Source organism: Rhamphochromis longiceps, linkage group LG17 (genome assembly GCF_057381845.1).
Source record: "Rhamphochromis longiceps isolate RC_006_pf linkage group LG17, R_longiceps_female_GT1.1, whole genome shotgun sequence".
Taxonomy (NCBI): domain Eukaryota; kingdom Metazoa; phylum Chordata; class Actinopteri; order Cichliformes; family Cichlidae; genus Rhamphochromis; species Rhamphochromis longiceps.
In genome coordinates this window covers 33277541-33385552 of record NC_140573.1, presented here as the reverse complement: position 1 = coordinate 33385552, position 108012 = coordinate 33277541, and the positions used below count along the sequence as shown (strand labels likewise).

Below are 108012 nucleotides of genomic sequence, written 5' to 3'. Positions count from 1 at the left end.
CTCCTTTATACTTTTCTTCTTCTTATTCTCCAACTTTCTCTCATTCTCCACTTTTATTCTCCCTATCCTCTTCACCGCCCCCTATCTTTTCCCCTCCTCTTCCTTCCCTTTTCCTTTTTTTCCCCATTTCATCCTACATCTTCCCTCCTCTGTTTCCCAATTCCCCACGCCTCCTCTCTATCCCACTGCAAATGAAGTATAGGGAGACTGCAGTCAGAGTCATCTAACCTGAACCATCCTGAAGTTATATAACTGTTCTTGTTACCCTCCATGCGTGAAAAACAAACGTCAGCTACCCAAAAGGGAATCCCTCCTTTTGGCCACTGCAGGTACCCAAAAACCAACCAGGAGCTTTAGGTAAAGGAGATGTTATACAAGACAGCTGCAGTGGAATATTAATGAACGCAGTGATTAGAGGAGCTTGTTGTGAATACAAATTAGGACTTGGCACTTTTTTTAAAACCACTTTTGAATAATTGGGTTTTATAAATCCTTAACCTTTTGAACCTGAAGTAGCTTCGTGGGTTCTTTTCATTTTTACATCAACCCACGTTTCAGCTGGGCATGTTAGCAGGTTTTCATTTTCAGGACAGGGTGGGCTGTTCTGAATAATGTAGCATAAGTGGGTCCAAAGTAATGACATGACACAATGCTACTTTATATCACACATGAACAAGATATTCAGATTAGACATTTACAAACACGAGACCACCTAGTTATAAATGCATATGTTCTTTAAAAGTCAGTATTATCTCTCCCACAGTTAGTAGACTTGTATATCTACACTGTTTTGGTTACAACTTTTGCTTTCAGAATTGGCAGAATTCTTAATGGCATCGATTCAAAAAGGTGGTGGACTTTGATCCATATTGACGTGATTGCATATTTGTCAGCTGCACAGCCATAATTAGGATACCCTGATCCACCACTTCCCAAATCCCAGATCTGACTGTGGAGGCCATTTGAGTATAGTGAACTCATCGTCATGTTTAATAAACCAGTTTGAGATCATTTGAGCTTTGTGAGATGGTGTGTTATCCTGCTGGAAGCAGCCATCACACGATGGATTCCCTGTGGTCCTAAAGGCATGGATATGGTCAGCTACAATACTCGGGTACATTGTGGCATTTAAACAACACTCAGTTGTTACTAAGAGACCAAAGGTGTGCCCAGATTTCCCCATGCCATTACACTGCCACCACCAGGATGAAGCATTCAAACAAGGCAATGTTGTTTACACAAAATCTTGGCTCTACCACTGAAATATTGCAACAGAAATCACGACTCATTAGACCAGGATGTCTTTTCCAATCTTTTGCCATCAAAATGTTGGTGATTCATTGGAAATTGCTGCTAAGTTTCCTATTCTTAGCTGATGGTAGTGGTACTCACTATGGTCATGTGCTGTAGCCCATTTGCTTCAATGTGTTGAGAGTTGTTTATTTGAGTTACAGTTGCCTTCCTTCCTCAGGCCGAAGCAGTCTGGCCATTCTCCTCTGTTGACTGGCATCAACAAGGCATCTTCAGCCAAAGAAGTGCTGCTCACTAGATATTATCTTATTTTCAGGCTATTCTCTGTAAACATTAGAGATGGTTATGGGGCGAAATCTCAGAAGATCAGCAGTTTCTGAAATATTCGATCCAACTAGTCTAGAACCAACAGCCTCTATACCTTCAAAGTCACTTAAATCACCTTTCATTTTCACGATGATGCTCACTTTGAATTTCCGCACATCATATGACCCATGTCTGCATGCCTAAAAACATTGAGTTGCTCTCATTTGATTGGCTGATTAGACATTTGTGGTAATCAGCTGTTGCACGGCTGTACCTAACAAAGTACATGAACAGCTACTGTAATTTATTTTATGGATAAATTGTGGCAAAGTCCTGGCAGCTGGGAAGTCTACTCGCTGTAATCTAAACAGTTACAGTAAAATATACTACAGTATCCACTGTATGCAATGAATAGAAATTTTACAGTACATTCCAGTCCCAATAGTTTATTAAAATAAAATGTATTAAGGAACTATAGACTTATACCTAAGCATCAGTCCTCATGCTGCATCTTCATGTCTGAGCTCATGTACTCTGAATCTAGTTCGACCTCCTTAAATTATGACAACACATCGAGACACACTATATTCACAAAAGAATGCATTACTGCACAAATTTTACCTTTAAACCACTATTTGTCACAGTGTGCATCACATTTTTTGTCACATCATTCAAGAAATTGTTAACCCAAATGCATTCGTATCATCATTTAGCTGTACTGGTGCAAAGAGCGCACCATAAAACAGATCATCTCAATGGCTGACTTAAGTAAAAAAGAGCTAGTGCGTGTTCTTATGTCTGCAGCCATGAGTGTTTGCGTGATTGTGAGGTAGTGGCACGGATTGCTTTTCTAGTCCTGTGGGTTTTTCATCCATAACTCACAAGGCTGTTGCAGGCCATCCTTCCACATATCTATTTGTAACAGCTACTGCAGAGAAAGAGTGAAGTGTGTGTGTGTGTGTGTGTGTGTGTGTGTGTGTGTGTGTGTGTGTGTGTGTGTGTGTGTGTGTGTGTCTTGAAATTATTGCTGAAGCTCCAAAATGTAAGACAGCCTTGCGCTGAATTTAACCAAGATACCAGTGCATTGATGCCACTTTGACTTAGCAGTAGTGGCTGTGAAATATTGTGTGACCTGTAACACCATTATACTTTAACTAATAGTAAAAGCATTTATGCCAGCCTTTATGATAGCGTGGACACTGGCACAGGAGAGCATGGCTCAGAAATGAGCCTGAACTTGTTTAACTTCTCATCATTTCCAGCACACACAGATCCCTGCGGCTGGAGCTGAGGTTAATGGAACAAAACAGTTCAACCCTGAAATTGTGCCAGTTCATTTAATTTTGTCTCATCAGATAATAAACAGGCACACCCACTCATAGACTATAGATAGAATCAGATGGGGCTTGGTAGTCCAACTCAGCAGTGCTAAATGTAAATAATTAATAGCTTCCATTCACTGAATTTCTTCATGGGGCCTGGGCAAGGTAACCTCCACCCAGACTGGTAAACAAACCTACAACTGTGTGCTAAAAGATAATGTGTTACTGTATCAGAGGGAGTCATCCTTGTGGTGACAGTGCTGATCGATAACCTGCCAGACAGTGCTGACAGTGAGGTTTTAGCAGTCACAACGTTTGTTTTGACAAATTGAGCTGTAGTGGTTTTCCATGTTTCACCCTTTCAGGATCAATAAGACTGATCCTCCTCCGTGTCCCCATTGTACTGCTCAAATCTCAGGCAGTGGATGAAACGTTCAACCTGCCTGCATTTTATCAGTTATCTGTATGCTCCTGCATACTTGAGATTCTGACCTATGACCTTTGACCATCTTGTAGGAAGAGATAAGGAGTGATATTCTAAATTTTTAACCTAAAAATCTATTTTTACTGTACAGATTAATCCAGATTTTTCTTCCAGATTGAGCTGTAAAATGTTAACCAAAGAACTAAAAAGGGATACTGCGGCATAGACTGTATATAAAAGATGGATGTAAAAGTAACCATAAAGCTGAAGTATCTTCAATATGCAACATCTGAGACGAAGAAGTCCTACTGCAAATAATATATGTGAATATCAGGAGCTGAACCACATGTCAAACATTCTTCTTCCAGTTATACGTCTATCGGTGCACACACCCATTTGCTATTGTTTCGATGCCTCACGCTCCCGGTCCCTTTTCTTTGTTAGTCATCGACTGGGAGCTGCTGCTGACCCTCAGTGAGGCCTTCCCCTGTGTTCTGGCTTGTTGCTTCAATATCAATTAACAGTTGTCACTCGTCTGGTTTATTCGTCTGAGTTATTCTTCCAAGTCCGAGAGTGATTAACTCTTGGCCAAAAAAATGAAATAAGTGCCTGGATACAGAATTGTAGCTTGATCTAAATGCGTTAGATATTTTCTTGAGAAGAGCACGTCTCCCAGTTTTACACATTTTAATTTAGTATGTATTTGTGAAGTTATGTTTCAAAAATTCCTGAGCATGGATCCCTTCTTAAAATGAGCCGGTCCCAAGATCTGGGAACATGCTCGCTGCATAACATTTTATGTAATCTGGTTAACAGGCAGACTAACAGAATCGGTCACATAACCTCTTTGGTGAAGGTAATGAGTTCATGATCTTCAATTTCTAATATTCTTTAACCTTACATGATTTTAATTTTCTAATTTATGACCCCATGTAGATTAAAATCAACAAAAAGGCAGTATGATTCATGTCTGGCTAATTATTATCATATGACCATGCAGTTGTACTGCTCTAGTGTTTCAGTAAATGGCCTAATGGCTACTGCAAAAATGCCAACTCGATGTTTCTGATAAGTAGTCCACAAACCACTGGGTGATGTCTTGGTGGCCGTATCTATGTTTTGTTATCAGTCTATGGTCTACAGCAGTGCTAGTGTCTGTGAGGCACAGACACATGCAAATAATTTAGCAGCTTTATTGTTTGCAATGTTTATAACTTAGGAAAATTTTAGCATAACATTGGTAACCACAGGTACTTGGTCTTCTATTTCAGTCCATCCAATAAATGGTTCAACAGCAATAAATATCTAAAAACAAAAATCAAAACCAAATAGAAGAAAAAATCCAGATATTCACAGTGAAATGTGAGAATCTGCGGTGTTTTCACTAATAAAAAAATTGCAGAACTATTTGATAATCAAACATGTTTTCTGTCATTTTCTCAACTAATCACTTTTTAAGTTAATATTTCAGCTCTGATATTAAAATGTGTTTGTCACTTTTAGAAAAGGTTAAGTGCACAACAATCAAATGTCTGCACAGAGAACTGACTCAACCCAGAACTCTCGCAATCATCAGAGATAAGTTGTGCCATAAGGTGGAAGATAACACAGCGAGTGCAAACGCACTGAAGTTAGAAAAAGCAGGTGTCCATTTACTACGATTCAAGAGCCAGTTGTGTCATCCTCACTTTTAGTGCATATTTCAATAAATAAATAAGTCAGTAACACGACATGGCAAGAAAGAGACCAATGATACAGAGATATAAATCAAATCAAGTGTTTTTTAAAAGTATAAATACAGCTATTGAAAAAGAGGAATGCAACTAAGCTCTTCAGGATGTAGAAAAGTATCTAGTAGTGTATTTGAGCTGGGATCACATTGTACACATAAGCATGTCAAATAGTAAAAGTTGGACACACTTCAGTGATAGCAAAACATAAGCGTGTCAGATAGAGGAGACTCAGAGTTCAATCATGCTGCAGAATTTGGAGGTTTTTTTTCTCCGGCCTGGTTGTGCATGTGAGGATTGACCTGGAGCTCAAACAGATGGTGTCCAGGGTGTGGAATGTCTTTTATGATGTCCTCTGTCCTCATCATGCAGAGAGTGCTTTGAGGACGCACTTGTGATGGCATTTCTGTGCCAATAATACCCTGTGCTGTTTCTAAGACACACTTTTTTTTGTCAGCTTTGGTGAAGCTGCTGCCATGCAGGATGTTTTTTGATATGTGTCTATGCACCTGAAGCTGGAAGCTTTATTGTCATCTTGGTAATCCTAAGATCCACAGGGATCTAAGTTGTTGCAAACAAATATTCATTTTGGAAGATTTTGGAACAAAGCGTTTCATCTTAGTTCTGCGATAGACTGATAACATGGCCTGGGTGCGCTTCACCTTTTGCCTTCTGAAAACTCAATGGGCCCCTGCAACTTCATGACCCTGAACTGGATAAGCGGTTCAGAAAAAGGATGCTTCGACTTCTCATCTATTTCCACATTTTCACAGACAAATCTTTATCTTCTCAAGATAAAAAAAAAAAAAAATCATGTTCTCACTCATTTGGATTTACAATGAAAAACTGTATTTTAAGAGCAACTGCTGCCCTCTTACTAATAGATGCATGGGCCCAAGCCCGGTGTCACTGCATCCTGGCAGAAATCCAGTGATAACCACAGAAATCTGTGCTGGTCTTTATCAGGTCACTGTGATGATTATACCTTATACATTATGACAATCATCTGCAAATCTCCAGTTTTAGCAGGATTATGCCAGCCGGTGAAACACGTACTTATAACAATGCCCGAATAGTACTAACAATTACAGCCGTAATGAATCATATGATTTGGTATTTTCTCTTTGTAACAGAGTGATGTCACCTGAAATGCAGCCACTCAGCACTTTTAGTCCTCCTTCCCTTCCCTTCCTCTCCCCCTCCCTCCTCTTTGTCTGTCTGTATTCAGGTCACTTTTTCTTGCATAACAGCTCATTCATAAAACAGCACCGCGCCTCGGGGAAGGGATAAGGGGAAGACGCTGGATGGGTGCTGAGACATAAAAAGAATACGTCTACAGAGGGAGGATTTTGCTGCAGTGTGAATATTTGTCAGGTCATGGTGCAATGTACTGTACTGTAACTGCTGGATCAGAAATCTCTTGTATCTCAAGTCAAGATAGAAGAAGCTGGCCATTGGCCAGGGGCTTGTCATGTGGAGTGTGGAGCAACTTTGATTCCTTGTATCTATACTGCTGTATTTATTTTAAGATTAGTGTTGGGGATATGCTTCTTTTCACTCTAAATTTGCTTTATGATATGATTTGGATTATGTTTGATTTGATTTGAGCAAAGACCTCATGGTTACATGAATTCTGCAGAGGTTAAAATACATTGATGATCATTTTTGCATATCTGAGACATTTAATTGCTTCTAACTCTCACTGTAGTGAGTCTGTGATGATATTTACTAATTTTATCACCAGACAAAATGCATTAGGTTCTGGGTTGCTCACAATTGTGCCTAAACATTTTGGAGTGGGGGAAAGCATAAAATGAAATTTATAAACTGACTAACTGAATTTTAAGGATGTGAGGTTAATCAAATAATACACATGCTTTGGATGCCCAGGATCTCTGGGAACATGTGGTCATGATAAAAAGAAAAGACCTGAATGGTGCGGAGATTTCACAGAAAAAAGACTCCAAAATGAGGCAAAATACTACAAAAGCTTAAGTGAATATTAAATATTCATTTATGACAAAAAGGACCGATGAGATAATGTGCAAATAATAGACAAAGAATTTTCATGGCATACCGTCAGTCTGGATGTTCTGTTTTGCATATGGATGAACAATATCATGGCTTTTGATGACACTGGCATGTTCAGAACACATGTTCTGACAGGCCTGGCTGTTTTCTCAGCCCAGCCTGTCAGGAGATGAATAAAACAAAAGAAGATGATACCACATTCACCAACTTAACTTCCGCAACTTACAAAGCAAGGCCTGACAGATCACATTCCTAGCTCATCATGACTTATCATAGGGTTTTAATAGAGCACTTTAAATGCAAAACATTGGATCATACAATGACAATACAGACCACCTACTTTTCCTGTTGATGTTCTCTGCGGAAAACCTCCTGTCTGCTTATGTTTTTCCTCTTTAAAACCACTTATTACATCTTATTATACACGTGAGAACACAGGCTTTGTTTTTTTACTTGTTCAGTTACTTTAATGAAAATTCAACATACATTATCCATTAAAAATTCCACAAATCCTTTTAAACTTCCTACTGTGTGTCAGTGTTTTGTTTTCCCCAGCAGCCTGTAACCTATTTAATCCAGAATTTTTCCCAAACATAAGAATATCCAGATTATGTGCCATCAGTAAACCTTTGAAGGAATCATGGTTTCGTGACAGTTTTTATCCGTTCCAGTTATCCCGTCTCTGTAGTGCCAGTCATAAAACAGACTAATTCTTGGTGGGTGTTGGCCTCTACTAGGGCTGCTCTTTGTCACTGATTTTATTCATAGTTTTTATGGACAGAATTTCTAGGTGTAACCAAGGCGTGGAAGGTGTTGGGTTCAGAGGTTTTAGGATCTCACCTGGTTTGCAGTCACGTGTGAAGTGCCTGAGGTGACTATTAGCTCCTCCTGGTCTGAGTGAAATGCCCACTCAGGGGTCGCTTCCCAAAGTGGTGGAGTTAGATATATTTTAGGGACCACCTGCAGCTGTGCTTCTGGCTGGTAGGTAGAGGCTTACATCTTTTCATTATTAGCCATGGGGAGGGGAGGGATGTATGGGGGAGAAGGGGGGCATCATCACCACTGACAATGTTGTTCCTATCACGATCTGTTTGCAGCAGTTCAACAACCTGGATGTCAACATGCATACGTCCCCTTCATGCTCCATATCTGAACCACAGCCATCGCAGTCACTGAGGACAGTGATTATGATGGCAAGCACAAGAACCATACCTCTGTATGAGTATGTATGTACACAGATACACTGCATCATGAGTGCGGTCGCTATTATTGCTGATGAGATGTACAAAGGTGAAGAACTGAACATCTATAGACGTTAATACTGGACGCCTGATGTGTACCAAAACAAATGGCCACATGTTTATATTGACATACTTTAATAACCTTTCATCTGGGCGCTTTGCTGTACCTTATTCTCATGGTTTAACCAGAGAAAAACCAGCTCCAGTCATGTGAGAAGTTCTGCTGAACATGTGACGCTGCATAAATTTAACTGAAACACTTTTGTATTTCAGTACCTGTTTAAAATGTATTGATGCATAATTCAGAAACATTCTTTGAAACTTCTAATGGCTTAATGGTTTTTTACAGGTCCTTTTTGTGACCAGTGGGATTAAGTGGGTTAAAGCAATAAACTGGTGTTTGCTCACGTTGTAAAAAACAAACAAACACAAGGTCGACGCGTTCTCAAATATCCAACTTTTTGAAACATGATGCACTTAGTTTGCTCAAGTTACTGACTCACATGACTCCTAAGGGTCATGAGTAACTTTGGCTTTCTCTTCCCTGCTGTCAGTTACCGCCATATGCCCTCCTCCCAGACGCATTTTGAGCTGTTTGGGTGGATTGCTTCTTTTTGTCAGGCTTTGTGTCATCGTGGCTGTGGGGTTTTGTTTCAGTCGACTTTCCCACATTTGGGCAAGCTGTCACTGTCTGGGTTTGTTTATGCCCCTTTAAAGCCTAATCTTCACATGATTATAGAGTGTCTGTGTTTTTGCTCTACCTCGAGGAGACAGAGGCATTATTGTTAGAGAAACACTTGGTCACAGGTAGCCTCAACAGTTTAACGTAGTGAGATAACATCATTGTGAAGTATTTATTCTTCATGAATCTTCAATGTGATGCTCTAGAGCATGAAAAACTATTTACACATTGTGTAAATTACTATGCCTAATATATAATTCCTTTTCAGATTAATCTTCTGGCAAGATCTCTCTGTGTCTTTCTGAGCAATTCATCATAAGTGATGTTTACTCTCACTGAGTCTGCTTTATCCCCTGCTAGCATAATGACAGGTTCGAATATGCAGCCACAAGTCCCCATTGTGCCCTTCAGCCTTCACAAGCAAGTCATTCTTCCATCCTTGGCTTTGAGACCTGTATTTATCCTGTTGTATAGACTGGAGGAAAGATGTTGATGTGATTTTTGGGTGAAGATTGCAAAGAGACCACATTCCAAAAAGACTTTAAAGCTATAAAGTTGCACACTTACACAATGCTAACTCTCCTTTGTTAAATTTCCAATTGCGTAAGTCTTTGGCCAGAAAACACTGCCAACCCACCACCATCCGATAAGGATAAGATGGATCAAGTTAGTTGAATAGCTAAATAACCCAGTGGAAGTCAGGCAAATTCTTAAGAAGCTAGTAGAGACGAAAGAGGGAGATAAAAATGTACATTTGGGGAATGTTTTTTATACACTGGCTCAAATTATAACTCCTAATAAATGCTAGTGTTGTACTGTGTCTTCTTTGCTGTGTTTTATTATACATATGCCATATCAGCTTCATACTTTTAATGACAGGTGTTGCTTTTAAAGCTTCATTGTGCCCTGGAAGATATCTCTACTTTTTCTGAATCCTGGTAATGTGGATTTGGCTTTTACTGCAAACAGTTTATCAGTGTACTGTCAACAAAGCCTTAAACCTTTAAAATTCTGCTGCATTACCAACAATGCACCTTTATGTTTCCACTCAGTTTAATCTAAAAGATGGGTTCTCAAACTGTGTCCCACGGGCCAGTGGTGGCCCTCAAATAACAATAAAAGAATGCACAAGGGCACTTTTCATTCATCCAGACTTCCTGTCATACAATAACATGGAACCACAGAACAAGACAGAGAGTGTACTCGTCTTTAACTCTTGGCTTCTTGACATGATGCTGAATCAGACTAAAGCTAAAACTCATACAGCTGGGTTTCAATCGCCATACACATCCATCAGCTTCTTCTTATCTAAAGTTGGTTCATGGCGACAGCGGGTTTAACGGGTTATTCCAGGCATTTCCAGGTGAAATGAAATATATAATCTCTCCAGTGTACCCTGGAGAGATTATATATTACATATTATACATCTCCTTTGTTTATGTAGACATAAACAAAAGTGACATTCCCAACAAAAACCACTATTCTCTGAAAGGACAGATTACAAATCATAAAAAAGGGCTCGTGTGTGCTCCTCTTTTCCACTTAGTCATCAAAAGTTTTTGAAATTCTCTGATCTGGAATTGAGATTTCTTTCTTTCACCCAAGGCACATATACATACACTTACATCTAGAGAAACTTATGTTACCCCTTTATAAGCACAGTACATAGACAGACTTCTCTCAGAGAATAGCAAACCTCCAGCTGCCTGTGTGACTCTGTTCACATAATAGCTACTTGTCAGGTAATGCTAGAGGTACTAAACTACTCTGGAGACAAAGATGTTTATTTATGGGTGCGAGTGTGTGTGTGTGTGTGTGTGTGTGTGCTGAAGGTGGGGTGGGAGTAGAGGGACTTTTACCTTGGCTGACCTGTGAATTTCTTTTGCATAATTGTTGTAAACACCCATTACTGCTTCTACAGCAAACTCTCTGTCCCACAACAATGGAGTAGATGTTTGTGCTCGTTACATACCAAAGAGCTAGCTGTATGACTGAACTGTGAAACGGGTTGGCCACAATGTGTGAAGTACTGTTTCTTCACACATTTACTGTTCTTAAACGACTTTTTAAGAACAGGCTCATTGACAACATAGTGAGCAATCACAAGCAGAGAATAATCCTGAGGCTCTGTAAGACGAAGACACTTTGAAGAGTTACCACCTCATTAGCATACACTTCACCATATCAGACATTTTCACACAGTTCAGCCAATCATGTCAATATCTGTGGTTGTTGACATTTACAGGCCTGTGAAAAAGTATTCGACCCTTTTCTGATTTCTCTTTTTTTACATATTTGTCAACCTTAGATGGTTAGATCATGAAACAGATATTAATATTAGCCAAGGGAGGTTTAAGTATTATTGACTTGTTTAAGGTTGTGCCAAAGCATCTCAGTTGGATTTAAATCAATGCTTTTGGTGCGTTCCTAAATAAGTCGGAAGTCAGAAATTTCAAGTTTTAAGGAGTCACTCCTGGGAGTGGCAGCCCTCCAACTTGAGTCAGATTCAAGTTCTCGGTTTCTGCCTTGGTGAAGATACAGCATAGATCTACCTTTGCACAGGCTTATATTCAACAGCTGACAGCAGCACACATCCATCTTGTCAGCCTTGGCCAGCCAGCAGGAGTTTATCAGATGAGTTTCATCTCATTAAACGTTCACTTCACGCTCAGTACCTGAAAACTATTGTTGCATATTTGCTTGTAATAATGACTGTATTTCAGGGAAGGATGTGTTGCAAAAAACTCATTTAAGTGTTCGATAATGGAGACCTTATGGGAAAACAGATGGCTGGACCTAAAATTATCCTGATAGCTGCAGCATGACGATTATCCATGAGCTAAACTTAGGAAAGGGATAAATGATGTCTCATTGTCTTTATCTGGATGAGGACATCTCCATCTTTTATATCAGAGATCCTTTCAGGATTGTGCTATCTGGCCAGTAGCCAGTCCCTCAGATGGCTCATGACTGAAGGCTCAGCGCTGAGGTCAAAGAAGAGACTTATGGGTGAGCTAATCAGCTCAGGATTTTATAGGCATAATCACAGTTGGCTGCTAACACTTAGCGGATCACAGGCAAATGAAGAGGCAGATTGGACTCCGTGTGTGAGAGCGTGGGTGTATGTGTGTGCATCTATAGATGTAGCAACATGTATACACTATTTCTTTGTATTAAAAAAAGTGACACGTGTATCCATGTGTGCATGTTGTGGCAGACTCTCCTGATAAAGTGAAGACAGTCAGTTCTGTGTCCATCCATCTGTCTCAGCATGAGCCAGAAGAAACCGGATCCGTATATTCCCCTCACACCTCGGCTAAATGGGGACCTCTTAATTACCCTCCTTTGCTATGCAAGACGGCGATGATAAACCACTTTAAGTATATGATGACAGAAAGATTTATTTTCCACCGATGCCATCAGGATGATAACATCTGTTGTTATATTAAGGAGCAAGATTTGGTTCAGCTGGTCTGTTTCTAATTTTAGCCCATTATAAATCACTTATAATATATCATGCAAATGACATCAAGAGTCTATAAATACATAAATTTTCTAGCACATCTCCTTTACCCTGATGGTATGGATACAAATGACAACCTGCAGAAACTCTGTAGTCATTTGTAAACTTAAGATGACCACTTAAGCCATTGGATATGCAGTTATCTGGACTATTTGAAGAAATATACACACTCCCTACAATGCTTTTCCCCTTTGTAGCCATTACTTTAAATAGCATATTGCAAATAAATGATTATCTTTTAAATTATTTATAGGTTATGTTGGAATTGCTCTGCAATTATGGTCTAGGAGATCAGATCAGTGCAAAGCCAGGAAACCATTGCTAAAACAAGATGATGATGCTGTCTGACTTGCAGTAACACGATGACCTGCATTTGATGCTGTATTTACATCTGAAGCAACTGATGACAACAGTGATTTGAATGATAATATGACTGGGGTTTACCTGTTTTTTTTTCCACACAGAAGTTTCTAGGTTAAATGGAAGGGGGAGTCAAGAGTTCTCTGTCCCCACACCCCTCCCAATTTCATGGGGGAAAACGTGTGAAAAGGGGTCACTGGGATCATCACGATTAGCCTGTTTCACTGAGTATCAGTCTCATGACACTAGTGAGCTCATCAGTTAGTTCTGCACAATCTCAAAACTACACCCAATGATTTTCTGTAAATCAGCAAACTGAAAGAAACTGAATAGTGGTTATGCTGCACCGTTTCCCAACTATCACCTCAAGTTGCTTTACTCCCTCCAAAAAGTCAAAAATATAAATATAATGCAATGATTCACAATAGAACACAGAAAACATATTAACTATTCAACCTGAAACATTTGACTATGTCATGAAAAATATTAGCTCATTTTGAATTTGATGGCAGCAACATGTTTCAAGAAAGTTAAGCTGGGGCAACAAAAGGCTATAAAAGCAAGTGGTACTAAAACAAAACAGCTGAAGGAACATTTTGCAGCTAATTAGGTTAATTTGAAACAGCTCAGAAACATGACTGGGTATCAAAAAAGAGCATCTTAGAGAGGCGGAGATTCTTGACAAAGGTCACTGAAGACTGTGAACAAAATTGTAACGACTTTGAATATCTCATTATCTAAAGTACATAATACAATGCCGTGCCATCCACATGTGCAGATTGGAACTCCGTCATGCAAAGAAGAAGCCACATGTGAGCATGATTCAGAAACTTCTGTGGGCCAAAGCTAGTTTAGAATCGACTGAGTTAAAGAGGAAAATTGTTCTGTGGTCAGATAATTTGAAATTGGACATTATTTGGAAAACATGGATGCCACATCCTCCAGAGGACCATTTGGCTCGTTTTAAGCATTCAATTCAAAGACCTTCATCTCCAATGAAAAGGGGGTGCATTATTGTCTATGGAGGATGCAGCTTACACATCTGGAAAGGCACCATCAATGCTGAAAGGTGTGCGCAAGTATTAGAGCAACATATATTCCCTTCCAGCGACATCTTGTTGAGGGAAGACCTTGTATATTTCAGAAAGACAATATTAAACAGCACACTGTGTCTATCCCTGTATTTCAACAGCATTGCTTAGTAGAAGAGTCTGTGTGCTGAACTAACCTGCCTGCCAGGAAAGTTGAGCATTACATTACATTTTCTCAGTGTAAAGATTTGTTATCTTTTGTTGTGAATAGAATATGAGTTTAAGAGATTTTATTGACACTTTCATATAGCATTTTAACTTTAAAAAAAATTGGGATTGTATATTGTAAGGTTAAGGCCATACCATATTTGAGAGAAAACCCCAAAAATCGCACCGTCCCCTATGAGGAGAGCGCTGGACAATAGTGAGAAGAAAGAACTCACTTTTAACAGGAAGAACCCTCTGACACACATTATAAGAGAGAGGAGGTACATCTTAATGTGATGCAGTAGTAGTTTATAAACACATGGGAAGTGAAAATATGTGAGTGCAGAAGTAGAGAGAGTGTATGTCTCCTGAATCCAGTCTGGAGGTCTGATATCTCAGAGCTCTGCCTCACGTTCTACTACATCATTCTACATCAGGACGTCCATGGACAAACCTAAAAAGCTAAATATAAAAGTGTTCATCAGAAGTAGTATTTAGCCTGTTTGCAATCTTAGTGGATGCAGAACTTAAGCCTTCTCCAACTGTTTCTAACAAATAAAATGCTTCTCAAAGTGCAACCTGAGGGATACAAGAATGTATGAGGCCAATGTTTTGGCATTGCATCCATAAGTTACATCTTGAGGGAAAGTACAGGAGTGAAGGAAATCTTGAATGGCAAGCCACGTGAAAGCTAAAGTAGCATTTCCTTTAATGCCAAAGTATTTGACCTAATGACTACACAAAGGCCTAACTGCCAGAAAACTGAGAGTCAAAGGGATCTATGATACACAATTTCATTTTGCCAGCATTTATCTCCTGAAACTTTAAAGACAGAATAAAGATTCACTTGACTATCTCCACAAATCTTCACAAACAAGTCGGATATCACAGTGCCGGTTCCCCTTTGATCAATTTCATTAATTTATGGATTTTTATCTTCCGGAGCTGACTTTGCTTTTGATGTTGTTATTTGCAGGCGTACAGCATGCTGGCCTGCAGGTCAAAGGTAAACCGAGGCCAGGCTCCCACTCAGTTAATGTGTGCCATCAGCACACGTGCTCTACTCTGTCACCATTAGACTGCAATTTGATTATCTGGAGTGAGTTTAAAAGACATCATTTAAACAATGACTACATTTACTTAGCTGATAACTTAGCACTTCCCACAGGTACACGAGAGCAACTGCTATTTGATAGTCTTCCCAGGAAGAACAGGTCAGGAGTTTGTTGTCACAACCTCTGACAAAAAAACAGTTGCAACATCAAGATGCCTAATTCTAGTTTTCAGAAGTAACTCAGAAAAATACTTCTGATACCTACATGTTTGTTTTCCTGCTGAGTGGGAATAACACACTCAGAATATGACCTCTGTAATGACATAAAGTCAGTGAAAGCAGGGAGTATCTCAGTGATTTCCCAACACTGGACAGAATGTGTTGTACGTGATCGTGTGCACACTTTTGTCAAAAAGCAGAAATCTAAGAGGTTTTTAAGCAGCTGGTTCATTTGAACTAGAAAAACAACTTACTACAGCAAGAAGACTGTGTAAGGCACATAGAAGTAGACAGAATGTCTACTTCTTACATGTGGATGTACAAAAGGTGGAACCTGTAAAAGAAAACCCATAAAATCCAATTCAATAAAACTGACACAGCTGACTATATCATGGAAAATGCTTTGTAAATCCATTCTCTTTGTGGGATCTGAGAGGTGGTATTGCTCAGCCGAGCCATGATAATTCAAGGAGAGCTCCAGGTCTGGTGGGTCTGGTACTAATATGATTAGCACATATCTGGGGGATTTAAAACTGGGATTTCACAATTTGAGTGTTTCCTTAAAAGATGGTCTTTTAAACTTTCAGTCTGTCTTTTATATCCCAGATCAGAAATCAGCGAGTCAGTGAACAATACCAGGAAAATGTAAAGGCCAGAAATCAGTAATGTCCTCTATCAAAATATCATACTTCAAAAGATCAAAAATGTCATTTCACTTTATTAGAATTAGATTCTGTCAAGGACAAGTCATCCATTAATTCAGTTAGATTTTAAACAGTAGTTTTACTTCCTCCTCGGTTCTCATTCGCACACGAGTCTGAGTATATAATACTGTTTACCTTATGTCTGCGATGGACTGTAAAACTGCCACCAGAGCATAAATATTGTTATCTTGTCTTCTGACAGATTTGTCTCTCTCCCCCCCGTTCCTTTTGAAGTTCCGCCACACCAACATCAAGGCTGTAGCTACTGCGGACACTGAGGTCATGTCATCTGCATTTGTGTCTGTGTTGGGCTTTAAGAAAGAAAAAAACGAAACGTCTGTGGAAGGTGCCAGAAAATATGTAGATATACCTGTGCCTGGTCAAGATTTGTTTTTGTTGGATTAGGATATGGGGCAGTCCTAATCAGCATGATTTTTTTCTTTTTCACTGCAACAAAATGATCCCCAGGACCTGCTAAAATTCTTATCAGGAACCACACACTGGATGTTTGATAAAAAGCTCCCTCTTGTACTACTGGAAACAAAATAATAAACTTACGTATCAATCTATGTTTTAGTAGACGCCTAGCCCCGCCCACTTTACACAAACCCATCCAATTAGCTCATCCCCTCCTCAGAGGAGTGATCTGTATTTCCGAAACTCCGGGCTGCTTGTTCATTGTACTGAGTCAGCGGCCATACGCAAATGGATCCAGAGGAGGGCTGTGCTGTGTAGGCTGCACTCTACATAAGCTCTCAACCTGCGGGACTGCGCGCACATACTGCCGACTGGAGATCGCAGGTAGCATCTGGGGGCTTGACTTACACATCAGAGGCTCTGATTTGTGCTTATTTTCACAAGGACAAGCTTAAATCCAGGATTGTCTGACGAGATCTTTCATACATCCTCCGTTCCTGATCTGCCCATCGGGTGCATAGAGCAGTACAATGCGGCGGCTGTGCTGTTGACTAATTGGACACCCCCTCCACCTTTTTTTCTTCTTTTATTTTGCTTTTTTTTTTGCCGGTTCTTACTCAAGGAGGCACATTTCCAAATCAATGATGAAGCTCAAACCAAACCAGACCAGGACATACGATGGCGACGGTTTCAAGAAGAGAGCGGCTTGTCTGTGTTTCAAGAATGAACGCGAAGAAGAGGTAAGAAAGGTTATCCCAGTGTGACGCTGTTTTCCTGCATCTTATCAACAATATGCAGCGTTTGTGTGCTGTGACTTTGTGGCCTAATCAATCTGCATCTAGCAGCCATTCAAAGTGCACAGGGATGCTCTTTTTCAAAACGCACAACGATCCGTAATAAGACACACGGGCTTTGATTTATGGTGTTGCCTACTAGGTGTAGTTACTTGTTTGCTGGCAAAGCCACTGTCTTTTTGGTTTGTGTTTGCGTGCTGCTGATGTGCCTTGGGCCATCCAGTTTAGGCTAGTTTGAGGAGCACGTAGAGAAAAGGGGGGAAAAGCGGTGCTGTCGAGCCACCTTCACCTAGCACCATAAGACTAATAGTACGTTTGTTTCAAAATAAAACACACGGGCAGCAGCGCAATGTGAAACTGCCCTCTCAAGTAAGGCGGGGCTCTTATTTTGAAAGTAACTTCCCGTTAGCTTTTCGCTAGCTTGAAGCAACGAGCAGAAGGGGGGCGAGGCGCTCACTTGTACGTTTCCTTTAGTAGAGGGTTTAACAGTGGCGTGGGCTGAGCGGGGGGGGTAACAATATATGCCACAGGTATACTGCTAAATATATTTATCAGATGTAAGGTCATTTTAATATGACAATAATGTAAACGTCCATGACCGAGCAGCTTCATTCACGGTTATGCTGCATCCCGCCGGCCTTGGGCGGGCTGCTGCGTAGCAATACTGTTGATTAGGATTTAAAGGGACCATCACATGTAAATAATGAATGGATGTGACAGGCTCTGATGGGCAGTGCTTTAGACCCACCTCAAAGGAGATTTAAGGTAACCTAAGGCAGGGCTTTAGTGAGACGTCCGCCAGATTTTAAACTACCATAGTTTTCTATTTTATTTTTTTATTTTGTGGGGTGACTGTTTCCTCCCCCTTTTTTGCAATATTTTTTTGTAACTTCAACCCCCCCCTAATTATCAAAAGCTGTAAAAATGGACCTTATATAATGTCTCTGTCTGCTAACTGGTCTGGTTAACTGGTTTACGTGCATGAATGTTTCACCAGTAAGTGACAAAAGTCAAGGCTGTCCCCTGCATATTCTGGCTTGACTATATTTAGCCGTTTTTTGGCCTGGCATAAACAAAGTGTTACACAATGTGCAGTAAAGACATCACTGTCTGCTGTCACTAGACAGCCACTAAGAGCTCTGCCTAGGCTCTCCAGTGTTTGGCTGTTAAACACACCATATCAGGAATTTTACAAGCATGCAAACAGTATATCTGCTTGTTTGCACATGTGGACGTGGTATGCTGTTGTTATGTAAGATTTTTTTTGTTTTTAAATGCGTAGCCATAAAAGAAATAGAGATACTGTGCAGAGATGCAGTTTTGCTTTCTTTAGAATTGTTTTGGTTTGGCCATTTTTACTTGCATTAGTGTACTGTAATATTGTGACAACAGAAGGATGTAGGTGACTACTACCCTCAGGACTTTAACAAGCATGTCTGGGTTTGCAACCACAAACATGACTCAGCTTTAAGTAAGAGAACTGATGTGATGCTCTTACTGTAACTGGGTTGGCACTAATGGTGATTTTTGAAGACGATTCACATGAAGTGTAAGCTTTGTAGTAACACATATACACTACATATTAGAGCTGGGCGATATATCGAGTTTTTAAAAAATATCGATATATTTTTATACGAGATATAAGATCTGACAATATCCTTTATATCGATATAGTCTATGTTACGTTATAATTATACTTGTGGAGCCGCAAGTTTGCCTCTCTTTCGTCCACTTCCGTCTCTACGCAACGTTACTCGGCCTCGCCTCTCTTTCACTGAACACAACTCCCCCTCCTCCCCCATCGCTTCACCTGCAGGAAGCGACAAGATGGACACGGCAAATCTCCGTTAACGAGTTACTGCGCATCGCCCCGTGCGTGGGGCTGGACGGCGTCAATGTGTTAGCTAGCTAACCACGCTAACGAGCTAACCACGCTAACGCCATGCAGCCCAGAGGTGCTGCACGGACTAAAATCCTTTCATTTTCTCAAAAGTTGACAGCGCGCCTTATGTATGAATTCTGGTTGTGCTTGATGGCCGCGAACCGATTTTATGTGGAACACGGCGCTCAGCAATCTGTCAAAAAATGTTTTAGTACGACTTTAGTAAGCTACGGAGCTGCACCGCTTGATGGATTGTCGGAGCATTACGGCTGAGCCTCGCGGAGTGATACGTACTGTGCTTCAACGTAATATTACCCTACTGTGTATAAGGACCATAAATGGCACCTGTTAAGAGACGTGGTTGCGAAGCGGATTTCAAACTCCAGGCTGTCAGTCACGCAGTACAAGTTGGGAACAGAGCAGCTGTGAAATCTGTCTTTGTTACTATGCTCAGCGTCTTTTAGTTTACATTTTGACTGCACAATTGTGAGCTTTTTGTTATGCACAAAAACAACATTGTTTTCTTTTATTTATGGAGCATTATTATTTAATAAATGCTCATAATTTATTTTTGAGTAAATTTTATGTACATCTGCTCTATGTTAATAAAAGTGCCTGTGTGACATCTGGGACACAGCTTTGACTAAGAACTCTCTTCTTGTTCTTACTTTATGGCTTTAAAAAAATATATCGAGATATATCTTATATCGCCATCCAGCTAAAAAATATCGAGATATGAATTTTGGGTCATATCGCCCAGCCCTACTACATATAGACATGTACACATTGGATACCTAACTCTGGTGGAACAGGAGCTCTAGATCTGCTCAGCTGTTTTTGTTTTGGAAGGGAAAGGAGAAAGCAGGGCCCATAAGGCCAGAGACTCTGTGATAGCAATAGTTTAACTTCGAACAGTGAAAAATGGGAAGCTGACAATTCAAAGAGACAGACAAGTTGGTTGAGCTGGTGGAATTACATTTCATCACCACAGTGCTAAGTTGTCACAACGAATAATCAAGCAAAAAGAGCCAGTGTTTTTATGTGTGTCTACTTTAAGTCTAAACATGTCAGTAATAGGAAAGCCACATATGTTAGTGTGCTAACATATGTGGTTAATGTGATGCATCATAGTAAAAGAATTTCAGCACTATTTTCCCCAGTGGTCGTCGCTTGGTATAATTCAATCAAATTGTGTGCTCACTGAATTATGTAATGTCCGTGCTGCCTCAAAGCTGCAATATGGCTATTTTACAGTCACCTTCAGTTCATTTTGGCTTTCCAGCCTGAAATTTTCATTGTTTTGCTTTGGTCCTCCCTCCTTCTTCAGCCTTTTGTCTGCCGCTGTTGGTCTAACAGAAAGGCCTGTACAATACTTTCTAGCTGGGCCATAAAATCTTCAACTACTAGAGCTACAGTTGCTCAGATTTGCTAATTTAGTTGTCTACCTTCTTAATGTGCTTCCAGTGGTTTAGTGTTTAACACATTCACTCGGTGAGCGAAGGGTCACTTGTTTGTTTCCAGACACAGACAAAAATCTCTTCAGGGGTTGTGTCGGGAAGTAAAACTGGTGGCGAATCAAACAAGGGGAGCTACCTGCTCTGTCAACCCTTTTGTCTAAGCCAGAATTCAGTTCTTGGGTTCCAGTGACCTACCATTATCTCATGGTTAGCACCAGGGTCTCTTCGGTCAGTTTTGGGGGTTCTCCATGACCGCGCTGACTTGTTTGCAGATAATTTACATTACAGTGCGTCCCAGGTGGTGAAGTTTAAGCTAACATCTCAGAAATATAACAGGAATAACTACTTGGCTGTTTGGCCCTGAGCTACAGCTACTCAAAGGTGTGCGCAATGGAGTAGTATCAACGCTTTAGACTGAAGAATATATTCTTGCATTCACCTGAGTGTCACAAACTATGATTCCATATAAATGCAAAGCAGTTTTATAAGGTGATGATGTCACATGGTATTCTTGCTTGAAAGCCACCACCCCCATGTCAAATCTAGCAGTTGCCGTCAGAGGCTTTTAACACAGTGAATTTTAATGCCATAAGTGTTATCAGGATAACAGTTTTAGCAGTAACCTCTGTGTTTCTCAGATTTTACCCCATGGTTTGATATTGAAAGTATCCCAGCAAGTAACAAATGCTGTCATCATGGAAATGGTGGTGGCCGGTTACCAGTTTGAGAAGACGCTACATCTTAACATCAAGAATGAAGTCGCATGTGTTCTCTGCATTTGCATTTTGTGCTGTTTTCCTCCGAAGTTGCTTGTTTATGACTCTAATTAGTTGTCGTATAATGCAGCCACTATATTAATTTCTCAGCACCATCAATCATGTCTCCTGCGCTCCTCTTCTTTGGTGTCTGTGACTTTACATCATTCTGTCCTCCGGTTGCCTGCCTGGCATGTTGAGCCTTCTTTATTTGACAGCTACAGGCAGTTCCCCATGGGGAGGAGGTGTTTATGTCCTCCAGAATATTCCTCCCTGCTGTCTCCGTTTTGAGGCCATGCCAGAAGACCGACTCTGTTTTTAACTAATAGTGGTTCTGAAAATCTTTTGCCTATTCATGAAGTTAACTAGTGTTCAGAGAGGTTGTGTAATCAGTGACTTCTGGGCTCTACAGCATACACGTCTTTACATTGAAGTCTTTAAAGATGACTCATGTGTATTTCATTGTGTATTTCGCTATCCAGAGGAGGCTTATAGACACACACCCTGTCTAAGTGGTATGCCACTGGTAAACATGCAGTGTTATATGTACATGGTAAAACCTCTGAGCAAGTTGCTGCTAAATTTGCATCCACCATGCAAAAAGTTACAAAGTGCCCAAACAGTTCATGTCTTATGGCTGATTTGGATTTCTGTGGTGAATCTTTGTAGGGGTTATGTCGTAAGCTATATAACCATTCATGCTTGTGCATGGCGTTAATTACCTTGTGGTCATATCCCACTGTTTTATATGTGATGCCAGCCACGATAGAAACAAATAAAATCCTAGGACTTTTCTGTTTCTTTCTCTCTCTCTTTTTTTTTTTTTTTTTTTTTTTCCCCTTCCCTAACGTATTTGTCCCTCATGTTTTGCCTCTTTGTAAATTCTCTCACATCCATTTCAGTGATTTTGGTTTGGCGATGTCCCTCATATGTGAGTCCTTATATCGAAGCTTGATTATTATTCCTCATGCTAGGGCGGAAAATCGTATCTCATTGATCAAAGACTGTGGCGAAAAAGCAAATGGAAATGTATAGGCTTGAACAGGCCAGTCACAATAGTTCCATTTGTTCCATTTTCATTTATTTACATTTCCAGGTAGATGCACGCCAGATTACACTGTAAGGTTTCACAAGGGTTTTGTAGTTGTTGTTTGTAGTGTCACCATTGGCATATATTTACCAAACAATACTTTCTTTTTGATACTAACATGCATGTGGTACATCAATTATCAATAATGTTGCCCTGCCACCTTTAGGGAGGTTTGTCAATCTTCCTTCTCCTATAAAAGAATTAAAACTTGGAATATGCTTTTATGATTTCTTACGTTGTCAAAGGAGGAAAAAAAGCAGTAAACAGTCCCTCCCCCAAGGCAATTTTTCTCTTCTTTTTTTATGGCTAGAGAGTAAACATATATGTAAACCAAATAATGTAAACAGTGTAAGGAAAGGTTAGTAAAAATACATATTGGTGGAAAAAACTATAATAAAATACAAACATGAAGGAAATGTTTTCAGTCTTAGTCTTCCAGTTTTTTATGTTATGCAAAATAACAGCTTCTGTTAACTAAGGTAAGAAAGACTCCCTGCTTGAACTGTATGTTGACCAATCTTGGTTACGTGCTTATTCTGCCCCTAAAGACCCATTTTAAGTAAGTAAAGTTTATTTATATAGTCATTTGATGGCTTAAAATACCCTGCCTGTTTTTGACTTCTTAACCCTGGAAAAATCGGTCTAGTTTTGCTTGTTATTTTTTATAATTACAAAAAAATCAAATTGGAGGAACTGTAATAACTCTGCCCAGAGGCCTCTCCTCTAGCCCGACCTTCTTTCTGAACATAAGTGGGTTTTCAGTGCTCAGAGTTCACCATCAGCTGACTGTTGACCTGCCATCCAGGTGTGAGTTATTTTGTTTTTGGGTTTTTTTGGCCTCTTTAAATTGTAGCTTGTGTGCTGTTTTTGTACTAACTGGTCTTTTTGTTCGGTGGGTTGCTATACAGCTCAGAAGGCGGAGCTTAGTTATTATTTTTTTTTTAGTTGATAACGGGAATACCAGTTCACGTGACTGTTCAAGTTACTGAAAATAAATGAACAAACGGTTCAAATAAAAGTGTAATAATGATAATTATATAAAGGAAATGGACATATTTTGGCAGTTCTTTTACAACATGTAACATGGTTTCTTTTTATTGTGATCAAAAGGACTTGTGTTTGGGAAATTCTCTAAATTCTTGAATGTAGGTGAATGGCCTAAAGAGGTTGCAGGTCCATATTTGGCATTGGACAGGTGAAATTGTGCCCTACTGCTGCACTTCTGTATGAAATATGGAGCAGTGTGAAGAAGCAAACCTCTTTAATTAAAGATGGTTTGTAAAATGTAGATTCCAGTCTCTACATTCCAAAATTGACCCAACCCCTCTTTTCTTAGGGTGGATGAATAATATTTCCTCTTCAACAACTACAACTAAACGCTAAAATGAGCTTCGTTGTTGCTGCCCCGGAAACACCGTGTTTTGTATACATCGCGCACTCACTGCTTAGCGATCTCCCCTTAATCCTCGCCGGCTGCAGTTCAGCACACACGCACTGTTAAGACGTGAGGACCATTTGGCACACCCGTGAAGTCGCCAAGTCGGTGAGCCTGCGTGGAACCTCATGGCACAGTAATGACTTCTGGCAGGTGACATTCACATTTGTAAAGGAGGAAAAATAAAATCACTGCTGCACACTGACAAACAAAATAAAAGATCTCACTGGCAAAAGCCCTCCTGTTGTTGAGGGAGCTTACCGAGGCAGGTTACCAGGTTCAGCTTTGCACATTTCTTATAGTTTGCACCCTCCTGAGAGAACGGCATGCCCTGCACCAGTGCTGCTTGTACTATTTGTGTAAATGCCTCTTCTTTTAACGCGTCATTTACAGTCCATTATGTAAGCTGTACACCTGTCACATAACATAAACATCTGTTGTGTGATGCTTCTTCTTAACATCATCACTAGGGAAATCTTTGCACGCATGCACTTAACATCGGTTCCCCATCACCCCCACCCTAACCTGCAATCCGGGAATAAGCAGGTGGTTGAGTCAGGCATGTGAGCAAGACACCAGCCGGCAACTGATATATAGGGCTCCAGTCATGTGCCGTATCAGTCAGACAGTCTGGTCTTCAGCCCAGGCAATTTAGAAGAGCCTCAGAAAGCCTCGTGTAGCCGCGGCCACAATCCCATTAGAGAACGTAAGGGAAGCCATACGAAAGCTGAGGTGGGATTAAGCGACAGGCTGACTTCTCTCACAGATTACTGCATATGAAGTCAGTTAGGTTGCGTTGTTCACCATCTGTTGCACATGCACATGCTCACAGATTTCTCACACTAATTCATGGACGTTCACTGTGTGGCCCCTTTGCCCTGACCGGCGCCCCCGCTTGTTTGTCGATGCTGGATTATGACAGAAAAAGGAAAAATGCTAAAATGTGCTAGAATCACGCTTAAATGAACCATCAGACTGTGACAGAATCCTGCTTTGTTTATTTTTTTTAAACACACTTGTTGGCTGTATGTGTTAATGATGATGACACAGCTTCATGCTAAATGCGATAATGCTCATAGCAGCTGTTTTCGTGTTTCTTTCGATTGCTATGTGGATACTGCCGCAAACCGCACACACAGGCACATCTGATCTGTACGTATCAGTGGACACTGCAACTGTCGTGTAATTCAAACCCCAGCGGGGCGCTCGGGAGCACTGGCAGAATTTTAGGGGCCCCCAGCTGAGTTTACAAGCATTGTCCGCTGAGTTCATGTTGTGTCGGGACCACATGGACACTGGTATTAATTAGGGTTGAGTATTTTCAAGAATGGGCATCCACATGAAGTGGTGGGGGGGAAAAAAAAAAAAAGAGTAAATAAAGGAGTAAAAACTGGATTATTTGCTCAAAGAAATATATATTTATCTAAATGTGTGTAGCATCTTTATGCAACTCAATTTGTCTGTGTGACAAAAAAAACCCCCTTTTGTATAAAGTCAAGGGGATATGGACTACACTGAAAGTACTTTCACCTGGTCCCTTATTTAAATGGCGGCCACAATGGATCAGTCCACACTGGATTGATTAATTTGGTACAAAGCAATCATCCCATCTATGAACTAGCTTGTAGCTCCCGAGCCTTGGTTTGTGTTGTCTCGTGGTCTTAAATCTGGTGTTTCGCATTCGTAAGAAAAAAGCATGCACCATGGAGCATGGAGTCACTCCACTAAGAGCATTAAATGTGCATGGATCCTCTTAAAGAGATCAGAAAGTAGTGAAATAAGACCACCTGTGTCTCTCTACAGTCCACAGCTGTCTGCGTTCAGTTCTGCGAGTGAGTGTAATCCTGTCTTTGGCATCTTGTGAGCGACGCTAAGCCAACTCCAACCATCAGTCTTTTTTTTTTTTTTTTATGTTTTGAGTCCCAAGGGTCATGGTTCATGTCCTCAAGTTGCAATATAGGCCACTGAAACTCTGTATGCTCCTGCGTGCTTTAACTCCTTTGGTTTATTGGGGTTTAAAGTAAAAATAATAACTCGGTCTGCATTTCCTAAAGTTTTTCTTTTTCTTTGACAGGTTCTGCTGGTCAGCAGCAGTCGGCATCCAGACCAGTGGATCGTCCCCGGAGGAGGGATGGAGCCAGAGGAGGAGCCATGTGGCGCAGCAGTGCGAGAAGTGTTTGAGGAGGTAAATAAATCTGTGCCCTGACTTTGTTTTAATGTTACTGTATATAAGTCAAGTTTGAAGTCTATAAAGTGAAATAGGTTTGAAGTCTATAGGTAAGGGTGAGAGGTTTTTGAAGGGGTACGGTGTCGGCAGCTGGGTGAATGAGGAGCCTGATGGTATTTCAGAGTTCCCCCTGGTTGAGAACCTTGTGTTCTCAGCAATGTCAGTGGTCTAAACTTGGCCCTTCACTAGATTCCTGTGCATTCACAAACCCTGTAGCCTTTCCCTCAGGACACATCAGTGGGGCAGACTGACACTTGAGCAGATGACATATGTCTTAACAGTAATTTGAGGCCTGTGAACAGAACACAGTACATCTGAATTAATAAAATGACTGTTATGAAAGGGACTCTCTCATATTACTGTAATAACAATCTGCAGAATTCAAGCAAGTTTCTTTCTATTATTGTATTCTTACCCAGGTGATGACCCAGTACAGTATAAATGACAGTAAAATCTTTTATATTGATGTTATATGTCGACCTTTAACTCTGTAGCTCGTAGCTTTGCTACTAGTTTCTGCAAAAACTGTCATAGGGGTTTAATTTGTTCAGTCCTGATATATGTATTCTTTATTTGTGGGCAGTTATCTGTTGGACTGTCCTGAATGTTGAAACGCGACACAGTTCCCACTGTGTTGATGCAGAACGCTGCTTTTCTGTTGTTTTCACTTTCTATTCATCTCTGTGACTGATCTTCTACAGAGGCCATAGCTACTTGAGCCTTCCAACAAAGAAGTATACTCTGTGCTTCCCAAACACTACAGCCAGTAGAAATGAATGATTTTCTTTTCTCCTTTATCTTTTCCTCAGGCCGGTGTGAAGGGCAAACTAGGACGCTTGCTTGGTGTATTTGAGGTAAGCTTTTCACAGGACAGGACAAAATGTGCAAATTGTATAAAATCTGCAATTTTTTTTTACTTTAAAATTGGCAAATAAATGTAGGTGTGAATTGCATGATTTATTGCATCGCTGCATTGTAATTAAATATACATCTGTCTCTGATCCTTAAAGCAAAACCAAGATCGTAAGCACCGAACGTACGTGTACGTGTTGACTGTGACGGAAACCCTCGAGGACTGGGAAGACTCTGTCAACATAGGTAAAGTTTTGCTTCATGTCCTCCCCTTAAGCATCAATACTTGCGGTTTTGAGTGCTGCTGCTTACACCATACTCTGTATTTTTTATTTATGTGAAGACTAGAGTACTGCACAGAAACCACACTGGCAGTTACAACAGGTGCCTATAAATCTAGGCCACTGATCATTACTGCAGTGGTACTTAGCTGCAGTATATTACAGCTGTCAGTGCGGCGGACGTCAGTATCCAGTCTGTGTAATCCAAAGCCTAATGTATCCCCTCTGTTCTTGCTTTGAACTCTGAAAACCTTTATAGCATATGTCAGTTTGGTCTGTACATGCATATTTGAAGGTTTTCATATATATATATATATATATATATATATATATATATATATATATATATATATATATATTTATATTTGAGTTTCAAGATACTATAGATGGATACTGTATCTTCACCCTACTTTAATGCATCTTATTAAGAATGCAAGTTGTTTGCCTCATTGTGACATTCTGTGAAATGTTTCAATCCAGTGTCACTGTTTTTTTTTTTTTTTGTTTTTTTTTCTTCTAACAAGTGAAAATGGGGTAACCTGCAGAAGCTATTAAAGCTCACAGTCCACTTTGTCTTTTGATATGAAGTCAAATCAGCTTGTGGAAAAGGGAAAGAAGGGGTTACGTGGCTTGTTCTGCACAAAAGTTACAGTTTGTGTGACAGTGCACTTTGCTGGTGATTAAGAAAACCTGATCTTCAGTTCTCTGTCTCCCTCTGCAGGTCGTAAGCGGGAGTGGTTCACCGTGGAAGAAGCCATCAAAGTGCTGCAGAGCCACAAACCCGTTCACGCCGAGTACCTGCGGAGGCTCCAGCTCAGCTGCTCTCCCACCAATGGAAACTCCATCCTCCCGAGCCCCTCATCAAACGACAACTACCCCCATTACAGCGCTACACCCACCACACCCTCGACGGGCAGCGTGCTGGGCTCCTCCTGCAGATAGGACTGCAACTCAACCTCCTGTCCTGTCTAGCTGAGACAGTTCACCTAAAGTCTGTACAGTCTCGTGCATGAATCTAAAGACTTTTTCAGAGTTGTGGCTCTTCTTGTATGTATAGTTTCTAATCTTAGCTGCAGGACAGACCAAAGCCATTGCCAGAGCCGTGTTAAAGACTGAGCAGGAGAAGCTGGGAACACTCTGGCAGAGAAACTGTGATTGTGGCTAAATCGAACACTTTTCTTTTGCTGGCAAACGTCAGAATGAGGAGCTGAAGTTTGGGACGAAGAAGCTGCAGACTCTGCTGGTACGAGTGACCTCGTGAAGGAATGCCTTACAGAAACTTTGTATGAATGTGGTATTGGGGTTGTTTTGTTTCACTGATGGTCCTTTTTATGTCGTTTTATTTGAACGAATATGCTGCGTGAATTCTAATAAAGCGTAGTCGACAGTGTTAATTGGTAAGAGACGGACACGTTGCATTTTAATGTAAAAGCGTGATTTCCTTTCCACCATGTTAACCATTAACTAATGACAAAATACAGTTAATTGATCTAAATTAGTATTTTCACTTAAACTTGGATGTTGGTGTTAACAAATGCAGCTGGAGTGAAGGTACTGGAGTATTTCAGTTAACCATTAACCTGTAAAACAAAACAAAACAAAACAAAAAAAGTTTCTACCTCAGTGAGCCTAAACTGGATATGATGATCGCCATGGTCATGTCACAGAATGATAGCACTGCTGTGTTTATAGTTAAACATGAGCCAGTGTCTGCGAAGTTGAGTGTCAGCCAACCTTGACTGATCAAACACTGCTCTGATGTCAGTTTATGACCACATACCCTTTTATCAGTGCTCAGTGTTTCCCCACTGAAAAGTATTCAGAAGTGCAAATTACGACCTTGCTGGGGTCGTGTGGCCGGGCTCAACTTGAGATGCTTGGAGGGAGGGAAGTGCATTGCTGTGATTTATGCTGAATGAAAACAATTGAATGATTGTCTGCTTTTCCTTTAACCAGCAGCAGTTTTCTCTCTCTTGTCTCGTGGTGCTGTTTGAAGAATCTGTCCACTAATTACATTTCCACATAAACTATGATTGCTTTGTCCTGTGTTTGCATAGGGCTGCAATTAATGCATCAAATGACTTGACAATGACTTTTTTTTTTTTCTGTTTTTTTTCCCCTGTTGATCTGTTAATGTCTTGGTTTATTCAATGCTGCCGGGGGAGGGGGGAATATCTACTGGATCAGTGAGTTAAGCGATGCAAAGCAAAGGTAAAATGATCCAGTGACAGTTTGATTCAAAGAAAGAAACAGTGCATTTTTAATCTTTGATAATTTTTACCATTTCCAACACAACCTTTGGCCTAAAAAAATTATTTATACACACACACACACACACACACACACACACACACACACACACACAAAAAGAAATCCATCTTCCTTTTCAAAAGCCAAAGAAAAGTGGCTCACCCCAGCTTTTAAATGTCACGTTTCCTCCCTGAAAACAGACTCCCACTCTCTCCTGCTTTGACGGCTGAATGACGACTAGTTACCACACGCCGATTTGTAAATAGCTTTGAGGAGAACCGCTGACAATGTGTTTTTAACCGAAATGAAGCTGTAATTTCTCTCTTTAATGTTTTATATATTTTTTTTAACAATGTACAAATGGCAGAAAAAGACCTGTAGGAACTCTCCCTGACCCCCCCCACTGAGTACGCACACTACAGGGTATTTGTATCACAACATAGTGACGTGCCACAGGTTTAGGATGTGAAGGTCGGCTGGTGTTTGTGTTGAGGTGATGGAGGGGGGTGCATCATGTAATAGTTGTATTAAAATGACTGACAGCAGAGAATGAGATTATATGGATGATAATCTGAAACTTTAAGATGAAAACCTTTTTAACAGACACAGACGTCACACGAGTATTGACCCAGAGTAAACAAGGATTTATTTTTATTATTATTATTTTTTAATGCAGATGTATGGGACATGCAGAGGGCTGGTGCGAACATCAAAGATCAGATGAATGCATTTGGAAATGAAAACGGTGGTACAATCCAGGCATTTCTCATTCTTTTGTAGGAGTTCAGTCATATCTTCAGATTTCATGCCACGTCTCACTTTATCTTCCCAGTAGATGCTGCTCTTTCACAAAACCTTATCTGCAGTATCGTAAAATAATACAGCGGTTCAGCTCGCGTACAGTCTCGGCCTGTTTCTATGTGTGTCTGGACAGAAATATGTGCCAAATTAAAGGAAAACAGTTTGTATCCTTATGGGAGGTAAAAGAACTTGATGTTAGTGTTTTAATCGTCTATATCGTAGAGCGAGAGGGTGGAAAAAAACATCTCAAACACTGTTTGATTAAAATCTTTGTTTTATTTCAGAATATGATTGTTTTATAATGTGAAAAATCTCTTTCTAAATCCAAACTGCACCCTACATTGTTCAGATTCTCATGAGGCGGTGATTCTTTACCTCGCGCCGTTTTGAAGTTGAACACATGCGACTGTGTCAGACCACAATCTGAACGTGAGCCCAACTTGAATCCATTAATCCTGATGTTCTACAGCTCCCAGTCACATCTCCCTCCGCTTGTTGAGATGCTGTTGGATGCTCGGATCTTTGCTGATCTGTGATTGGTCTTACTTGTAAACAAGGCAAACTAAAGATTTGTTATTGTTTATCTTAATATGCACAGCAATGTTTCATGTGAAAGTGGGTTAAAGAATTGGAGAGGAAAGACCTTTGGAGAAGAGTGCATTAAAGAGGAAAAATCTTATTTCAACAGTTGTTGAGGATTTATTTAACTGATTGCAGCATATACTGTTTTTTAAATGTTTTTATATGTAAGAATTATTTGTCAAATTAAGCCATAGTGTTTGTGTTTATATATGTATGTATGTGTGTTTGCTAGCTGATATACTAGAGTAGGACAGTTTTCACAGTGACAGGAGCTGAAAAATTACCTTTAGCAAAAGTTTCACGATGGAGTGACTATTACAGAGCCCCTCAGTCTGGAGAGTACAGCAAATCCACATTTTATCAAAGTACCTGAGCCTTGAGTGCAGCTTTACCATAAGGTTTAACACAGCTGAATACAGGCTAATGTCTCTGAGAATCGAGTCAGCCTCACACAGAATAAAATCTCAGGCTTTTTATGATTGTGACGGAGCTCTCACTGATCAAAGTCAAGGCTGTAAAAGTTTTTTTAGTAGTCGTAATTTACAACTTGCGAAAATCAAACGCCGGCTCCTTTGTCTGGAAGGGCATACCTGCTGGACCCAGTTCCTCGTATCCATCAGCAGTTTCCTTTGAACACAACAGCGCAGTGCAGATCACACAGATCTGCTGACAAAGTCCCCACTATACTAACAGTTTTGTTGTGTTTTTTGACTCTCTACACTATCACAGAGGAGTAAAAAATACGTCAAAATTAATTCAAGAGTTTTAACAAAAGTACAAAACCGAATTTGTGTTCTAAAGCTTTTTAAATAAGTTACCCAAAGAGATGTCTGTGCATGAGAAGATGGCCTTCATTAGGATTATTATGCGCTTTCAGCTAATAAAAGTGGATGGTGACAGGATTTTTTCCATCTTGGAGAAAAAAAGAATAAGAGAAAAGTATAGCATAACACCTTATCTGTCAAACATGGTGAAAGCAGTGTGATGGCACTGACATGGATGAAAGTAGAAGTGGGCCACTAGTGTTTGCTGATGGAAGAAGCAGGAGGAATTTTGTGCCAAGGCAAAGAAGTAGGATGCTCTTCTATGGCCTGGTCACCTGATCTGATCGATTCTAGACTTCAGGCAGTTATTGATGACAAAGGATTTTCATCCAACTATTTAAAAAAGCTCCATATTTAAAATTATCCTTGTGAAGTCTGAACCATGAAATAATGGCCAGAAAATCCAATTTTTTGTTTAAAAAAAGTGTTTGTAGCTTATTCAGCTATTTCAAGTGTTTATTGAACCTTGCAATTTAGAGTGCAATTTATCACACTGATGATGTAGAGATATAAAACTCACCCAAAAGGGTGTCAAATATGACGCACTTGACCTGAGTCTCTCGAATTACTCCCGAACGTCTGAAGAAAATGACTGCACTTCCTGCACAGTTAATGCAGACATTTATTCTTGAGTTCAAGCTGAAAGTCATTTAATCACATCTTGATCGACTGATTTAAAATCCATCATGGTGGTGTACATAGGCAAAACTTTTGCTGGACAAATATATCAGTTTTCCCAAGTAGTGTTAGCTGAATCTTTAAAAATGTTGATTGGTGTTGAGTAATTTAGTTCACAATTTCAAAACGGCCGTTAAACTTTAAAAAAAAAAAAAAGTCTGCAGGGAAATAAATAGTAAATAATTAAAGCACACAGCTACATTCACACATTGTTACCTGACGTGTCCTCGTGGTGACACCTGACACCTCAGGTGCGCCTTTAGCCCCGCCCTCCTGGCTGTACCTAGCTGAGGGAAAGTGGGAGAAACAAAGCAGCGTCGACTATTATTCCAGGATCCCTATCTATATGGTTAAAAGGAAAAACTGACCTCTCGACTCTTGGCGAGTTTTTTTTTTCTTTTGCTCTCATTTGTTGTTCACAATGGACGATCCGTTTTTTAAGTCGGCGTTACCTGCGCACGACTCCTCTGTGCTGGATGACACCAGCCTGGCTTTGCCGGCCGATCTGCGATCCTCAACGCAGCCCGATGAGGACCGGAATCAGCGGGTTCACCGGCAGGTTCAGCTCACAATGTCCAGGAAGTCTAAAAAGACTCAGTCAAATGGTAATGTTCATTTTGAAAACGAATCAGCATCATACTTTGACGCATTTGGGAGAAACCGGGTGCACTGTAAGCCAAGCTAATGAAGTAGTACTAATGAATGAAGTGAATGAGAGTGGTAGCAAAAATAACTTCCTCCCACTTTCCAAATCTAATATTTAAACTTTAGGATGTCAGGGACATGTACAGGTAGATTAGTGAACTATCAACTGTTTTACTGAATAATAATAACCACAAACAATATTAATATGAATAATAATAATAGAAGTACAGAGTTTTTCCTCCTTTCCCACCCTGGTGGCTATGTTACCCTTTCAAAAGGGTCCAAGCTGGAAACCCCTAAAGTAAACTATGAAACCCCTTTCCTTTGCCAGACCCTGCTTTGTCTGTCCTGAGGCTGTGCTCTGCATTAAGGAAATTAAAGGAAAACAGTTTGTATCCTTATGGGAGGTAAAAGAACTTGATGTTAGTGTTTTAATCGTCTATATCGTAGAGCGAGAGGGTGGAAAAAAACATCTCAAACACTGTTTGATTAAAATCTTTGTTTTATTTCAGAATATGATTGTTTTATAATGTGAAAAATCTCTTTCTAAATCCAAACTGCACCCTACATTGTTCAGATTCTCATGAGGCGGTGATTCTTTACCTCGCGCCGTTTTGAAGTTGAACACATGCGACTGTGTCAGACCACAATCTGAACGTGAGCCCAACTTGAATCCATTAATCCTGATGTTCTACAGCTCCCAGTCACATCTCCCTCCGCTTGTTGAGATGCTGTTGGATGCTCGGATCTTTGCTGATCTGTGATTGGTCTTACTGTAAACAAGGCAAACTAAAGATTTGTTATTGTTTATCTTAATATGCACAGCAATGTTTCATGTGAAAGTGGGTTAAAGAATTGGAGAGGAAAGACCTTTGGAGAAGAGTGCATTAAAGAGGAAAAATCTTATTTCAACAGTTGTTGAGGATTTATTTAACTGATTGCAGCATATACTGTTTTTTAAATGTTTTTATATGTAAGAATTATTTGTCAAATTAAGCCATAGTGTTTGTGTTTATATATGTATGTATGTATGTGTGTTTGCTAGCTGATATACTAGAGTAGGACAGTTTTCACAGTGACAGGAGCTGAAAAATTACCTTTAGCAAAAGTTTCACGATGGAGTGACTATTACAGAGCCCCTCAGTCTGGAGAGTACAGCAAATCCACATTTTATCAAAGTACCTGAGCCTTGAGTGCAGCTTTACCATAAGGTTTAACACAGCTGAATACAGGCTAATGTCTCTGAGAATCGAGTCAGCCTCACACAGAATAAAATCTCAGGCTTTTTATGATTGTGACGGAGCTCTCACTGATCAAAGTCAAGGCTGTAAAAGTTTTTTTAGTAGCCGTAATTTACAACTTGTGAAAATCAAACGCCGGCTCCTTTGTCTGGAAGGGCATACCTGCTGGACCCAGTTCCTTGTATCCATCAGCAGTTTCCTTTGAACCCAACAGCGCAGTGCAGATCACACAGATCTGCTGACAAAGTCCCCACCGTACTAACAGTTAGTTTTGTTGTGTTTTTTGACTCTCTACACTATCACAGAGGAGTAAAAAATACGTCAAAATTAATTTGCTCGTTTGTGTTGTTGTGTTTGCACATCTCTGTTGCTTGTGGGGCTCGCACACAAGAATTTCACTCGCATGTGCTGTGCCAGTGTGCCTGCACATGTGATGTGACAATAAAAAGTGATTTGATTTGATTTGATTCAAGAGTTTTAACAAAAGTACAAAACCGAATTTGTGTTCTAAAGCTTTTTAAATAAGTTACCCAAAGAGATGTCTGTGCATGAGAAGATGGCCTTCATTAGGATTATTATGCGCTTTCAGCTAATAAAAGTGGATGGTGACAGGATTTTTTCCATCTTGGAGAAAAAAAAGAATAAGAGAAAAGTATAGCATAACACCTTATCTGTCAAACATGGTGAAAGCAGTGTGATGGCACTGACATGGATGAAAGTAGAAGTGGGCCACTAGTGTTTGCTGATGGAAGAAGCAGGAGGAATTTTGTGCCAAGGCAAAGAAGTAGGATGCTCTTCTATGGCCTGGTCACCTGATCTGATCGATTCTAGACTTCAGGCAGTTATTGATGACAAAGGATTTTCATCCAACTATTTAAAAAAGCTCCATATTTAAAATTATCCTTGTGAAGTCTGAACCATGAAATAATGGCCAGAAAATCCAATTTTTTGTTTAAAAAAAGTGTTTGTAGCTTATTCAGCTATTTCAAGTGTTTATTGAACCTTGCAATTTAGAGTGCAATTTATCACACTGATGATGTAGAGATATAAAACTCACCCAAAAGGGTGTCAAATATGACGCACTTGACCTGAGTCTCTCGAATTACTCCCGAACGTCTGAAGAAAATGACTGCACTTCCTGCACAGTTAATGCAGACATTTATTCTTGAGTTCAAGCTGAAAGTCATATAATCACATCTTGATCGACTGATTTAAAATCCATCATGGTGGTGTACATAGGCAAAACTTTTGCTGGACAAATATATCAGTTTTCCCAAGTAGTGTTAGCTGAATCTTTAAAAATGTTGATTGGTGTTGAGTAATTTAGTTCACAATTTCAAAACGGCCGTTAAACTTTAAAAAAAAAAAAGTCTGCAGGGAAATAAATAGTAAATAATTAAAGCACACAGCTACATTCACACATTGTTACCTGACGTGTCCTCGTGGTGACACCTGACACCTCAGGTGCGCCTTTAGCCCCGCCCTCCTGGCTGTACCTAGCTGAGGGAAAGTGGGAGAAACAAAGCAGCGTCGACTATTATTCCAGGATCCCTATCTATATGGTTAAAAGGAAAAACTGACCTCTCGACTCTTGGCGAGTTTTTTTTTTTTCTTTTGCTCTCATTTGTTGTTCACAATGGACGATCCGTTTTTTAAGTCGGCGTTACCTGCGCACGACTCCTCTGTGCTGGATGACACCAGCCTGGCTTTGCCGGCCGATCTGCGATCCTCAACGCAGCCCGATGAGGACCGGAATCAGCGGGTTCACCGGCAGGTTCAGCTCACAATGTCCAGGAAGTCTAAAAAGACTCAGTCAAATGGTAATGTTCATTTTGAAAACGAATCAGCATCATACTTTGACGCATTTGGGAGAAACCGGGTGCACTGTAAGCCAAGCTAATGAAGTAGTACTAATGAATGAAGTGAATGAGAGTGGTAGCAAAAATAACTTCCTCCCACTTTCCAAATCTAATATTTAAACTTTAGGATGTCAGGGACATGTACAGGTAGATTAGTGAACTATCAACTGTTTTACTGAATAATAATAACCACAAACAATATTAATATGAATAATAATAATAGAAGTACAGAGTTTTTCCTCCTTTCCCACCCTGGTGGCTATGTTACCCTTTCAAAAGGGTCCAAGCTGGAAACCCCTAAAGTAAACTATGAAACCCCTTTCCTTTGCCAGACCCTGCTTTGTCTGTCCTGAGGCTGTGCTCTGCATTAAGGAAATTAAAGGAAAACAGTTTGTATCCTTATGGGAGGTAAAAGAACTTGATGTTAGTGTTTTAATCGTCTATATCGTAGAGCGAGAGGGTGGAAAAAAACATCTCAAACACTGTTTGATTAAAGTCTTTGTTTTATTTCAGAATATGATTGTTTTATAATGTGAAAAATCTCTTTCTAAATCCAAACTGCACCCTACATTGTTCAGATTCTCATGAGGCGGTGATTCTTTACCTCGCGCCGTTTTGAAGTTGAACACATGCGACTGTGTCAGACCACAATCTGAACGTGAGCCCAACTTGAATCCATTAATCCTGATGTTCTACAGCTCCCAGTCACATCTCCCTCCGCTTGTTGAGATGCTGTTGGATGCTCGGATCTTTGCTGATCTGTGATTGGTCTTACTGTAAACAAGGCAAACTAAAGATTTGTTATTGTTTATCTTAATATGCACAGCAATGTTTCATGTGAAAGTGGGTTAAAGAATTGGAGAGGAAAGACCTTTGGAGAAGAGTGCATTAAAGAGGAAAAATCTTATTTCAACAGTTGTTGAGGATTTATTTAACTGATTGCAGCATATACTGTTTTTTAAATGTTTTTATATGTAAGAATTATTTGTCAAATTAAGCCATAGTGTTTGTGTTTATATATGTATGTATGTATGTGTGTTTGCTAGCTGATATACTAGAGTAGGACAGTTTTCACAGTGACAGGAGCTGAAAAATTACCTTTAGCAAAAGTTTCACGATGGAGTGACTATTACAGAGCCCCTCAGTCTGGAGAGTACAGCAAATCCACATTTTATCAAAGTACCTGAGCCTTGAGTGCAGCTTTACCATAAGGTTTAACACAGCTGAATACAGGCTAATGTCTCTGAGAATCGAGTCAGCCTCACACAGAATAAAATCTCAGGCTTTTTATGATTGTGACGGAGCTCTCACTGATCAAAGTCAAGGCTGTAAAAGTTTTTTTAGTAGCCGTAATTTACAACTTGTGAAAATCAAACGCCGGCTCCTTTGTCTGGAAGGGCATACCTGCTGGACCCAGTTCCTTGTATCCATCAGCAGTTTCCTTTGAACCCAACAGCGCAGTGCAGATCACACAGATCTGCTGACAAAGTCCCCACCGTACTAACAGTTAGTTTTGTTGTGTTTTTTGACTCTCTACACTATCACAGAGGAGTAAAAAATACGTCAAAATTAATTTGCTCGTTTGTGTTGTTGTGTTTGCACATCTCTGTTGCTTGTGGGGCTCGCACACAAGAATTTCACTCGCATGTGCTGTGCCAGTGTGCCTGCACATGTGATGTGACAATAAAAAGTGATTTGATTTGATTTGATTTGATTTGATTCAAGAGTTTTAACAAAAGTACAAAACCGAATTTGTGTTCTAAAGCTTTTTAAATAAGTTACCCAAAGAGATGTCTGTGCATGAGAAGATGGCCTTCATTAGGATTATTATGCGCTTTCAGCTAATAAAAGTGGATGGTGACAGGATTTTTTCCATCTTGGAGAAAAAAAGAATAAGAGAAAAGTATAGCATAACACCTTATCTGTCAAACATGGTGAAAGCAGTGTGATGGCACTGACATGGATGAAAGTAGAAGTGGGCCACTAGTGTTTGCTGATGGAAGAAGCAGGAGGAATTTTGTGCCAAGGCAAAGAAGTAGGATGCTCTTCTATGGCCTGGTCACCTGATCTGATCGATTCTAGACTTCAGGCAGTTATTGATGACAAAGGATTTTCATCCAACTATTTAAAAAAGCTCCATATTTAAAATTATCCTTGTGAAGTCTGAACCATGAAATAATGGCCAGAAAATCCAATTTTTTGTTTAAAAAAAGTGTTTGTAGCTTATTCAGCTATTTCAAGTGTTTATTGAACCTTGCAATTTAGAGTGCAATTTATCACACTGATGATGTAGAGATATAAAACTCACCCAAAAGGGTGTCAAATATGACGCACTTGACCTGAGTCTCTCGAATTACTCCCGAACGTCTGAAGAAAATGACTGCACTTCCTGCACAGTTAATGCAGACATTTATTCTTGAGTTCAAGCTGAAAGTCATATAATCACATCTTGATCGACTGATTTAAAATCCATCATGGTGGTGTACATAGGCAAAACTTTTGCTGGACAAATATATCAGTTTTCCCAAGTAGTGTTAGCTGAATCTTTAAAAATGTTGATTGGTGTTGAGTAATTTAGTTCACAATTTCAAAACGGCCGTTAAACTTTAAAAAAAAAAGTCTGCAGGGAAATAAATAGTAAATAATTAAAGCACACAGCTACATTCACACATTGTTACCTGACGTGTCCTCGTGGTGACACCTGACACCTCAGGTGCGCCTTTAGCCCCGCCCTCCTGGCTGTACCTAGCTGAGGGAAAGTGGGAGAAACAAAGCAGCGTCGACTATTATTCCAGGATCCCTATCTATATGGTTAAAAGGAAAAACTGACCTCTCGACTCTTGGCGAGTTTTTTTTTTTTCTTTTGCTCTCATTTGTTGTTCACAATGGACGATCCGTTTTTTAAGTCTGCGTTACCTGCGCACGACTCCTCTGTGCTGGATGACACCAGCCTGGCTTTTCCGGCCGATCTGCGATCCTCAACGCAGCCCGATGAGGACCGGAATCAGCGGGTTCACCGGCAGGTTCAGCTCACAATGTCCAGGAAGTCTAAAAAGACTCAGTCAAATGGTAATGTTCATTTTGAAAACGAATCAGCATCATACTTTGACGCATTTGGGAGAAACCGGGTGCACTGTAAGCCAAGCTAATGAAGTAGTACTAATGAATGAAGTGAATGAGAGTGGTAGCAAAAATAACTTCCTCCCACTTTCCAAATCTAATATTTAAACTTTAGGATGTCAGGGACATGTACAGGTAGATTAGTGAACTATCAACTGTTTTACTGAATAATAATAACCACAAACAATATTAATATGAATAATAATAATAGAAGTACAGAGTTTTTCCTCCTTTCCCACCCTGGTGGCTATGTTACCCTTTCAAAAGGGTCCAAGCTGGAAACCCCTAAAGTAAACTATGAAACCCCTTTCCTTTGCCAGACCCTGCTTTGTCTGTCCTGAGGCTGTGCTCTGCATTAAGGGGAGCTTACTAGAAGTCTAGTTAGTGTAAACACAGACATTTCTGTAAGTGGAATGCACACTTCCTAGTTAATCCTCTTGTCTAACAGGTTTCTGCAGTTCCCTAAAAGTGATAACTGCCAGAACCTAATTTTACTATGTCATCCACTGATGACCTTATTTATTAAGTATTGGTAGCCAAAAATAAAGAGGTCTTCTATTCAATTTTGACAACTATAAAAAATTAAAAGTAATATTGCCTGTATCTGGACAGGTTTGGTTGAATTTATGAAGCATCACTGACTATTAAAAGGTTTGTTAGGTGTGTTTAGACGGATGGTTAACCACATGAGTCAACACTACCCTGTAAATAAAAATGAAAGAATTTTTTTACTGGCTTCCCCTCAAGTCTTTACAGATTGCAGAGTGCTATTAAAGGGGATTACAAGACTTTTTATTATTTGCATTATTTATTTTGTGACTTCTTCTCCCTAAAATATTTCGTTGTTATAATGCACTGTCAACTCACTGCAAAAAGGTCCTGGGTTTGGATTCACCGGCCGGCCGAGTCCTTTCTTCTCGAGTTTGTGTGTTCTCCCTGTGGCTGTGTTAGGTGTTCCCACGGTCCAAAGACATTCATGTTAGGTTAACAGGCAATTCTAAATTTGCTGCAGGCGTTAATGTGACTGAATGGTTGTCTCTGTGTATGCGCCCTGTGATAGCCTGGTGATGGGTTCAGGGTGAGCACCACCACAACCCTGAATTTGATAAGAAGAAAAAGATGGATGGATTACATGTTTGTTTGTTTTTTAAAAAAAGGAAAATCTCTGAACTGTTTTGTGTCTGCTGTCTTGTTTATTTTATTTATAGACTAGAAAATATTTAAACAACAGAAGTTTATCCAAAGTGATTTAGAGACAGGCACATTGACATTCCAGCTCTCCAAAAAACAACTTTCAAAATACATGAAAAGTGTGTGTCTGTGTGTGCATTTTAACTAAGTATTGTGGAAGGTAAAATTCACACATTTATTCATCATTAAAATATGCTCAGAATTTTCACATTATTATTTCAAAGTTACTATTACTCCGAATGTCTAGAAGACTGAGAGTCAACTGCTTTTAAAATGTTCCCTTATAATACTTAACGAAAAAACCCAACTAAAACTAAACATTTTCCAACAATTAAAAACTAAACTAAACAAGAAAATCCATCCCAACTTGAACTAAACCAAATTAAAAACAAAAACCAAACTAATTAGAAAATACAAACCTATAATAAGTCTGCTGTACGGTGTACATTTTAGGACATCGTCAGGTCTCAGGAAAAAAGTTGTCAGGTCTCAGTTCTCGGGAAAAAAAGTCGCCAGGTATCAGACAAAAAAATGTTAGGTCTCAGTTCTCAGGAAAAAAGTTGTCAGGTCTCAGACAAAAAAAATGCAAGGTCTCAGTTCTCAGGAAAAACGTCGGGTCTCAATGTCTGAGACCTGAGACCCGACTTTTTTCCTGATACCTTACGACTTTTTTCCTGAGACCTGACGATGTCCTAAAATGTACACTGTACTGCTGACATATCTGCTGCATTGTAATAATATGTCTAGGAATTTTCTCTCCCAGAATCACAATAATCCCATGCACAGGGCACAAGTGGTCACTGATAATGATAAGTGAATCATGCTCTACTGCTGTGATAGTCACCAACTGGAAACCAGATGTTACACCTGCTCAGAGTTCAAGGACTTTTTCAATGATACATAATACAAATGTGCCTAATGTGTCATGAAACATTATTTAACAGATAGCATTTAATGTCCGATCCATTTAATCTCACTGCTTTGCCATCTCTCTTCCATCTTCTTTTTAAATTAGATGCCATTTATTTTGCAGGTTGCACAGATGTCTGCTGTGCACCGTGAGTGTGCACTGTCCTTTCAAAGCTGAGGAAACCAGAGTCGGAATCACGATCCAGATATGAGAACACTAACAGGCATGGCGGGAATTATCATACGGACTAACCAAACCTCTTTGACTTGTTTCAGGTGGTGTCTGTTCACAGAAATATGAAACAGCGAGCTTAAATGATGCAGATGGACTTTTAACGAACACGAAGGTAAGACTCTCCTTTATTTATTCTTATGCACCGCCACATGCACCCAAACATTTTGGGGACATTTGTCATCCTAATCGATCACTAGAATATTCATCTCGCTTCTGTTTTTTTAGAGCTAATACAGATCTGAAGTATGCAGATTCCTCCACAGATATTAAGCGCATTCAGCTCAGCATGCTTGCTTTAGTCGTCCCTGTACAGAATGATTATAAAAGGACAAACTACTTGAACTTGTGGCCTCATACTGTACTGCACTTTAAATATTGTACTCCATAATTTGAATACAGGCAAATGGTTCTCTGTGGTATCCTGCTGCTGCTTTATGCATGCTCACAGAACCCAAGTCTGTTGAATAATAAATCATTGTATTCTTTTCGTATCTTATCTGTTATGCAACAGTGTTTACTTTATGTGCGTGGATGCTTGAAGGGGAAAAAAAAGCAATTTAATACTGAAAAAATAAAAAGCTCTTTTTGCCTTAGAAAGTAAAAGAAGGGTAAAAGGATAGATTATGTATAAAAACATGGACGTGCCCAGTTGTTGACAAGCATTAAGCGTTACAGCCATCGGCATCTTTGGTTGTTGGAGCCAAAAGTGAGTGTATTTGAACAAGAGCAAGTGCTACGTTACACACCAATGCTAAGTGTCATGCAAATAAAATATTAGCATTTTACTCACCAGAACTGGAGCACAGACTTCCTGAACAGACTATTAGTTTAATTAACTGCACATCAAAACATATTACTTGTCACATAAACCGCATTATGGCTCAGGGTATTAAAAAGACTTGGAAACTAGCAAAAGAAGACCAGTTGAATTGTTTGATTGTCATGTCACAGATGGACGTCATGATTTGTGGAGGAATTTTAAAATTTCTGTTTCAGATCTGTAAGTTTCTAGCTGAACTCTGAATGTAAAGTCTCGATTATACTTGTACTAGTTTGTGAGTCTTGTGTGCACTGGCCTGGTTACCCTGCTCTTTCACTGTATGGGACTTTGTACTTCCATTTATATACTTGGATGTCATTATAGTCAGAAATACACAGCACAGCAACTACTTGTGCAAAAGGTCATTATGATGTCTTGGTAACCCCACCCCAATGCTTTATCACTGTGCACGAGTGAACAGAACAAACTTCAGCACAAAGAAATACTGATGCGGTTTAAAATATATGACTTATTCCTTTAATGCGTTATTGTCAGAAACAGCTCCATATAAGATAAGATAACTCTTTTTTAGTGCAATGACAATAAAGAGTTATCTTATCTTATATGGAGCTGTTTCTGACAATAACGCATTAAAGGAATAAGTCATATATTTTAAACCGCATCAGTATTTCTTTGTGCTGAAGTTTGTTCTGTTCACTCGTGCACAGTGATAAAGCATTGGGGTGGGGTTACCAAGACATCATAATGACCTTTTGCACAAGTAGTTGCTGTGCTGTGTATTTCTGACTATAATGACATCCAAGTATATAAATGGAAGTACAAAGTCCCATACAGTGAAAGAGCAGGGTAACCAGGCCAGTGCATTAAAGCTGTTTTTGTTTTTCCTTCTCACAGGTAAATAGATCGTCCTTCTCCAGTCACTCCTTCTCTGGCGACCATGACCGCAAACCATCCAGGAGGCTGGAAGTGTCCCCTCAGTCAAGCCCAGAGCAACCTCATAGGCACTTTAAATGCAGTACTTATTCTGGGATGCCCACCCCCTCTGTATCAAGTCATTCACCCAAAGTTGGCACTCACTTGGCAAAGTCAGCTTCCTTTCACCACCATGTTTTTTCAGATTTACCTCATAGCACACAGAGATGTGCATACACACCTGCACGAGGGAACGTCCAGCAAAGGACGTTTAGACAGACCTTAGGATTGCAATCTGTACCTGCAAATGCTGCATTTCGGAAAAATGGAGAATATGGTTCTAAGTGGACTTACAGACAAAGTACTGTGAAACCAACTTTCACAGAAAAAATGCAGAGAAGAAATGGTGACACCGTGTTTAGTTCTATCCAGCCTAAGGATAGCATGTTCGGGCTAAAACAGAAGAGGGAAAGGGGCCACTATAAATCCCTTAGAGTGAACTCATACCCGCCCTCTGTCAGCAGTGTGGAGACGGATGCTGGCAGGCGGGCAGCAACGCAGTTACCCATTAAGCAGATGCACGTGCAGAATGTCACAAAACTGTAAGACCTTTGTTCTGTACATTCATTATTTCAATATGATCCTGTATTGATAATCTACATTTTGAAACATTTGTGGATTTTCACACAGGATGTCAGTAAGCAAGTCTCCGAGGATGACAATGGAGAAGGCTGTGCAGCTTTTGACCCAGAATGAAGAGGAAAAACTGATCTGTGCAACCAGTTTCATACAAAATGAATGTTTCAAGAGTGCCATTGCTAGAGGCAAGGTATGTTTAATCACAGGTATTTTATGTGTTAAGGATGCAGAGCGATTATAAATCCTGATACATGAATTCGTCAATCGTTGGTCCATTCTTGCTTTCTCTATTTTCTCCAGATTTGCCATGTGAACGGGATTGAGAAGCTCATGTTTCTACTTAACAATGACAGCGAAGAAGTGCAGCGTGCCACTGCCGGGGCGCTGCGTAATGCTGTTTATGAGAACGATAGAAATAAGCTTAATGTTAAGGAAAACGCAGGCTTGTCTTTGATTCCTACTGTACTGAATAGCAGCCGCGATAAGGAGACCAGGCGGCATCTTACGGGTTAGTTTGTGTTTAAACACACTACATGTCCTAATTTTAATCTGATTAGGTTTGCAAATTTCAAGCTCTCGTCAAAACTGGTTTTGCTCGCTTTAAATAAACATTGCCTTTGATACATATGAAATCATGCTCTGAGACTCATATATGCAATGCAGCACTAGCTTATTTATATTTTTGTGATTTATCTCCTTGCAAAAAACTAAATCTCAATCTCTCCCACAGGTCTTTTGTGGAACCTCTCCTCTCATGACATGTTGAAGGAGGCTTTTCCACATCATGCCTTATCCACTCTCAGCCGCTCCGTTCTTGTTCCCAGTTCTGGCATTTTTGAAGGCGAGAATCCGAAAGATGAACTGCTAGTGGATGATGAAACTTTCATCAATGCCACCGGCTGCCTGCGGTAGGTTCTCTTTTGTTAGCTGCGAAAAAACTGTACTTGCTGGGATGTTTTTCATTGGGATAAACCAAAAACTACTGTAGGTGTCACTTAATCTGCTGATTATAAACAGAAGAGGTCGAAGATTTCAGCAGATCAGAAGATATTGTTTGGGATCATAGCATTTAATTTCTGAAGGACAAAAAGTTATTCTGCTTCTGAATTTATCACCTACATCCTCAAACTCCAGGGATTTATACTGTGTGACCCTCCAAAAGTCGATTCTGTTCATCTGGACGAAGCGTTTTGTGGGAGAAACGTTTTGTCACTCATCCAAGTGACTTCTTCAATCTCAGCTGACTGCAGGTTTCCCCAATCTTATATATACGATGTAATTTAAACTCCTCCATTTGCATAATGACCGAAATCAGTCTATGTACTGTGTGACATAGATTTGATCTGGGGCCTCCAGATGGATCGGCATAAATGGAAAACCTGGTGTAGTATTGTTTAGTAACCCCAGGGGCTTGTGTTTGTTAGATCTGCCCATAGTTACATTGTGTTTTTAAAATGCTTTCCAGCTTTTTTTTGGATCTGGCTAAACTCTCACATTGCCAGTAAGCTATTGCATATATATATATATATTTGTCTTTTGTATATAGCATATGTGAGTGCAAGGGTACCTGTGCTCATTTAACAGTATCAATGTACTTTTGGCTTCAATCTTCATGAAATCTAAAAGTAAACTGAGCCAAATGTCTTCAGATAAAAGTTATTTCTCCATCTGCTCTATAAGCTTTGGCACTGACCCTGGGTATCAGTGACAACTAAGATGACAGTGACTAAGTCAGAAACTGGTGGTTGGAAGAGGTTGTTGTGGTTTTTTCCATTATGCAGTGTTTTTTCCATTTCACCATATATGAAAATTAATTTCTGTGCGAAACAAACAAGCAAAATAGGTAATGCATTAGCAGAAAATTACCAGCACATTTTCTGTTTTTTACTGTTTGTTTACAATGTGGGATGGAAATGACTGAAGATGCAAAAGCAACCTAAACAAAGAGTATCAGCTGATCCATCAGACAAAGTAGACTGCTGATCTACCAGGATAGGACACTAGGCTTGGCTCTCTGGTCTACCTGAACTAATGCTATTGTCAATTTTCTCATTGGTGTAGATTAGAGGGGTATGTGTAGAGACCCCGATGGAGAAAGGTGAACAGTACAAGAATTTGAAGGAGCGTGCAAAGGGCAGAAGAACCATATGATGGTTGATTTAAGAAACATCTGGGGTTCATCTAGCAGCTCTGTGAAAGTGTCTGGAACTGCCTAGTCACTAAAATTATAATAAGCAAGAGAGTAACTACCATCCATTTTTATACAGTTTCTTTACTATCATGTGATTATGTCAAACCACAGTTTATCTACTGGGGTCTGAGATTATGCCTCGTACTTCTGCTTTGGACTTATTTAGACACACATCATCTCTCTGTTTGCAAAGCAGGAGATATAAGAGCCACTGCTCCCCTGGCAACTATAGCCAGATGAAAAGAGTGAAAGACTCAATTATTCATCGAGTTCTCTCTTTCCCCGGCTTTGCTGAACTGAAATCATTCAGTCCTCTCTGACCCAGTGTTATCGAGTTCTCCTTATCATGTTCTAAAGCCTTTTGAGCACCCAGTGGATGAAATAAGGGAGTTCCCCATGGCTGCACAAAGAGCCTCTTGTGGGGATTCTGAATGTTAATTTTCATATTTATTTCCCTCTGTTGTTGGGCTGCATAAGAACAGGCTAGTCTTACTAGTCTGTGATATAATTTTTCTGTGATTGCCACGGGCATCGGAAAGATGTCCAAAATAGTGCATCCATTAATTTGCACAACTGTGTAGATGACAGAAAAATATTTTATAGCACTTTTGACTTTATTAAAATGGGCTTATCTAATTGGCACATTTTTGTTTCTAGAAATCTGAGTTCCGCAGGCCGATATGTCAGGGAAGCAATGAGGAATTGTGACAATCTCATCGATTCTTTGATCTACTACATCCGGGGAACCGTAGCTAACCGTAAGATGGATGACAAGGTGAAGTGAAAACATTTGTCCTCACTGTGTCTGCGTCACGGCAAACTGCTTTGATTTACAACACTTTTGTTACATGTTCACAAATGATTTTTACTTGTACTTTGTTAAGGTTCACATAATTGAGGAAGGAGAGTACAAACAACCAGGTCCAGATGATCTTGGTCAAACAATTGATTTTAATGAATACACGCGTGGGAAGACCATTCTGTATGCAGACAGGAATTAATCTTCGACTTAATCAAAGCATACACAGATTTTTATAGCATCAGGGTTTGAATTAACGACGCCCCTTCATACGTCACAGACAGAATGTATACACACGTCAAATCAAAACCACAATGACTTTTAACACAGTTTAAAGGAACGTTGTCTTCTATCTTCATGGCCGGTACTTCCTGTCACTGCCGGATGCTCTCTTGGGAAGGACTTCAGCTCCACAACTTTCAAACAGATGTAAACTTTGCCTGAATTCTTAGAATTCCCTTCTATGTTTCTGTTGTGTCCCCATATGTTATTAAATTGTTTGCCAGACAATTTTTACTTTCTTTCTTCATCTACATCTCAATCTACTCTGAAGAGCACGGAGAACTGCGTCTGTATCCTGCACAACCTGTCTTATCAGATTGAGTCAGAGCTTCTGAAGAAAAACGACCAGGTTCTCACAGAGTCTCGCCAAGACTTGGATTCGCAGCCAAAGACTTTGGGCTGTTTTTCTTATCGCAGTGCCAAGATCACAGAGGTAATCTCTTTACACATTAATGGACCCTGACAACACAAAAGACGTTCTTATGGTTTAATATCCGAGTGTGAGAGAACATCTTTAATCATCTTTACTAGAACATGCTCATTTAGCTTTCTCTTGTATTATATTGGTGGTGAGAAACATCCAAACAAATCATGCATTATACATTACTGCTTTACCAGGTGCGCCAGTGTTGCTGCTGTTATGCTATTATCTATGTAAGTTAGCCATAGCTCTACATAGCATGACAATCAGAAGCACAATTCTCAAAAGATGATTGTTTTTTCCATCTGCAGTAATTTTATTTGATGCTACGGTTCTGGTCTGACACCTCCGTGCAGTTGCATGTGTGTAGCAACAAAGCAGTCATCAGTGACAATGGACATGACATTAATGAAGTCAAATGCAGCATTAAAGGGGGAAGTGGTGAGGAGGTGGATTGCAATTTTACATCTGGTAGACAAGCTAAAGCGGCTTAAAACACACACATCCTGAGCTATCAGTTAAATTCTTGTTGATATTTGCTGACATTTTTTAATGAGCCTTTATTTAGTTAGGAAGTCCCTTGAGATTAACATCTCTTTTCCAAGGGAAACCTGGCCACGAAGACATGCTGTTAGTGGTACAAAATCACATTTAACATCAGAACAAAGCAAAAACAAAACAAGTCAGAGTAAAAATGCCATACAAGGTCCAGCTTATGAGTAGCAGTTACACAGTTATAGAAGTCTTTATAAGACCTCTGAACTCTCAGGCAGCTTTTATGTGCTCTGAATCCTACATTAATGTGGAAATAACTGGGTTAATGGCTGCTGATCAGATAAAAAATTACTAAATCAAAACATGTGTCTGGTCCTTATTTAAGGAAACACTTAGTGTTATCTTAAATAACACTAAGCCTCTTTAACCTTTTGTCTATGTTGGCATTTAAAAAATGCTCAGTTGTTACTAAGAGATCTGAGGTGTGTCAGGAAACATTCACCACCAGCAGCCTGAACCTTTTATACAAGAGAGTGTAGATGTTTCTTGCGCCAATTTCTTACACTATAATCTGAGTTGAATTCAGACTCATCAGACCAGACAACATTATTCCAGGCTTTTGTTGTCCAATCTTAATGAGCCTATGTGAAATGTAGTTTTAGTTTCCTGTTCCTATCTGACAGGAGTGTGGGCTTCTGCAGCCAACAGATTCAACATGCTGCGTTTTCAGAGATGCTCTTCTGCACCCTAAGATGTAATGAGCGGTTATTTAAAATTTACAAAAAAAAATTACTTTTGCCTTTCCATCAGCTGGAAGCAGTCTGTCCATTCTCCTCTGAGATCAACAAGTCCTGGCTCAACAAGGCATTTTAGCCTCGAGAACTGCCGCTCACTGGATATTTTTTTTCTATTTTGGTCCATTCTCTGTAAACCATGGTTGTGTGGGAAAATCCTAGAAGATCAGTAATTGCTGAAGTAGTCAGACCAGCCCAGTTTGGCAGCTACAACTGTGCTCATTCAAAGACATTTAAATCATCTATCTTTTTCATTCCTAAGCTCAATTTGAACTTCAGCACATCATTTAAACTATGTCTATATGCCTAAATATACAGGGTTGCTGCCATGTGACTGGTTGGTTAGGTATTTGCTGTAATGAGAAGTTGTAACTACTGACTGCATAGTTTTTGAAAACTATGGGCTTCAATATGATGCTCTAACAGTGATTGTTATTCTGCCTCCTACAAGAATTAAATCTGGATGCGTGGATTTGGTTTCCTAAAGCTGTATAAGTATGTCTTTTGCACTAAAACTGTTGCCAGGAAGTTAAACTTCCAATATGAAAATGTGGAAAAATGGATGCACCACCAGTCTTTAGATGTCCATACTGAATAAAATCAATTGCTAACACGGTTAGCCACCTCTTGTTGTAAATTTGAACCGACTGGACCCACATACCTGGAGTCTGTCTCGTAAACTCCTTCTTCTCAGTATGCAGTGCATCAGCACCCCCTGCTGGAGCCCGAGCCCAACCCCAACCCCCATGGCATAGAGTGGCTGTGGGACACGATCACTGTGCGGATGTACATATCACTGATGGCCTGCAGTACAAATGACACCATCAAGGAGGCTGCCATTGGTGCTCTGCAGAACATCACAGCTGGAAAACACGAGGTAAGATGGGAAGGACTTCAGCTCTTAATCTAATTATAGGTTCGATGTGTAAGCAGAAAAGAGGCAAGTGTGTCTACTGTATCTCTGGCACTTTATTAGATGTATGTATGAGTCAAATGAAGGGTAGATTAATCTGGAATACTGTTTGACAGCTTAACAGATTTAACAGCTTTTGTTTTGGCCACCTGATCATTATGCATTAGTATTGTTTAGCACATTTATATTTACATGTATATGTATTTTAAAGTCATACATGTAAGACATATTTAAAATGTTTTTTCTGTGGTCTGCAGATAAACAGAGGCATCGCCGTTATCATTGTTCAGCGGGAAAATGGTCTTGAGAAGATTAAGGAAATTTTAAACGGTGAAAGTAGTAATCTAAAGATACCTGCTGTATCTCTAATCAAAAACATCTCACGCTACGATCAACTTCGTCCTGCCATTGGTAACTTTTGATGTCTCCTCTAAGCTTTTCCCATTATCGTTCCACCACGACCACAAACCGCACTTTTGAACGGCTCTTTTACATGACTTGTTTTACTCCTAAAGCAAACCAGGTGTTGTCAGAGATGGTGAAAATGCTGCCCTTTGACAGCACCGACGTCAACCAGACTAGTGAGGTGACGATTTCTTTATGTGAAATCCTGACTTACCTGTGCCTGAGTGATGCGAAGAATGCCGACGCAATAATCGAAAACCGCGGCATCCCAAAGATCATCAACATCAGCAAGACAGACAAAGGGTTAGTTACATTACTAAACCACTCAGATACAAGACATGAGAAGTTGTATGTTCAATGCAAGATAATGATATATGTGCCATTATTTTGTTTAGTTTATTTTTATGTCATTATTTACCTAATCCATTGTATTTAGTTCCTTTAAGTAGCAATAACATAAAGTAACTTCTTCAGAGTCTCGGTACTTCAGATAAAAGTGAATAATTAAAAAACTGATGTGAATAAATGCTATAGCCATGCAAAGTTATGAACAGGCTAGCGCAAAGTTATGAGGGAACTGCTTTCGTAGGTTGTATGGGTGCATGCCACATTCCACATGCCTAATTAACATACTAACAAATGCTAGAATCGTACTAGCGGGAAAAGGTAAAGCCCAGAATTCATGCAACTGGAAGTTTTTAAAAAGCGTGGAAAAGGGGCACACACACAACAAGCACATTCAATTTTGTCTGAAGTGATGCCAAGAAGACAGGAAGCAATTAATGCTGCCCCTCGATTTATTTTAGAGTCTTGACAAAATCCAAACAGGCATGGTTGTGAAGGTTAGTTGTTATGAAGGTGGAAGTTAAGTACAGAGGCCAAAATATAATTCAATAATATAATATATAAATTGTGTAATTTTAGCAAAGGAATCTATGAGGATTGCTTCACTTTTGGAGTCAATCCAAAGTTCACCATAAGCATAAAAAGTAAAAGTACTCACGGTTCAGAAAAACAGCATGTATTATTTTTACCTTTTCCTTCTCCTCGTTACAGACCCAGTCGTATGCAAAAGGCAGCGTGCCTTCTGCTGCACGAAATATGGAAAAACAATGAAGTCCATGAGACCCTCAAGAAAGTGAGTTCCTGCACACATCGCATCCTATCATATCATGTTGCACATGATTTTCTTCATGTCTTTACACTTCATTATGAGCACTTTAAGTTGCTGTCTCAGCACTTAAAAAATGTGTTTTAGGCTTAGAGGGTTGAAATGGCTTCTTTTCCTCTTTAAGTTGTTTAATTTAAACAAAGAACTGAGCTGCTAGTTATTGATACATTGCTGCATGTTACATTATTCAGCTGTGTCTTTCAGAGGATTGATCTAAATATCCATAGTATCGATACCAAAGCTGATATTGGTATCAGATCAATACTAGCATGACAGGACTGATACTTTGTTTCTATGTTAAGTACGTAGCCAAGTGAAAAATATAGGTCAGACATGCACTAGCTTGAACATGCTGAAATGTTTCTATTAACTAATTATTGAGAAAAGTAGTATTTTTAGTGTGTTCAGAATTGGCAAATTGGTCATGACTCATCTCATAACTCATGCCGCACTGCTCTCTCTTATATAAGCCACCATTATAGATTAAAAGTATCGCTGTCTGTATTGATATCGGCAATACTGCCCCTATATTTATTAGTATCAGATCGATATCAAAATTTGTAGTATTCCACAGCACTAAACTGCACATTTGCATCATTCAGTTCGTTAAATAACTTTTTGATATTTAAGTTTTTAGTTCGGTGCAGCGAGAAGACATACATTATGTTTTTTGAACGTCTGAAATACAGCACGCTAACCTACACTTTTTCAACAGCGGGGGTTCAAGAAATACGATTTCGTCAATGCAAGGACAAAAAGAGCTTTGAGCTCCTGATGAAACTCAGCCGTGGATTCATAAATCTCATCTCATCTGTATGTAGCGACTGTTTGGTTTTTTTTTTTATTGCTGTTGTTTTTGTTTTGTTGGGGTTTTTTGTCATGCTACAACCAAACATTGGAAACAACACTGAAACTCTTTTTTTTTTAAAAAGGATAGACTTTTTTTGGTTGTTTGTTATATATTTGGAAATCTCTCTCCAGCTATTTGCCCTAATGTTTGCATTAGTTGGATTCATGTTCTCAAATGTATGTTTCTGATACCACAAAATGAATGAGATGTTTTATTTAAAAAGAGGTAAACCTGCTGATTCATGAAGAACTGTACCACACTTTTTGTGACCTTTAAAGCACCTTTTAGTTGTTAATAATCCTTGTGTAGCATATCATTGTTATAGTGCCTTATGATAAAAATGACAGATGAATGTAGAATGTTTTTTATAGCAGAAATTACACTAATCATAAGACACCTATTGAAATTTGAAGTATTTCTTTCTGTTTATGTTGTATGGGTTTTTTTCCCCCTCCTTTCTATAACGGCAGCTTGTCAGTTTATAATAGTCGATGTTGTAAGACAAATGAAATCTTTAAAATGAAGAAGTTCTTTTTTTAAGACAAACCAAATGAAGCTGTACATTAAAGAATACAGAATGCGCTCAAAGACTCATTACCGTGGCTCAAATGATTGTTAACCTGTTCTCTATGTGAAAATGCCTTGTTGATGTCTGAGGAGAACGGATAGACTGCTTCGACCTGCACCAGGAGGCCGCATCCGTCACCTAAGAATAGGAAACTGAGGCTACAATTTGCACATGCTGTCCTGCACGGGCATCTCTGAAGGCAAAAGGGGTTCCAACCTGGTACTAGCAAGGTGTACATCATAAAGAATTCTGATACCAATTTATGGAGCTGATATGTGGTTATTTTAGAGCTAAAATGAGAGACCAACTTCTTATGAATGTGTTTTAGAGTACGGTCAGAAACTGGTCACAAAGAAATGCCTTGAATTTGCTTTGCAGATTGTTCTATAGTAGTTTCTACATTATGCTGTGTTAGAAATTGTGCATGTAGCTTGGTAGATATATTACAACACACACTGACATAGTTTTGATTTTCCAGTATTAGTTTATAAGATTGTTTGGGCCACTTTTAAACTGTTATGTACAAAAAGAAAAGAAAACTAGTTTGAGTTGTCACCAGAAATATATCAAATCTACTACTCGTTGTCTCCCTCATTTATTTAAGAACATATCAGAATATTACAGCTCATACAATATTTATATGACTCACTATAGCTTTGCATTACAGAATGACAAATGACCACAGTCTGCTATGTATTCCCTAAGCTTTCATTTCCCTATGAGAAAACTGCAGACAGTAAACAAAGGAAGATTAGCACCACAGTAAATGGTCCGCTCCATCATTCGCTAATAAATTGTGCAAGATGGGGCAAGTGCTAGTGGGAGGAAATACTCAGATGTTTGCCTTCTATGTTCATTTGTCAGCCCTGTCGGTGAAGCAGCGGTAACCTTGCAGGGGCCTGCCAGCACGAGCTGCACTGCGGTACAGCTAAAAGGGGGAGGAGTTGGGAGGTTGAGTGCCAATCAACATCAGCCCTCCCGGACAAGGATTTTAAGGTCAAAACTGCAGGGGGTACGTGCACAGCTTTTGCACATCATTCAGTTCTCAATATTCTGCCTTATGAAACAGATCAGAAATGAGAAGAAGGAGATGGTGCGTTAAATATAGAGGAGAGAGAGAGTTAAAACTCAGAGGTAAGAAAACCCTGTCAAACCATTTTTTCAGAGAAATGGTGATCTTATTCAGACTATATTTGAGAGCAAAATTCCTTTAGGGATTCACTGGGAAATCTATCAAAGCCCCACGTGATTTCAGGCGGTGGTTACATTTTTTAAAATCTAATTAACAATAACCCACAAAGCAATTAAAGCTCAGTGACAACGGTTCCGTCTACATCTACAAAACCACCCTGGACACAGCAAAGAAAAGACACATAGTGTGCTTCTGCAAGTGCATAAGATATAATGTAGCACGATATGCCAGAAGGCTGCTTTGAGGACTAATATGAATGTATTTTTCTTGTTCAGTGCTGAGGTTTTGTACACGTTCTACATATCTTAAGCAGAGACCAGATTTAAAGAGCATATCTTATGATCCAAGCTTGTTGGTAACATGTAACATAAGACAGAAAATCCATCACCTCAAAACATACTTAATAATTTAATGAGTCTACTTGTCAAATAGCAATATGCTAATTTCAGAGCTAGAAGCCCATTTTTAGGGCATGAAAATGAAGTCAGGCTGTTATCCTCCAGGGGGCAGTGGTGTACCATAAAAGCTTTAGTTACGTGGCTAAAGCTCAAACACTGTACTCAAGTTGACTTTGTCTTTTAATAAATATAAAATTCGTCATCATGCACGTTTTAAAATGGATTAGCTCTCATATTAAATACATTTCAATACTATCGTCTCTTTTTGCTAATCACCCCTAATTCACCAGCTCTTTGAACTGTTTTGGTGACAAATACCACAATTTCCAAGCCCTGGTTTTAACAGGAGTTGAAAAAGCTAAGTAAGATCCAGATCCTTTCAACAATAGCTTCCTTGTCTGTTCACAGCTTATGCGCTTTTGAGAAATGATCTAGTTTCTTACATCTTCCTCATGACTTAGCTAATGGTGAGCAGACTCAAAAATGATGTCATAATGATGGATAATACAAGAAGCCCATGTTATTTATAGACCAGCAGAGAAATAATATGTCTAAATAACCAACAGGAACAGGTGCCAAGAAACATGAGGTTTGTTTGCTGCTGGAGTAGAGCAGGGAAGTGGGCCACACTGACACATCTCAACTGAACATGTTTAATACACAGAGAAAGAAAGGATTTATTCACAGAGCTGCAGCAGTGGTAAACAGGCACAAGAGAGGCCAGCTTTTGCTTTACACTGAGGCTATTGTCAGGGATGTCAGCAGCCAGGGGAAACTCCTATCCACTGGCGTGAATAAACCAGAAGTTCATGCTTTACTGAAACTAGAAATTTCTTTACCCCTCAGATCTTTTAATAATGTCTGGAATAAAGTACACAGCAAGAAAGGCAGTGTTATAGTAAATGCTGAGTATGCTAGATGTTTTAGATTAGCAGCTTATTTGCTACAACCTCACTTGGCAATGAAAAGCACGAAAATGATGCAGTGTTTACTGCCCAATAAGATATAGTGAAAATTAAGCTTTAAGTCTTCAGGCTCTTTTCATACCAAGAATAGCATCGTAAGCATGCTAACACCTTCAGTTGATGGCATTAGCATGCTACATTTGCCACTATTTTTCCTTCTCACTCTTTAGCATCTCAAATTTTAGACTTAATAACAGAAACTTTCGAATTAGGTAATAGGCCTAATATTTAAGAAAATTAACTTACTCAGAAGTAAGGTAACATTTTGAGAGAAATGAAAATGTTACGTTAGCTGCCAATAGGGTTGCCAACTCCCTGAAAAATAAATAAGGGACACCTCGTGGCCAGGGCCGGGCGACCCAGTTGTCTTCACCCTTCCCAGTGTGGTGAATTTTCTAGCTCTTTTTTTGTGTGTGAAATTATTTTTTTTAACCCTTTGACTTGAATTTGATTTAAGTAGATGTGTATTCTTTGTGATATGAACACATGTGAAACAAATGATCATTTAGCCATTTATTTTTAGCTCAAAATGACAACATTAACACAGTAAAACAGGTCTCTTTCTTAAACAGAAGCCTGTCATGCTTAACTTTTGAGAATATAAGTAAATCTTTCTTTAAAAGAACTCTGTCCTGCTTAACTTAAAATAATAGAAAACAATAGAAAGAAAAATATTCTTGTAACAGTGCACATTTAGTGCATTTAGTACAATTGGCTTCAGCTGAGGTATTATTTCAGCTTTTCTAATGCTAATCAGCTGCTCCCGTTTGAAAACCCGCTTGTTCCCATGATTACGCATCTTAACTCATCATCATTATTCATCTATGTATTACTTTTATGTATTAGTCATCTATTTGTTGTAATCATCTATCCTTGCAGTCGTTTATTACACAAAATAAATTATATTATCACACTTCTGGCCACATAGCGCTGATATTCACTGCACATGCCCATATTAACTTTTTCCAGCCAGGTGTTTTCCTTTTCCCATTCTTCCCTTTCTCTGAGGGGAACAAACATTGCTGCTCTAATGCTGGGCTCACACTGTGCGGTTTTAGGCCCATTTTGAGCCGATTTTTGAGTGATCGGACCGATTTTGGCCTTCATCGTGCGTCGTGTAGTATACGTGGGGTAACGAGAAGTGATTAACACCTCACGACCAGCTCCCGATCATCAATCGCTCGTGAGCCGCTCACACTGCTCGCGCGCAAACACGTAAACGCCGTGAAAAAGACGGAGCAGCACGGCTGTGCAGCGTGTGATCTGGACACAAGCGATGGAGGCACAACTTGTAGAACTTTGAAAAGCTCACCCGAGCCTTTTCGATGTGGCCTCACAAAATTATCACGACCACAACAACCGTGAAAATAGTTGGATCTACATCGCTGCTAAATCACAGCTGCCTGATCATGTTTTTCATTAGCAATTTAGCAAAGTTGATGGTGGTGGTGTGTCTGTGTGAGTGAGAGACAGAGAGCGAGCGACAGATTTTCTGTTATAACCTTCATGTTATGGAGGCACAGTGTGAGCACTCAGGTCGCATCAGAGCATCGGGTCGTATAGTGTGAGACCTGCATCGTGACCTACCAACTTTTAACCCCTGCGAGTCAATCGTGCAGTTTGAGCAGGAGCTGAATAACGTGACTGAAAAAATCGCACAGTGTCTGCCCAGCTTTAGGTGTACTGTCGTCCGAGACTTGCACCGCAGTGTCGGCGTTTGTTTCCCTGTTGGCCATGCTTCTTGTTGTGGTCATCTGTTGTCTTCCGGTATTTTCTCCGTAAGCGACCTTTCCTCGACCAATGAGATGAGCGGTAATCTGAATTGTCATACTCGAATTGTCATAAGTGTGCTGTCAGCTCATTGGTCACAAAGCAGGAGAGGGGCTGGGAATTATGTTTTCAAACAAAGCGTTAATTCCATAAACATTTATAGACTACTTTTGATTCTCACTGTATTACGGGACAAAGTGCGTCCCTTATTAGCTCAATACGGGACGTGTACTTTTGTTTCTAAATACGGGACGATTCCGTATTTTAAGGGACGGTTGGCAACCCTAGCTGCCAAACTGAATCACTGCTTTAAGTCTGAAGGAAGTCCTTTGTTTTTAACCTAGGCTGAAGTTGTATGAAAGCTTGTTACTGATACTGATTTTGCTTGGCGTTTGTTTTTTGGGGGGCTAATATCTAAATATTCTTATATAATAACTCAAAATTCCAAGTTGCCTATCTAAAAATGTTGATATAATAATGAGAAATTTAGAGTTGATATCTAAATTTTGACTTACTAAGTAGTCTCAAAAGTTCAACTCAGAATTCTGAGATCAGTTGAAATTTTTAGATAAGTCAAAACATGACCTTGACATGATTTAAACTGGTTTGACTTTGATCTTAAAATACAAAATGAAATCAATGTTAGCGTCTTTCGTTTGGATAGTCCTTACACCCTGGCTTAAAAGGTGTAGCAAAGGTTGTTGGGTGTAACTGCAGAATTTAGCATCAAAACAATTATCTGACATGCTACATTTGGAATGAGTGAATGCAAAGGTGTTCTAGTGATTATTTCTTCTTTATATGCACACATTGTTTATGTCTCGTTATCTCTTAGGAGTGGAGTAATAAATGGCCTAAGTGTTCGGAGTCATTGCTCTTGATCTGAAAGGAAATCTTTGTTTTAATGGCTGCTTTATTGATGTAGTTCAGGTGATTAGCAAGTATCTTCTGTAAATGCACATGTGAATTTTATAAGTTCTGTTCTGCATAATCTACCCGTTATTGACGTTTTCCACAGAAGCTGTTTTGACAAATACCAGGTAAACACAGGTGTTGCTAAACACATTAATGAACGCTCTGTGCATAAACAGATATTATTGTAATTAGTAACACCTGTGTTTGCCTGCTAATTTATGTTAAAACAGCTTCTGTGAAAAACGTCAATAACAGCTAGATGATGCAACAGAGCTTAAAAAATTCACATGTCCAAAGCAGCATGAGAAACCTGAGCTGATCTTGCTTTCAACATATAGTTTATGCTTTGACCCCTTGAGTAAACTATGAATTAAATCTATAATTGTAACCTTTATTAAGAAACCACTAAAGTTACATCGGATCTTCCGAGGCATGTCTAATCACGTTTACAGTAAAATTTAGTTTAGATCATAATTGGTCTGTTAAATTTTAAATGATACCTGACTGTTGAGCGACAGCTTATCCTGTTTCGACTGGTATAAAAGGAGTAATTCATCAAAAACTTAACTCGTGTTGGTTTTAGAGGCAGCTATTGTTAACAAGCTATGCTGGAGGCACTACCTGCTCATTAGGTGGTATAACCTGCAGCTGTGCTTAGCTTTTGAAGATCTTCATCCTGCTTGAACACATGGGCACTTGTTCTTAGGCTGAAAGGGTGTGTTGTGTGTGCACACACTTGTCTTGAGGCAGAACAGAGAGATCTTATAAAAGTGGGACAAAGACACGTCTCAGACAAAGCAGAGCTTCTCAAGTCTGTGCAGACACCAGCTCACCTGAATTGAAGCTAGGAATAAAAAAAAAAAAAAAAAGTGTGATGTAGAAAATGTGGTCTTAGCTGTAAAGCTGCAGATTTAACCATCACAGTTTTTCCTGTGGGGGGAGGATAATTTATCCAGTTACTAATAAAATCAGTTTAGTTGAACTCGTCAACTAACCTAAGTATAACTGGTGCATTTGCATCATCTTCAAGGCCCAAGGTATAAAGCCCAAAGCAAAATCTACTCTAAGATATCCCTGAGTTGATTTCAAATATATGCAATCTCAAATCAATGTGGATCTTCTGCTTAACCATCTCCAGTTTGCCTAAACATTTTAAGGTATAAGATGTGGATATATATGTGGCAGTTGTGAAATTTTGGCTCCTTTTATCAAATACTTTTCAGAATGCCTTTTTTAATGGTCTGTCAACTAACCTCCAGCATCTTTTTTTTGCTGAGAAAATGTTTTAATGTGAATATTTCAAAAACTATTAAAGATAAAAGCCTGAAATTTTCACTGGCTTTTCTTAATATGAAAATGAATCAGTAGATATAGATAAAATATAACAAAAAAGGCATAACAATAACAATTTTCATGAAAATCAGAGGTGCTTGAGCAAAAAATGTTCTTAAAATGTGAGATTTTAGATGCAGAGGCCAACAGGGGGAAAAACTACATCTGTGACTTTGTTGATTCCACCAGAATGCAAGCTTTGTGCGTAAGCTTTGTTCAAATTACACAAAGAAAAAAGGTGAACGTGTGTGTATGTCAGTCTTTAAAGGTGAATGATAATAGTGAATTATGGGGACATATTGAAACTATGCAGACTCCTAATTTAAGATTTAAAAAGTCACTTTAAATCCTATGTAAATCTCATTTCCACTCCAGATACAAACCGTAACGTCCAAATAGTGGCAGACTTATTGTTACAGGACAGCCACGTATCCAAATGCATTTTTATGGAGGCAGCAGGTACGGTCACAATCATTATTACTCATTGAACATTCAGCCACTTTTACACGTGCAGTGGTATTTATATCTCGTAGAATTTTCTGATATGCCGTGGCCCCTGTGACTGGTTTTTGGTCACTCTTGTGCTGCTTTTATATATTTGTGTGCAAACACCTCTGCATGTGAAAAACCTGGGCCTAGTATAATCTGTCAGTTTAAACTGAGAGGATGACTGAGAACCTTCACAGACATGTCAGTTTAAACGTTTCCACTCTGAGACATAATATGAAATTTTTACCTAAGAAGAAAAGATCAGCTCACTACTCCTGTGAGGGCAGGAGGGAGAGCTGAGGACTGAGCACTTGAGGGAGCCCAACCCGATAGAAGGAGTCAGCCAGGTAGAGAGAGACCATATTCTTTTAAGTCCTCAAACCTCAAGGTCTGCTTTCATGCACATGTCACTGCAACAAGAAGTAATTGGTGGCTGGCTGAGCCACACACAGCAGACAGGTCAACAAGGATGAAGACCAGGAAAAGGGAGGCAGTGCGAGAAGAGTGGAGCGCTTTTGAAATTCAGCAAGTGCGAGTGCTTGCTTGACTCCTAACTGATTGGGGTCAAGGAGGTTGTGTTGTGGCTGGTACACAGAAGGCTGGTTAGAAGAAGGCATGCTGAAGAGTTTGAGAAAAAGAGTTGGATTTTGGTATGTAGGCCTGACAGCAGAGGGGTCAGGAGCTGGCTTCTTGGCCTGATTGCAAACAAAGCGCTCCCTCACAGATATAGGGAAGGACAGAAGGTCAGCGGCAGTGGTCTGATGAAGGGGATGCTGTTGGAGAAAGTAGCTGGTTGTGCCAGAAAGAAATTTCAAGAATTTGTCAGAGTGCTGAAGAGAAACGAGAACTTGTGTGTGGGTGAGTCCACTGTCCTCATGTCCCCCTCCATGCTTTTATTCTTGGACTTTACTGTAGTAGCTTTACATGATTACATTCAAAACAATCCAATTTATATTTGAGACTTGCTGCACCCCCTTTGTTTATATCCGATCTGAAACAAGCTACTTAGAAGAAATTATTGCATCAACACGTGTTTTCCTCATGGAAACAGGGTGTTTTGGGCTTAAACATCTCTATCCAGAATCTAACTCAAATCCTTTTTCTTCATAACAAATTCATGCCAGGGGATGCTCCAACTCTCTAATTAACTAAGCCCAGTTTGCGTCTAAATCAGAGCTATGACTCTATCAGTGGCACTCTGGCTGTACCCTGCATGGTGTTTGAAGATGGGCTTTAAATCTTGAAAGCATCTGTCAAATCTCGACACCACTGCCTGGAAGAAAACAAATCACAAATCACTGCTACAGCTGAAGCTCGTGTTGGGGATTAATTGCAGAGTTTGGCTCTAAATGGATATACAGACCTACAACAGTGGAGAAAATGAATGGGAAATACAGATTATGTAGGAAGAAGAGCAAAAAAAGAAAAAAACTGCTTTTCTTCCAGTTGGGACCATCAGCAGCAGAACCACAATTAAATTACACTATACTGAAGGTCATTTGTGTTTCTGCCTGATCAGCACAACAGGCAGCTGTCATGATTAACACTGTGAGACATGAATGCTTGAGTGCTCAGTAGAATTTTAAATAAGGACACATACAAAGTGTTCAAAAGAAAATGTTCTGTAAATGAAACAAGTTGCTGCATGGACAGGACAAGGGGGAAAAATAACACTTAATGCTTCAATTATTTAACATTTCAAGGAGCATGTATGTGATATAAATGCCCTTTTTGCATTATTTTAATTCTGTTGATAGGGTGCATACTGAAAGGAAAACAGAACTCATTTGGTGGTATATCTTCTACATTTGTCTACAAACCTTCAGTGAGTCCATCTGCTGTGCATTATAGCATTGCTAAAACACACATGCATTTACGTTCCAGTAGAAAGTAGTCCCCTTGAATCAATACTGTTTGTTATTTATTCCTGCTGTCTTACTCTTTGTATTTTACTCCTGCACCATCCGTAATGTTGCTGTGCTTGCACAAGGACAGTAAAGGGCTATTCTATTCTATTCTATTCTATTCCATTCTTCTCAATGGCCGCTTTTTGCAACTGCAAGTTTTGCACTGAGTGAGCAGAAACAGTCTTCTAAGATGAGTCCATGCAGCCCTGCAGAGTCCTTACTTCTGCCCACCTGACTCTCACTTGGACCTTTCTCAAAGGACTCCATCGGCTGTTGTTGTGTCAACGCTCGTGAACATCTTCCGATGGCTTTCTGGCATTCGAATCGTCTCAAGTCAATTGGAGCCTCAATCGGAACTGTCACCGCAAGATCTGCGTTTGGCTTCAGCGCTTTGCGTGGTTGCTGACCTGAAGTGTATTTGCTGTTGTTGTCGTTCACGTGCTGTCAGTCACTCAATCACCTTTGGCCTCAGGACATTTAATCTGAACAGCAGAGGTGGAAAGACAAAAGTATTCTACTCCAGTAGAAGCACTATTACTCCAACATTAACCTCCTAAGACCCGAACTCTTTCATGGCATGCATTTTTAATTTCTCTTTGCTATTTGAGCTGATTGGGACCTGATGAGTGTAAAAACTAAGAATTACCAGATTTTTTTTATACATGATTTTTGTTTTGTGGAAAAAAGAGATCCACAAATGAAGACATTCATTTTAAATTTCTAGAGAACAGTGGCAGTATAATGTCCTCATAAGTGGAAATCAGGCTCTTGTAGAGCAAAATTTAGCATTTTGGTCAAGACAACCCAAAATGTGTTGTCTACATATGTGGACGTCAGGTCCTAAGAGGTTAAGAACAATCAGTGCTCTTATAAATGGGCTTCAGCAAACGGAAAAAGTAGTTTAATTCAACTGTACTCAAAGTATTGCCTTTTTTAAACAGGATAAGTTGTGGGGGGAGAGCATGTGAATGTCAGATTGGTTGTTTGTGAATTTTATCAAAGGACTGGAAATTTCAGTGTAGGAACTCGGGAATACACGGCCATGCAGGACACTTGCAATACTTTGGAAGGTCATTTCAGTGCACGCAATCCCACAAAACTGGGTGTCACAAACCACACAAATGAGGCATCGACTGGATTCTGTAGAGCATCCTTCTTTTTTTTCTCCTTGCTTCGGAGAGCCGTGGCCGCGGGCTTGGTCTCAGTGCAGCAGCTAATCAGGAAAGCAGTGTCAGCTGGACTCGGCCTGTTTACAGGAAGCAGACACAAAGAGACGTTGGCAAATGTCATGCACAAATATGTGCTGAACGTGTGGCAGAGTGTGGAAATTGTGACCGTTTCACACGAGTATCAAACAAATAAGTAAGCGTCTGAGGCTCAGGCACTGCTTTGCGCTCCTCATTGCCACGTCATGCTTTGACACTCAGACGTTGACGCTGAAGTCTTCGCCCGTCTCCTGTAGGATTCACTAAACAGCTCAGCATGTGTACGCTGCATTCACAGAGACCGGACTGAGATGTGACACTGAAGTCTTCTTTGCCCGAATGGGGACTGGCTGTATTTGGGTCTGGCAATGAGCTGCCATTGAGGATTCAGTGTGAATAAAAGTTCTCGAAAAGCAGCGTGTTCAACCAGGGGAAATGGACAAAGACCCCCACCAATCAGGTTCATCATGAGCTTGCCAGCATCTGCCTGTGGCACACGTCTGAATGCTCTCGCTGCCATCACACCGCTGGTGCCGTTTGCGTGTGCAGGGGTTTCCAGTGGTACCAGGGCTCAGTCATTTAAGTCATTTAAGCCGTCTGCTGGATGTCTACCCTGTGAATGCAATGTGTCCATCCCTGTGCAAATACACACACACACACACACACACACACACACACACACACACACACACACACACACACACAAATGCAGGGGGAGCCCGGGAGACCCAACCCTATCCCATCCGTGCGCCTTACGGGCTTTCCTCCCCTTGCAGGTGAATATGGGATTGCGTGGACTGAAATGACCTCCCAAAGTATCGGAATCAGCATGGCCATGTTTTCCTGAGCTCTGACTGTATTTGCCTTCCTTTGACTAAAATCACCAACAACCAATCTGAAAGCTCAGTCCTCTTGTTAGCTGTCTGCCATGTTCTACTTCAATGTGCCCCAGTCTGCCGTAATTCCAAAGCCACGGTGACCTGTGAGGGAATACCTATTGTAACCACTGATCTCTCTCTCACACACTTACACACACTTAGACACACAGTTTGCAAAGAGAAGGCAAAGGAAACAAAAACATAACAACAAAAACAACAACAAAAAGCAAATGCAGAGAGTTGACGTTCTTCTGACAACAGTGGGAAGGCAGCGTAACGAACTCTGCCGCATTCATGACAAGTTAGACCAGAGAGTCAAACATCAGACCCAGGGGCCAGAACAGGCCCATCACAGATTCCAGTCTGGCCCACTGAAAACTGAGAAGGGATGCATAAATGTGGGACTTTTCACTGGATTTTTTTTCCGTTCCACAGCTTACAGAGCTCCTCCACAGCCACGCACAGCACACTTGAGTAAAGGAGTCATGGGTCATGAGCAACCAGAACTTTGTCTCTAATGTTGCGCCTGTAGTTTGTGCATTGTGAGCCGAAAGACTGGCGCTTGTGTTGTGTATAAAGAGGCAAATCACAACAACAGTTGCCTGAAGGTGCTTTCTGTTGTAAAGTACAGCCATACAATTATCCACAGAAAACAGAGACAGCCCCAACAGTCATATTACACCTGTCCCTAATCACCATCACCACCACCTATGAGCGAGTGCTTTGGCGACATGTGGGAAGGGAAAAACTCCCTGTTAATAGGAAGCAAGCTCCAGCAGAAACCGGCTGAGGGAGGGGGAGCATATCCCAAACTATATGCTTTGGACTGGGGAGACAGATACCCTCTCTGCCTTTACCATCGTGCCTAAAACTTGTCTTTTTTGACAAACTGGAAGCTGGCCCCACAGAAGAGGGGCCTGTAGGCTCTGCCTCCTTTCTACTTTTACATACATGTGTGACATTTGCAACATGATATTTGAGATAGTCATTCCAGATCATCTGACAATGTGGGACAGCCTCTAAACTGATTAAAATATGTAAGTCAATCATTTATTTGGCAATTAAATAAAAGTATAGTTTAAATATGTGCTTTGAAATTATGTTTCTTTTTTTAATTTAATAAGTTAATTTCAGTAGTGACGTACTTCAAATCAGTTATGTTTAGAACATTAATACAATTATGGGAACGATACATTAAGGAGGTTGATTCTTCTTAAGATACTCAAACATTTTTGTTAAGCCCCCTGCACGTGCATTTTTGCACACACATAACATTCAATGTGCATGTGCAGAGTTTGAGATTTAAAAAGCTGTTTGTTTTATCAGGAGTTCTGCTTAAAAGAAGCAAAATTGTACATGATTTAAATATGGCCAAACTCCCATTCAAGTATTTGAAAGGGAAGGATGTCAAACTTGTACAGACTTCAGTGTCAAGCTGATGTGAACTTCATACTGAGGATTTTTACTGGTCATGAGAGCCGGATCTCCAAACCACAGACCAAACGACTGTTTTCAGTGGAATTGCCCACAGTGTCCAAGCCAAAAGGCTGGGAGCATTCTGCTTATTTTCTAACGCTCATTGTGCACCATAAATCTGTCACCCAGGCTAATGTATGCAATACACTTTTCCTGCTCTTGAAGGAAAAGTGTTGGCAGATAAGGTCTGAACTGTAGTTCATGCCATTGTGCACCCACCTACTTTATTTGGCGTACACAAACACAACCTTTGACCTTCACACACCTTACTTACTAGTCTTGCTGTGACTCCAGCTTCTTCCCTGAGATGACATGCAGGTTGTTGTTTTGGCACGGTGGAGATCAATTATACGTCAAAGATAAGCAAAGGCAAGACTTGCATGGGGAGCTAAACATAACAGCCGTACTGGTTTAGTGGTTTTTAATCTTGAACATTTGAGCCTCTGAAAATTGTTCCAACTAAAGCAGGAGCAGTGCACCTGGTATATCAAGGTCAGTGTTCAAGGTCAATATGTATGTAGGGGCAGGGATAGCTCAGTAGGTAAAGTGGTCGCCCCATGATCGGAAGGTCGGCGGTTCGAATCCACTTAACGGCTACCCTGAGGTACCCCTGAGCAAGGTACCGTCCCTACACACTGCTCCCCGGGCGCCTGCTTAGTGGGCTGCCCACTGCTTCACTGAGTGAATGGGTCAAATGCAGAGAAAAACAAGTAATTTCCCCATGGGGATCAATAAAGTATCCATTATTATTATAGGCATACATTAACCAAACCTACACAAAAAACTGTACCTTGTGCTTGTCCAATAGAATTTAATTTAATAAGTGCACTAAAACCTGGTTCTCGATCTTGATCTCTGCTCTGCAGGAAAGCCTACATTACATTTCAATGTAAGACAATCAGTTTTTTTTTTTTTTTATCACAGGCAGGCACGCAGGCATTAAAAGCAGACTGTTTTAAGGCTTCAAGTACTGCTGGAGGGGACCAAGGATTAAAACTACATAGTTGTACTAGCACATGTTGCTCTTCAGTGTATTGTCAAATATATTTCAGTGTCATTTTATGTTATTATTTATTTTTTCTTTACTAAATGGCATTGTAGAAGGTAAAGTCACTCCACTTTTTATTTTGATTAAGGCATTTTTAGTCTGTTTTGGGCTTTACAAGCTGCTGTCATGCAAATACGGGGCTTCATGTAAACATATGCTGCAGATGTGTAACGCTAAGGGTTTGTTCAGCACTATAAACACGTGCAAAGCCTGTTATTTCCATCAGAACCCTCCGTGTAACTGCGCGGGTCTCGGTCCATTTGCGTCGCCAGTGCGGTGCAGCTTTAACCGGTCCGTCATGCCTTGCGGTGTCCTAGTTCTGTTCCGATCGTGATTTACACGTGAGGTCTCCTTCACTGATAGCAAGCCTACAAGCCCCCTTGTAGGATGTCCGATGACTGGACGGACTCGTGTTTACATCCACTCGGTTTCTAGAAGAGGCGGGGATGCGCGCACACCGTTAACTGTGATGCAGGCGCCGATCGGCACAGAATAAACAGGGATCTCCCTCAAGTGGCCCGCATACCATGACGAAGAAAGTACTGGATTTTATCCCAGAGAGATATTCGGTGGCTACAGAACAAGAGAGTTCTTAATCGTCTAAGACACAGTGAGCTGCGGCTGGAAAGAGGTATGTTGTCGTGTTTGTTGCACTGGATTGAACGCAGTGAATGCGTCAGTCACGCCAACATTTAAAAGCTGCTGTCCTTTAGACAAGCTTGTAGACTGTTATGGGCTAATAAGTTCACTGTTGGCAGTTTTGTGTTAAAGCCTGTGAGGAGGACAAACGCAGAAGAGAGACTAAAATGACCGATCAACTGCAGTTGCGTAACTTTATTTGACAGATTTATTCACGCCCTTCTCGTCCTCCCTTTCAAAGAAATCTAACCCACATCCTCGGTCAGTGTTCCTGACACAAAATACCAGATCCATGAGCCATCCAGGAAGTGAGTTAGTGGTCAGTGCGTGAGTGGGATCTGTCTGCTGAGCCCTGCAATGCAATTTATAGAGTTGGGCTGTAAGCGCGCACTCAGCAGTGGTTTTTTAATCAAGTTCCTTCAACTGAGTCATGCAGCTACAGCACACAGGAAGAAGTCCTTGAAGCACACGTGTGGCGGACGCAAGGGTAAACTGTTTGTAGTAGGAATACTTTGCTCTGAGAAGTATACTCTGCTACTAAACTGTTGTTTCCTGATATATTGGTAACGGTTAAACCTTTTGAGAAACTGTTACAGATATCTTCATTATCAGTGAATCTTGAGCCTTTTTCAGTGTGTCAGTAATTATTATTATTTTTAAAAATTCCTGTCATTATTTCTAAAAAGTAGTGCCATATTGCAACTTTTGGTATGATCAGATACAGAGTATTTATACTGATACAATACTTTTAGCCTATAAAGGCAGCTTATAGGGAAGAGTAGTGGTTCGTGATTTATAAGATCAATCATCATCAGTTTACAAAATGAATACATTTTAATGATTACTAAATGACTGTGACTTTTACTTTCCACTATACTTAGTTAGCAAAACACACCTTTCAGCTTTTCATGTATTTTGAAACAGTTTTTTCTTTTCTTTTTTGAAGACCTGCAATGTAAACAGTATAGATCCAATACCAATACCAGCATTGGTATGGATACTTTCAATATTTGGATCAATCTGCCCACATCTACTTAAAAGCTACAATTTTGTCCATGGATTCAGTTTACCATCATAAGACAAAGAGATCCTGACCAAAAAAAATCTCCCCGTTCACACAAGTTCCCATGCCAGCTAAGCACCAATATTTTTGCATTATTAATATTCATTCACACTGTGTCTGCATTTGCCTGAGATGTCAGAACCATGCTACCCAAGTGGGAAGACTCGTAACAGACTTTGCAGTGTAAATCCAGTCCAGTTTATCTTTCAGCAGACTCCCCCTCCCAGCACCTTGCGGTCAGTTAAGCTGCAGGTCTTACCGGGTTAAAGGCTTATTGTCTTCAGCAAGCTGATTAGTTTTAACTTTTGAAACTGCAAGAGGGCACTTTGGTCACTCTGCTTCAACATAGTGATTTTTTTTTTCCTGTAACAGTAAAAAATAATAACATCCAGTGATACAGCTGAAGTGTGAATGTGAGTACACTGCTTTGTTACCCATGACACCAGCAGTTGTGACAAAAACCTGCAGCTGCCTTTAAATTGTTACCCACAAAGGACTGCATGTTGCATTCGTGTGAATACCACTGCTTGCTTAATAACAGGGAACTCTTACACTGTTTATGACACAATAGATGATTGATAGTATCTGATTGCAAAGCTGTTCTCAAGCTTTTCACTCAGCTTATGCAAGCTTTTGCTGAATATGCAGCCATCTCACTGTCTTCAGCTGACAAAATTGATGTGGAGGTAATCTCCACATCAAGCCTCCTGTGCAGCATTAAGCTGCACAGGAGGCTAGAAGGTGGAGGTTTCATTTATAGATTGCAATATGCATTATCAGTTTTAGGAGGACCGCTGTGTTCTCATGGACTCTTAAAAGCATTACATTATATTAGTATATAAGTAAAGAGAAACAGGCAGGGGGAGTGGGAAATTGGTGTATAATATGAAGGCTGTGTGCCAACTTAAAAGCAGAGTCATGAGTTTATTGCTGTATTGAAGGGCCTGTGAACCTCCAGGATGTTCCATCAAGAACAGTGACATCTTGTGTGAGCACAGAGGTCGAAATGTAATTTCATTTAGGGTTTATATTTGGATTACCTGCTGACGTTAGCATTTTAGCCTTCCTGTTGTTCAAAGCGAGAAGATCTTGGGTTTGAATATGGTTGGCTGGTACATTTCTTGCATGAAGTTTGCATGTTCTACCCGTGATTGCGTGGGTTTTCTCCAACAATCCAAAGACATGCACATTAGCTTAATTGTTCATTCTAAATTGCTAAATTGGATGCAAATGTGGGTCACTGTATGACGGCTGCAGGCTTTAGTCTTTACAACTGTGGCAAGATATTAGTAGGGAAGTTTTAGGTGCCAGAGGGTTGATCATCTGAACATTAGTAACCTTCTGACGTTGAGCTTTGAATGAGCTAACTAACACAGCTAAAATCTGAGCTAAAGCTATGTGTCTGTGAGCTACTATTGTAGTCTCACAACTAGTTTGGGAGTCATTGTGGATCATTTTAGGCAGCTTACACAATTGTGAAGTAAAAACTCTCAGCAGAAGATTTCTTTTATCCAGTGATTTTTAGCAAGCTCATAGAGCCTGGACATTTTTATTAGGAGTAAGTTTTTAAATTGTATGCAGGCCATTGACCTCTTAACATAGAGGATAGAGTTTATCTGTTTGGCATGACCGCTCCAGCTAAAACTAGACAATATCCACCATAAGGCCAACTCTGAGATGTTCCAGCAAAACTCCACTACATCTCCAACAAGAACCCCCACTGCAGAGCACACCTTCATGTTTTCTCGCAGCCCACATTCAAAGGAAACAAAGAGGAAGTGACAGGAAAGCACGGACTGCTTCTTAATTGTTGCCGATTGTGTGGTCTACTTTCCCAGACCGTACTCTCCAATCACTCCGGTCAGCTGTGTAAGGTCGGGACAAAGCCTGAGCTGCGTCACCATGGTGAGGGATTGTTTGCATCCAGTCATGCTGCTGGCCATGTGGACTCACGCATGCACATTACAGCGTGCTCTTTTGTTTGTGCGCCACTTGTTGTTTTTCAGTGGATCCCCTCCAGCTTCCACAACCTTCTTGTTGCGTATAAAAAAATTGGCATCGTCTGTTTTTTGAACTGCTATAAGTCTCATCTACTGAGTGCCATGTCTCCATTAGTAATTAGATTTTTGACTGACAGTCGTGTTTTTAAAAAAAAAAAAATGATCGAGTTTTGATTTTTCAAAGCAAATGTGTCTGTTTAATCAGATGTTTGAGGGTACACACAGCAACAAGATTGGCATTGAGTCTATTAAACTGTAATTTAGCAAGAGGCTGAGATGGCAGAGAGCTGACCAAGGCAGGAAATGAACTATTAACTATTAACTATTATCGAGACTGAAGAAGTCACTTGGATGAGTGACGAAACGTTTCTCCCACAAAACGCTACGTCCAGATAAACAGAATCAACTTTTGGAGATTAACTATTAGGTTTGTATATTGGATTTAAATTCCACCTTTAAGTCGGTGTGAAATGAAAAGCTTTTAGTTAACATTTCTCAGTCTGTTCCTTCAATGCTCATCCACGGCTTATTAAAGGAGCTTTTAGCTTCATTTTTGTGCTGATCCCTCTCATGAGCTGCTATCCATGTTTGAGGAAATATAAATAAGAAGCCTGGACTTCTCGCGCTGCGTCCCCTCCCTAACTCTGCCTTCCTCTGGCATCCTGAGAATGAAACTTCAGGGGAGTTAGACTGGAGTCATAACTAAGTTTAGCTCAACGGTTCACAGCCCAGACAACACAATATTTTTCATGTCTGAAACCAAATGGCTGTGGCAGAAGTTGTCTGACAGCAAGGATTTGTACTGATAGCTGCAGCCTTTCCTTCCCACATCAGTCGTTTTCAATCTTTTCAAGCATTTCCTGAGATTATGACTCGCATGAGTGTAACATCTCCTATATCGAGCATGTTCTGTCTTCGTGGTTCGATCTCCCTTCGGATCATTGTGTTGTTTATATTTGTTTATTCTGTCTCTTATGCAACGTGTTTTTCTGCTCGTTGAAGGAAAATATACATGAATGCAAACACAGCAAGCTCCAGTAATACAACTGTTTAAGATAAAAAAAAAACCCATTAGAAACTCAAGTAGAAAGCATATTATATGTAGCATCAGAAATAGATCTAAATAAAAGCACAGTTATTTCAGTGTTTAGTCATAAAACAGGTCAAATAAATAAATTCCATGGTAGTTAAATGCTAAATCAATTTGCCAAGAATGCATAAAAAAAAGAAAGAAACCATATTTTGGATTTCTCTGAGCCAACAGTAGAATGTGATCAGCCACAACTCTAACAGTATACAGACACAGTTTTTCAGTTCAAAGGTTTTACATACTGGGACATCATTACAAATAAATAAATAAATGCAAACCCAGGACATGCTGGAGAGATTATATCTCTTGGCTGGACTGGGAATGCCTTCATGTTCCCCCGGACAAGCTGGAGGAGGTGGCTGAGAAGATGGAGGTCTGGGCTTCTGTGCTTAGGCTCTGCCCCCACGACCCCAGCCCCGGATAAGCGGAAGAAGATGGATGAATGGAATAAATGCATGACGAGTGTGTGGAAGAACTAAGTGCACACCGTCATTCAGTAGCTTGTGGAAGCAGGTTTAGCACTAACTTGAAGTAATTGTTTTCTGATTCACTTTATCAGTCGCTCACATCATTGTGGAGGAATTTTGCTCCACTCTTCTTTACAACAGTGACTAATGCACGAATCTCTTAAGGTCCATTTCAATAAGGCTCAGATCTGGGCATTGCAACACCTTGATTCCTTCTTAGCTATGCTGTTGTAGATTTGTTGCTGTGCTGTCGCCCAGATGGCCTCACATTAGACCCTTGAATACTTTGGCATTCATGGTCAACTCAATGACTGCAAGGTGCCCAGGTCCTGTGGCTGCAAAACACACCCAAATTATCAGCCATCATCCACCATGCTTGACCGTGGGTATGAGTTGTTAGTGTCTCGTTCTCCAAACGTGGACATCTCTTCTGTATATAGCAGCGGTCCCCAACCCCCGGGCCATGGACCGGTACCGGTCTGTGAGTCGTTTGGTACCGGGTGTGAAATTTATGGTTTTCATGGTTCTGATCGGTTTTTAGCATAATTTTTTTTTATCGTTAACTCTCTTTCCCTAGGTCTTTTCCCGTGTGTTATGAATAAATCTTCTTTTTCTTTTTGGTACCGATACTGGTTTTATTTTGTTGTATTTATCCACGACACCTTAAAGGCCAGTCCGTGAAAATATTGTTGGACATAAACCGGTCAGTGGCGCAAAAAAGGTTGGGGACCGCTGGTCTACAGGATATTGTTCCAGAAGTCTTGTGGTTTGTTTAGATGCCACTTTGTAAACCTAAGCCATGCTACCATGTTCTTTTTAGAGAGAAGAGTCTTTCTCTTCCAAACAAGTCATCCGTGTTGAGTCCTTTTTCTAATTTTGACTGTCATGAACGTAAACATTTAACATGTTAACTGAGGAATCTGAGATGTAGCTCTTAGCCTTCACCGTTAGGGGTGATTTGGTGGGATATCAATTCTGGGAAAGATAGGCAGTTGTCTTGAATATTTTCTGCTTGTGAATAATCTTTCTCACTGTGGAATGATGGACTTAATTTTGGGGGGAAATGGCCTTATAACCTTTCCCAGACTGAGCAACAATCACTTCTGAGAGATCACAGCTGATGCCTTTCCTCCTTGGCTTTGTGTTAACGCACACCTGAATGCTCCAGGCCTGTAAACTGCCAAAACTCCTGCTTTGATAGAGGTGCTCATACTTGTTGATGACTCCTTAATCAAGCACATTTGATTACCAACTCCTGGCTGTTACTTATCCTTTTAATTCCTATTGAAACGGTAAGAGTGTACTTACTGTTTCACACACTGCTACTGCATTTTAGCTTAGTTTGTGTTAAACAATGACACAGTGTAATGTCACATCTGGAGTTCATCTGAGGTTTTATTTATCTGATTTCAAAACCTGCTCTGGTCCAGGCTGTTGTTATGCCCTGTTGTGTGTGTGTGTGTGTGTGTGTGTGTGTGTGTGTGTGTGTGTGTGTGTGTGTGTGTGTGTGTGTGTGTGTGTGTGTGACAAAAATTGTGACGTCAAAGAGATTTCCTGTCAAATCTGTGTGTACTTAGTGGTGGTTTGGAGTGGTGGGAGGGATTTTTGTGTATGGATTACTGCATAAAGTTGGAATGTGAATCACTGAGTCTTTTTTTAAATGACTAACACAAGAAGAATATCCTGCACCTGCACTTCCTTTTCTAGAAACTATGACTGTGCGGACTTGTGGCTCACTGAACACATCTAAATATGGAAGTATACATTTACAATGAAGCCGAATCAAAATAGAAACCAGTGTCGCCGCATACTAATTAGTTTATACCCGCCTGTATGATTTATTAATTCACACGCTGGCAGCGGGATCATCAAAGTAAATGTGATTTAGATTAAAGTCATAACCAGGGAGGAAAGGGAAATTGCATGATGCAAATTCAGAGCAGTAATAGCAATAGCTGTAAAAAAGGAGAGAGCGAGAGAGAGAAAGTGATCGGTGTGGCTGAGGTAAGTCTCTGGAGGAATTGGTGGAACTTATCAGCAAGGAGGAAAAGAAAATCAAAGCTACTTTGCACAAGGTGACGGGCTTCACAGGCCATGTTGTTGGAGCAGTTGAGCAGAGAATTCAATTAGTTATTGACTCTGTCGACAGTTTGTTGTTCTGACCTTCAGGTTTCCAGTTTAGACCTTCAATAACCTGTTAAGTTCAGCTCAGAACTGAATGATGGTGATTTAGGATAGAGACTAATGAGAGTATACTGACACCAATGCTATTATTGATTCTGGTCATACGGTTTAATTCTTTATTGGTTCCCTGATTGATTCTTTATTAACTGTCCATGTGGAAAAATATCCAGCACTGTGAGCCTGTGCAAAATGTAGAAACAGTAAAATAAAGTTTTTTGCATGTGATTTGGGTGGAAAGTGTCCACCGTCACAAGTTGGACACATTTTTCATGCTTCACTGGTCTGTCCCACTTAAGATCAAAAAGTATGCATGTAAAATGAGTTTGACCTACTTGGAGCATCTAAGTTGTTGCAATTTGATTGTTTTTGGATCAAAACTATAGGGCATAAAGTTTTGACTAAAAATGATCTGAACATCTGCTTCTGCACAGCCGCCTGCTCCTGTGGTCCTGTGTGTCGCTCCTGATAAAAGCAAACATCTATCAGCATATGCTGTTTGTGTCAAGGGAACCGTAAGAGCTCTATGAGTAAAGGAATGAAAATTCATCAAAAGGAAAAAAAACCCAGGAACCATGTTAGCGAGGTCAGTTTGAATCTAATATTTTTTAGGCTGTTTGATATCTTATTTGATATTTTTCACAACTCTGTCTGCACATGTGGCCTTAAAGTGTTTATGCAAATCGTCTTCTAATTGAACATAACTGCTAGTTTAGTGGAAAACATGTTGCAGTGCTGAAAAGGTGCTGCAACCACTCACTGCTGTGCCAGTTTTATGTCAACATTTCCCATCTTTACATTTACATAAAAATACATTTATCAAGTGTTAACTGCCCCAAAATAACTCCTTCACTTTCAATATGAGCATTGCAAAGTAAAGCCTCACGAGAAAGTCGACCGTCTCAACGTTAACCCCCTGCTCTGTTTTGATATATTTATAATAAATGCATCACAGTGGAGTAAATGAAATCCAAATGTCTCACATAGAAGTGCTCATAGAAAGTGTGAGTATGCACATTAGTGTGAGCAGAGTATCATAAAAGTGTGCGAAAGATTACCACATATGTGGGTTAAACTTCAGTGGATGTTACTCATCATAATAAAAATTCAGTGACAACATTTCAGCCTCACCTGGCTTCTGTCTTAAACCTTGTATTAAAGATACAGGTGTGATCAAATGTCTAAATTCAAATTTTTTTAATGTTTTTCCACAGTGAATTAATTGTGCAGCATGCATCTTTAATGACTTTAAAAACAATAATTGGGTGCACAAGTTTATTTTTCATTTTCTGTAATCAATGCAGGTTCAAATATGTACATACATCCCCAGTCATATCTGGTTAAATGTCCATCAACATGTTGAACCTCAACCAGATGCTTTTTGTAGCAATCAACAAGCTTCTGGTATAATTCTGATCGGATATTTGACAACTCTTCTTGGCAGAATTAGTAGAATTCATTTAAGTTGGTTGGTTTCCTGGGATGGAGCTGCATTTTAAGTGTAGTCCACAAATTTTCAGTAGAGTTAAGGCCATATTATCCATTCCAAACTATTTTTGCTTTGCATCACACTTTTTCAAGTTTTACTATATCTCGGAGAGTAAATGCTGAGTGTTTGCAGACAAGTCGGCGTCTTACGACTGTTTTAATCTCCAGGTGACCAAAGCAAACACAAGTAGGTTAATGGTGCAGCACACTCTTTGCAGTCAATCCAGTTCAGAACAGTTGACCTGTTCAGGAGAACGCAAGGTATTCATCTCAAAAGGGTTTGCACTCCTTCTTCAAACGATCCAACCTTTTTCCTTTTAATTTTATCCTGCTTGGTTTTGTTTATTCATCTGCACCCCTACTCTTTCACCTTCACTGTGCCTCTTTGTTTTCTTATTGTCTCCTTTCTATTCCCCAAGCCGCTGAGCTCCTTTGAGAATAATCTCATTTGCTGGATCTATCTCAATTCGAATGCATACTGTCTCGTTTAACAAATCGCCCAGTTTCACTCCAAATGCACACCTTGCCCATAACAGATGCCTTCAGCGCAGAGGAGTGTGCAGCATAATGCGGTCTCTGTAGAAAAAGGCCTCCAGGGGGGGGGGGCAGTAGTTAAATTGGAGGAGAGATGGGATTCCCATTCCAGCTGTGACGAAGATGCAAGGTGCTTAAATTGTTATCGCCTCAAGCGATAGGCAAGTCAAGGATCAGAGCTGAGCTGATGGCCCAGTCAGGAGACAGGGAGCAATGCTGCCCAGTATGGTTGCAAGACTGAGTATTAGCCACCTGCTCTTTCACTGCTCTGTTGCTCAGGCTTGCAAGGGCCATAATGACTGCCTCGCTGCTGAGGCGCTTGTGTCAGCAGTTTGAAATGACTCTCATTCTGTGTGCCTGTAAGCTTTTCTGCACTGAACACCAGGAAATGAAAAATATATCGGAAGAGTTCGATCACAACACAATTACATTACCACAGGCATTTGATGGTACAACATTTCACCAGCAGCGTTACATGAAATCTCTTACAGAGAACTAGTGTTGTGTGTTGTTGTTGGGAGCATCAGGTTTTAGCTCTTTAGTGGCCCTTAACCCATTTAGGAAACACTTAACTAAAACAAGGGTGATTAAGTTGACTGGATAATTTGGTCATAATATCATGTTGTTCCACCTGAATCTACCTGCTGCAGAAGAAATGTTAGTCACATTTGTTAAATGCTCAAAGGTGGTGCAGCTCCAGAATTAGCACCACTTCTGAATCACTGTTGTGTTCACCTGATAGAGTACATGTAATGAATGTTGGGAGATCTCTTTAGCTGCTATGCGCTCCATTATATTCAGCTGGTAGAGCCATTTAACTGAAGTTATTCGCCGGCTCTGTCAATCAATAACCTGAGAGACCGTTAAAATTATAGACATTATATAAAAAACAGACAAAGCCTGAAGGTTTTGAAAAGTGAAGCCAATGCAGAAGTGCCTGAAAACTGCATTATTTCTGTCAGCAGGAGGTAAGAAAAAAAGAAGTCAAACTGTACAGGAGTTTGAGAAAATGACCCCACTTCTCACTCAGTGTGCAACCTCTGTAAACTCAACCAAATGCATGTTGCAGATCTCGGGAACTTGCCTTTAAGAGTGTAGTTTTTTGGGGGGTTTTACACATTCAATTCAATTCAAGTTTATTTATATAGCGCCAAATCATAACAACAGTCGCCTCGAGGCACTTTATATTGTAGGGTAGACCCTACAATAATACATTCAGAGAAAAACCCAACAATCATATGACCCCCTTTGAGCAAGCACTTTGGCGACAGTGGAAAGAAAAAACTCCCTTGAACCCCCTCCCTGAACCAGGCTCAGGGAGGGGCAGCCATCTGCTGTGACCGGTTGGGGTGAGAGAAGGAAGACAGGATGAGAGACATGCTGTGGAAGAGAGCCAGAAATCTCTGGCTCTGGCTCTCTTACACATCTGTATGGCTACATCCATCTCTGCATAACAGGTTATATATAATTATCCTTATGTGTGGAGACAATGTATCATTCAATGATGCACTTCAAGAGCATCATTGCACAACTGAAAGCAGAAATACTTTTTTGTTTTTTTGTTTCCAAAGACGTCTGGATGCTACGTGTTCTGTATTTAAAAGGAAAGAAATCACATGCTACTCCATCATTAGCGGCTCAGAATTCTGAGCTGATGTTTATTATTAAAAAACCCCACACTGTTCAACTTGTAGATTTCTGTGATGGGAGCTGTGCTTCAAAGGGTGGCTTTTTAAGCTTCCATCTCGTGCTTGACACTCCATTTGGTGTGAGTGGCTGGCACCGTGCAGTGTGGGTTGCACACCTGTGTCATAACTGTCACTCTGGTGGCATCTGCATATTTCAAGCTGTACTTTTTCCAGCCTAATATGAATATCAAGCAGAAGACTTTTGCTACTGCCTTGTGTATGTCTGAATACCTGCAGCCTGTGCATCATTTACAATTGCAGCATGGTGTTGTTTCTCACAGCGCTGCTGTATAACTCACATTTGGTGTACGCCTCAGGGATGCTGAAGTGACTGAGGAGGGCATCGCTGTTTCTGTGTGTAGTCTGTAATATTTCTCCAAGCCCTGACAACCCAACAACTTATCTATGCTCCAGTGTTTCAGGTATTTGTGACAAGTCAAAACTAGCTGTTGAGATTTTCCATTTTTAGGGCATGAATCCTTTTTGTTGGCATGGCAGGACATTCACTTACGGTCTGGTCAAGTGCTGCGTTCTGCACAGCTGAAGATGTGTTGGTCACTTTCCCATCCCAATTCAGTGCAGTTACTGCTCAATTTGCTGGAACATCTGTGACAGTCTGGCCCATGTATACGAAGAATAGCCTAAGGTTTGGATAGTGCACCTACATGGGTCCATGTCTGAGTTATCCCAGCTGTAGAAAATTGGCTTTTGGTGTCTGAATTTCCAAATTCTTAATATGGGTAGCTGACTGGTGCAGATAACTCATAAGAGGCCTTGAGTTATTACAGGGGTTTTTTTTATGTTAGATTTTTAGCCCTTAAATTAAGTTGTAGCTTTAGACCAGAAGCTGCAGTTTGGGGAAGGCCTCTTCCAGGCTCTTCCAGGCCTGTCAGATCCCCACAGAAAGCCTCCCAGTAACAGTCTAAGGAGCTTGGAAAGAAAAGCATCTGGACTTCTTTAAGTTGCTTGAAAAGAAGACCAGACGCTTTTCTTCCCAAGCTCCTTAGACTATGATGACCTGGATGACTGAGAACCTTCACAGACATACTCCCAGTAACAGAATGGATTTATTCATACATAATTAGCAGCAGTGTTGGGTAAGTTACTTTAAATTAGTAACTTAGTTACATTACTAGTTACTTCTATCAAAAGTAACTCAGTTACTTCAAGTTAGTCGTTACTTTCAGAGTAACTAGTTACTAGGGAAAGTAAGTTTGGTTTAACTCAGAATTCTCTTGTTAATGTGTTGCTTCCATAACTGGATACCCAGCAAGTTTGCCAGTCTTCTAGCTTGCTTACTTGCCACAAGTGCACTGTGCCACCTACCAATAGAAAGGAAAAAATAATGTGCACATTTCCACGGGAGAAATCCCACGCCTGATTCTATCCTAGCCTGCTTTTTACATCCAACACAAAAACTGCAGTCGTGGTGCTTTCGATTGTACTCAGAACTCGGAAATTCTGCCTTCTGAATAGGAAGATGTAGGTAACACCAGACTGCAGATGAGCTGCATTCAGAGCTGGACTGGGACAAAAAAATCGTCCCGGGCATTTTGACTAGAGACCGGCCCACCATTACAGGAAAAATCATAAAGACTTTGAATGAAAATAAACACTGTTGTGACAGTGATGTACACTGTTCTGATGGTATATATCTATCAATCTATCAATCGTTTGTTGTAAGACTCAGATAATTATTTTTTTAAAAGTGAGACATTTTAAATGAGAATAAGAAAGTATTTCCTTGTGCCCCCCTTTCCCTGTTAATGCCCTACATGGACCCCTGGCAACACTTTGCTAGACCCGCCCCTGCACAGTTACCAGCTGTCAGCTACTTGGAAAAGGATCCTGGTGTTATTTGTCTCTCAGAAACAGTTCATAACTTCCCTTCAACTCATTCATGTCACCTAAAAGGTAAACCTGTTTCTCCATCACAGCTCTGATGATTCAGTAAGGACATCTCCTGGTTTCATCTTCATGTTTCCCTCTCACCACATAACCAAACCGATATCATGACCAGCAGCTTTTTTGCAGCTGTGGCTCCAGCAAACATAAGCTGATACTAGAAATTAATATTAAATAAATTCTAACAACAGCTGATCAAGCTTAAAAGTGCTAATGTTGTTTACCGCGACATCCGCTGGTTTCCTCTTTCTGGCGCAAAGTGGGCAATAAATAAACAAGAGAGAAAAGCCGATCAGCTGATCATTGATCAGTTTCATGATTGAAGTAGAAACAGGAGAGGGAGGGTAAGAGGATGAGAGAAGAAGAGGCAGCTGTGCAGCAAAGACACAGAGTAACTCCAGCTTTGTGTCTTTTTCATTGTAGCTGAAGTCCGGGACAAACTGTTCCTTTTCACCTCAATACGAAACACGTAATATTTTCTCTGAATACGAGATGATTCCGTTTTTTACGGGACGGTTGGCAACTCTAATAATTAACCTTATGAACAAAATAAAGTTCAACATCAGTAACATAGCACCCACCCAGCTGTATAGAAACTCCGTCATGCTAGCTAGCACGCAGTACGAAAAAGTCAGCACAATGAAAATAAACTCCACCTAAACTTGGTTCATATCTGACCCAGATGGACTGCAGGTCATAACTTCTTACCTGAAGTTCAGTTCACCTGACACTCTCGGACCAGCGGCCGCTTCGGGTCTCTCCTCTTGCCTCCCTTTTCCTTCATCCACCTGCTGGCCTCCACCACTTGCTAATGTTATTGAATCTGTGGAAGCTCCGCGATAGCCACCACACGAAGTAACGAATAACGAGCCTATTTAAATCCCAGTAACGAGTAACGCGTTCCTGGTTTTGGCATAATAACTAGTTACTGTGCTCGTTACCACAATAATAACGTAGTTACTGTAACGCGTTACTTAATAACGCGTTAGTCCCAACACTGATTAGCAGTGACAACAGATTGTGGAAGCAGAAAAGGCATTTTGAAAAGTGGAATGAAAAGAAGTGAAAGGTTTTTAAATTAGCCACATTAGCTGAAGCCAAAGATGGGATTTGCTTCCATCTTAGTTGATCGTGTGAAAAAGGTTGGCTTGTCTGTATAAGTATAATTCGATCTCTTGACCACTTATGCCTCCATAGAAGAGTCAACAGAACGTGTGTGTGTGTGTGTGTGTGTGTGTGTGTGTGTGTGTGTGTGTGTGTGTGTGTGTGTGTGTGGCACAAGTAGTTATTTATAGACGTATAACTGGAAGAGGAGTGTTTGGGGTGTGGTCCTGCTCCTGAAATTCAGATAAACTATCTCTAGTTAATAAGGTGAAGCTGTACAATAGTCCTACACACACACACATACACTTATTTATTTAAAGGAAACATTAAAACAGTCAAACTTTTAAAGAAACGTCATCTTACCTGGCATAGAAAGAGCCTGGAATGTACTTCATACTTTCCTTGGTCAGTAGTGTTGGCTTATATACTGCAACTTAAGCATGCACGTCCATTTCACACCTAAGAGAAGCAAAGTTTGTCTATTACACACTTTGCGTGTAATATCAGGTTGGATCCACCACTAAAAATATTTATAATCGAACCTTTAAGGGTCTTGTGTAGGAGTGAATAGTGGTTAAGTGATGCTTAACAGTTAAACATGATTTATTTTACCGAACTTTTTATTTTTTCGCTCTCCAGGATGCAAAATAAAGAATCTCTAGCGGCTCCCTGTGGTGTGGAGGAATGAAGGCCATGGAGCTAAAAGTGTGGGTGGACGGAGTGCAGCGCATTGTGTGCGGGGTCACGGAGTTCACCACATGCCAGGAAGTGGTCATCGCTTTGGCACAAGCCATTGGTAAGCTACAAATTACTCACTACAACATAACCTGTTCACAGGTAGCAAATGCTTAGAAACATTATGTTACTTCCTGTGTCTCTAGAAAGTAAAATAATATTGCTTACTGCTTAAGTCCAGGAAAAGCAGTGCAAATTATATTTTGTCCTGCATAAATCAATTCTGGGATGTTCTGTTATGTGGGTTGCATCCAGTATTTGGCAGGCCACATACATGCAGACACTTGAGGAAATAAGTGGCTTGAAAATGAAAAGTGACTAGAGGGCACAAATAGATTTTCACCATAACGGGACTCTGTGAAACACGATGAGTCATACTGCAGTCTTTCCTTTGTTGACAGTTGATAGAAATAAGTTCAGGCTCAGCCTCTTCGTTTGCATTTGTGAATTTAAGACTGGCATCATGACATTTAGTCATGTGTACACATTTTTTAGAGGAACACATTCAATATTTGATTTTTCAGTAGCCCCAGTGGTTAGAGTTAAAATGTGGGGGTCTTTCACAGTGACAGCAGAGGAAGAGTTATGGCACGGTCCTTTGTGCTCGCTGTGCCTTTTGTCCTGGCCAAGCTGCTTTGAAGTCTGAATGGCTGTAGTGATGAATGCAGCTCTTTTTATAAGGACCCTTACTGTGGAAGAAGGGGGTTGGCTGTGCAGTTGGCAGTGTTTTCTCTTATCTTTATGTGTACAGATACAAATACAGGAGACACACACAAAAGGCCCTGAACCACTGAACCCCGTTCTTTGGCTAACACAAACGCTGTTTGTTGACTTGAATTTTCCCACTGCATTAGACACCGTGGTAAAGTCCTTTATATCTGCCAGTGGTGCAGCCTGTGGGAGAGCTGTGAAAAAGCCTTTTGTCATTGTTTCGTCTGTCGTTTTTTGCAAAAACACATTGAACTTTATTTTGATCATTTTAACAAGGCTGGATTGATTTTTTTCACAGGTTCCACGGGGTGTTTACTCTGACAGCATGCAATGTGATTTTTGAAACATCTCAGGGTGCACAACCAGATACAGAAGGGTGTTTAATGGATATCTGTGAGCTGAATCATTCTCAGCCCTTGTTGATGTTACTCAGCAAATGTTTAAAGCTGAGGGATGACACGGACAAAGGCAAAACTGTGATCTGGTAAAAGATTTAAAGAGAGCACAGATAAATGACTCTCTTTATCACTCACTGTGGAATTTAAGTGAATAGTTTTCCCTCTAAAGTAATGTGAACCCAGATTTGAATGTGTTAACACTGTGATTGTTTTTACTTCAGAAAAGAAATTGTCAACATGAAAACTGATGTTCACTTACATTTCCAGAAAGACTAGACAACATTTTATTTCTTTTTTTATCATCTTTAAACAAGTTAGTTTGGGGACATCACAGCTAGTGTGGTCATGTCAAAAAGAAAGTTTGTACCAAACTTTCTTATAGTCTTGTGGAAAAGTTGTATTGGTTCCACAAGAGTTAAGCAAGTAGTAGCCAGGTGCTACTAATCAAATTCACTTGATTAACGGATTAATCGCAAGTGTGAGCACTTATTTAAAAGCATAAGATTTGGCAATTTGATGGTCTGAGCATAAAGGTATGCGTTTGGATAATGCTAATGTTCTCAGGAGTGGACATCCCAGGATATTCACCCCAAGGTCAGACCATGCAATTTTTTTTAGAGAGGCTGCGAGAACCTAAGAGCTACATCTCAGACTCCACAGGCCTTGGTTAGCATGTGAAATATTCATGACAGCACAATTAGAAAGTTACAGAACAAACTAGGCTTGTTTGGGAGGGCTGCCGAGAGAAAACCACTTCTGTAACTTTTAACTTCTGTCCCTTAGACAGATGAGACTAAAATGGAGATATTTGGCCATAATACACAGCTCCATGTTTGGAGAAAACCCAAACACCTCATATCAAGTGTATGAGATCACCAACTCGAGCGTGAACTCATCTGTATATCAAAATACTCTAGAGAAATGTGAGGACATCTATTCAACAGCTAAAGCTTGGGCTGGGTCATACCTCAGGACAATGATATTGAGCGTAGCAGCAAATCTGCGGCAAAATCTGTTGCTAATTTAAAACAGAATGACTGAAAAAGAAAAGAATCAAAGCCTGTCAAAGTCCAGATCTCAAGGTGACTGAAATGCTGTAGCACAACCTTAAGAGAGCGGTGCATAAACAAATGCCTGCAAACATCATTGAACTTGTCGTGGTTTGCACTGTCAGACCATGAGAAGAGAGGAAGAAGACCCAAAAGCAGACACTGAAGAGAGGAACTGAAGTTTTAAACAAAAAGCGAGCAGTTTATTACAGGCTGGTTGAACATGGATAAAGAATAAAGGGCGTAAACTAAAACCTACACTGGGAAAACTGAAAAATGATAACTATGACAAAACTGTCATAACTAACATAAATATGATTCAGAGCAGGAACGTGCAGAAAACTATGAAGAAGCAAGAACATGAGGCATGAACACGACCTGAGCTGACTCATGCCGGACGAGGAACTGACATGGTGGGAGGGTAAACAGTCTACCTAACCACGACTGAGTGAAACGCACAGACTAAATACACACAGGAGGTGATCAGGGGAAGCGGAAACACATATGGAAACAGCTGACACAAATGAAAATAACGACGTCACAGGAGAAGATTTAAACTAAATGCATCGAACAAAGAAACACAAGACTTTCAAAATAAAACAGGAAACATGGTGAGACGTAGACAACACAGACTTGACAACATGAAACACGCAGACAGGAAATACATAACAACTAGAACAGAAGGCCAGGGTGAAACAGACTACAATTCACAGCCAATTAATAATAATCCAAAACGCCACATGATCTTCAAAATATAACAAAAGTGATCAAAACCAACTGAAAGCACTGGGTCACACACCCAGCCTCTGACAGAACTGACTCAAATTAAAGAAGAGTGGGGCAAACTTCCAGTATTATGCATTATACATACTTTGCAAGTAAAACTTAATTTTCACCCACAAATTGAAAACTTTTTAAATGCTTGCACCATATAAAGGTTGTTTCAACTGAAACCTGTTGAACATCAAGGGAAGGAGGGGTAAATTAACATCACATCTCCTTCTTCCAGCAGAACCCCGTCCATTGCAATGAAAAGAGCCCAGAAAAACAAACCCTTCGTGTAGGATTCCCTTCCACTGATTGTGAAAAGCTGTCATAAAATGTCAGGACCTTTCAACTACTTCTTGTTTTGTCCCAGGACGGACGGGCAGATACACTTTGATCGAGAAATGGCGGGAGACAGAGCGCCACCTGGCTCCAAATGAAAACCCTGTAGTGTCCCTGAACAAGTGGGGCCAGTATGCCAGTGACGTGCAGCTCATCCTCCAGCGGACCGGCCCGTCTGTCAGCGAGCGGCCAACCTCTGAAGGGCTGGCTCGTGTCCCAGAACGAGGTCTATACCGCCAGAGCCTTCCACCTCTGGCCAAGCTCCGTCCATCGGGGACAGACAGGTCGCTCAAACGAAAGGAACCCAAACGCAAATCTTTGACCTTCACAGGAAGCACCAAGGGTCTGCGGGAAATATTTGGAAAAAGCAGAGATACTGATGGTGTGTATAGCTGAAATATTAGCCATGATCTTACCAGTCATTTCTTTGCTAGCTTCAATGGTTCAGTTTCCTTCTTTTAATCTTAGTCTTCCCTTTTTGTCTGTGCATCTAGTCAAACAGTTCCAGCAGCGCGGTGTGAGTTTAAACCTCAGCAGAGTTGGAGGAGGTGGAATAGCATCTGTACCTGGGAGTCCGGCCAGAGAGCTGAGCCGACTGGTGCAGCTGCAGAGAAACAAACTCCAGGCCCTGGAAAGCCGCCTGCTGGGCTGCGAGGCTGAGCTGCGAGACTGGGAGGAGGCCACAGGCGAGGCCAGCGATGTGAGTAAAACCACAGCTGCCAGTGCAGTCACTGAGAGAAACTTTGCATATGTGCTGATCTTCAGATCGTCTGCACCCTAAACTTTCATGTCTTCCAATATCTTTATTTTTACATCCCTACATCATATTTTAATCCCATGCCTTACAGGAAGGAAACCTGGAGGAAGAGCTGCTGCTTTTAGAGCAGCAGGTGAGGAGGAATGACGCCGAGATGGAGGAGGAGGAATTCTGGCAGAACGAGTTGCAGATAGAGCAGGAGAGCGAGTGGCAGCTGCGGCAACAGCTAGCCGAGCTGCAGGGCCGCGTACGCGACTGTGAAGCCAAGCTTTCGGAGTATCTAGCTCGCATACAGGTGAACTTAGCATCACGAGCTGCCTGATTTCACCAGATCCTGTTTTGATGGTTTTACGAGTTAAACCTCTTATCTATAAATGTCAGTAAAACACAAACACGCTGCTTTAACTGAAGAAGGAAGCTGGGAAAAATGAGATTTTTATTTACTTTCCAGAGCATGGAGGCAGGTGTGGAGCAGGAGCGACTGCAGCAGGAGGCTGAGCTGAAACAAAGGGTCAATGAGGAAGAGGTGCAGTCATTGAAAAATTAACATTTGGGACATTCTACCGATCTCATAAACAGATACTTACTGTGGATGGCATTACCCTGGCCTCCAGTAACACTGTGAGGACTCATGCTGTGGTTTTTTACCAGGATATTTCCTTCAAAACTAGTTCATGCATTTATTACTTCTAGGCTGGATTATTTTATTATCAGGATGTCTTAAAAACTCTCTGAAAAGTCTTCAGCTGATCGAAAAATGCTTCAGCAAGAGTACTGACGCGGGGACTAGAAAGAGAGAGCATATTTCTCCTATATTGGCTCCCCTTTACTGGCTCCCAGTTAAATCCAGAATCGAATTTAAAACCCTGCTCCTCACATACAGGTCTTGAATAATCAGGCCCTATCTTATCTTAATGACCTGATAGTACCGTATCACTCCAACAGAGCACTTCACTCTCAAATGTTACTCTGAAACTTTTTGATAAAGCATATAGGGTTGGATCAGGTGACCCTGAATCCTCTCTTACTTATGGTGCAGTTAGTCTAGCCTGCTGGGGGATTCCCATGATGCACTGAGCGTTTCTTCTTCGGTCACCTTTGTCACTTACTATGTTTTAATACACCACTTTGCATTTAGTCATTAGTTTTTATTAATCGGTCTTTCTTCCACACCATATCTTTGTCCTGTATTATTGTCTTTACCTTACAATATAAAGCACATTGAGGCAACTGCTGCTGTGTTTTGATGCTATTTAAATAAAGTTGTGTTGAGAAAAATGTTTTGTTAAACCGACACATGTGTTCTAAACTTGGATGAATAGTTTTGCAGAGCTAAAAAAACTTTTTATTCAAGTTCAAAACATGTCAAAGCATGAAAAAGTCTTCCTACATGGTTGAGTTTCTTTTGCATATTTCTCCTGGAAAATTGCGATGAGCGCTGGCTTCCTGACTTCCCTTCCACTCTGGCTTTCAGGTACAAGCCCAGCTGGAGAAAGTGAGGGCAGAGTTGGAAATGCAGAGCCAACAAACAGCACGGCTGGAGAACAGCTGCAGGGCATTGGAACGCTCGCTCAGCCAGTCAGGCAAGAGATTACAGGTCAGCTCAACTGTTTAGTTGTTTATTTTAGAGGCCCATCCTGGCATTTTGCTTAAAATATTGTGTTCCCATTAACTTTGGAAGAGGCTGAAGAATTCAGATTTCAAGAAAGTGTTTTAAAAAATCTTATTAAGAAGTCGGAAAACTTTGGCTCCGCTGACGCTGGTTTAAAAATTTAGTCCTCAGCACACAGGTGGAACCATAGAAATCTAAGCTCATTAAGTTGTGGGCAGTGAAGCAAAGCCTTATCTCTGGCTCGCAGCAATGTGCGATGGATCTTTGCCTGCATGCATCCTAGTATGAAGTAGGGTGAAGTCCAGTAAGATGTGGGAAGCGTGAGGTAACGAGAAGGGAATGGGAGGGAGGGAATTAGCAGCATTCTTTGCCTGATTAGAGAGGGGCCTGAATAAGTACGCAATCCCCTGCCTGCAGTTGTGTAATCATCTGTGAGCTGATACTTTTCTTTGGCTGGCTCAACTACACTATGACTCTGGAGAGATCCTGAGCAGAACATCAATCTTTTTTTCATTTTGACCTAATAAATTCACCTCCATTAGAGTAACTTCCTGCACTCGAAAGCTTTGGTAAGCTGTGGATTTGTTCATGTGCAGTACTTTTATCAGACTAGGCATACAGTTCATTTTATTATCCTGGTGTTTTTTTTCCTTTATAGGAGAAAGAGCAGGAGCTGGAGCAGCTGACAAAAGAGCTTCGACAGGTCAACCTACAGCAGTTCATTCAGCAGACTGGTACCAAGGTCACTGTGCTGCCGGCTGAACCATCAGAAGACATCAGCAGCGGTATAAATACACGTACACACTGACAGAAACTCTACAAGATCACCACCTTCTTGAAAGCATTTAGTTTACTGTAAATGCTGATTGCAGCTGAGGCATTCTACATACTGTATTGCTTTTAGATGTGTATGGACACAGTGCCACCTTATGGTCATACTGAGAATGACCTGTTAGACTACGTGAGGCAGGACTGCCCCATTACATGGACCAGCAATGGAATTCTCAATATAAAGCCAAAGAAAAATCCTCTGTTTTTATTTTAATCACATCATTTTTTACATAAAAAAACTTTCTCCATTCTCTTTGTCTTCTTTATTTATTTTGGCTGCTCCTTAGCATCGTCGTCTTCTTTCCTTGCATCTTCCTCTTTCTGGGTTGCTGTAACATAGTTTGTTTTTTTTCTCATTTGATACTTAATCACTTGTGGGATGTCAGATCAGAATCATATATCAGTGATGTTCATACCCCTCACAGCTAAATGACCATCTCTTTTTTTGTGTGCTGCAGAGACGGAGTGCGGTTCCCTGAAACGACTCGGCTCCTCCCGTCTCTTACCCAGTGACCTTCGTGCCCTTCAGAGCGCCGTCTCGTCCACCCTCAACCCTGAAGGCATCTACGTTTGACCCTAAATGTCCAGGAGGCATATTCTTTTGTGGCGGCAGCAAGGCAGCTTTATGCTACTGAAACTATTTCCACACACAGAAAAGCAAAGAAATGACTCCACAAATAGATGTTTTTCTTACAAGGCAACAGAGTGTCAGAGTGGCACTTCAATATGGAGGGTTTTTGCCAAAAAAAAAAAAAAAAAAAGAGTGTGACAAGAAAACTGCACTGCCTCCTCTTCACTAGAATTGAACTTAAACTTAAACTGATGTCATCATCTGCCGTTTAATGCACAGTCTGAGCTCCCATGAGTGAGTAAGGATAAGTGCAACAGCACCATTTTTCTCTACATACCAGCTACTGTGTTTTTATTTTTGTTTGTTTGGGGTTTTTTAGCACTTCCGGACACACTCTGAATACACAATCATTTATTAGTCAAGCGATTCCCGGCAAAAAAACTATAACACGTGCAGTAAATCATGAGAGAATTTCACAGTGCAGTAGTTTGACACGCGTACTCGTCTCCATCCAAAAAAAGAGACAGATGCATGAGCATGCACAAACAGTGACTCCTGTGCTATAAGCATAGCCATATCTGATTGCCTTAAAACTAGATGTTAGTAAATGTAATATTGAAACAGAACTCAAGGTAGCTACTGAGTACTGTGCGCAGTGTGAATTTGATAAAATGCTCCAATTCAGGTGACTCCTTGTCACGGTAACTGATGTCAGTACAACTCCATGTGGGGTTAGTCTTTTTTTTCTAAAAGAGTTTGAACTTTTCTTTTTGTTTTAATTAACTAGTGAGTTTTCTTCGTGTGTATGTTTAGACGGCGATTGAAAACATTTCTCATAAAATGTATGTCAGAGTTAAAAGAGGGCGACTAAAGAGGCCAATGAAGTGATATTTTAAGTAGAACATGGTGGCTGTAATGTGGTCCAATTTAAGTATTATGTGTTGTGCAGTAGGCATGCATCTGTTGTTTTTCTCATAATGAAAATGTCTTTAGTATGGAAGCTTGTTTCTGCGACTGAAAAAAGGGTTTTTTTGTCATCTGTAAGTCAGAATTTCAGCTTTTTATCTCAGTTATTTTCTAAGAAGTTTAAGCATGTTACAGTTTTGAGATAAGAACCAGATTTTTTTTTTCCTTACAGATGACTTGTGCAAAAAACAAAAGAATTTAAAAAACAAACAAAAAAACGGCGGTGCAAACAAAGTTCCACACTTGGGTGTAAATCCAGGCTCAAATAATTTATCACTGTGACCACCAGGTGGCAGCAAAACATATTTTATTCAGGTAGGCGAAAGGCTCTTTAAGTCATCTGATTAGTGCGTGTTTAGGAGTCACTTACTGTATGCCTGTTGTTGTTGTTGTTGTTGTAACAAAGCCTCTGCACTTTAGCTTTAATTGTGTTAAGGTGAGAGTGTTTGATATGTTTCACTGTGTACTGTGTTCAGGAACACACACGCACACATATCAACACACCATCCTATGATTTCTAACAAACTTAAGATGTCTTCTATGAACCAAAGTTAGTGTCACACAACAGATGGTTAAATGAATGTATTTTTTTGTGTATGTGCAGCTTGTGCTTAATAAAAATACCAGCTTCATTCAAATGGTGGCTGCGCTGCACACCATACATATTTTATATTTTACGGTCAGCTCTTTCACGCAGAAAGACGACATTTATATCACAAAAGACAGTATTAGAAGTCTGAGATAGAAGATGTTAGTATGAACCTTTGCCAGCTGAATTGGAGAAACCCAAACTGCTTGTGGATCCTCAGTATGGGCTCAGAAAACTGCAAAAAATTGCAGATGTTAAATAAAAAATCAATATTGGCCCTGTTTTTTTTTGTTTTTGTTTTTGGTTTTTTTTGGTGTGTGTGTGTGTTTTTTGTCCCCCAGACCAAAGATGGGAGCCAAAATTTCCCACTTGCAACTTGCGGGTGCTTATTGCAAAAGTGTGTGGGCAAATATAACTAAAGTTTCAGAGCCGAGAATATCACTCGCAGTTTAATGCTTTGAATCCTGTCTTCAGAAGAAGCACGTTCCCTCTGTTTTTCGAGCTGATTTAATTTGGGCGACAACAAATCTTTTCCACTCATTTACAAACCTGAATTTCCCTCGCTGTGTTCTCTGTGTAGCTAACTTCATTTCGCAGGCTCCAAATCTTATCGACTATTATTTGAACCCATGTGAAGAAGCTGCAGGTGTATAATAAAGTGAAACCCTCCCTCCGGTGTGAAGAGCCTCGCTTGACTGTTTGCTTTGCTGTGCAAAGGCGACCCGTGGCCTTCTGAAACTGTCCGGGGACACTTACAGAGGATTGCAGCATTATCAGCAACTCCAGCTGTGACACAGATGCTGTGACCTGCTGAGAAAGGAATCACAATGGCATGCCTTATAAAGAGAACAAAAACTGTACATTTCTACATATCACATCAATCTACGGACTGTTTCTAAAGTAGATTGAAGTCAGATAAATGCAGAGTGCTTAAGATGTTAGATTATAATGCTGTAGCTCAATAGGCAGCGTGTGCATGCAATAATGTGCGACTGGTTTCACTGGTTTCCCAGCAAGCCGTGACTCATTTTGGTTTTGGTTTGCACTGTCCCTTCTGCCTCGTAGATGACGAATGAGCTTAGTCAAAAAATGGCGTTTTCATGCCTTTTCATTTAACTTTGGCAAAAAACAAACAAACAATAACATTCACGAATGTAAAAGAGAGATGGCAATACGTTTACCTGCATTGCTCTTTTTTTCTTTTCCTTGTTTTCATGTTTAGAGACATTGCCAATAATTGGTGTCTATTATGCCATCAAAAGTGCATATACAAATGAGATGATGGAGCCATTATGGAAACAGCCATCAAGAGGTTTTGAAAGCTATTTAAAAAAAAAAAATGTTGTGGCTCAGGGATACACAGAATTACCCAGACAAGAATGGACTGAAAGTAATTATGGATAAATGCCGTTCACGATGTCTCGAGCCATTTGACAAGTTAAAGTGGTTGTTTGGTCTCTCGGGGACTTCAACAGCTGTTTGACAAGTATAACGTGTAGCACGGGGTCCTAGATACGACACAACACACATCCCCAAAGTAAGAGATGTACTCAAAGTGAAGTGTTTCTGTTGCCTGGTGATTCACATGGAATATAGTGCAATTTGTATCTCATGTATTATGGAGACATACACCAGACGAGGCAAGAATAAGAGGCATAATCCGGGGTTTCGTTCAAGCCGATGATTTTGCAGTGCAATCGTGCTTTTGAAACGCATCTTAAAGCATTTACAAAACACTGTTGGATGGACTGTGCTTGGCTAACATCATGACAAATTGTATATTCAAAATGTTATGGTTTTGTATTCTTTAACTATGAAATCATTAACAATATTTTTGTCAGAACTAGAACTGATTCTGTTTTAGTCTTTGGGTCACTGTTAAGCCACTATTTATGGAAGAAATAAAAACTATCGAGAACAATGTAAAATATATAAAGAAATTATTATCTACTGTAACAAGATGCCAGAAATCAATAAACTTCTATGCCGTGCTACTATTGTGCTAACTTTTCTCCATTTTTTTCTTTCATTTTTGACGAGAAAAAGCTGGAAATTTCACATTCTGCCAGAGAATGTGGAAGTGGACAGGGAAAAAAATGCTTTTGAAAGATGATGGGTCATTGTGTTACTTGGACCACAATGAGATTATAGCACTATAGGATGGTATGTTATCGTGTTACTTGGATCACAATGAGATTACAGCACTATAGGATGGTATATTATTAGGATCCAGTTCACAGGTGGCACAATTTTCACCAATCTTGAGAAAAAAAATAGACCAAGGCTCGCAGGAGTAAACTATTTATTGTACTTTTAATGTTTACAATATTTTGTCCATTATAGCCAATCAAAACTGGTGGAGGCCACGTCTTAGAAACACAATGGTCTGCAAAAAACAAATTTGGTACTTGGACTCCGGTCTGAGAAAGCTCAAAAAGCACTTCTGCATCTTTTGTTGCATGTGACCAATAGAAGAAATGCAATAAGCAAACATGTTTATTGGCTAATATATCAATATAGCTCATGTTACTGCCAAGAATTTGTTTGAATGGTTTTTCTGGTAGATTTTTATTATTTCCAACTGGCTTCTTTTAAATGATAGATCATATAAAATGACACATGTAATTGCATTTTTATTGCTAAGCTAGCAAGCTTGTTAGCTTACTATTTTAACTGCTGAAGGTGAATTTTAGCGCAGAAAAAAGAGGAAATGTAATCATTTTTTAAACTTTTACTGTATTCTTTGTTAAAACAAAACAAGGCTCCATACAGTGAACACAGCTTCACCATGTGAAGAAATCTAATAGTTACACGACAGCTGTTGTAGCCATGTGGGGAGGGATTTAGCAACTGGTCAATTACTGAAACCCAAGTGACACGCAAACGTGGGGGGGTTGGAGGCTGAAGTAGCATCCTGGGGCAACTGCCTAGGTGGCAATTCAGTATTTGATGGACAGAGATTACTTAAGAGAGAAGAAATGTGTGCTGCTAGCATCATTCCCAAAAGTTTAAATTGCAACCAACATTCCCAATCCTGGTAGTATGAGCTTAAAAATAAATGAAAAAAGCAAAAACAAAGTGACTTTTCATCTGAGGAATGGTACATTTACATTTGTGTGTGCCAGGTCTACTTCTGAATATTTAGCACTCAGTTTTCCAGCAGAAAAAAAGTCCTCCTGACCAAGCTGCAGATGCGTGGGCAACTCGTGCAGTTAAACAAGATAAGATACAAGCGCGATGACCTTCTCTAAATCTGTGAAGGATAAAAACAACTTAATTTTTAATATGTTTCTGAATTGTAGGAAGCACAGCCGCAGTAGTCTCCTTATTTTTCACTCCGCAAATCGAGTAACTGTCAGAATCATTCTGAGCTTTCCGGCCAGCAGGCTTCGTTTTGGAGACAGAGAGTTGAGATCGACTGGAATAAAAGTTTCTCCAAAAGGACCCAATTTCAAAGGGTTGTTTTCAACTTTGGAGGCATACTTTTGATACTTTACAAAGTTAGCAAACTTGGGTTATTGCACCAGGTGTTTTTAGCAGAAGTCCTTTCTCCCGCTCTCACCACTGTAATATAACTTTAATACTTCAAATGGAGCTCAACAGCTGGGTCAGAGGGGCTCTGATTACATTGGTGACCTTCTCACACCAGAAGATACTTGAAGATTTGTAGCCTTAAATGCTGTTAACTTTATCTGACCTGATTACTTCTAAACCCCACTTGTCTCCTATTGTTTATCAGGTACCATCATTACATTCACCAGTTTGCTATTTTTACTGTGCCATACTGTATATATCATTAGGGAATAAATCTCATAAGTAAATGACAGCAGCCCTGAGCACGCAGGCACCAGCTAAGCCTCCAGCCATTAAAACACGACCATCTTCTTCAGTTAAAACTATTTTTAGAACATGTTTAGTGTGAGTGATTTTTAATGGACGCTTGAGGAGAAAATGGGATTAGAGTTTAGATTGCAGCTCACAAACTCCAGTGTAAACATTTTGTGCAAGGTAAGTGCTAACGGAAACCTACACTTCATTTAAAGGGATTATCAAAGATGACTTAATTTTGCAACCTATATACCTCAAACATACACTCACCGGCCACAGCATTAGCTATACCTGCTAAACTGCTTCTTAATGCAAATATGTAATCAGCAAACATCATGGCTCAGTGTGCATTTAGACATGTAGACATGGTTAAGAAGACCTCCTGAAGTTCAACATGAGCATGAGAATGGGGGAAAATAAGGTGATTTAAGTGACTTTGAATGTGGCACAGTTGTTGGTGCCACACAGGCTGATCTAAGTATTTCAGAAACTGCAGAAACAACAACATCTCAGGTTTACAAAGAAGGTAATGGTCTGATAACAATGAAATAAGATGTTTTGTTGATGCTAGACCTGACAAGAAGGCAACAGCAACTCAAATAACTGTTCCTTACAATCAAGGTATGCAGAAGAGCATCTCTTAATGCATAACACATGACACCTTGAAGCAGATGGGCCAAGGCAGCAGAAGACCACAGTGGGTTGGCAAAATTGGTGAACAGAAGACTGGAAAAACATTTCCTGGTCGGATGAATCTTGAGTTAAGCTGCAGTACAGTTGATCAAAGGTTACACCTTGCTAAGTACTAGGAAGGTGTACCTAATAAACTGGCCAGTGAGCATATAAATAGGTGCATTGTTTTATCCTAACAACACCACTGTTTGTATGTTATGTTACCTTGTTATTAGTGCTACTCAGTGAATATAAAAAACTGATTACACTCTACAAAATGTTGTAAAATAAGAAAAGTTGAATCATCCCAGTCAGTTATAGTCAGATATAGTCAGATTTAGGCTTTATTACCACTAACATGTCAGCTTAGAGGGGTATTTATCTCTAAATCACACAACAAATCCTCCTCCCACATCGACGTATTTCTCTATCTTGAGCTCTCTGGATTCAAAAGCAGAGCTCTCCACAGGGTTGCAATAACATCAAGTGTTTTATCAGAAGAAACTCTGCACAGTGACGAACTATGACAAGACTTCTGTGAGAAATCGTCTGGGCGGAGATCGGTTGCGAGAGAACGTTGTAAAGGCACAGTGTGAATGGGATGAGTGGTAGTCTGGTGAAGCCTAATTATTTAACCTCACTTTGTAAATTACAATGCAGATATCACACCTTAGATAGATTGAACAGTTGTGTTGAGAATAAATTATAGTTCATGCCGGAAGATTGATTAGGCTATGCTGCGTGTGCGCGTGGCGAGCGCGCGTTCCCTGCCGTGTGTGTATGTGTGGATATTTGCACAAGCCACGGCTGATGCTGTCATTAAATAGCCCCCTGGCCCCGCTCCTGAATTTGTTTATTCTGCACTGGGCATGGGAGTAGGTGGCAAACAGATGGGCATCCATGAATTATGGAAATTATGGGCTTTGATTAACCACCACACACTCTGCTGGATAAAAGTAACTCCAGGGTTGCCAAGTTATGTGGTGCAGTGGGCTGTGCCGTCAGTCACTCAGCAGCGTGATGGACCTGATGCTTGATTGATGTTGTTTACTGTTCAGTGTTTAAAAGAACATAAAGTAAAACGGACGCTTTGTTCATACTATGCTTCCTGTTAGGTTTTGTCCAAGGGAAAATGCACTTCCAAATTTTGATGGTTTCAATCCTTTGCTGGAGCTTTGCAGGCACTTTTTGGTGGAATTGGGTACCTAACTTTGGTGGAAAAATCGGATATGTGTGCAGAAAATGTGAGGATGTACAAGAAGAAGTTCACTGCTAACAGTTAACCTGTGTTTCTCTTGTCAAAAACAAGTTGTGGTTTTATGGAACTTTGTTATAACACTACACTATGTCCGCCAAATTATTAGAATGATTTTTTTTTTTTAAAAACATTATTATTATTATTATTATTATAGGTTTTGGGGGGAAATGCATTTGTTGCTGAAACAGAAGATTTAAACCTCTCCCATAAGCACCGTAAATAACACCTTGTTTAGATTTACATACTAGACAAAGCCAGACGCACTTTCAAATGATAATCACACAAAAAACTACATCATTTTTATTTATTTTTTTTAATTTGTTGGTTTGCTTTATGTATTTATTTATTTTTGACACATAAAATAAGCTGGTTTTATTGTTGAGTCGTGGAGCTGCTGGTTGACAAACACTTTGCTCCACTTGGCTCGGGCAGAGCCAGGCTAGCTGTCTCCCTCCAGTGTTTGTGGATATGAGCTAACTGTCCACTGCTTCCAGCTTCATAATGTACAAACACGAAAGTGGCATGGAGCCTGCTGTATGAATCGAAAATGCACGTTTCCCAAAATGTTGAACTATTCCTTGAAGTGCAGGGTTCAACCACTTTAAATTCACTGCTAGATCCAGACTTACTTTCTGGTCAAATTATATTGATTTATGCAGGTTATTAACGGTCCTGTGGGCTCTGTTCTGGGAGTATACTATGAATATAAGAAGTATTTGGCTCTTGGTTCTCCTTAGCACCATAATTCATCCTTTAAGGATGAGTGTTCAGTAGCATGCTGCCTGATAATTAATCATGCAGACTGTATGATAATCGTTTAATTCTTACGTTTTTACAGAGTTAGATTTGGAGCGTTAAATCAAAACTCTTTTAAACAGTATTTGATTTGTTTGAAACCGCTCGCAATTATCTCAGCTTTCTCTGCAACAGCCCCGCTTTAGCATCTGATACCCCAGCCCCTCACCCACTACTGCACACACATGCACGCCACCACACCATCATCAGCTGTTCATATACACACCACTGTCCCCATCTCTCAACTTTCACAAATGAAGAGAGACAGCCTTATCCCGGAACCAACACGGAAAAGCAATTAAAAAGGAATTAAGGGTGTGCAGGGAGAAATTGGATATGATATCCAACGCCTATTGTAAATGTCAACGTTATTACTGTGTTGTTGTTTCCCATTCCTTTAGCCGCCTTGGCCGTTTTCAAGAGTGACAGTCCATAGTCTGGTGGGCTTAATGAAGCCGTCTCAGCAGCCAGGGTCTTGGTATGTAAGGTGAAGAGTGCTGCTTATCCTCTTCTGCAGCTCTCATTAAGATCAGTTTTGCAGCCCCCCTTCTCCTCTGTCTCTTTCCTCAAGCTCATGTCTACGAAACTTATTTAACACTGTCGCCCTGATGCTCTGTAAATTGTAAGTATTTTGGTTTATCTAATTGTGTTTTCAGCTCAGATTAAACCAGAATAAGAGACTGCCTTAGGAAATAGGATTTTTCTTTTATCAAACAAAGCTGAACAAACACCCAGAAAAAGCCCCCCCCCCCCCCCCCCCACCACCACCAAAACTTCTCATCCATTTAAAAAAATAACTAGTCGGAATGTCACATTAGATCACCGGACGCTCATCTGTTCCTAAAGAAAAAGAGTAAAAGAGATGAATCTATCAACTTATTATCCATTGAATTATTGGATTAAGGGGCTTTAAGACATTTCTAAAGTACTTATAAACCCAGATCTGTTATATCTTGGTTATTTTGAGACAACTAGTAGTTTCTACACCCATGAACCATCCAAAGCATGTTAATCAAACCAGAAACTTTTTATGCCATGACAATGTGTTAACCAAGAGGTAGTGTAGTATATCATGAAGCTTATTATTATAAGCTTCATGAAGCTTAGTATTATTATTAACCAATACTATCCATGACAGATTTGCTGGACTTTGACCCAGGTACTATAGGTGAGCTCTAATGTCACTAATTCTTTAATTTACGAATTTGAATATAATGTTTTGCTAATATAAGTATTTGAAATTATTAATAACTAACTGAAGTTCCTTCCTGTTCTTTTTATTTATATAAGTAATCTCTCTTATGTGGATACATTTTTAATTCTTTACTTAATTTGAATCATTTCTAATCGAAAAGCATATTTCAAAATTATGGAAATATGTCAGCTTTTCAATGTCATTCTTGCACTTGATTTTAGGTATTATATGTGTGTCTTTGGGAACATATCTCTACAATGACCTGACATATCAGAAGAGAAATGTCAGACTGTTATTATAGGAGTTCACATGCTTGGTAAAGTATCAAAGACATTGCCAGCATGCGCTCTGAGCACTTATTACATTTGTTCAATTCAATTCAATTCAATTCAATTGTATTTATATAGCACCAAATCACAACAGCAGTCGCCTCAAGGTGCTTTATATTGTATAGTAGATCGTACAATAATAGATACAGAGAAAAACCCAACGATTATATGACCCCCTATGAGCAAGCACTTTGGTGACAGTGAGAAGGAAAAACTTCCTTTTAACAGGAAGAAACCTCCAGCGGAACCAGGCTCAGGGAGGGGGGGGGGGCCATCTGCTGCGACCGGTTGTGGTGAGAGAAGGAAGACAGGATAAAGACATGCTGTGGAAGAGAGACAGAGATTAATAACAGATATGATTAAATGCAGAGAGGTCTATTAACACATAGTGAGTGAGAAAGGTGACTGGAAAGGAAAAACTCAATGTTAAATGTTGTATTTGGATATACTGTGCTGTATTTTTCCACCTGTAGAGCAGCCATTTACTCAGTCAAATGGAAATTTTCTTGTAAATTGGATTTTCAAGACACTAGTTTCCAGGTGGTTCCTGCTGACAGCTGTCCAAGCCACCGCTGAAAATATTCAGATAGCACAGAGTGAAAGGAATTTCCCAGAGATCCGGGATACCTAAGGTGAACACAGATGGCTGTATTACTGTAATATGGGAATGTCCTGTTTTATCAGACTTTAATTTCCCAGAGGGACTTTTATTTTACACCTTGTGGCTTTGCCTTGAATGAATTGCCATTTCTGAGTAATGCCCCAATTGAGATTCCTTATAATATATATATATATATATATATATATATATATATATATATATATATATATATATATATATATATATATATATACATATATCCTAGGAGGGTTTTCGCTGGCTCCTTTTCAGCCTTCTTCAACTTCATGCAGACATTCACTCAGTGCAGCCACAGTCTGCTGCTGCTGGCCAAAGAGCAGTTCCACTGGAGCGATTTGGGGTTTAAGTGGCTTCCTCAAGGGCACCACAGTGGTGTTTGCCGAGGGTGTTGAGAGTATTGCTCATTCATTTTCCACACCTAGACATCCCTGAGATTATCTGCTCTGAAATCTTCTATTGCAAGTTCAAGTAAGAAGAAGAATTCCTTCCAGTATCTGTGATTATGACGCGCATAACCAAACCAAGAAGGTGTGTGTGTGTGTACATATGCACACACGTCTCAGCTTCCTTTGTTCTCACACTCCAGTCTTACAGTCTGTCGTGTGTGTCCCACTTCATCCTGCCGTATAATGGAAGTGGATGACAGCCACATCTGAAGTCAAGAGATGAAAGACATCATTTACAAGTTGGTGTCTGCTCTCCCTCTGTGCTCCATTTTTCACACACATGTGTGCACACACCCTATGCAGCAGCAGACCACGGCATCTCTAATACGCGATGATATCAAAGAATGAACATTTTCAGTCTCTGTCACATATTCAGTGACATTTTGTTACTGTGGTCGCTTTAAATCAACGTGAATCCTTCGTAAAACTATTTTTATTGATTTTATTTATGTTTTTTTTTTTTACTTTTCTGTTGCAGTTAATTCTTAATTGTAAATCTCCAGCATGAAAGCCAAATGTACTAACTGGGTGTAAAGACAGATGCTCTAATAACTCAAGTTGGCACAAGCTGAGTTACACCTTTTAATAGAACATAGAAGTCCACACTGCCATTAAATAGTTGCTCCAGAGGTGTTAATATAATATAGATGCTCTATATTTATACTGTTTTGCTGTAGCTTTTTATAACAGATTCATAAATTTCCTAAAGATGGGATTTAACATTTTAGCTGAGTGAGGACAGTCTTTATATTTTGCTATAAAATTCCCATACTGACATATTAGTAATGCAATATCTGAGATTCTTTTGAACTTTCCCAATCAAGTTTCCTTCAAAGAACTTTACTTGGATGTTGGGGACAGTGACTACTCAGCTACCTAACCTCCAATTAATTGCTTGCATATTAAGAGTCTTTAAGTCATTGCACAGTGTATGTGCAATAGTGATACTGGTGATCTCTTGCAGTTGTGCAAAAAATGGCATATAAAACTGGTGCCTCCTTTTCAGGAGCATATATTAGGATGAGTTGGTTGGAGTGGGTGGGTATAATGGAGTGTCACCCTGGTGATAAAGAAAAAGAAGGTGAAGCTTTTTGCATGTTTAAAGTTGTTGGTGGGAAAGGATGCATTTCAGTTTAAACCAAGAGATTTTGCTAAACCAAACCACATTAAACCTAAATCCAACCAAAAAGCAACTGAAAACGGCTCTATGCCCATATTCCAACCATCCATCCATCTTTCTCTGCTTATCCAATTCAAGGTTGGATGAGGAAGAAAGGCGGGGTACCCCCTGGACAATTTACACTGAAATTACAAGGAAATGATTAAGAATTTGCAAATTTGCATGCATTTGCTCATTGCTTGCTTCCAGCAGATACAGTGCACACTGTATATTAAACAACAATGACACATGCTCATCGTTCACCTCTTGCCTCTTTGTTTCTAAAGCCTGGGAAAGAAACCTTGAAACAATTTCTTTCTTCCAATTACAAGAAACATAACCTGCCAGGTCTCATTGTGTTACCGTAATATCTGCTGCTACATTTCTCTGCATCCTACTGTACCCTCTGGCGTGCACAAACGCCATTAGAGGTTAGAGTAGAACCTGCACTGGCGTCAACCCTCTGCACCTTGTCTTGATGCCCTTGAGCGGTAATTGGTTGAATCCCCCCAGAATCTGACTTGAGGGCACAGAAATCCGCAGCTCCCCAATCAGCTGGCTGTCAATCATTCTGCCAACTAAACTAAAGCCGGGGATAACTAACAGGCTGAGATTGGAATTTAGAGTTAGAGAGACATAAATCTTTCCGACAACTTTGTGCTTGGCCAGGTAGCACTCTTAGAGGCAGAGGTATCACCAAATTAGATGATACGGATGTTGCCAACATGGTCGTTAGGGGAAAGCCCAACAGATAATTTTTTTTTCACAGTAAGTGGGTTTGCAATTTTCTTTTTACAAATATGTAAAGGTGACAACAACAAGACAGCCGAAGTAAGACTGAATGGGCATTTAGCTCCAATAGGGAGGCCTAAACATTTACATAAACACTTCATTTTCAGCTCCGTCTCAGCCTTTTTGGTATAGAGCACACACACACACACACACACACACACATATATATATATATATATATATATATATATATATATATATATATATATATATATATATATATATATATATATATATATATATATATATACCAAATACATTATTAAAACGTTGCTGCCAATTAATAGAAATCAAACTCTAACTTTGTGTTACATGTTTTTGAACTTTCTCCACCAGCCATTAAAATAAAAAGTGTCCTGATTTAAAAGAAACCAAACATATCTGATACATTCAGTAGCCACATTCTTATTTACACCTTGTTACTAACAGGCTGGACCCCTAGTACCTTGAGAGCTGCCTTAATTCTTCATGTCATAGATTTAACAAGGTGTTGGAAACATTCCTCTGAGATTTTGGTCCATATTGACATGACAGCATCAAACACTTGATGCAGATTTGGTGGCAGCAACTATAATGTGAATTTCCTGTCCCACCGCCTCCCAAAGGTGCTCTGTTGGATTGAGATCTCGACTGGAAGCAATTTGAGTACAGCGAACTCACTGCCATGTTCAAGACACCAGTGTGAAATGATCTGAGCTTTTTGACATGGTGAGTTATTCTTCTGGAAACAGCCATCAGAATATGGGTACACTGTGGTTATAAAGGGATGGCCAATACCCAGGTGGGCTATGGCATGCTCATTTGGTACTAATGGCTCCACTGTACCAAGAAAATCTCCCCCAGACTAGTGCGCCAATTCAATTCAGTTTTATTTATATAGCGCCACATCACAACAGCAGTCGCCACAAGGTGCTTTATATTGTACAGTAGATCGTACAATAATAGATACAGAGAAAAACCCAACAATCATATGACCCCCTATGAGCAAGCACTTTGGCGACAGTGGGAAGGAAAAGCTCCCTTTTAACAGGAAGAAAACCTCTGGCAGAACCAGACTCAGGGAGGGGCGGGGCCATCTGCTACGACCGGTTGGGGTGAGAGAAGGAAAACAGGATAAAAACATGCTGTGGAAGAGAGACAGAGGTTAATAACAGATATGATTCAATGCAGAGAGGTCTATTAACACATAGTGAGTGAGAAAGGTGACTGGAAAGGAAAAACTCAATGCATCATGGAAATCCTCCGGCAGCCAACGTCTATTGCAGCATAACTAAGGGAGGATTCAGGGTCACCTGGTCCAGCCCTAAATATATGCTTTACCAAAGAGGAAAGTTTTAAGCCTAATCTTGAAAGTAGAGCTAGTGTCTGTCTCCTGAATCCAAACTGGAAGCTGGTTCCACAGAGGAGGGGCCTGAAAACTGAAGGCTCTCCCTCCCATTCTACTTTTAAATACTCTAGGAACAACAAGTAGGCCTGCAGTGCGAGAGCAAAGTGCTCTAATAGGGTGATATGGTACTACAAGGTCATTAAGATAAGATGGGGCCTGATTATTTAACACCTTGTATGTGAGGAGCAGGATTTTGAATTCAATTATAGATTTAACAGGAAGCCAATGAAGGGAAGCCAAAACGGGAGAAATATGCTCTCTCATTCTAGTCCCTGTTAGTACTCTTGCTGCAGCATTTTGGATTAGCTGAAGGCTTTTCAGGGAGTTTTTAGGACTTCCTGATAATAATGAATTACAGTCGTCCAGCCTAGAAGTAATAAATGCATGATCTAGTTTTTCAGCGTCACTCTGAGACAGGATATTTCTAATTTTAGAGATGTTGCGCAAATGGAAGAAAGCAGTCTCACATACTTGTTTAATATGTGCATTGAAGGACATGTCTTGGTCAAAAATGACTCCAAGGTTCCTCACAGCGTTACTGGAGGCCAAGGTAATGCCATCTAGAGTAAGAATCTGGTTAGATACCATATTTCTAAGATTTTCAGGGCCGAGTACAATAACCTCAGTTTTATCTGAATTAAGAAGCAGAAAGTTAGCGGCCATCCAGGTCTTTATGTCTTTAAGACATTCCTGCAGTTTAACTAATTGGTGTGTGTTACCTGGCTTCATGGACAGAAGGGGGAGCTACTCACTACTACCATTGAACAACTGATACAAAGCAAGATGGAGTCATGCTTTTATGTTGTTCATGCCAAATTCTGACCTTACCATCCAAATAAAGCAACATTTTTCCAAATTTTGATGTTGCCTCAGTTTCCTGTTCTTCGTTATAAAGGAGTGGAACAGAACATTCAAAGTGACTTGAATCACCTATCTTCCCCATTCGGATGCTTTAGAACTTCAGTAAAATGGCCTGGTAAATGGCCTGTATTTGTATAGCGCTTTACTAGTCCCTAAGGACCCCAAAGCGCTTTACATATCCAGTCATCCACCCATTCACACACACATTCACACACTGGTGATGGCAAGCTACATTGTAGCCACAGCCACCCTGGGGCGCACTGACAGAGGCGAGGCTGCCGGACACTGGCGCCACCACCAGTAGGCAACAGGTGAAGTGTCTTACCCAAGGACACAACGACCGAGACTGTCCAAGCTGGGGCTCAAACCGGCAACCTTCTGATTACAAGGCGAACTCCCAACTCTTGAGCCACAATCGCCATGTGGAACATGTCTACATATGTATTTCCACCGAGCTGCTGCCATATGATTGGCTAATTAGATATTTGTGTTAACAAGCAGTTAACAGGCATACCTGATTAAGTGGTCAGTGAACGTATATAGCACCCTCAGATCATAAACTACTTATTCTTAAAATAAATATGCTATCAACAAATGCTTAAGCCCTCTACTCTCAAGGGAACTTTGAATATGCTTAATAACAAAGAGTTTGTTTTAAAGGAAAAACGTATTGTTTTCATTATATCGTCATAAAGATTCTTGATAATAATCCAAACAGTAATGAAACAAAGACTTGTTATAAATGGTTGTGAATTCAGGTATCTGGCTTAACATTAGCTAATATTATCTATACCCTATGAGGTAATTGTCAACAAGCAAGATATTACCAACATACCCCAGATATTTTCCCTTTTGTTTTTTCTGCCAACACACTCACAGTTATGCTTTCTAAATGAAAGTGTGGATAAACATGTAATTTATTTTTACAAAAGGGTGAGAAAAAAAGGGGGTTTTCTCTTCTTTTTTTTTAAATTTCTGGTTGGCTGTTTGTTAAAGGACGATATGCTCCAAAGTGGTAGCATAATAACCAGCTCTGCTTTTCAAACCAGTAATAAAGTGTAATTTATTTTCTTTTTGTGTTCAAAGTGCTGGTTTCCCTTGAGGAAAACAGCAGCAGAAAAACTGTGCTGTAAAAAAAAAAGCATCATGTAAGCTATAAAGTTTCACCTTTGATCTCCGTGACCCTTAGCATCCTGCCAGCAGAAGTGTCCTTTTAATCACAGCTCTAAATCTGTTCTGGGTCCATGAGTGGCTGACCCTGCCACCTGACCTTCGTCGTGGGGGGAGGCAGGCATTAACACAGCAGCTCGGGGATCGATAGAGAATTAGAAGATTCACAAGCCATATTGCTTCTGCTCCTTGATCACACAGGAAGGATGGCAGTTGACAGTAATCCCTTTCAATTGTTATTAATCCTGCAAAATGACAATCTGCAGCGACACAATCTTCTCTTATCCCTCTTGGGGACATTCACTGATGTTTGTAAAGTAAACAATAGTAATTATAGCACACATATACTTGTGTATTTGTGCTATTTGCACAGTTTTGTTAAGCATTTGTCCCTGCAATGAGCAGAATCACAGTAAAGAAGACAGTGGAAGCTGTGTGTTTTAATAAGGATGCGTCTCTGTTTTATTACTGATAGGTAATAAACTACTCCCCTTTTATATTAGCAGTTGGGGCCAAGCTGCAACATCCAGGGTAAAAAATGATGTGGAACTGGCAAAAATTGCGGATCTTACAGTGGCCACTTAAAGCTGAATCTAAAAGCACTGTTATTCCAGTGAAGTCCAGTTTTAACAGTTTTAACATTACTTATAAAAAAAAATGTGTTTACAGCATGGTAAAAAAAAACAAAAAACAACTTTAATTACAAATTCTTTTTTTTTTAATTAACTCATCCATTTGGATAATATAGTTAAGAGTGTGGCCCTCTGATTGACAGGTGTCCTGAAACAGGCAGCTGGAGTCATTAAACTCCTCAGCGTTTGAGGTGCTGGTCCTTCTGAAAGTAACACCTGAGTGGTACAGCCCATCTAAGCAGTCTGATTTTTTTTTCTCTTTCTTGTATTTTACTGGTCTGTTACCGAGGACTAATTAGCATATATGTGTCTCTGGCTTTGGTCCTCATGGAGTTCATGAATGCAGCTTGCTGACCATGCCTGTTAGCGCTAGCTGATAAATTATCCTGCCACTCTTTTTTCCATGTAAGGTCACTTCTGGCTCCACAAAACCAAAATGGGAGGCACTAGAAACACGAACATTAAGGCTTCAAAACGCAAAGTGACAGTGGCTGCATTTGTTTTACAATCTAAAACATAAAGCACAGTTGAGCAGGGGTAGGAATTAATAAGTATGTTCATACTTCTTCCTACTCCTTTTCAGACCAAACATTGTTACATTATGTCAGACGATTTTGTTTTATTTCATTATATATTTTTTGTTTATCTGAACACATACGTGTGTGTGTGTATATCTACATATATATTCGTATCTGTAAATGAAAATATATGTAGTGTGTATATATTGTTTTTTGTTTTATATGTCTGAAACAAATAAAGATACAATACAATACAATACAATACATTAACGTACACCTTTCTACACCATCCAGTCTCCAGAAATTTGCAGGCAATGTGCAAGTGACTTAAATGTGCATTCTTTGTATTGGCCAGCAGGGGGTGATTCCTGGTTCGCCTAAAAAGCTCTGATTGGAATGATGTAGATGTCTGCTGAGGTTTTGCAGACTAACTATGTAATGTTAACTTGTCCCCCATTGTGGATGTGTGACAACCATGGTGACAATATAGGATTAAGTGAATAAGGCCTAGAGATGAGCCCACAACTATCACAACCATGAGGATGAATATATATTCCCTGACCAGTTGTGAGTGGTCGCTAGTTTGATGACGGTGACTGGGAAAATGACTGAGAAAGCCCCAGCCAGGCCTACAGCACCTGATTTCACCCAGTGAGAGCCAGAAATTTATTTTAAACAGAGTTAAGTCTATTTTGTAAATAATGGTCCCATTTAGAGAAAAAAGTCAATAGCATCAGGGTACACTTTAGGGCCTGGTCCCCGTATGAGCATACAGTCTCCTCAATCAGAGGCTTGTCATGCCCAGTTGAAAAATTCAGAGGTGACAAGGGGCAGCATTTTTGACTAGAGGCCTAAAAACACCAGTCATCATGGCAGCCCTAATGGGCTTACTTCACCAATGCTCCAGTTGCAAATGACCGAGAAAAGTATGACCTGTTTCTACAAAATTCTCCCTTAACTTTTGCACAGTCACAGAAAGTAGTGACTCAGCATCTATATTTATATTAAGTCTGTGATCCAGTAGAAACTTGGATATTTTCGTCCAGTCTGCACAACATTTCATGGCAGTCCATCTTGCTGACACATTTCACTGCAAACCAGAAATGTTAACTTCATTTTTGAGCAACGGGAAAAGTTAGTGGATAACCAAACCAGATTTGTCGTTACAGCGACACAAATGTCCAAAAAAGCCAGCAAAAATATTGATGTGCCACGAGTTAGCCCTGCTATACTACATCGATAGCATGGCTAAAACTCTAGTTTAGTTTTCTCACATTTAGTCTGCATGGTGTACATAATTTTATTCTGACATTCAAGTGGGTTCACACTATCTCTCCCTGGCATCATGCGGTAAACCCCTGCTGAGCACCTCTCCCATTAAAATTCAGATGGATCAACCCTCCCATAATTCATTTCTGCTCTGGTGGGAGCATTGTGACAGAGAACAAGTGGCCATCTAGATGTTTGATGAGCATGATAATTATTTTAGCCATATGCCAAGGCTTTGCAAAGCACCTGATCAGAACCCAACATCAGGCGGAGATGGACTCGAGGCAAAGACACTGTTTGCCATTGACAAACTCTCTTTATTGACATTCTCTTAATTCATTATTTGCTCCTTTATCTCTCTCGCTATTTGCCAGTTTTTTGGGGATGTTCTTTTTTCCAATCTTTTTCATCTTGGCCATTACTTCAACCTCTCACGCCCGCACCCTGCTCACAGTTCCCTCTCTCACCCCCAGCCCCCACCTCCACCCCCATCCCGTTCACTTGATTATGTCGAGCCAGAGTCGGGGAAAGTGTCACTATGGAAACAGGGGCCGAGGCAGCGAAGGGCTGTCGATGTGAGAGAGGGGAAAAGGAGACAAAAAAGACTAAGAACTGGTCGGTGCTGAGGAATCCAGGAGTGGTCTTCAGATGCAGATATTCAAATAAAAAGCAGGGAGCAAATGATTCTTTGTATTTTTGATGTGGAAAATCCAGATGCAAATCTTTGTTGGATTTTTTTAATTCTTTGTGCAATAAGTACCAACCTTTCTTATTTCAGTCCACTACTTTAGCAGTTTCTCTTCACAGTCAGACATTCTCGAATCCTTAAATATCCCCTCAACCAATTTTTAATCCTCCCCTGTCTCTTCTGGGATTGATTTCCCTTATTAAAAAGATACCGATCAATAAATGATAAAGTCATTCACCAATGTTACACTGGAGCATCAATAAAATATGGAGTTGAATTGATTAAAAGATATGTTGATGGGCAGAAAATGAATGAAAAATGTTGTTCCTGAAATCTATCCTTTCTTTGGTGAATACTGCAAATTAAATATATTTGATTGACTGGATAGTTTTTTAAAATTGTGTAAAGTTTGATTCAGGGGAACCATAGTGCCTTTTTAAAAAACATTTTTATTAGTTAGTTTTAAGCATTAGTCCGTTCTT

At 40.1% G+C, this 108012-nt stretch overlaps 3 protein-coding genes and 1 long non-coding RNA gene across 6 annotated transcripts; all 4 read left to right on the top strand.

Moving 5' to 3' along the window:
• The first annotated feature begins 16755 nt into the window (after positions 1–16755).
• Positions 16756–30655, top strand: nudt4b (nudix (nucleoside diphosphate linked moiety X)-type motif 4b). The gene is made up of 5 exons (XM_085386568.1): positions 16756–17242; positions 25990–26100; positions 26952–26996; positions 27153–27240; positions 27997–30655. The coding sequence occupies exons 1-5, from the start codon at positions 17144–17146 to the stop codon at positions 28215–28217; spliced, it is 564 nt and encodes a 187-aa protein (XP_085242694.1). The 5' UTR covers positions 16756–17143; the 3' UTR covers positions 28218–30655.
• A 1828-nt stretch (positions 30656–32483) lies between these two features.
• On the top strand, positions 32484–33612 carry LOC146650018 (uncharacterized). The gene is made up of 2 exons (XR_014908205.1): positions 32484–33015; positions 33387–33612. It is a non-coding gene; the product is annotated as an uncharacterized LOC146650018 (long non-coding RNA).
• Positions 33613–35706: 2094 nt separating this feature from the next.
• pkp2 (plakophilin 2) lies at positions 35707–52344 on the top strand. Of its 2 annotated transcripts, none has more exons than XM_085386833.1 (13): positions 35707–36116; positions 41652–41722; positions 43286–43905; positions 43994–44132; positions 44243–44450; positions 44673–44850; positions 46791–46908; positions 47486–47647; positions 49619–49801; positions 50095–50248; positions 50353–50545; positions 51299–51380; positions 52129–52344. In XM_085386833.1, the coding sequence occupies exons 1-13, from the start codon at positions 35933–35935 to the stop codon at positions 52186–52188; spliced, it is 2352 nt and encodes a 783-aa protein (XP_085242959.1). In that variant the 5' UTR covers positions 35707–35932; the 3' UTR covers positions 52189–52344. The 2 variants fall into 2 exon arrangements, with proteins under 2 accessions (XP_085242959.1, XP_085242957.1); XM_085386831.1 differs by lacking the exon at positions 35707–36116 and adding an exon at positions 38846–39224.
• A 14384-nt stretch (positions 52345–66728) lies between these two features.
• On the top strand, positions 66729–90166 carry rassf8b (Ras association domain family member 8b). Of its 2 annotated transcripts, none has more exons than XM_085386813.1 (9): positions 66729–67037; positions 81205–81361; positions 84597–84947; positions 85060–85265; positions 85414–85617; positions 85774–85848; positions 86797–86919; positions 87593–87719; positions 88224–90166. In XM_085386813.1, exons 2-9 carry the CDS (start codon positions 81250–81252, stop codon positions 88337–88339), a joined length of 1314 nt encoding a protein of 437 aa, XP_085242939.1. In that variant the 5' UTR covers positions 66729–67037; positions 81205–81249; the 3' UTR covers positions 88340–90166. The 2 variants fall into 2 exon arrangements, with proteins under 2 accessions (XP_085242939.1, XP_085242940.1); XM_085386814.1 differs by lacking the exon at positions 66729–67037 and adding an exon at positions 74317–74432.
• Positions 90167–108012: the final 17846 nt, after the last annotated feature.

Coding starts and splice junctions, on each gene's coding strand:
- nudt4b (XM_085386568.1), top strand. CDS start 17,144: ATGATGAAGCTCAAACCAAACCAGACCAGGACATACGATGGCGACGGT. Junction 17,243..25,989: donor AGAATGAACGCGAAGAAGAG/GTAAGAAAGGTT, acceptor TTTCTTTGACAG/GTTCTGCTGGTCAGCAGCAG. Junction 26,997..27,152: donor GCTTGCTTGGTGTATTTGAG/GTAAGCTTTTCA, acceptor TGATCCTTAAAG/CAAAACCAAGATCGTAAGCA.
- pkp2 (XM_085386833.1), top strand. CDS start 35,933: ATGGACGATCCGTTTTTTAAGTCGGCGTTACCTGCGCACGACTCCTCT. Junction 36,117..41,651: donor TAAAAAGACTCAGTCAAATG/GTAATGTTCATT, acceptor GACTTGTTTCAG/GTGGTGTCTGTTCACAGAAA. Junction 47,648..49,618: donor GCAGTGCCAAGATCACAGAG/GTAATCTCTTTA, acceptor CCTTCTTCTCAG/TATGCAGTGCATCAGCACCC.
- rassf8b (XM_085386813.1), top strand. CDS start 81,250: ATGAAGGCCATGGAGCTAAAAGTGTGGGTGGACGGAGTGCAGCGCATT. Junction 84,948..85,059: donor AAAAAGCAGAGATACTGATG/GTGTGTATAGCT, acceptor CTGTGCATCTAG/TCAAACAGTTCCAGCAGCGC. Junction 85,849..86,796: donor AAAGGGTCAATGAGGAAGAG/GTGCAGTCATTG, acceptor TCTGGCTTTCAG/GTACAAGCCCAGCTGGAGAA.